Consider the following 144,179-nt stretch of genomic DNA (forward strand, 5'->3'; position numbering starts at 1 on the left):
TACTAGCAAAATGGAGGACATCATACACTGGTAATGAGCAGTGTAGCTGTAAATCCAGCACGGAGGCGAGATATAACACTTACTAGAAGTTGCAGTAGTGTCTGTGTCTCCCTTCAGGCGCTGCCTTTTCTCTTCACATAATTCTATAAGCAGCATGTAACCTAATCTCTCAGTGAGGTCTAGATTTTAGCAGTGAGTTGAGTGCAATTGACCGAAGCAGGAGGGGGTTGGAAAAGTGGCGTTTTTGTTTAGGAAGATAGGTTTCAAAGTTTCTTACGTTCACTTGTCCTATTGATGTATGTAAAGTTTGTTGAACGGACAGCAACCGCTTAAAAAGAACCTTTCACCTGCCCATACATGTGCAGCTGAGTTCAGCATGTAATAGGCAGGGCTGTACAAACCCTGTCTCACTATAAAAAAAGATCCTATCTTTCTCCGTTATTTAGAGATTGGTGCTGTTATATTTGGCGCCCGATATATAAATAACACCCTGAACTGTCAATGGAGCATGTGATTGGCAAGGACGAGTGTAACATCTCTGTGACACCGTCCAATCAGCTATGGACAGTGTCACAGCAAGAGCTGGAGAGAGAAGAGCGAGTGTGCACGCGCAGCTCCACCGCCACCACGGAACAGAAGAGAACAACAATGTGAATTCTTCTTCTGTTCCATAGTGGCGGGAGTATCTCCGGCAGCGGCAGCGGTGCTGTGCACGCATGTGTGAATGCGTGCGCGGGCATATGCGCTCACTCACTCTTCAGCTCTTGCTGTGACACTGTTCGTAGCTGATTGGACAGTGTCACAGCGATGTTACACGCCCCCCTTGCCAACTATACGCCCCATTGACAGTTCAGAGGGTTATATAAATATTGGGCGCCAAATAGAACAGCACCAATATCTAAATAACGGAGGACAGGGAAATTTTTTTTAAAGTGCCCCAGAGTTTGTGCAGCCCTGCCCATTACATGCTGCACATGTATGGGCAGGTGAAATGTTCTCTTTAAAGGATCTGCTGTAGACATCCTGGTGCCAGATGCCATGGGACACCCTTAGAGGTCCAGTGGAGTCTATGCCTCTACAGATCAGAGCGGTTTTGATGGCACAAGTATATAAGAAGCTTTGTAGTATACTTCTTAGAGAAAAATGCTTTTTTCTCCACTTATCAGACCACACACACACGCACGCACTCTCTCTCTCTCTCTCTTAATGTACTGATAAAATCTAGGCCTCACTGAGGTTCAGGTTACATGCTGCCCATAGAAGTCTGTGGAGATGGGACTGAGACAGAGACACGCACACAACTGCTGCTGCAGCTTCGCAGCTCAGTACTGCTGTATAATGTCCTCCATGCTGGTTCCAAGGGTGTGTTACACAGATAGGTGTGCAGTGTATGGGAGACGACATTGCACCATAATTATATATACATATACCATTCATGCATAATATTAGAACCACCTGCCTATTATTAGATCCCCTTTGTTCCGCCAAAACAGCTTTGACCCATCGAGACGTAGGCTCAACATGACCTCTGAAGGTGCCCTATGGTATCTGGCGCAAAGACATTAGGAGCAAATCCTTAATGGTTCAGACTTGTTCTCCAGCACATCTCACAGATGTTCAATCTAATTGAGATCTGGGAAATTTAGAGGTGAAGTCAACACCTTGAACTTTTTGTCATGTTTCTTAAAGCATTTCTGAACAATTTTTGCAGTGTGGCAAGGCGCATTATTCTGCCAAAAGAGGCCACTGTCATTAGGAATACCGTACTTGGTTTGCTAAGATATTTAAAAGGTAGGTGGTACAAGTCAAAGTAATATCCATATGAATGCCAGGACCCAAGGTTTCCCAGCAGAACTTTGCCCAGAGCATCACACTGGCTCCGCCGGCTTGCCTTCTTCCCATATGGTACCAGGATGCACTCTCTTCCCCAGGTAACCGATGCACACGAAGTCCGACCGCATGATGTAAAACAAAACGTGATTTATCAGACCAGGCCACCTTCTTCCATTACTCTATGGTGCAGTTCTGATGCTTAAAGAGGCTCGGTCACCAGATTATCAAATCCCTATCCCCTATTGAATGTGATCGGCGCTGCAATGTAGATAACAGCAAAGTTTTGTTTTGTTTTTTAAAAAAAAAAGTTTTTGCCCAAGTTATGAGCAATTTTACATTTATGCAAATGAGCTTTTCAATGGACAACTGGGCGTGTTTTCTCGTTTTACCAACTGGGCGGGTATTGTGGTTTTACCAACTGGGCGGGTATTGTGGTTTTACCAAATGGGCGGGTATTGTGGTTTTATCAACTGGGCGTGTATTGTGGTTTTATCAACTGGGCGTGTATTGTGGTTTTGGGCGTTGTGAATAGAAGTGTATGATGCTGACAAATCAGCGTCATGCACTTCTCATCGTTCCCACCCAGCTTCTTTCACTGCAGACACACAGCGTGACGTCACCCACAGGTCATTCAACCTTGGTGTCGGAAGAGAGAAGACACATCAGCTCCAGGCGTCAGAGGGTACAGTTGAATCTGCAGCAGCATCCCCATGTGCAGGTAAGCATAGTATACTCCCTAGAGATGAGCATATTAACCTTTTGGACGCCTGGAGCCGATGTATCTTCTTTGTCCGACGCCAAGGTTGAAGGACCTGTGGGTGACGTCACGCTGTGCGTCTGTAGTGAAAGAAGCTGGGTGGGAACGATGAGAAGGGTACAATGCTGATTTGTCAGCGTCATACACTTCTATTCACAACGCCCAGTTGGTAAAAACACAATACACGGCCAGTTGGTAAAACGAGAAAACACGCCCAGTTGTCCATTGAAAAGCTCATTTGCATAAATATAAAATTGCTCATAACTTGGGCAAAAATGATCGTTTTAAAAAAAACAAAAAAAACAACTTTGCTGTTATCTACATTGCAGCGCCGATCACATTCAATAGGGATTTGATAATCTGGTAACAGAGCCTCTTTAAGTGCTCATTGTAGTCACTTTAGCAGTGGACAGGGGCACTCTGACCAGTCTGCGCCTTTCTATCATAGCCAGCATTAACTTTTTCAGCAATTTGTGCTGCAGTATCTCTTCTGTGGGATCGGAACAGACGGGCTAGCATTCGATAACCACATGTATCAATGAGCCTTGGGCGCTCATTCCTGTCTCCACTGGTTGTCCTATCTCTGACCACTTTTGGTAGTTACTAACCACTGCACACTGGAAAGACCCCTCAACACCTGTGTTTTGGAGATGCTCTGACTTGCTGCCTAATATACCACCTCTTGAGGCTGCGGCTAGACCACTTTATTTTCGTGAGTAATAAATTGCTGTCCATAGGAATGCATCGACTAGCTTGCAATTTTTGAACAGATATTCTTCAGACTAGTGAGTAGCTCTGAAATCCCAGCATGTAGCAATTTAAAAAAAATGTAAAAAAAATACGCTAGCAAATTGCTTGACTGGATTTTAAAGAAGCTTTCAATTTAGGCCTCATGCACACGACCGTATTTTTTCCCACCCGTAAATACGGGTCCGGTGTCACACGTATTCGACCCGTTTTGCACCAGTATTTACGGACCCGTGCCCGTAAATATGGGTCCGGTGTCACCCATATTCCACCCGTATTTACGGGCACGTTTTTGGCGGCAAAATAGCACTGCACTAATCGGCAGCCCCTTCTCTCTATCAGTGCAGGATAGAGAGAAGGGACAGCCCTTTCTGTACTAAAAGTTAAAGAAATTCATACTTACCGGCCGTGGTCTTGGTGACGCGTCCCTCTCTTCACATCCAGCCCGACATCCCTGGATGACGCGGCAGTCCATGTGACCGCTGCAGCCTGTGATTGACCTGTGATTGGCTGCAGCAGTCACATGGGCTTAAACGTCATCCAGGGACGGCCAGGACATCGGGCCGGATGTCGAGAGGGACGCGTCACCAAGGCAACGGCCGGGAGACTGGACTGGAGGAAGCAGGAAGTTCTCGGTAAGTATGAACGTCTTTTATTTTTATTTTTTACAGGTTTATTCTGATCGGTAGTCACTGTCCAGGGTGCTGAAAGAGTTACTGCCGATCAGTTAACTCTTTCAGCTCCCTGGACAGTGACTATTTACGGACGTCGCTTAGCAACGCTGCCGTAATGACGGGTGCACACATGTAGCCACCCGTCATTACGGGAGCTCCATAGACTTCTATGGACTGTCCGTGCCGTTATTACGGCCTGAAATAGGACATGTTCTATCTTTTTTAACGGCACGGGCACCTTCCCGTGAGAAAACGGGAAGGTACCCGTGGCCAATAGAAGTCTATGAGCCCGTTATTACGGGTCGTAATTACGACCCGTAATAACGGGTGTTTTTACGGTCGTGTGCATGAGGCCTGACTCAATGCATTTCTTGGGACAGCCAGCGATTTATCTTGTAGTGAGATAGGAAAGGCTAGTGTGTAGCCCTAGCTAGGGTTGTCACCATACTTTGCCAGCAATAACAATCAGAAAATAGAGGGACTTTTTTTTTTTTATGTGAGGCACGAGGTGCGATGAATTTTGAACCTCCATGTGCCTCACATTAATAGTAATTAACACCATCATGTTACTCAGTCATAATGGACAACATTGGGTTAATGTGTGAGGTACATGATTGGGTTCATTACTATTAATGGAGGTTCAAAATTCATAATTCCTCGTGCCTCACATTAAGTGAAAGAAAGCCGTATTTATTTTAATTTATAACAGCGTAAACATCATAAAGGACGCTATAAACTTGTTATGGTCACGACGATACCGAATATGTGTATATCTTATGTATTGAGACTTATTTTAAGGTTTATTGTAAAATAAATTGTTGTTTTTTTTATTTCACATTAACTATTTCTTTTTTTACTATTTTATTTTTAAACTTTAAATTTACTGGCATATATCTATATGCCAATACATTAGCCTGTGTACTGATAGATAGGTATGCCCTAACAACAGGAAATACGGTCAGACAGCCCTGGGGTCCTTCAATGGACCCTGAGCTGTCTGCCTATATATGGTATGTCCCTCGATCCAGGGAATACCTGGGACGCGATCCAAAAGAGTATCCCCCCCTTCTCATTTACCTCTTGAATGCTGCGGTCAGCTTTGATCGCAGCATTCAAGGGAATAGCGGCAGAGATGAGAGGTTTCTCTGATCTCCGCCGTTAGAGCGGGGCTCCGGCTGTGTAATACAGTCATTGCCCCGCTTCTGACAATAAGCGTGTGGTTAGAATGAGGTGATGCGCCCGGCGCTGCACTAATGAGCTGCGGCATCGGTACTGAAGACAGAACATGTGGGTGTTTTGTAGTGCGTCCGCCATGATCTGTCTTCAGTGCCATCAATCATTAGTGCAGCGCTGGTCGCATCACATCATGCTGACCACACGCACACTTGTCAGGATTTGCGGGGCAATGGCTGTATCACACACCCGCAGCCCCGCTCTAACAACATTCATGTGTTACTATACTTACCTGTGCGGCCTCACAGCTTCGTATCGAAATACATGAATAAACGGTATTGAACAGTTTGAGGGTGCACGGTATGGAAACTATTCACGGTATGGAAGATAAGTATCGAAGTTTCAATGCATCGTGCAACCCTAGGTGTATTGCTCACTATAAAAAAAAAAAAGTCTACGTCTATCCCGTGCCTGACAGGTCCCATTGTAAAACAAAGGAAATCAACACACACACACACACACACACACACACACACACACACACACATACTATACTATACACTACCGTTCAAAAGTTTGGGGTCACCCAGACAATTTTGTGTTTTCCATGAAAACTCACACTTATATTTATCAAATGAGTTGCAAAATGACTAGAAAATATAGTCAAGACATTGACAAGGTTAGAAATAATGATTTTTATTTGAAATAATAATTTTCTCCTTCAAACTTTGCTTTTGTCAAAGAATGCTCCATTTGCAGCAATTACAGCATTGCAGACCTTTGGCATTCTAGCTGTTAATTTGCTGAGGTAATCGGGAGAAATTTCACCCCATGCTTCCAGAAGCCCCTCCCACAAGTTGGATTGGCTTGATGGGCACTTCTTGCGTACCATACGGTCAAGCTGCTCCCACAACAGCTCTATGGGGTTGAGATCTTGTGACTGCGCTGGCCACTCCATTACAGATAGAATACCAGCTGCCTGCTTCTTCCCTAAATAGTTCTTGCATAATTTAGAGGTGTGCTTTGGGTCATTGTCCTGTTGTAGGATGAAATTGGCTCCAATCAAGCGCTGTCCACAGGGTATGGCATGGCGTTGCAAAATGGAGTGATAGCCTTCCTTATTCAAAATCCCTTTTACCTTGTACAAATCTCCCACTTTACAAGCACCAAAGCAACCCCAGACCATCACATTACCTCCACCATGCTGACAGATGGCGTCAGGCTCTCTTCCAGCATCTTTTCAGTTGTTCTGCGTCTCACAAATGTTCTTCTGTGTGATCCAAACACCTCAAACTTCGATTCGTCTGTCCATAACACTTTTTTCCAATCTTCCTCTTTCCAATGTCTGTGCTTTTGCCCATATTAATCTTTTCCTTTTATTAGCCAGTCTCAGATATGGCTTTTTCTTTTCCACTCTGCCCTGAAGGCCAGCATCCCGGAGTCGCCTCTTCACTGTAGACGTTGATACTGGCGTTTTGCGGGTACTATTTAATGAAGCTGCCAGTTGAGGACCTGTGAGGCGTCTATTTCTCAAACTAGAGACTCTAATGTACTTGTCTTGTTGCTCAGTTGTGCAGCGGGGCCTCCCACTTCTCTTTCTAGTCTGGTTAGAGCCGGTTTGTGCTGTCCTCTGAAGGGAGTAGTACACACAATTGTAGGAAATCTTCCGTTTCTTGGCAATTTCTCGCATGGAATAGCTTTCATTTCTAAGAACAAGAATAGACTGTCGAGTTTCACATGAAAGCTCTCTTTTTCTAGCCATTTTGAGAGTTTAATGGAATCCACAAATGTAATGCTCCAGATTCTCAACTAGCTCAAAGGAAGGTCAGTTTTATAGCTCCTCTAAACAGCAAAACTGTTTACAGCGGTGCTAACATAATTGCACAAGGGTTTTCAAGTGTTTTCTAATCATCCATTAGCCTTCTAACACAGTTAGCAAACACAATGTACCATTAGAACACTGGAGTGATGGTTGCTGGAAATGGGCCTCTATACACCTATGTAGATATTGCATTCAAAACCAGAAGTTTGCAGCTAGAATAGTCATTTAGCACATTAACAATGTATAGAGTGTATTTGATTAATTTAATGTTATCTTCATTGAAAAAAAAACTGTGCTTTTCTTGCAAAAATAAGGAAATTTCTAAGTGACCCTAAACTTTTGAACGGTAGTGTGTGTATATATATATACATACATATATACATACATACATACATACACACACACACACACACACACACACACACACACACCTCCTGTAAATATTTGCAGTCACAGGTGTTCCTGCACCTGCATACACATTTTATATAATTTTGTTGGAATGTGCTGCTCAAATTTTTGTTGTGTTTATGTGATCCATATATGTGGGGTTAGTGACTGCCTCCATTTTTGTTCTTGCACTCCTCCCATTCTGCCCTGGGTGATTTTAATTAGTTCAATGCTGAATCCTACCATCCCCAGGTTTATATGTAGGGTTAGTCCCAGTTCTGGGTGTATGTGCAGCGTAGGTTCCCACCTTACAGAGGTCGCCTTGTCGTGGCAGGTGGGCAAACACTTTTTGATGAAAATGTGCACTAAGAACCTCCCTATTATAAGTAGATTTAGCTTTAGTGCATATTTATTTATATTTAGTGGTTTAGGTGGCATTAGTGTCGCAGGGTGCTGTCGCAATTCTTTTTCTGCTATATATATATATATATATACACACACACACACACTATATATATATATATATATACACACACACACACACACACACACACACACACCTCCTGTAAATGTTTGCAAACATAAAACAAAAATAAACGACATTTGCATGTAAAACATCAGGGACACATTGGCCTAAGGAGAGAATGTCCTCGACACATGGTGTTGCAAACAGTCAGGGTGTGTGTGCTTTACCTCTCTAATTGCACTATACATGCCTATCAAGTTTTTGCTTCAAGGGAAACTAAATCACCACAAAAATAAACACAGTGAAAGAGGCACGCGTTTATACACAAGTCGTCAGAAATGATGCCAGATTTACCACTGCAGCCTCCGTCACTTCTGGCTGCCTCATACTGTTCATGTACTGGAGGGTTTCCCTACTATAGACATTCATGGCGTATCGATTAAATATGCCATGAATGTCGAGGATCCAACCACTGGTGCCACCAACAACGAGCCGTGTGGCCTCTACAGACTTAGGGTATGTTCACACAAGGTCATTACGTCCGTAATTGACGGACGTATTTCGGCCGCAAGTACCGGACCGAACACAGTGCAGGGAGCCGGGCTCCTAGCATCATAGTTATGTACGACGCTAGGAGTCCCTGCCTCGCTGCCGGACAACGGTCCCGTACTGTAATCATGTTTTCAGACGTTTCGTGTCGGCCACATCGGCACCAGAGGCTACAGTTGATTCTTCAGCAGCATCAGCGTTTGCAGGTAAGATCGACTTACCTGCAAACGCTGATGCTGCTGCAGAATCAACTGTAGCCTCTGGTGCCGATGTGGCCGTCACGATGCAGGACCTGTGAGTGACGTCACAGATCTGCACTGTCAGAAGCTGGGCGTTCTGAAGAGAAGAGGATGTTACTTCTCTTCAGAACGCCCAGCTAGTGAAAGTATTAAAAACGCCCCGATGTACGCACCTAATACACGCCCACTTGGACTTGTACTTTTAAACACACCCACTTGGACTTTTGCAAGCCTCATTTGCATAACTACAAAAATGGTCATAACTTGGCCAAAAATGCTCGTTTTTTAAAAATAAAAACGTTACTGTAATCTACATTGCAGCGCCGATCTGCTGCAATAGCAGATAGGGGTTGCAAAATCTGGTGACAGAGCCTCTTTAAGGTCAGGTACATCGCAGCAGACTAAAACTATGTTGATAAAGGGGGGAATTTAAACTACCTCAGACTCCCTGTCATTTTTCGATGTGGTTGCAGTAGAAACACAAACAGCTTTAAAAAAAAATGCAATAAATCGGGATAAAAACGCACGCGGTTTTCGGATACATTTTTAGATGCGATTCTAACCGCACCATCTGCATACACCCTTAGGCTACGTTTACACAGGGTGGAGACGCTGGGCGCCACAGGGAATTCCCGATGAAAAAAGGCACCAAATTGTGTTGCAGTTTCTCGGCCGGAATGTCCGCTGCAGAACACTGCACACGTTTTTTTTTTTTTATAATTGCATAGCCATGGCGGCGCATCCCTCTGCCGTCTTGCAGGCCGCCCTCCAGGGATGATGTTTCATCAAATGTGACCGCTGCAGCCTATCTCGGTTTGTCTGTCCTATTAGAAAAATGGATCCTGACTGAAGACAATCAAAACTTTTTGGTAATAGGGAAGCCCCATTAAAAAAACAACAAACAATGGATCAGTTAATGAATCCACTTTGTAGAAAACAAACAGACGTTTCAACAGGATAGCCAAACGTGATGTGAACAGGCCCTTTTAAACACACAAATAATGTCCTTGTTTTCATCCGGATATCTCAGGAAACCAGCTGGGTTTTATCCCTCCTAAATGAAAAGCACGATCAGAGCAGAGGTCTCTCCCATTTGCCCATTGGGAACATGCAGGGAGGTCTGGCTGGGACACTGAAGTCCTCGCCGCAGCTTCCACTAATGGATAATGCATTATCTATAAATATTGCAGCAAGTCAATGGAAAAAGTGTCTCCGGTGAGGTGAACGGTACAAGATGCGAGTGGTGAAACCGCACACCCACCATGTGCACCAACCACTATACACCATTCAGTGGCCTAGACGTTCATTCACAAGTGTTTTATGGTGTGGACCACGGCTTCTCAATATGTTTCTACATGGGCTTCTCCAGCCAGAACATCGTGATGCCTGACCCTCGCCACAGGACCATCGCAAAGTCCATGGCATAGTTAAAACGCTCAGTTTTTTTTATTCTTTCATTTGTCTACGGAATCCAAAATAACATTAATATAAGCACAAAAGTAGTTAATTCAGTTGCTAAACTGGGGATTCATGAAGTCATAGAAAGGCCTGTGCAGCATACGATCACTTCTGTCAATACTCAGAACAGCGGGACGCGTCGCCATGTCAACGGCCGGCGGTAAGTGTGAACCGGTTTATTATTTTTCCTGCAGTATTTCCGCAGCGGACATTCCACGCAAAAAAATAAAACGCACCTCAATTTGGTGTGGTTTTTCAGGTGGAAATCCTTGCTGTTTCCAGGATGTGTACACGGTGTACTTTTATGAAGCGTATCCGCCATGCGTGTCCTTACCCTTAGGCTAGATTCAAACGACCGAGTGCAAACTCGGGGAGGAAAAACAGCCGTTTTTCACGGATCATTTGAGTCTATGACATGTCCTATTTTTCCACGGACCCTTCACAAAGTCAGTTAAAACAACGGCCATGTGAACGGCCCCATTGGAATACACGCGTCCGTGTGACAGCCATTGTTTAAACGGCTGTCACATGGATGTATATAACGTTCGTGTAGATAATCCCTTAGGGTGTATTCAAGTGTTACATTTGAGGTGCGGACGTTTGATTGCACACTTAGGCCTCATTCAGACGAGCGTATCAGATTTACGCTCGTGGAAAACACGCATGAATCTGGTCCGTGTGTGTTGTATTATGCATCAGTGTGCTTTGCGAGTGGCATGCGTTATTCACGCACTCGCAAAGCATCTTTTTTTTATTTTTAATTATTATTTTCAATTGAATTGATGCGCAAATCACGCACCGCACACGGATGTGCATCTGTGTGCGTGGCTATCACGCATCCATTGACTTGGGCGCGTAGGTATGTGAAAACACACCAAAATAGGACATGCAGTGAGTTTCACGCAGTGGACTCTCGCTGCATGAAAACTCACGCATGTGTGAACGGGTCCATGTGCTGTGCGTGATTTCCATGCGCAGCACACGGACGTTATTCACGTTCATGTGAATGGGCCCTAAGGGTGTATTCACATGTTGTGGTTGAGTTGCAGTTAAGACCACATTGAAAAAAACGCATCTGAAAACCGGATGCATTTCTACTGCGTTTCGATTCAGTTTTCAGATGCAGTTTTAACTACACCTCGATCACAATGTCTGAATAAAACCGTAGTGTGCAAATAAACTGTGGGCCCCTGGCAAGGGGAAGGATTAGAATACTCAGCAGGTGAATGGCTTGCTCACTTGCATTCAAACCTTCAAGGCAGAGAACAAAAGTGTGTGGTGAGAAAATGCAGGGGCGTGTGAATGAGCCTCTCGCGCGCTCTGGGTAATGGGCTCTGTCAATCACATCTACGCTTGATTTTCACATGAGCCCTGGAATAAGCGAGCACAATGATGCGCATATGCATAAAACGTATTTGCTGTATTTTATTGCACTGAAATATCAGCTACAATTTTACATGCACAGGCTAAATTCACATCTGTAAAAAGAAACAAATACAACTATACCGAGGGGTGCTGGGAGCCACGGACTACAACAACTGGACACTTAGGCTTGGCAGAGAACCCTGGTATATGATACTTATGATCAAACAATGATACGTGTGACTGTACGAATACGCCGCAAACATCTAACAGATACGTTATTATAGTCTATAGGAGACGGATCCTTTAAATGGATGCCTAAGGCCTAGTTCACTCTGAGTTTTTTGTCGGCAGATTTTGACCTGCCTGCGCTTCTTTGGCGCGTTTTTCACCCACGGAAAACGCTCGGAAACTAGCGCCGTGGATTTTTTTTCCTTCGCGGGAAAAAACAAAAACACCTCTGCTTCCCATTGACATCAACGCGAGGCAATGTTGTCCATTACTTGGCGTCGATTCCAACGCAATTTTCGCGTCAAAATCAGCGCAAAAAAACTGTGTTTACAGGGTCTAATAGTGGCATCTGTCACCATACACTTTAATGGCAATTGTTCAACAGATACATCACGACATCTCATGACCCCAGTTCACGACGTACCCGTTTAACAGATACCATTAAAGTCTATGATGACGGATGCCACTGTCACCTGTCACAGCCGACATTTATCTATACATTGGGAGATTTTGCCCCACATTTACATTAAACGTAGGCAAAAAATGTGATGTGAATAAAGCCTCAGATGAACTACAGTGGTACTGTGCAGATGCCACTATTTACATTTATAGAAAGCGAAGGCTAAGTTCACACTACCGTTGGTATATGTTTACCTCTCTTCCGTCAGAGGAAGAGAGGATCGAAACATTAAACGGAAAGCAATAGTTCCGTTAGAATTACCAGCAAAATCAATGGTAATTATTTTGTTTGTTGCTTTCTGTTTGTCTCCGTTCGCTAGGTATCCGTTTTTTTGCAAGGAAACAAAGTGTGGTCTTCAGAGCTTTTGTTTCCGTGAAAAAAAGCAGAAACCTAGCGAACGGAGACAAACGGAAAGCAACTGAATGTTTAATGTTTCGATCCGCTCTTCCTCTGACAGAAGAGCGGTAAACGTATACTAACGCTTGTGTGAAAGAAGCCTAAGGGTATATTTACAGGAGATGTTTCTCATTTTTACGGCTTTGTCATGTGCTGCTATTTTCATAATAGTCAGAAAAAAAATTGTGATTGGCTGCAGCGGTGGTCACATGGGATGAAGCGCCATCCCAGGAGGCCGGCCCTCTGACGTCATCCAGGTCGTCCTCCTGGGATGATGTTTCATCCAATGTGACAGCCGTTACAGCGTGTGATTGGCTGCAGCGGTCACATGGGATGAAACATCATCCCAGGAAGCCGCGCTGGATGGAGGAACACAGACTTCTGGGTAAGTATCAGTTTCTATTTTTTTTCTGAGTTACGTTTTTTGCAGCGGGATCGTTGCGAACCCATCGCAAAAAAACGCAACAACCGCTATTTGTTGCAGGATTTACCTCCCCATTGAATTCAATGGGGAAAACCCGCAAAAAATAAGCAGCGTTTACACAAAGACAATTGACGTGCTGCGGAATAAAATTCCACACCACAGGTCAATTTCTGGGCATTTTTTTCTGCTCAGTATTCACGCAGCGTGTGGATGAGATTTGTTTTATCTCATCCACTTTGCTGCTACTGTACTTGCTGCGGATTTTCCGCAACGAGTTCCGTTGTGGAAAAACCGCAGTATTTACACAATGTGTGAACTGACCCTAAGGGTGCGTGGCATAATTGCATTATATTTCCGCAGAGTAAATATACAATGCACGTACGGCACGGGTAAGTGCACCCTAACCCATCTTGTGTCTACCTTCTTTATTGGGTCTCTTAATTATTGTCAGATGCCGTCAGTTTCAGCCACAAGAGAAACAAATATGACGCGGTTATTGAAAACACACATAAAAGGTGCCACACTTCCTGTGAAGAATGAGCAGTATACCAAAAACCCCTTCAAACTTAGTAAAAGGCCAAAATACGTGAGGGAAAGAAAAAAATAATCAAGCTACAGCATATAATATGTTTTGGAACATAGATATAAATAGCGTACACCCACACTAATCCGGTCATAGAAGATACTATACAGTACATGTCAATCATTCACTGAGAAGAGTACTAAGCAGATGAATATCAATAACAAATACAATAAACATTTTGCTGTGTATGGAAATTCCTACTAAAATACTTCTCTTCGCAACATTAATTAGAACTAGAGAAACATTTAAAACCTCCAAAACATCTTTAGGCTATGTTCACACGGGGTCTTTTGCCGAGTTTTTTGACGCGGAAACCGCGTCGCAAAACTCGGCAGAAACGACCCGAGAACGCCTCCCATTGATTTCAATGGGAGGCGTCGGCGTCGTTTTCCCGCGAGCAGTAAAACTGCCTCGCGGGAAAAAGAAGCGACGTGCCCTATCTTCGGGCGCTTCCGCCTCCGACCTCCCATTGACTTCAATGGGAGGCAGGAGAAAGCGTGTTTTATGCCCGCGGCGCTCAATGGCCGCGGGCGAAAAACGGCGCGATAATTGCTATTCACACGGAGTATTTTGGGGGAGAAATATCTGCCTCAAAATTCCGTTTGGAACTTTGAGGCAGATATTCCTCCCCCAAAATACTCTGTGTGAACATAGCCTTAGGCCTCATGCACACGACCGTAGTGGTGTGCACAGCTGGGATTTTTGGCTCAGATAGCAGTGGAGTGTCACCTGCAAATCTCATTTTACTACTGTTGCGCGAATCACGTGCTTCCGTGTGCCGAGCGCGTTTTGCACGCACCCATTGACTTCAATGGGTGCGTGCAGTGCGAAACGCGGCCAAATATAGGACATGTCATGAGTTTCACGTAGCGCACATACGCTGCGTGAAATTCACTGACAGTCTGAACGGCCCCATTCATTAACATAGGTCCGTGCGACGCGCTGTGTTCAGACAGGGAACATTTGCTGCAGATTTTACCACCTGGATTTGTAGACAGAAAATCTGCAGCATATTACAGTAGTAGCAAAGGGGAACAAATCTCCTCCAAACACTGTGGAAAAAAACCCACTGTGAAAATGTACCTGCGGTGTGGATTTTTAATCCGCAGAATGTTCAATTTATGTTACAAATCATTGTTGCATTTGTTGCGGTTTTTACCAGACCATTAAATTCAATGGGGAAAACCTGCAACAAAAAATCTGCAAAAACGTAAATACCATTGATATGCTGCGGATTAAAAAACTGCACTGCGGGTCCGTTTTTCACCAAGAATGTCCGTTGCGAAAAACTGCAGCACTTAGCCAGCCTGCTATCAGGCCGGCCTCCGGGGATGATGTTTCATCCCAGGAGACCGCTGCAGCCAATCACAGGCGGTCACATGGGATGAAGCGTCCTCTGACATCATCCAGGCCGGCCTCCTGGGATTATGTTTCATCCCATGTGACCACCGCTGCAGCCTGTGATTGGTTGCAGCGGTCACATGGGCTGAACCGTCATCCCAGGAGGCCGGCCTGGAAAAAGAAACAGACTCGTGGGTAAGTATAAGATTTATTTATTTTCTGAGTTGTGTTTTTTTGCGGCGGAATCGCTGTGAAACCGCTACAAAAAAAAACGCAAAGGGCTTTTTGTTGCGGTTTTACCTCTCATTGAATTCAATTGGGAAAACGCAACAAATAAGCAGCGTTTACGCAAATACAATTGAAATGCTGCGGAATAAAATTCCTCAGCGTTTTTTCCGCTCCGTATTTACGCAGCGTGTGGATGAGATTTGTTTGGTCTCATCCATTTTGCTGCTACTGTATTTGCTGCGGAAAATCTGCAGTATTTACGCAACGTGTGAACTGACCCTATGTGTCCATGGGATTGTATGGGCGCCGTATTACACATCCACACCTCATGGATCCACAATATTGTCGTATGAATGAGGCCTAAAGTCTTATTCACACAGTGCAGTTTTGAATGTTTTTTCACCTAAAATTATAACTTGTACGTCATGCATCCAAACTTAAAAAAGCTTAACACAGAAGAGCAGTGCTGCTGTATATTCATAAGGCTCCAGCCACACAGCATTTAAGCAATCCTTTCGGAGGTATACATTGGGAGACTTTCCTGAATTATGCCCCTTTAGAGGCAGTGTATACGTTACCTATAGGGTCCCATTGTAAACAGAAAAAATAAATAAAAAATGATGCTGCAAGGTTTACTTTTTTTCACCCTGGATCTCTCTGTATTGAAGTGGACTGCGCTATTCCACACATTAAAAAAAAGGGCATGGCAACACGTACCTTCACAACATATGCCAAATGGACACTCCTTTGGCATATGTCGGGTCAGTGGAGCCCAATGGATATGTACGCAGCCTACAGATGCCTATGCTTCTGACATTTGACCAAATGACTGATATGACGGGCATACCCGCAGGGCATAACTGATTCACAAAATCACCTGCTATAAAATGCTGTACAAGATTTTAACGCAAGTGTGAACAGAGTCTTATCTCAAACATGATGACGTAACCTGAAGCACAAGTCTTCTGAGAGTCCTGGAAGGGGCTGGGACAATGAAGAATACACAGCAGCAGATGTTTGTATAATAGAGAAATGAGACCGGTGTGAATAGTAAGGCACATGGGAATACAGAACAAATAAATAATACCCTACATTGTCTGCAGCACAAGCTAATGTGAGCAAAATCATGACGAATAGAAAACATTTATGTATAACGCCTCATGCACAAGACTGTGTGTGCCGTCGGGCCATTTTTCACAGACCCGATTCACCTGCTAAAGTGAATGGGTCCGTGAAGACTATCGGGTGCCACTCGGATGCCGTCAAAAACGGCCCGAGCGGCACAACGGTCGTGTGTATGAGGCATTAGGCTTCATTCACATTTTGCGTCAGGGCTTCGTTCCAACGTTCCGTCAGATTTTCGGCAGAAAGGGACCATGATAAAACAAACGGAAATCATAGGTTTCCGTTTGCATCATTATTGATTTCAACGGTGACGGATCCGGTGCCAATAGTTTCCGTTTGTCTCAGTTGTGCAAGGGTTCTGTAGTTTTGATGGAATAAATACCGCAGTAGTCTACGCTATTGATTCAGTCAAAACGACGGAACCCTTGCACAACGGAGACAAACGGAAACCATTGGCACCGGATCCGTCACCATTGAAATCAATGGTGATGGAAACGGAAACCTATGGTTTCCGTTTGTGTCAGTCAGGGCTCCGTTCTGACGAAAAGCTTCGATGGAACGCCGGAACGGAGCCCTGACGAAGATGTGAACATAGCTTAACTACTAATATTTTTTTTTAAGTATTGAGACACAAGATCACCATATTATTATCTGCTCCAGAAAAATGTCACTTAGGCCATGTTCACATTTACGTTGGAGGCACTGTTAGATCCGGTCGGCAATTGTTTCCAGTGAAACCACGGACACCCGACGGGAAATTAAAATCAATAAATTCCATCAATGGGTTCCGTCGGCCACTTAACCATAAATATACGGGAAGGTGTCCGTGGCCATTGGAAATGAATAGATCAGTATTTTTATCCGCAATTACGGATCCGTAATTACAGAAAAAAACTACAGTCGTGTGCACTTGGCCTTACCTTGTGTTTTAAGCATATAACTGATGCACGGTTACGCAGTAACGCAGATGGTGCAACTTTAATCATAACTATTTATGGGATGACTACATATGAAACCCACGGCTCTCTGGCGGAGTCACAGCATCCACCGCTTATGTCCACTATTATACCGGTTTCTGGGAAATCTGCGTTGCAAGCAATATGGCTGCCATCAGAGGTCCTACAGGAGTTATTATTAAAGGAACAGTGTCATCACAAATATTTTATTTATATGTTAAAGATGTTAGTGCCTTAATATAAACGTTTATTTTCATTTGTGTGTTTGTGTTTTACTGTTTCTTTTTTTCACACTTTTTCTTCCCTATGGGGGCTGCCATTTTTTGTTCCATTTCTGTGTGTGTCGATTAACGACACACACAGACATGGAATACGGCAGCCACAGTCCCATAGGGACTGCGAACGGCTCCCGTCCCATTGACTGCCGTGTACGGCGTCTGTGTGGGAACTGCGCATGCGCCGCTCCCACACAGTCCTATTCGAAATTGGCGCCGTCCGGCGCCATTTTCCTGTGGACCGGAAGTCGCGGCCGGACAGTGATATTACTACTTCCGGTCGCGGCTTCCGGACAAGTGCACATGGGACAGCGGCAGCAAAGGGAGCGGACGGGCCGCGGCGGCAGGAGCAGGTAAGCGATTTCAATGTATGTTAGTGTTTGTGTGTGTTTACTACTGCATGTAAACCTACTACACTGTGAGTTACCTCAAAAAATGGCGACACACAGTGTAGCAGGTTAAACCTTTCAAACCCCTCGTTTATCCCGGCACTAGCCAGGATAAAGGAGGGGGGGATGCTGAGCGCTCACTAGAGCGATAGCTTTTAACCCAATGTTGCAATGCTGCAATTTTGGGAACTAGCTCCAAACAGCTCCATCTAGTGACCAAAAATGGGTAGTATTATAAATTTTGAAAAATTTGAAAAAATTTATAATATTTCCTGACTCGCGAAAAAAATAAAAAAAATTTGAACAATGTTTAATCACCCACACACTAAATGTTTAAATTTTAAAAAAAAAACATGTTTTTGGGGCGACACCATGCCTTTAAGCTTTTCTTTAAGAGGACATGTAAGCTCTCCCGACATGTCTGGTTTAGTAAATACTTGTATTACCCATGAATAAAATAATTCTGGAGCGTCTTTTCTTATAACTCTGCATTGTGCCCTTCCTGTTATTTCTCCTGGAAATATATGGAAAAAAAAAAAAAGTTACACGGGGCGTTACTATTACCCTTGTCAATATGGTGTATCCCTACATTCTGACACGGTCAACGAAGACTGGACATTGTCAGACTGTGGCAGGGACACGGCACGTTTACAAGGGGAATGGTAACATCCAGTTGTCAACTGATTCATTTATTTCCAGGAGGACTAATAGAAGAATGGCACAATGCAGAGTTCGAAGAAAACTTGCTCCAGAATTATTTCATGAGAACACAATTATTTACTAAAACAGACATCAGGGGAAGTGACAGGTCCTCTTTATGTCCTGAAAATGCTGCCATCACTGCATGGGAAAGCCGGGTGACAACCCCCGTGGCACCCGTATCTTTATTATACTGCTGCATGCAATTTTAACTATGTCGATCTCTAAGATTCTGTAACTAATTTCACACATAGTAAAAGATGTGATTCGTATTTTTTTTCCAACAGGATTTTATTTTTGTTGCGAAATTAAAATTTGTTTATGTACAGAACAGAAATAGCCGCAATATTCTGCTAATAAGCGAATATAGGCTGTGAAGGGGAGAAAAAGCCACTGGGTGGCTACATTAAAGTAAAGCTTTTCATGAATTATTTATTCAGTGAGGCGATAAGGCATTCAGCCATCTAACGGTATCGCTCCCCCATACACTCGGAGGAGCAGCTTCTGTATTTGGATAGAGGAATGACATCACATTGTACAGTTCTCTGGAATAGCATAAAATCCCATGCAGATCTGCCTGCTGTAAACATTAGGCCCAGCTACAGTATCAAGCTGTTATATACCATGATTGTGCGTGTAACCCGATCTCCCGGCACGCTCAGCCAGGCCTTCTCATTTTAGGTGCCGAGGCAAAAATTACACTACAAACTCATTTACTCAGATGGGTGGAGGTTTAGGAGAGAAGTCGCGGAACTAGCCGTATAATTGTACTGCACCTGGTACCACCTCACTTGTACAAAACAGCTGCTGTCAATTACATGTCAACACCCTTCAAAACAACAGACACTGCTAAGGGTTAATGCCCCTGCAGGGCCCGGAATCAACTGCATTCTAGGCTCTGTTCACATTTTAGACAGGAAGGAAAAGTGCCGCACGCAGCGCTAATCTGCACGTCAAAACGACAGGCACCACGACCGAACCCAAGTCAATGCAGTCCGTCAGTTGCCGTTGTGATGTCCGTCGTGTGACGCATCTGTCCTTCCATAAATTTAGTTTTCTGCTGGATCGTATTTTGTCCATTTTTCATCCCTATTTGTTCCATATTTTGTTAAAGGATTAACTTTTTTTTTTTTGCTGTATTTGGAATGTTGCTGAAATAGGGATGTAAAAAAATTGGGACAAATACACAAATGTGAACTGTGCAAAAACTGATCTATACCAATATAAAAACATGATCTGACCTGATAAAACATGCTGCATGTTGGGGAAAACAGCATGTGTATAAAAAAGTGTTTAAAGAAAGGAAAACTAAATAAAACCATTTATATGTATGGTCACCACGGTTTTTCAATGATCAACGCAATAAACACGGAAGCATGACAGAGACCTTATGGCAATAATTTGTGAATAATTTCATGAGCCTTTTTCTTTTCTAAACTGTTGCAAATGTGTTTTAGTTTTGCTGCGATCATGGGGAAAAATTATACCGGAAATATACCCCATTAAAGTCTATGCCACTTTCTCTAACCTAAAAACGATCGAATACTTTGTACCCTTTGTATCCTACGTTCTGATGCTTCTTTCCCCTCAGCGGTCAATATTTCCTGTGTTGGTAACCGTGTTTGGACATTTAATTGACACAATGTCCCTTAAGCGCAAAAATTAATCTAAGAAAAAGTGCCAATGTTGCCCATAAGGGTACGCTCACATGTCCTATTTTCAGATGCCGTAAATGCCCCAAAAAAACAGATGAAAATACGGGGGCTGAACGCCTCCAAACATCTGCCCATTGATTTCAATGGGAAAAAAGGCGTTTCGTTCCCACGGGGTAAAAAAAAAAAAAAAACTCTACGTAAAAAAGAATTGCATATTATTTCTTGAGCCGTTTTTGGCGCCGTTTTTCATTGTCTCAATAGAAACACTGCTCCAAAAGCGGCTGTAAAAAACGCATCAAAAATGCTTGATGTATAAAAAAATGGCTGAAAGTCAGAGGCTGTTTTCCCTTGAAAACCGCTCGGTATTTTACAGCCGTTTTTTGTGAAGCGTGTGAACATAGCCTTACAGTTTACCAGTGGAGGGTGATCCAATTGGCTGTTAGGGTATGTTCACACGTTTAACCGAAAACGGCTGAAAATACGGAGCGGATTTCAAGGAAAACACCCTCTGATTTCCATCCGTTTTTTAAGAAACTGGCGTTTTTTGCTGCGTTTTTGGAGCTGTTTTTCTATTGAGTGAATGAAAAATTGCTCAAGAAGTGACATGCACTTTTTACGAGGCAGTTTTTTACGCGGCCGTTTTTAAAAACGGCCTCAAGTACGCAGCAGAATACAGTAGCAGCAAAGTGGGTGAGATTTAACAAATCTCATCTACATGCTGCATAAAAATTCCAGCCAGAAATTTACCTGCGTTGCGTTTTTTTCGGACTGCAGCATGTCAATTCCTGCTACGGAAAGTGGACTGAATTGCTGCGTTTTTCAGAGGAGATGTCACCATCTCCCAGCATTGAGAAAAACACAGCAAAATACGCACCATTTTCTGCAGTCAAAAACGCAGGAAATGGTGCGGTTTGTCCACAGCGGAAATCCTTCTAGTTTCTGCGGAATTGCTGCAGAAATTATCTGCAGCAATTCCATTACGTGTGGACAAGCCAAAAGTGTTTGCTCTTTAAAAAGTAATGAGGGAAAAATTGTGGAGGGTGATGAGCAGAAAGCCAACTTATTGTACATTTGTTTCTCCATTGTATTTACAAAGGAAAATTTGAATGGTGGGTGAAATGCAGAGGGATAAAGTAAATTGTCCATTAAATGTCACCTGTCTAAGGCCCCATGCACACAACCGCAGTTTTCATCCGTAATTACTGATGAGATTGTGGACCTATTCATTTCTATAGGCCACGGTCACCGTTCCGGATTTTTACGGATGTGTGTCCGGGCCGTAGAAATGACCTGCAATTGCAATTGCGGCACGGACTCACCCATAGACGTCTAAGGGCGTTTCCGCAAGTGCAGCATCACCTTAAAAAGATTAGAATACACAAATCACCGAGTCCGGATTGCATACACCCCGAGCTCTAAGGGAAGTACAGTGATCGACAGACCATTATTTCTAATATTTCAGGATTCTATAATAACTGGGTCTGTTCCACAGGACTGGCGAATAGCAAATGTGGTGCCAATATTCATAAAAAGTGTCAAATAGTGAACGTGGAATCTATAGGCCTGTAAGTTTAACCTCTATTGAGAATAAAATGTTTGAAAGTATACTAAGTGCCTGTTCATATCAGCGTTGGGTTCCGTCAGACCGTTCCGTCAGGGGAACCCATCAAGTGAAAGGCAACCGGAAACCATTGCTTCCGTTTGCAGTCGACTGCGCTATTGATTCTGCCAAAACAACAGAAACCTTGCGGAACGGAGAGAAACGGAAACCATTGGCAATGGAAGAATTGCTGTTGAAATCAATGGTAATACAAACGGAAGTTATGGTTTCAGTTTGCCTTTCCGTTGATGGGTTCCTCCGACAGAAAGGTCTGACGAAAGCCATCAACGGAACCAACGCTGATGTGAATAGGCACTAAGAGATGCTATCATGGAGTATCTCGTCGGTTATTAATGGTACGTACTCAGATTGGGCCACTGTTACTAGAGGGGTACCACAGGGGTTAGTATTGAAGTTTATTCTCTTTAATATATTTTTTAGTGACCTTGTAGAGGGATTGCACAGTAAAATATACATTTTTGGTAGATGATAGTAAACTATGTAACGTATTCCAGATTAAGGCCTCATGCACACAAACATATTTTTTTCCTCCCGTAAATACTGGCGTAAATACGGGTCCTTTGTCACACGTATTCGACCCGTATTCCACTAGTATTTACGGACCCGTGCCCGTAAATACGGGTCTGTTGTCATCAGTATTCCACCCGTATTTACGGACCGGTTTTCTATGCAAAATTGCATTGCATTAATCGGCAGCCCCTTCTCTCTATCAGTGGTGTATTGAGAGCAGGGGCAGCCATTTCGGGCAGAGTTTTCGCAGCGGAACGCAGCGATTGTAAGTAAAAGAAGTTCATACGTACCCCGGCCGTTGTCTTGGTGACACGTCCCTCTTTTGACATCCAGTCTGACCTCCCTGGATGACACGGCAGTCCATGTGACCGCTGCAGCCTGTGATTGGCTGCAGTGGTCACATGGGATGAAACGTCATCCCGGGAGGCCGGACTGGAGGAAGAAGCAGAGAGTTCTGGGTAAGTTAACTTTTAATACTATTAACTCCAGTGGTAGTCACTGTCCCGGGTGCTGAAAGAGTTACTGCCGATCAGTTAACTCTTTCAGCACCCTGGACAGTGACTATCCCCTGACGTCGCCTAGCAACGCTCCCGTAATTACGGGTGCACACACGTAGCCACCTGTAATTACGGGAGCCCCTTAGACTTCTATGGGCCTGCCCGTGCCGTAATTACGGGAACCCCATAGACTTCTATGTTCATGCCCGTGCCGTAATTACGGCCTGAAATAGGATATGTTCTATATTTTTCAACGGCACGGGCACCTTCCCGTAAGAAAACAGGAAGGTACCCGTGGCCAATAGAAGTCTATGGGCCCGTAATCACAGCCGTTTTTACGTTCCTGTGCATGAGGCCTTAATCAGTATTCGGCATCTTTCAGACTAGTGTATTTTACATCTGTATTCCATCAGTTTTTTGCAGAATGTAAGGGTATGTTCACACGCAAACTCAAAAACGTCTGATTTTCACACGTTTTTTAAGCCACTCATGTTTTTCGCTGCATTTTTTACGGCCATTTTTGGAGCGGTTTTCAATAGAGTCTATGAAAAACAGCTCCAAAAACATCCCAAGAAGTGGCCTGCACTACTTTTTCGCGGCCAATTTTTTTACGCAGCCTTTTTTCAAAATGGCCGCGTAAAAAACCGGCCCTTCGGAACAGAGTGCTGTTTTTTCCATTGAAATCAATGGGCAGATGTTTGGAGGCATTCTGCTACGCTGTTTTTGTAACTCCCATAGTAATGAATGGCAGTCACGGAAGCTGCGTAGCATGCGAGCTACGCTGTCTCCATAACGACCATTCAGTTCTATGGGACTTACGGAAACAGCCTAGCTCTGAGAAATACGCTATTTCGGTAATACATGGTGGGAAATCACACGTGTCAGCCACCACACGGAGCAGTAGAACGGGGTTTAGGGGGCCCCGTTCTAGAGATAAATGCAACGATGACACATCCCGTGGATATGTCATAAATGTCTCTGATGGGAATCCCTCTCCATAGATCTCAATGAGCGTTTTCCTTCCACAATACGGATGTACATAAACAGACAACAACTGATGCCACACGGAACAGACACGGAAGCCACACGGAACTGCAACGCATGACAAACATGTCCGTTTTTTGCAGACGCAAAACGGGCAGGTTTGTCGGAATAAAGCCTTACAAATGATCCCACAGATCGATCGGCCGCACTATTTTAGGCGTATGGCCAGCTTCAGGGAGACCGGGATACTGAAATAACAGGTTTTGCGTAGAATTACACGAACGTTAAAACTTAAAAGTCCTTTTGGTCAGAAGGGAATAGGAGCAAACTTTTTACTTTCTTCGTTTTTGGGTTAATTGAGCAGTTGAGCTCAAATCCCTTTCAGATAAGATAGTTTAGCGAGTAACACAAGAGCATAATTGGAAAAGAGTTGCCGCGTTTTCTAACTACTTTACCACACATAATGACATTTCTTTTGCTGTTTCGCACAGAATAACACTGCCTGGATTTCTGGCCCATCGTGACACACGCCAAAGCTAATTTATGGGGCATCACTTTGAGCTTGACGAGAGTTTTCTCAGCCTTTTAGGACATATTCAAGGATACGACCATAAAAACCTTTGCTTTCAAAAATATTTTCTAGTCAGTGTTCAACCACAACTACCGGGGGACATTTTCCCAAGAACTGGTCACTGAATGACAAGAAAATGCCGCAAATACACAAAAACAATGAATCTGCTGGGCTAAATGTCAGACCACTGTAATATCTATGAACGCAAAAATCTATACCAGGGATCATAAACCTTCATCACTCCGGTTATAAAACTACAACTCTCAGCGTATTCTAACAACCAAAGACTTTACTATTCCAGTCAAAGTCTGTCAGGGCATGATGAGAACTGTAGCTCCACAACAGCTGGAGTGCTGAAGGCTGCGGACCCCTCATCTATACATTGCTGGCTTAGGCCCGGTGCACACGACCGTAGTTTTTATCCATAATTATGGATCCTTAATTACGGATAATCTGCAGACCCATTCATTTCTATAGGCCATGGACACCTTTCCGTATATTTACACAGGTGTCCGGGCCGTAACAACGATCGGTAAAATATAGAACATGTCCTATTCCTATCCGCAGTACGGACCTGCCCGTAGAAGTCTACGAGCGCATGAAAAATCCCGGACGGCTACAGATTTGCATCTGTAATTGCCAAAGCATTGCTATGCGACGGCTGGGGACTCCACAAGAAAATGGCGCCTGATCAATCATGTGACCTTTTCAAGGGGTCAGGTCATGTTGGTGACATTATTTGTAGCCTCCCTCTTTTCTTGCAATGAACAACGAACTGTATTTGCGGATGACTACGAATCCGTTTTTGCGGTCATTAAAAAAAACCCACTATGGTCGTGTGCATGGGGCTTATTAAACAGTCACAGTATACTAGCATGGTGTCTACACGTTCTCCCACACTGCACACAAGGTTAAATGATGAGCTTCCTAAAATGATATTGGGGGTGCAGACCCTGTACAGCGCTGCAGCACGTGATGGCGCTATACTTCACAGTTAGCAAACAAATACTATGCCAGTCTTATATACAAGGAACGGTCCGGCTTAGACTGTGTACTGTCACTATGTATGCTGACAGCACGGCAGGCCTGGTTTATTTAACACACACATACAACGTGCTATGTACTCGAGCCGGGGAGGTCACTCTCAAGACACACAGTAACGGACCTGCATCTCTTATAAAATCCTGGTCCTAGAGGAAAAACATCCCCCCTCCATCCAAAGCGCATTCCAAGATTTTTTGCCATTGGGCAAGGGGCACACAAGAAAATATATTTGCCCCCTTGACGTCGATTTACTGCTAGATGTTTTATAGAAAACATTTTTTTTTTTTTTTTTAAAAGATTTAAAAAAACTGCTAAATGGGTTAAAAAGTGCAGCGTGACAGCAGTACCAACAAATAACAGACCAAAGGACTTTTTCGTCACAATGTGAAGTCATATATACAGAGAAGTCATAGATTAGTGCTGCAAAAAAAATAGGTGCAAGTATTGGTGGTGTTTCAGCTGCACTGGCACATTGTGACGCATTGTTACAGCCACGATCATAGTGGCCATGTAGCCCACCAGGCTGAGGGTATGAGCACACAATGCTTGCTGCCAGAAATGTCCTGCAATGTCACACAAAGGGGTACACAACCTGCATATGATGTTGGGGGCACCAGAACTGGTGACTGCAACTTATGTACCATCTGACACCATCTGCCCACAGTCACACAACGTAGAAGTCAATGGGAATCAAACACACAACATTTCCATTGACATCTATGGAGAGAAAAAGAAAGTTGCAGAGAGGAATCGCACTCCAGTCGCATGGTACATGCAGCAGCCGCAGTCAGTCATGCAGCCCGCCTGCAGCTATAATAATAGCGAGTATTACACACCAGTGCACTGCACTGCCACAACAACACTGCCAGTGACAACACACAACTCCGCGCAGCCGCCGCCCCTACATGTGCCCCTGTCGCCGGGCAGGAGCTGCAGCTGTTCTGTGACCCTCACCCTCCGGCCGGTTGCAGCACACAGCTGGCCCCACAGCTTCCCCCACACAATCTATGCTTACCGCTTACTACTCAATGGGCAATGCTGGCCGGGTAACCAGGGGGGTGCGCAGATCCACAGCCGCCATATTCCCTCATCCAGCAGGATAGTCAGGCTTGTTTATCCCGGGATCCTCCTCCTACCAACCAAACCACCCTCCGAGCGCTGGATCCCCTCCTCCACCTCATGGGAGGGCGCCACCTCCTCCTCCCACCACTGCCATATCCTCTGCCGCTTCTAGCAGCATCCTGCCCGTCCTCCACACTGTCGTGTATGTCACAGTGTCTCCCAGTCTATGGCTGCTGTACAGTCCTGTCACTATTTATAATATTATAACATGATTATTAGCGGAAGCCTCCTGCAGCCGGTGATATAATACATATAGGTCTAGTTCACACCGGAGCTTTTTTGCAGGCAGAAAAAATCATGAAAGAATTTTGAGAGATTTTTTTTAATGCCAGCATTGCCCTTTTTTCCCACGTTTTTTGACCGCAGCCATCGAATCTAAAATGCAAAAAAACGCTCATAACAAACGCCGCAAGTTTTTTCTGCCTGCCATTAATTTCATTGGCAGGTCAGAGGTGGAAATGGCAGCACCGCTTTTTTTCTGCCACTCACGGCCAAAAGTTGCCCGGGAAAAAGCCTCTGCCTCCCATTGAAACCAATGGAGGTCAATTTGGGCCATTTTTTAGCGCTCACTCAAAAAAAGTGTGAATTGACCGTTATATTTGTAACTTTCCCTCAGACTATAAGGCCCCCTGCACACGGCCGTAGCTGTAATCCCGGTGTGTAATTACGTCTGGCTGCGGACAGCCACACGTATTTGCGGACTGTGCTCCCATTATAAAGTATGGTAGCACTGTCCGTAAAATCCAAAAATAGGACATGTCCTATCTTTTGTGGAGCCTTTCTACGGCCCAGACACCTTCACGTAAATATACAGGAAGGTGTCTGTGGGCAATAGAAACTAATGGGTCCGTATTGTGATCCGCAATTATGATCTGAAATTGCGGATCAAAATTACGGCCACGCGCATGGGGCCCAATCAGGCTGCCTCATGTTAATTCCATGCCCATGATAGATTACACCTCATACACAGCAGCGTGTGGCCGTAATACAGAGCGCAACTGGGAACCCTATAGTGGCCGCTCACTTCTGAGTGTGGTTTAGGCCTCTTTCAGACGAGCGTACTTGTAAACATGGTATTACAGATGATATTGCATCAGTATGTCGTCAGTATTGCATCAGTATTACAGATCCGTATTACTGGGCTGTTTTGTAGGGAGAAAATGGAATAACAATAAGGACAAAATACAGATGCATCCGTTTTTTAATAACTCTCCATAGACCTCAATGGGAGTGTTTCATCCACAATAAGGATGAAAGTTTATAAAATATGCGCGTATTTCATACACCCATGTGAATAGTTTCATTGAATAACATTAGCTCCGTATTACGTTCCGCAGAAAACAGATGGTATACGGCTGTAAAATACACTCATCTGAAAAAAGGCCTAAGGCCCGATGCACACGAACGTGCTTTAGCGGCCGCACTGCCCCCGAAAATCCACGAAGAATTGCGGCCCTATTCATTCAAATGGGCCCATGCACACAACCGAGTCTGTGCATGGCCCAGGAGCCTGGACCGCAGAAAGAACAGACATGTCTTATTACGGCCGTGTTTTGCGGTCCAGGCTCATAGGAAATAATGGACGCGGCCATGTGCACAGCCCGCGATTTGCGGGCGGCTCGCGTGTCACTCCGTGGCCGGCCAACCCGAAAATCACGGCCGTGCACATAGCTACGGTCGTGTGCATGAGGCCTAAGTTTACTTTACAAAACGGATTTTGGAGCTGGGAAATCTACGCTTATACTGCGTCTTTTATGGTGTTTCTCAGGGTATGTGCACACTGGGCGGATAAGCTGCGGATTTTTGGCAGCAGATTTCAGTGCGGAAAATCCGCAACATATTACAGTAAAAATTTAAGATTTTTGTGGTTAAAAAGCCGATTCCTTCACAAATACTGCAAATCTGAAAATTAAGAAAAAAGTCTATACTTACCCTCCTGGCGTTGTCATAGCTATGGCTCCTTGTTCCCCTGGGTGTTCTCCGTGCCGCTAGTTTTCTGGGATGACATTTCATCCCATGTGACTGCTGCAGCCAATTACATGCTGTAGCGGCCACATGGGCTGCAACGTCATCAAAGGAGGCCGGGTTGCTCGGAGATCAGACGTGGGGAGCAGGGACGTGTTACTATGGCAACGCCAGGGATGGCAAATATTGACTTTTTTCTGCTCTGTTTCCCGCAGTGGTGATTCCGGCTAAAAATCTGCACCACATTTGGTGCTGTCTTTTGACCGGAATTCCCTGCGGGTTCTAGGTCGGGTACGCAGCGTACTTTTTCGCAGAGAATCCAACGTGTGTGCCAGAGTGTCCTTGTGTTTTCATGGCCAGCTTCACAACATCTAAAAACATACTAAGGCCTTCTCACACAGAATTTTTCTGGCCTTTTAAACTGCATCAAAAACGCTTCTAAAAATGCCAGCGGTTTTCAAATGAAACATGCGTTTTTTGTGTGGGTTTTTTCATTTAATGTCATTTTGTACATGATTTTTTTCTGGCTCTTTTGAAGCCCTAAAGAGAAGCCAATGGAAAAAATGGCTGAAAAAAAAACCCGCCATATCCAGAGCATGCAGTGTTTGGAAAAAAACGCCACTGGCCACAATATTGCCTCAAAAACACCACAAACCAAAACGCAGTTGTATGCAGTGAATTCTATATTTTACTTTAGACTTTGATGTAACATCTGGCCACACTTAAAACTGCATGAAAAAACGCAGCCAGCCTTATAAGGCCTCATGCACACGACCGTAAAAACACCCGTTATTGCGGGTCGTAATTATGACCCGCAATAACGGGCCCATAGACTTCTGTTAGCCACGGGTACCTTCCCGTTTTCTCACGGGAAGGTGCCCGTGCCGTTAAAAAAATAGAACATGTTCTATTTTTTCATTTTACGGGCCGTGCTGCTATACTTTATAATGGGAGCACGGCTCGCAAAAGCGGCCGGCTGCCCGTGGCCGGCCGTGCTCGTAATTACGAGTCGTAATTAAGAGCACGGTCGTGTGCATGAGGCCTTAGGGTGAGTTCACACTGAGTTTTTTGCAGGATACCCACTGATTTCAAACGCTTGGCATGCCATGTACTACTCGCTGCTAAGCTACTGATTGCCAAAGCTTGGAAATCCTCCACGTCTCCTTTATGCAATGAAGATGATAAAGACGGTATCGACCCACTGTATATAGAAACGCCTATTCTACATTAGACAAAATAAATATGCTTCCTGGTGCCATCAAGTACAGTAAATGTATTGAAAAATGTACTGGGATACTGAAAAAAATTATTTGTGGGGTGAAACGGGCAAAAAAAAAAAACAGTGTTGTGCCGTCTTTTGGTGTGTTTTTCGTTTTTACGGTGTGCATTGTGGAGTAAAAACGACATGTTCACTTTATTCTATGGGTTGATACGATTATGGCGATACCAAATTCGTTTTTTTTGCCTTACCACTTTTAGAAATAAAAAACTATTTGTTAAAAAGAAAAATAGTTTTCTGTCGCCATATTCTGAGAGCCATCACTTTTTAATTTTTCAGTCGAGTAATGTAAGGGCTTATTTTTTGTGGGGCGAGCTGTAGTTTTTATTGGTAACATTTTGGGGCATATGCAACTTTTTGGGTGAATTTGAACAAATAACAGCAATTTGGGCGTTTTAAATTTGTTTTGTTTTTTACGACATTCACCGTGAAGGTTAAATAATGTTATATTATAATAGTTCTGACTTTTACAGATACGGAGATAGCAGTTATGTTAACTTTTTTTTTTCTTTTTTAACATTTCTTAAGGGAAAAAATGGGCTTAACAGAGGCAGGTTGAATGCAGTGAGGCCCCTGGGCTGCCATGACAACCATCAGCACTCCGCAATTGAATCACCACCGCTCCATTTATCGCCTTAGATGCTGTGGTCACAATTGACCACATCATTAGAGGGGTTAAATGGCCAAGAACCGCACGATCGCTGTTCCTGGCAGTTAGTCCCGTGTGTCAGCTGCAATACACAGCTGACCCCCGCAGTGTATGGCGCTCCATACTTCTCCCCCTGCACCTGGACGTACTGGCACGTCCTGGTGCGTGAAGGGGTTAATGGGGAGAAGAAATTCTAACCCAGATTTGTTTTATTGTGGTTTGTACAGAAATGACAGCAGAAACGCAGTAAAAAAACAAACTGCTGGAAATCTTGCCAACACAAAATCCGCAGGTAATATCGCGGCAAGAAAATAAACAGCGTTTCTACAGCAGTACGCGTGGCATAAACACACTATTTGCTGTGTGTTTCTGACTGAATTATTTGCATTTTTTTTAGGCTTTTTTTTTTTTTTTTAATTCAGCAGAGTAGAAATACGCCTCATGTGAATAGCACAGTGCATTTGAAATCAATGGAAAACCTTTTGCAGGCTTATTTTAAGCGTATTTGGGAGCGTTATAGGAGCATTTTCCGCTATAAAATAAGCCTGAAAATAACCTGTGTGAACACGGCCTTACATCACTAAGCACAATGACAAATGGGCGATGGAGTGGTATAAAGCACATCACTGCTGAGCATGGAGTTGGCCTAGGCCCCTTAGTACCAGTGAAAGAAAATCTTAAGAGTCCATTTACATGTTGCGGTGCAATTAGAACCTCACTGAAAATCTGCATCATAAAAAATGCATCCGTTTTTACATTGATTTGGAGAGTTTAACCCCTTCCCGACATCCGTGTTAGGCGCACGTCAGGTGGGAGAGTATTGAGTGGGCTCACGGGCTGAGTCAGCTCCATAGAACGAGCGAGATCCCTCACGTTTAACTCGTTAAATGCCGCGGTCAATAGCAACCACGGCATCTAAATGGCTAGAAATGGGGACGGCCCCCTGTAACATTGCAACAATCGTGAGGCGTCGTTGGTTGGCCTGGCAGCCTGATGAAGGCCCCCCAGGTCTGCCATTCCCTTAGGTAGGGCTTTATAGGAGTGTCAGTCTCACAATATACTGCAATACATCAGTATTGCAGTATATCATTCAAGTGATCCAACGATCGCTAGTTCAAGTCCCCTAGGACAAGTAAAATAAATTATATTTAGTATATAGTATTTTGGCCACTCCTCGTGGGGACACTGCTCCAGCTGTCTCAGGTGTGAAGGGGTCTTCTCCAGACTGCATGTTTCAGCTCCTTCCACAGATGTTCGATAGGATTTCGATCAAGGCTCATAGGCCACTTCAGAATAGTCCAATGTTTTGCTCTTTCTTGGATGTTTTTAGCTGCGTTTTGGATCATTATCCAGTTGGAGGACCCATGACCTGCAACTGAGACTAAGCTTTCTGACACTAGGCAGACTGGACAGGGTTAAAAATTGTGGTAAAAAAAAAAACATGTGATTTTTGGATGAGTTTATTTTATATGCGGTTTTAACAGCATGAGTTCCCCCGGGTCAGATATTATGCATAAAAAAAAAAAAACACGCAGCGTATCCGACCTGGAACGCGCAGCACCTTCCGTTTGAAAAACCACACTACAATCTGGTGCCATTTTTCAGACAGAATTTCTGCTGCGTAAAAAAGCGCTCACTTACCCCTTCCTTCCTTTGGCCTCCTACGATGACGCTACAGCGGTCACATGGGATGAAACATCCCAGGAGGCGAGACTGCAGGAAGAACAAGGGCTAGTTCTGGATATGATTTTTTTTTTCCGGAGTTGGGATTTTTGCTGCGTAATCGCTGCCATTACGCCGCAAAACTTCCAACACTTGGCTTTCTGTTGCGGGTTTTGCTTCCCCATTGAATTCACTGGGGAAAACCCGCAACAGGCTAGCAACGAAAATGAAGCATAAATGGACATGCTGCAGATTTAAATTCCACACTGCAGGTCAATTTATTATCGTTTTCGCTGTGTTTTTTCCTGCTGGGTGGGCATGAAATTTTCAAAGTCTCATGCACTTTGCTGCTACGGTAAATGCTGCAGAATTTCCGTACAGAATTCCGTTGCGGAAATTCCGCAGCGTTTACGCTACGAGGGACCCCGGCCTAAAGACCCAAAAGTAAGGGTATGTTCACACAGACTATTTTCGGCCGTTTTTCGGGCCGTAAATGGGTGAAAAATTGGAAGCAGAACACCTACAAACATCTGCCCGACGGGGCATTTTTTTACGCGGCCGTTTTGAAAAATTGCCACGTAAAAAAAATGCCAACTAAAAAGAAGTGCATGTCACTTATGATCTGTTTTTGGAGCTGTTTTTCATGGACTCTATAGAAAAACAGCTCCAAAAACGGCCGTGAAAAACACGAGTTGCTGAAAAAACTCTGGCGCTGTTTTCCCTTCAAACCAGCTCCGTATTTTCAGACGTTTTTGAGTTTGTGTGTGCACATACCCTAACTACAAAATTCATTAATCTCTCCTTGTAGTGTGTTATTCATGTAATTTCTATAAAATGTTTATTTTTGGGAAGATGTGATGTCACATAATTCATTATCCTTACCTTCAAAGTGCTGCATAAATAGTATTAACATTTGCTTATATAGTGGCAACATTTGCGGTAGCACTGTGCTTACTTCAGCCCCTCTGGGGCAGAATATATGAATATGAATATATATATATATATATATATATATATATATATATATATATATATATATATATATAGCCATACATTATAGACTTCAGACTACTGTATTCTGATAGACTTGTTATTCACAGTTAGGCCCCATGCACACGACCATAATTTTGATCCGCAACTACGGATGCGTAATTGCAGATCAAAGTACGGATCCGTTCATTTCTATTTACCACGTACACCTCCCCGTATATTTACGGGAAGGTGTCCGAACTGTAGAAAGCCTCCGCAAAAAAAAAACAACACATGTCCTATTTTTTTATTTTACGGACTTTGCTATACTAATGGTAGCACGGCCCGCAAATGTGGTTGACCGTCTACAGCCGTCCGTGCCCGTAATCACGGACCTCTTACACGGCCCGTCGTGCAGCTCGTGGATCGGTGCTCCTTTGCTCCTTCCACAAGGAGCTATGGATGCGGAGAAGCTGTCACCATGGTCGCTCGTCACCATACATGTCTATCATGTCGGCAGCACGTCTCTGTTTACATAGGGAGATGTGCTGCAGACAACGATAATATTTTTCGGACGATGCGATCAGCAGATGAACAAGCGTTTGCTCGTTCATCTTCTGATCGCTGCCCTGTTTACACAGGGCAATTATCGTCAACGAGCGTTCTATGAACGAGCGTTTGCCCAATAATTGGCCCGTGTAAATGGGTCTTTAGTCTGCATAGGGTCTGCCTATTTTCAATATAGATTTAGCAGCAAATCCGCAACAGAATCTGTAACAAAATCTGCATGTTACATTTCTTTTTCTTCTTACCAAATTCACTTGCATTGTACATTGTTGCGGAATTCCTCACTGAAAAATTGAAAAAAATATGTCACTTGTGAAACCAGCCTAAGGCCACGTCCACACACAGATTCACAAATTCGCAAGTGGAAATTCACAAGATTTGCAAATCTTCAGCAATTTCAACTACAATACAATTGTGTAAGCTTTTGAAAACCCCATTCACATGTAGTGAAAGAAAAAAAAAATCAGCATCAAAATCACAGCATGCTGTGGATTTGTGCAGAAAAGTTAAGGATTTTCACAGCAGATTTCACCTCTTGCAATGCATAGGGTGAAATCTGCGGTGAAGCCACAGCAAGGTTTGGATGTAGCACATGTGGATTAATGGTGAAGTCCGCTGCAATTTCTTCCAATATGTCTGGACGTAGCCCAAGGCTGGTTTTACATGAGCGTATTAGGGTTTTGATTCCCAAAATCCCATTTATGTGCCGAAAATAAAAAAAAATCTGTCCATAATATATTATTTTTACAAAGTTTTCACCCATTGACTTCACAAATAATAAAATCCGTACGCAATACTTTTGTTGCAGTTTTTGTAGTAGACACATTGCATTTCCCCAATGCAGTTTTAAAACAGGAAGGGAATCCATTTAGAATTAAAATCTGCAGCGCAAACAATGTAATCTGCATAAGCGTTTGGTTAAAATCTGCAGATATTCAACGAAGCCTTATTAACGCAGGCGTCCACAATGCATAAGCCCTATAGGTGTTGTCCCACCTAAGACACAATCGCATATCTCTAGGACAAGTCATCAACGTTCTGATCGCAGCAACCGCTATCAATTGCTGGAACAAAGTGGAAGCAGCACTAAAACCGCGCACGTGGTGGACCCTGCTGCCCCTGAAAACAAATTAGATAACCCCCCTCTAGGGTAAAAGATATTAAGTTGACAGAGCAAATTTTTTTGCAATTTATATGGAGAAACAAGAGGCAAAGAATATCAAAAAGCAGTTTATATAGGGAAAAGGTTAAAAAGGGAGATATCCCTTCCAGAAATAAGAATGTATAACCGGGCATGTATCCTCAGATACATCGAAGAATGGAGGTCAGGGGAATCGTATCTTTTGGCTCACGCTGTCCCTTTGTAGTATAGTGTATGCCAGAAATAAAGACTTGAAAATAGAACAGAAGAAATCAATATTATTTGGAGACACTTATGTTGTGGAAAAAGATAAGGAGGTTATATAATATAGCAATTCATTATGATAAGGAAGAGGAACTATATCATGTCCCAAGTACTGGACCGCAAATAGGGAACAATGTATGGAAAGTTTTTCAGGAGAGGGGGATTTATAAAGTTAAGAATATAATGAATGATCAAGGGAAAATTAAAACTCTGTCAGATACAAGCAGAGCAGAGTTCAGAAAACAAATACTTTATGGAGTATCTTAAAATCGGAGGGAAATTATGGATCAGTAACTTTGCATGGAAAAAGTAACAAAAACATTTAATGAGCTCATGGCCATAAACAGGAAAAAAATTAAAATCTCCTACTTGTATAAGGCCATCTCCCAGAATAAAAATAATGAGGATATACAAAAAAAATATAGGATCGAAGTGGAAAAAAAAATTGCAAGAGGAAGAAGAAATATATGAGAGAATTGTAAAAATTCTTTAATAGGGAAAGTAGCGTCCTCTGAAAAATGGAGAGCGTTACATTGGAGGGTGATACACCAGGCCATGTATGCATTTAGGATACCGCTGCAAAATTATATACAGGGATTTAAACCTAAGTGCCCTAAATGTGGGAAAGAGAATTCAACTTCGGGCAGAACCATATACCATTATATATGAAGTGTTTTTGGAAATAAATATTCAATTTGTTAAATGGGATCATGGAGACGAAAGCAGTGGAGGACATGTGTCTTGGTGTTTTGCACTCGGACTGCTCGCTTGGCCACAAAGACAGAGAATGGTATAAGGAAGGAAGTATACAGAAAATACTGCTAGTGGCCAAGAAAACAATAGATATAGAGAATATATCAGGGGATATACTCTTTGCCACCCTCATATGCTCAGTTCAGAGCCAATAGTATGGAGGTTAATAACGTTAGAACATAGAAACAGTTTACATGCAGTGAAACAAAGAAAAATTGAAGCGATTGACTCAAACGGCAAAAATCGTATTTTCCTCCGAAGAATGTGAAACATTATTTAAAGAGTATAAACACAATCAAAAGCAGGCAAGGTCTCAAGTGGAGGGAGTGTGAAAGAAGGTGGGGGGGGGGGGGGGTAGAATGAGAATTAAATTTTTTCTTTTTCTGCCATTCATATTTCTTATTTGTGGTCTATAACAAAATGTGCTATTATAATGACTATGTGTTCTTCCTGATATGAAATATGTAGAAATGATGTAAAGCCCCATGCAAAACAAAAATACACGTGGTGAATACGCTGCTGAATTTCCATCCGGATTTGCGTGCAGAAAGTCTGCAGCGTATTACAGTAGCAGCAAAGTGGATAAGCACCGCGGGTCAATTTACGTCACGAAAAATACCGCAGCGTGGACATGATTCCCTGGAATCTCATGGTCTATGCTGGTGCTGCAGCAGTCACATGGCCTGCAACATCATTCCAGGAGGCCAAACGAAATAACTTTTTTCTTGTGATTTTTGCGGCAGATTCGCTGCAATTCCACCGCAAACGTCGCAGCACACAATAGTTTGTTGCAGGTTTAATCATCCCATTGAATAAAATTGGGAAAATCCACAACAGAAGAGCAGCGATTCCACAGTATTAATTGACATGCTGCGGCTGAAGAAACCGCACCGCAGGTCAATATATGTGCGTTTTTTTCGGCGTTTTTTTCCGCTGTGTGGGGACGAGGTTTGTTGAAATCTCACACACACTGCTGTACTGTAATACACTGCGGATCTTCCGCAGTAAATCAGTTACAGAAAATCTGCAGTGTTGACGTCGTGTACGTTCCTACCTAGGTGCTATATTTTAGCACTTAGGCTTTGTTCACACCGAGTAGTTGTGGTGCGGTGGTGAATCCCAAACGTGCATAGAGTACAAAGGAAAGATTTATGCCCTTTGCAATAGAAGTTGTAAACATTCCTGTTATAATACATTACTTGGCACACCTACTTGGACCAGTAGCAGGTACATATTATGCTTGGCCACCCTCTGCTGGTTGACAACTTATTACAAATGTATTTTTCAGTAGTTTCAACGTCAATACTCACCAATTCCATACCGCTTAAACCGCTCTTCTCGAATATTGTGGTAACTGAATTGCAGATTCTGAATTAAATTTTTGTGGTCCTTTAACAAACTACAGTATGCTGTAAATGGCAACCTGTGTCCTGTTTAATGTGCTAGGAAATGGTAAAAACATGAAAATCTCAACAACACTAAAGCCGTTTAAACACCAACAGACTAACAATAGGTGGTTTAAAATTTGTGGCTAAGGATCTGATTGACATCACCTTCAGTACAATCCTCGCAGACCGCGCTGAGGAAGCTCCGCCACGCTGGGCAAGGAGCGTCATTGTTGTTTACTCTGTTCACATCCACATTGGAGGTTCCAGTTAGGGGCCTCTGTCGCAGATACGGCAGAGAATACCGAAAACAATAGCGCAACATGCTGTACTATTGTTACCTGTAAAACGACTGACACCCCGACGGGACCCATTAAAGTCAGCGAGTTCCGTCGGCCGCTGGTTGTGTACATGGTGCAACAGAACCGGCGCTAACGGTATTCCCTACACCCGACGCAGATGAGTACCCAGCGTTAGTGGCATGTACTAAGCAGTAATTCTGCGTGTAAATTTAAATTCTGCTACAAATGACATCTACCAATCGTGCCTCCAATATTTTTTTTTTTAACATGGTGCCACAAACATAGATCAACAAAATGGTTTTATCTTTTCCTTCATTCAAACGAGCCAATTGTCATTATGATCACTCAAACTTATTGTGACGATAATCACAGTGTAAACAGGCCTTTAAAGAGAACCTTTCACCTGCCCATACATGTGCAGCTGAGTGCAGAATATAATAGGCAGGGCTATACAAACTGTATCACTAGAAAAAAAAATCCTATCTTTCTCCGTTATTTAGATATCGGTGCCATTATATTTGGCGACCGATATTTAAGTAACCCCCTGAACTGCCAATGGGGTGTGTACTGGCAAGGGGGCGTGCAAAATCTGTGACATTGTCTAATCCGCTACGGACAGTGTCACAGCAAGAGCTGGAAAGAGGAGAGCGAGAGCGCGTCGTTCTTCTGTTCCACGGCGGCGGGCGTAACTTCAGGCAGCGGCATCGGAGGTGTGCGCTCTCACTCACACTTCAGCTCTTGGCAGGCAAGGACAAGACGGTGTGATCTCTCGCGAGAGATCAGTCTTGTTCAGCTTGGAGGGCGTGCGCGCACATGCTTGCACAGTTCCGAGCTGCACGTGTGCACACACGGTCTCTTCTCTCCAGCTCTTGCTGTGACTGTCCGTAGTTGATTGGACAGTGTCACAGCGATGTTACATGCCCCCTTGCCAATTATACACTCCATTGACAGTTCAGGGGTTACTTTAATATCGGGCGCCAAATATAACGGCACCAATATCTAAATAACGGAGGATAGGAATTTTTTTTTTAAAGTGCTCCAGGGTTTGTGCAGTCCTGCTTATTACATGCTGCACATATATGGGCAGGTGAAAGGTTCTCTTTAAAGGGATTTTCCACGATCGGACAACTGATGACCTATCCACAGGATAGGTCATCAGTTTACGATCAGTGCGGGCCCGACAGCCAGACGCCCCACCGATCTACTGCTCCGAACGGTATGCAGTAGTTGGAGCCGGAAGCAATTGACCCCAACCAGAGCAGCTCGGCTGCTATTCCGTGACCGGAGCCATCTGCTTCCGGCTGCAACTACTGCATACCGTTCAAAACATCTGGTGCCTGGAGGCACTAGGAGTAGCTGAACGGTGCGGGGTCCGGGTGTCAGATCCGCACCGATCATATACTGATGACCTATCCGCTCGTGGACAACCCCTTTAAGGTTGTTGGAATCGCTGCAGGAAATTATTCTGATAAGATTGAGCAAGAGATAAACAATTAGGGTCTGTTCACACAGGGCAGATACGCTGTGTAAAAGTACACAGCGTATCCGCCCTAGGACCACAGGGAATCCTGGCAGAAAAACGCACCAAATTATGGTGCAGTTTTTCAGCCGGAATGTCTGCTGCGCAAAAATGTACAAACAAACACATACTTACCCTCTGATGTCCTATCCCATGTGCCCGCCTCATCCGGTGATTGGCTGCAGCAGTCACATGGTATGAAACGTCATCCCAGGAGGCCAGCCTGGATCAAGGAGCACAGAATTCTGAGTAATTGTAAGTTTTTTTTTCTGAGTTGCGTTACGGATTTAAAAAAAAAAAAACCTGCACCGTAAGTTTTTTCCTCTCATCATTTATGCAGCGTGTGGATGTGATTTGTTCTGGCTCATCCACTTTGCTGCTACTGTATAATGGTGCGGATCTTCCGCAGTATTTACGCCACGCGTGAACTTACCCTTAGGATATGTTCACAGGCTCGTCTTTTTTTTTTGCATTTTTCTTGTCTGAATCAGTGTGAATTTTGCTTGTAAAAAAAACCTCCCATTGTTTTCAACTGCCGCATTGTTCATACGGGGCAGAATTTTCAGCAAGCGGAAATAGAAACCATGTAGCTTGATAAAAAAAAAAAAAAAGTAGTGACAGGATAGCGCTTGACGCAGTTTCCGTGACACAGTCCACCGTGAAAACAGTCGGTAGCTACAAGCAGATTAGATCCATTAAATGGGGCTAATCTGCGTGCAGAAACGTGTACATTTTTCCAGCACAACCGCCACGGAAATCCGAGGGTCAGCTTTCCTCTGGATCAACGGGTTTGTAAGGTTGAAACTTGCTAGACAGGTCTTCATACAACCTACAGCCAATGTAACCTGCCACATATCTCAAGAAGACATTGTTGTAACTTGTAGAGTTTGTATGTTTGAAATTGTTAGAAATATAGCAGAAAACTAATCTCATAATCCAATGTGCTTCAAATTTCCCATGGGCTCGAACAATTACAACAGTGTAAATATAAGAACCTATGGGTAGAAGTGCAAAGAATGGAGAACTAGGCAGAAGTGCTGTACCCAGTGGTAACCACATCATGTTCTTGGTGAAGGAGGGCTTCATAACCAGAGAACTGTGCACTATTATAGAACATGAGAGAAGACAAACTTATCATAGTTTAGCTACAAATGTAAAACTGCTATAACAACAACAAAATTAACTTTTAGGTTGTGTAAATGTGCAAGCAAATGTGAACAATTACACTGCAGACAAGGGTAAAGAATCTGCCAAGTACACGACAGATATTTAACATGAAAATGACAGTCATCAGTGTCTGGAGGACGGCAATATTATCATTTACTCAATCTCTGTAATATATACCTCAGGATGACGATAGCCATACTCAAGCATAATCAGCAGCTTTCTTTCCTAGGCAAGCATCATTTCTTGGGTGTAAACCGGAGCACTTCATGTTACACATATAATCATCTCAAGTGACACTAATTGCCAATGCAAAGCACTGCATAAAATATGATTTTCCTTAATCTGCTTACCACATGAAAGATAGTACAATTATTATACACAGAAATCGTACAAAATCTTTTACACACATTAAAGAGGTTACAAAAAAAACATCGCCCCCTTCTCAGAAACAGTCATGTCCGGTATTGCAGCTCAGCCCCATCCGTGTGAACAGCATTCTAAAACCGTGCAGACATGAAATAAAACGGCATATCAGTGCGGCTTTCAGCCAGACCACAGCTGCCACGTGTCTCTTCAACCTAAAGTTACTTACCTGCTCACAAATCTGAAATGCTATTTTACAATCATGAATACTTTTCTCTTTTATTGGAAGTGTTCCACGACAAAAACTGATCACCGTGTAGCCCTGCTGGGACCCCATTGATCAGCTGTAATCTGTGGGGAAACCGGTCAGTAAGGGCCCATTCACACGAACATGAATAACGTCCGTGTGCTGCACATGGAGATCACGCGCAGCACATGGACCCATTGATTTTAATGGGGCTGTTCACGCAGCGAGAGTCCGATTGAAAGTAAAATAAAAGATGCGCTTTGCACACTGATGCATAACGATCACACACGGACCAGATTCACGCGCGTGAATCTGATACGCCCGTGTGAATGTAGCCTGAGTGTTTCATTTTCCTGCAGCGCCACCACAGGAGAAAATAAGAATTACACAATCTTATCAATGGTTTATATGTGTAAGGCAGGACAGAACAGGTAATTCAGAGCGAGAGACGCTATTTGTAACCGCTATCCACTTTGGGCGAGAGATGAGGATACTGTAATTGTGTAATATAGAGATATAGTCCTATTCTCCTGTGGTTCTTAACATTATAAAGAAACATTTCTAGAAATACCAGGATTTTGTTTTAGAGTTATTTTATTAGAGATGTGGATTGTAACCATGCATAAAAATATTTAGCAGGGATGATGACATTTTCTTAAATACTGTATCAAGTCTTCAGTTTCAGTCAGAACTGAAAATGTGTCTCAAAGAAAATCATACAAATATCTGACAATATCAAAATTCACAGTCCTGCAAAGAAAAACAAAACAAAAAGTTATATTTGAATAAATGGTTTAACAGAAAAGCGTACAACATATATGTAGAAATGCACACAGCAATAACAAAAAGTAGCAGTGGAGATTAAAAGCGGCACATCATACAAGTGCCAGGGCCTCCGCCAGTGAAACAGATTCATCAACAGGGTGCACGCTGGACGTTGGTCAGACTTGGTGTTTTCCAACACATTTCTAAGTAGGAAAGCGTCAAATCCTTTATGAAGACGTTTCACTTGGCACGATTTAAGAATTACATTTATTTAGTCTTGGGAAGAGACGATTAAGGGGGGACATTAATAACTTGCCTGTACAGAAAATATGGTGAAAACCTGTTCCATGTAAAATTCCCTCAAAAACAAGAGGGCAGTCCCTCAGTCTAGCGGAGGAAAAAAAAAAGTTCTATCTCCAGAGACAGGGTTTCTTTACCATAAGGCCCCATGCACACGAACGTGTTTTTGCGGCCGCAATTCCCCGGAAAATCCACGGGAGAATTGCGGCCCCATTCTTTTCTATGGGGCCATGCACACGACAGTAGTTTTTACGGTCCGTGCATGGCCCGGGAACCCGCACCGCAGAAAGAACGGGCATGTCCTATTACGGACATCTTCTGCGGTCCGGGCTCATTGAAAACAATGACGGCGGCCATGTGCATGTCGTACGATTTGCGGGCGGCCCGCGGCTGACAGTCCGCAGCCGCCCGACCCGAAAATCACGGCCGTGCACACGGCTACGGTCGTGTGCATGAGGCCTAAGAACCGAGGAGCTGGTCACAACAGTCACAGTTGATGGCTTCAAGAAATGCTTAGCTGATTTATTAGGCTACATTCAAACAGTGAAAAAAAAAACGGCAATTAAAAACTGATCAACTGTCAGTTTTTTTTATGCCCGTTTTGCAGCTCTAAATTTTCATCCATATCCAGTCCGTTTAAAAAAATAAAATAAAAAAATAAAAAAATAGGGTGGATTTCATTTGTCAGGTTTTTTTTTTGTCCCAACCCCCTGAAATCACCACAGTGCCCATGTAGATAGTGCTGCAATATCCCTGTAGATAGTGCCAGTGCCCGCTGTAGTTAATGCCCACATAGGGCCAGTGCCCACATAGTGCCACAGTGCCCACATATAAAGGGCCAGTGCCCACATAGTACCACAGTGCACACTAGTGCCAGTGTACCACAGTGCCCACTGTAGATAGTGCCACAGAGCCCACATAGTGCCACAGTGCTCATGTAGATAGCACCAGTGTCCCCTGTAGATAGTGCCACACTCCCCATACAGGCACCCCCCGTAGATAGCACCCTCCCTGTAGATAGAGCCACTGTAGCTCACTGTAGGAGCGGAATCCCTCTGGCCGGGGATTCATCATAGACTGAGCCCCTGATGTCTGTCCATATATGGGCAGAGACGTCAGGAGAGCGGAATCCCCTGCAAAAGCGGACCTGGAATTCCGCTCTAGGAGTAACATCTTGACGTCACTGTCCATATATGGATAGTGACGACGGGGGCTTCTCCAGGACCAGAATCTCCTGCCAAAGTGGGGTCTGACCGCCAGGGAATCCGCTCCTACAGGGAGCTACAGTGGCGTGCCATCTACGGGGGATGGGTGGGGGGCTTGCTATCTTCAGGCAGGGGGGTGCTATCTACATGGAGGGGTGCTAGCTACAAGACAGAAGTCCCCAGCCAGAGATCTTGCAATGCTCTGGCCGGGGATTCAATTGTTGAAAGGCAGACATCCTTCTATGGACAGTAATGTCAAGGGCTTCCCCAGGCTCAGTGCTCAAAGTAGCGCTGTGTGCGGGGAGTCCTCGGCCAGAATCAGTTTTTACCGGCCGTTACAAGGATTGTTTCCTAAAATACGTCCGGTAAAAACTGATCTATTGACTTCTAAGGGAGCCGTCTGGCCGTGAAAACGGCCAAAAATAGGACATGTCCTATTTTTTTTGACGGCCAATATTCACGGGCCGTTAAAAAAACGACCATGTGAATATACCCATAGAACTACATTGTTCTGAAAACGTCCGTCACACTGCCGTTTTTCACGGTCGTGTAAATGTAGATCGAATTAACATCACCACTTTTGTAAATTTATAGAATCCTTGTTTGAAAGTAGATCGCCACTTGGGGTCAGGAAGGAAACATTCCCTTTTTTAGGCCTGGATTGTCAATGCCTTATGAGTGATCTTTTTTAACCACCCTCTGGATCAATAGGGGGAAATCACCTTTTTTTTTTACCCATATTACTTCCCTTAATCCACATCTCTTCCCTTTGGATGAACTTTGTGGACATATTTCTTTTTTCAACCCTACTAAATAAGACTCAGAAGAGTCTATTTTTCCTGACACAATAGCATTGGCCTTTTTGGTTATGGACAACTTCTCCACTTTTCCTTTGCACTACATTTCCCCATGATGTTGCCATGCTGGAGTAAGTTTACAAAAGCTGAATATAATAAAACACGCACAACTATCTCAGAGAACTGTAGATTTGCATACACAGACTATCATATATGCTCACATAGGTGTTAAAGCCAAAAATAAAAATACCTTGCTACAGCTCTGATAAAATCCAATGAAACAGTACATTTGTACTTGGGTCCATCAAGCTGATCGTCATGGCCCACCAGAGTTAAAAGCTGGAGAGTCACAAGGGATGAGATCTAATAAAGAAATAATAATGGTTCATGACAACACAAAGGGTCAGAATGCTAAATATTCTGCAGACAAAGGATGTTAACGCTTATCTCTAATGCTTGGAATTTTTCTGAAAAGCTGGGACTCCACAGGTTGCCTGACTCTGGGCTACACATCTGGTGGAACAATTGTCCAAACAAGCATGCTTAGCTGGGATTTTCAGGATACTGCGTTCTATTTACCTGGCAAAAAATATTTGCAGTAGGTGCCACTCTGCTGTCCACAATACTGTATAGTATAGCCAACAGTCTATCCAAAGCAAACGGCTTAGGACCCAGAAGATGGTTGAGAGTCTGCAAATAAAACAAAATTAAAAAGCAGGGATAATTACAGAAAAAAAAAAAAAAAAAAAAAAAAAAAGGTGCTGTGGTCCATGGCAATCACTCATACAACATAATCCTCAATCTACAAATCATAAGTGGGTTAATGATTTCTCTAGTAGCAAAAAAGGAGTGTATGACGCTGACTGGTCACTGATTGGTCAGCGTCATACACGTAAACACGCCCAGTTAAAAACACAATACACGCCCAGTTGGACATTTCAAAGCTCATTTGCATATATATAAAATAGCTTATAACTTGGCCAAAAATGAACGTTTTTAAAAAAACAAAAAAAACACGTTACCGTTATCTACATTGCAGCGCCGATCACATGCAATAGGAGATAGGGATTTGAGAATCTGGTGACAGAGCCACTTTAAAGATGAAATGTAATATTTTCCCAAAAAGAAAAAACGTACATAGGTACGAGACTTGTACGGGCTGTGCAAACGGATTTTGGACATAAGTCAATGAAGACCCATATACACAGAGCATCTATGATGGTAATTGCGCCACCTGCACAGATAAGAAACATGTTAACATGGCCCTTAACCCCTTGGACACAGCCAATGTTTGTTTTTTCATTTTCTTTTCTATTGTTGCATTTCAAGAGCCATAGCCTTTTGTTTTCTCCACCAACATAGTCATATATAGGTTTTTCTGTGGGAAGAGTTTCATTTTATAATGGCACCATATAATGTACCACATAATGTACTGGGGAGCTAGAAGAGAAAAAAAAACAACAAAAACCCCCTTCTTTGCAGCGTGGAATGGGGGAACAAATATAAAATTCTCCATGGATTTTTATTTTTTTTTGTGTTTCTTTTATACAGCGTTCACTGCTCAGTAAAGACTACATGTAAGGCTGGGTTCACACCAGTGTTTGGCTTTCCATAGTTCTGTTCCGTCAGAGGATGAGAACATCGGAAACACCATAAAGCGCCCGTTCCGTTGCACGACTGACACCACCGGCGCTGATGAAGCCTATTGACTTTAATGGGCTCCGTCGAGGCGGTGCTATTGTTTGCGGTATTTTCAGTCGGATCTGTGACTGAGGCCACCAACGAAGCCTCCCATGCAGATGTGAACGAGGCCTTACCTTTATTCAGTGGGTCAAAACAATTAGTGATCTGAAATTTGGATGATTTACTACTTTTAGAAAAGGAAAAAGGATTGGTTAAAAAAATACACTTCGTTTTGTGTCATCATATTGTGAGTTGATTTACACAACGTGCCAACCACTTTGAAGGCGCAAAACTATTTTTTACTGTGACACAAACAATAATTAGGACGACAAAAAGAGAAATTGAATGTGCAAGTACTCGTTCCCTGAAAGTCAGTACTTTGTGGAGCACCTTTTGCTGCATTTACAGAAGGAAGTCTTTAGGGGTATGTCTCGATTAGCTTAGCACACAGACATTCCAGGCAAAACTGCTCCAACTCCTTCGATGGGTTGCGTTGGTGTACAGCAGTTTTCAAGTCATGCCACGGATTCTCAATTGGATGGAGGCCTGGGATTTGACTCAGCCATTCCAAGACATTTAAGTGTTTCCCCTTAACCAATACGCCTTTTCACGGTGGCCACAAACAGGCTTTATTCTGATGCATACGCCTTTTCACGGCGCTGCATTACAATAAATCTGCGGCGCCAAGAGCAGTTAAAACTCCCTGTTCTCAGCAACCAGAGGTAGCGGATATCTTCGGGCAACGCTGCCGAAGCGGGCGGATTTCGATTTAGATGCAGCGTTCAATAGCTAGCGCCGCATCTAAGTGGTTTTGGAGATAGAGGGAGGGAGCTCCCTCTCACCCCACCGGCAACCTGCATGCAATCGCAGGGTGCCAGTGTCTTCTATGGCAGGTCTGCCTGTAGTGGATGCCTGCTAGGCCTGGTCTATGGCATGACCTAGCAGATGCCTGTCCATTGTAAACGGACAGGAGGCAATACACTGCAATACAATTGGAGTGTATTATAAAAGCAATCGGACGATCGCATAGTGAAGTCCCCTAGTGGGACTATTTTAAAAGTAAAAAAAAAAAAAGTTTCATGAAGTTAATAAATGAATAAGTAAAAAATAAATAAACACGTTTTCCCATTACAAAATGCTTTATTATGAAAAAAAATAAAATACACTACCAGTCAAAAATTTAGGGTCACTTAGAAATGTCTTTATTTTTGCAAGAAAAGCACAGTTTTTTTCAATGAGGATAACATTAAATCAATCAGAAATACACTCTATACATTGTTAATGTGCTAAATGACTATTCTAGCTGCAAACGTCTGGTTTTTAATGCAATATCTACATAGGTGTATAGAGGCCCATTTCCAGCAACCATCACTCCAGTGTTCTAATGGTACATTGTGTTTGCTAACTGTGTTAGAAGGCTAATGGATGATTAGAAAACACTTGAAAACCCTTGTGCAATTATGTTAGCACCGCTGTAAACAGTTTTGCTGTTTAGAGGAGCTATAAAACTGACCTTCCTTTGAGCTAGTTGAGAATCTGGAGCATTACATTTGTGGGTTCGATTAAACTCTCAAAATGGCTAGAAAAAGAGAGCTTTCATGTGAAACTCGACAGTCTATTCTTGTTCGCAGAAATGAAGGCTATTCCATGCGAGAAATTACCAAGAAACTGAAAATTTCCTACAACGGTGTGTACTACTCCCTTCAGAGGACAGCACAAACCGGCTCTAACCAGAGTAGAAAGAGAAGTGGGAGGCCCCGCTGCACAACTGAGCAACAAGACAAGTACATTAGAGTCTCTAGTTTGAGAAATAGATGCCTCACAGGTCCTCAACTGGCAGCTTCATTAAATACTACCCGCAAAACGCCAGTGTCAACGTCTACAGTGAAGAGGCGACTCAGGGATGCTGGCCTTCAGGGCAGAGTGGCAAAGAAAAAGCCATATCAGAGACTGGCTAATAAAAGGAAAAGATTAATATGGGCAAAAGCACACAGACATTGGACAGAGGAAGATTGGAAAAAAGTGTTATGGACAGACGATTTGAAGTTTGAGGTGTTTGGATCACACAGAAGAACATTTGTGAGACGCAGAACAACTGAAAAGATGCTGGAAGAGTGCCTGACGCCATCTGTCAAGCATGGTGGAGGTAATGTGATGGTCTGGGGTTGCTTTGGTGCTGGTAAAGTGGGAGATTTGTACAAGGTAAAATGGATTTTGAATAAGGAAGGCTATCACTCCATTTTGCAACGCCATGCCATACCCTGTGGACAGCGCTTGATTGGAGCCAATTTCATCCTACAACAGGACAATGACCCAAAGCACACCTCCAAATAATGCAAGAACTATTTAGGGAAGAAGCAGGCAGCTGGTATTCTATATGTAATGGAGTGGCCAGCGCAGTCACCAGATCTCAACCCCATAGAGCTGTTGTGGGAGCAGCTTGACCGTATGGTACGCAAGAAGTGCCCATCAAGCCAATCCAACTTGTGGGAGGGTCTTCTGGAAGCATGGGGTGAAATTTCTCCCGATTACCTCAGCAAATTAACAGCTAGAATGCCAAAGGTCTGCAATGCTGTAATTGCGGCAAATGGAGCATTCTTTGACGAAAGCAAAGTTTGAAGGAGAAAATTATTATTTCAAATATATATCATTATTTGTAACCTTGTCAATGTCTTGACTATATTTTCTAGTCATTTTGCAACTCATTTGATAAATATAAGTGTGAGTTTTCATGGAAAACACAAAATTGTCTGGGTGACCCCAAACTTTTGAACGGTAGTGTAAGTTACACATATTTGGTATCGCCACGTCCATAACGACCCCAACTATAAAGCTATAAAGTTATTTAACCCGCTTGGCGAACGGTGTAAAAAATAAAATAAAAAATAAAGCCAGAATTGCTGTTTTCTGTACATCCTGCTTTCAAAAAAATTTGATAAAAAGTGATCAAAAAGTCGCATGTACTCCAAAATTATACTGGTAGAAACTACAAGTTGTCCCGTAAAAAAAACAACCCTCATACAGTTGCATCGACGGAAAAATAAGTGTTATGGCTCTTCACATATGAAAAAAAAACATGTTTAGGTCTCATGCACATTACCGTAAAAACTCCCGTTATTACGGGTCGTAATTAAAACCCGTAATAACGGGCTCATAGACTTCTATTGGCCACGGGTACCTTCCCGTTTTCTTACGGGAAGGTGCCTGTGCCGTTGAAAAAGATAGAACATGTCCTATTTCAGGCCGGAATAACGGCACGGACAGCCCATAGAAGTCTCTGGAGCTCCCGTAATGACGGGTGGCTACATGTGTGCACCCGTCATTACGGCAGCGTTGCTAGGCGACGTCAGTAAATAGTGACTGTCCAGGGTGCTGAAAGAGTTAACTGATCGGCAGTAACTCTTTCAGCACCCTGGACAGTGAATTCCGTTCAGAATATAGAGCAACCTGTAAAAAAAAACAACAAAAGACGTTCATACTTACCGAGAACTTTCTGCTTCCTCCAGTCCGGTCTCCCGGCCGTTGCCTTGGTGACGCGTCCCTCTCGACATCCGGCCAGACATCCCTTGATGACGTTACAGCCCATGTGACCGCTGCAGCCAATCACAGGTCAATCACAGGCTGCAGCGGTCACATGGACTGCGCGTCATCCAGGGAGGTCGGGCTGGATGTGAAGAGAGGGACGCGTCACCAAGACAACGGCCGGGTAAGTATGAATTTCTTTAACTTTTATTACAGAAAGGGCTGTCCCTTCTCTCTATCCTGCACTGATAGAGAGAAGGGCTGCTGATTAGTGCAGTGCTATTTTGCAGCCCAAAACGTGCCCGTAAATACGGGTGGAATACGGGTGACACCGGACCCGTATTTACGCCAGTATTTACGGGTGGGAAAAAATACGGTCGTGTGCATGAGGCCTAAGGCCTCATGCACAGGACCGTGCTCGTAATAACGAGTACGGCCGGGCACGGCCAGCCACGGGCAGCCGGCCGTTTTTCCGAGCCGTGCTCCCATTATAAAGTATAGTAGCACGGCCCGTAAAATAAAAAAATAGAACATGTTCTATCTTAACGGCACGGGCACCTTCCCGTGAGAAAACGGGAAGGTACCCGTGGCCAACAGAAGTCTATGGGCCCGTTATTTCGGGTCGTAATTACGACCCGTAATAACGGCTGTTTTTACGGTCGTGTGCATGAGGCCCTAATGTGTAAAAGTAATAAAACATAAGAAAACCATATCAATTTGGTATAGTCGCAATCGTAACGACCCAATGAATAAAGTTATTATGTTATTTATACCACACGGTAAACGGCGTGAATTAAAGACGCAAAAAAAGTGGCTAAATTGCTGGTTTTTTTTATTTTACGCCCCCAAAAAAAGTTAATAGTTAATCAATAAATTATATGTACCCCAAAACTGTGCTATTAAAAAATACAACTTGTCCCGCAAAAAAAAAAAGTCCTTGTACAGCTATGTTAACACAAAAATAAAAGAGTTATAGCTCTTGGAATGCGACAATGGAAAAACGTAAAAAATAGCTTGGTCATCAAGGTTTAAAATAGGCCGGTCACTAAGGGGTTAAACCTCTCCGGTGTGCTGCCACCACCATGCTTTATTGTGGGAATGGTGCTTATGGAGAGAGGTGAAGTGTTCGCTAGCGCCAGACAAAGCCTTTTTATAGGAGACAAAAAAAAATTCAGTTTAAGGCCCCATGCACACGACCGTGCTCGTAATCACCGTCAACTGCGGACAGTCGTCCGCATTTGCGGGCCGTCCTCCCATTACAAAGTATAAGAGAATGGTCCGTAAAATAAAAAAAATAGGACATGTCCTATTATTTATGGATGGTTTTTACGGCACGGACACATTCCCATAAATATACAGCAAGGTGTCAGTCAGCCATAGAAATGAACGGGTCCATAATTACAGACGAATGCTACGGTCGTGTGCATAGGGCCTTAGTCTTATCTGACCAGAGAACCTTCTGCCATGTGTTTGGGGAGTTTTCCACACGCTAATTGGTGAACTCAAAATGTGTTTTCTTTTTTCTGGCGACTCTTCCATAACGCCCCACTCTGTGTAGTGTACAGCCTATAGTGGTCCTATGGACAGACACTTCTATCTCCACTGTGGATCTTTGGGGCTCTTCTAGTGTTATCGTTGAAGTATGTTGAAACTCAGATTAATGCCCACCTTTACCGGTCTGTGAGTTTTGGTGGACGGCATTCTTGTCAGGTTTGTAGTGGTTATTCAAGAAAACAGCAGCACAACCATAAAAAAAATTTTGGGTGGGAAAGGACAACTCCCCAAACATGGGTGGTGCACGTAGTAAAGAATCCCAGGTCCAAGGGAGACAAATCAATATGCAATCGAAGAAAGGAACTGCAGCGCTCAAGATAATCCAATGAAGTGTATTTGATTTATTCACCAAGTATAAAAACACTTGCAACGTTTCAACCCAATGCTTGATAAAGACCCATTCATGGGTTGAAACGTTGCAAGTGTTTTTATGCTTGGTGAATAAATCAAATACACTTCATTGGATTATCTTGAGTGCGGCAGGTCCTTTCTTCGATTGCAGGTTTGTAGTTGTGCCAAATTCTTTCCACTTTGTTATAATGGATTTAATGGTGCTGTGTGGAATAGCCAAAGTTTGGGATTATTATTATATTTATTTTTTATAACCCAACCCTGATCCATACCCCTCCACATCTTTGTCTATGACCTGTTTGGAGAACTCCTTGGTCTTCATGTTGCTTGCTTTGTGATGCTGCAGGCTGAGGGGCCTTTCAGAACAGGTGTATTTATATTGACATCATGTGACCGATCATGTGACACATTGAAGTTAATTGGTTTGACCGGAACCTTAATGAGGGGTTTCATAGCAAAGGTGTATACAAATGCACTCACAACTTTTCAGTTTTTAATCATTATAAATTTTAAAGGTATTTTTTTTTTTTTTTCAATACACCAACAATTTGGTTAATTGTGGCAGGTCCATGACATAACATCCATTTTAATTCCAGGTTGTAATGCAACAAAATAGGAAAAATGGGGGTAAAGGTGAACACTTTCACAAGGCACTGTACAGAGGGTCTTTTGCTTTGAAGGACCTTGGAATTCAACGTGCCCGATGTTTTGATCATGCAGGAGATAAGCCACTGCCAGATGTTTAAAGAGGCTCTGTCACCAGATTTTGCAACCCCTATCTGCTATTGCAGCAGATAGGCGCTGCAATGTAGATTACAGTAACGATTTTATTTTTAAAAAACGAGCATTTTTGGCCAAGTTATGACCATTTTCGTATTTATGCAAATGAGGCTTGCAAAAGTACAACTGGGCGTGTTGAAAAGTAAAAGTACAACTGGGCGTGTATTATGTGCGTACATCGGGGCGTGTTTACTACTTTTACTAGCTGGGCGTTGTGTATAGAAGTGTCATCCACTTCTCTTCACAACGCCCAGCTTCTGGCAGTGCAGACACAGCCGTGTTCTCCAGAGATCACGCTGTGACGTCACTCACAGGTCCTGCATCGTGTCGGCACCAGAGGCTACAGATGATTCTGCAGCAGCATCGGCGTTTGCAGGTAAGTCGATGTAGCTACTTACCTGCAAATGCTGATGCTGCTGCAGAATCAACTGTAGCCTCTGGTGCCGACACGATGCAGGACCTGTGAGTGACGTCACAGATATGCACTGCCAGAAGCTGGGCGTTGTGAAGAGAAGTGGATGATACTTCTCATCAGAAAGCCCAGCTAGTAAAAGTAGTAAACACGCCCCGATGTACGCACATAATACACGCCCAGTTGTACTTTTACTTTTCAACACGCCCAGTTGTACTTTTGCAAGCCTCATTTGCATAAATACGAAAATGGTCATAACTTGGCCAAAAATGCTCGTTTTTTTAAAATAAAAACGTTACTGTAATCTACATTGCAGCGCCTATCTGCTGCAATAGCAGATAGGGGCTGCAAAATCTGGTGACAGAGCCTCTTTAAGCAAAGATTCCCAAACTTTTTACCATGGGGACTTTATACAGAGTTCTAACAGATCCATTCACAAGACCTGTGTCACCAACAACGCACAGAACAGTCAGTCCAAACCCACATCTACTAGCATTGTAGAACATTGGGAAAAATTTGCAACCATTTACCTAGCATGCCTCCTCTCTAACCATAGCCCAATAATACAGGATTTGGGGAATGGCATATGTCTTCTGCAGACAGATTACAGACAAACTTTTGTATGCAAACGGTTTAATGAACAAATATAGTTTCTATGACCTGTGTATAATTAGTACATCTCGAACTTGTGTGTCACATAATGTCATAAAACTCCTTATAAGATGTTGCCTGTATACATTCACATGATTTTACACAGATTTGTACAAATATTTTAAAATATCTTCTTTACCTTTTCATGCTTCTTGAGGAAATCAGTTTTCTTAATTTTTCCATGATGCTAAAATTAAAAAGACATATTTAACATGTAAATAAATTTAAAATATTCTTCTACTGAGAATTTAAAAATGATTAAATAATGAAAAAAAACCTCTACAGTAAATGTAAGACCCAAAAACAAAAATGGACATATATAGGTAATTGAGAAGTTAATGCCTTAGCCAAAGTTTGTGAGTTATGGGTTTCTTTTCCTTCGAGATGGTAACATTTTCCTTATTCATTACAACAGCCATCTTTGAAAGTGGCGTCAGAATGTGCGGTCATATTGGCCCACTAGTCTGTCTGATGAAGGGGTTGATACCTGAAACCTGTTACACTTAGACTATTATAAAATATTTATTAGATCCTCCATGAGAATCTGAAGTCTTAATTTCTTCTTCCCATTGATGGGGATTGTGGGCCGCAGAGACCCCCCCCCCCCCTTGTAAATTACTGCCATATTGGTTATCACTTTTGAATTAGCTTCTCAGAAATTGTCACTTTTTCAACAAGTACTGTTAACAACGAATGGATGGTCACCGAGAAGCAAATTAACAAAGTGACGCTGATGGTCTCATTTCTTGTAGTGTTTTTACGTATATGGAATGTAGGTCTATGGCCCTGATTATATATATATATATATATATATATATATATATTATATATATATATATACACACACACACACACTTTAAGTGGAAGTCTTCATTAAAATGCCTCACTAATAAAAAAAGAGGTTTCTCAATAATATTATTAGGGGATAAAGCACCATTGTCATACCCTTACCAAAGACACTGGCTAATTCAGGTTTTAGCCTATTGACCGTAGGAGGCAGATGTGATCTGGTTTTAAAGGTTTGCTGCTATTTTTAGTTTATTTATTTGTATTCTCTCCTTCGCTGCCGGTGGGTTGTCAGCCTGTTCACAGCCTAGTCAGCCCTCTGCGGGTGCCAAGATACTAGGCAGTTCTATGCACTGAATTTTCCTATCCGCCAGAGACAGAGACACACGGACGCACACACTTTTGGGGGGGGGGGGGCGGGGGTGAGTGGGCTATTTTCTATTCCCTCTCGCCAGATACACTATTTAGGGTCCTAGAATTTGAAGACCCTATATCTAGAGGGGCTAAAAAACAAAAACAAAGAAACTTAGTGAGGAAGACTTTCTCTGGACATTCCTAGAGTTTGGCACCTTTTTTCCCTTACTTGATTGTACTCCTGGGCACATTTTCATGCTCCTTGGCGTTGGGACAGGCACTGCTTTTGCAAAGCTACGCAAGTGCTTTAGTTTGGCTGTCAGTCCAGCCCTAGTGGCCTAATGGATATGACACTGGCCTCCTAAGCCAGGGATTGTGGGTTTGGAGTCCCATCCGAGGCGTTTGCCATCCTGCTCTTCCAAAAGTAAGTTAATGGCACGTTTAAGCAGGTTATACACGCTCCAAAACAGAACGGATCTCTTCCTCCAATCCTAAACTTGAGAAAATTTAAAATGCTTCATTTGTGTTCGAAAAATATGCATGGAACACTTAAGGTCGGTGGTCACATCGCTAAAACAGGGAGAATTTGATATTCACAATGCATACCTCCAAATCCTCATCTTAACCACCCACCAACCAGTGCTTGCTTCTTTTCCCGGTTGGTTCTATACATTTCCAATTGATCACCCTCCCTTTTGGGCTAGCAGAGGTCCTGGCAATCCGGATATCGAATCTCCGTGCCATGAGAGTTGCGGTCATCCTTTACTGTGACGGCCCGCTTTAGAGAAGACAATCTTTCCAGTCTCAGCATCACTCTAGATACATTTAAACGGTTCAGGTGGATCATCAAGTAAGAGAAATTCTCATTGGTCCCAACTCAGAGCATGACGTTTTTGGGAATGATCCTCAATACCAGGACAGCAAAAGTCCTTCTGGTGGACAAGGTAGGCCCTCCTTCGCCGGAACACTTACTCTCATCTATTTTTGCATTCAGGTGCTGGGCAGGATGGTGTCTACCTTTACAGCAGTTCCGTATGCACAATTCCACTCCAGGGAGCGATCCTCCTGCCCTCTCGAGTTCATCAGGAGTTGCGATGCTGGCAGATCTCATCTGCCATCACAATGGGTCTGTCCTCTCCACCAGTGGCTGGTTGTCTCAACGGATACCAGTCTTTCCGGTTGGGTGAGTTTCTATTCTCCGCACAGTTTGGGGCACTTTGTTTTAGGAGGAGACTTCCCTTTGGATCAACCTCCTGGAATTGTGGGCAATCCTCCTAGCTATTTCCCATTGGACTCTTCTTTAGGATCGGTCGGTCAGGATCCAGACCAACAACTCCGGTTGCTTATCTGAATCACCAGATCAGCACCAGCAGTCAGGTGACAAGTACTCTTGGATTCTACTTTGGGCAGAGCAGCATATTTCAGCGCTGACAGTGGTACACATACTAGGAGTGGACAATTGGGTCGCAGATTTTCTCCAACAAGAATGACTAGATCCAGAGGAGTGGTCTCTTCACCCAGAAGTATTCCATCAACTGTGCCAGAAGTGGGGCTACCTGGATGTGGATCTCTTTGCGTCCTCTCTCAACCACAATGTCCTGACCTACATGGCAAGTGCACGAGATCCCAGGGCGATCACAGTAAACACGCTGATCCCTCCATGGAATGAGTTCTCCCTCCTGTATCTTTTTTCTTCCACTCTTGCTCAGAGTACTCAAGAGCGAATGCATTCCAGCGATTCTGGTGGCACTGAACTGTCCCTGCTGGGACTGGTACGCAAACCTTCTCATGGATGCGCCTTGGTTGTCTTTCGCTTCCATCCGACCTCCATTCCCAAGGTCCACTATTCCACCCCACTTTACCTCAGATGCGTTTAAGGGCGGGAAGCCGAGGTCTTGAGGGCCAGGGTCCCTCTAAGCCAGTCATCCAGAGGATGCTGAAGGCCAGAAAACCTTAAGGTGTACCAAGTTACGATGAAGGCTTATTTCCTTAGGGATTGTCAACAAAGTAATTTTCATTACTTACAGACCTAGAGTTCTGTCCTTCCTGCAATGAGGCCTTGAACAGGAACTTAGCTTATCTTCCCGGAGGGGTCAGGTCTCTGTTCTGTCCATTCTTTTTCAGAGAACGTTGGCTTTTCAAATCGCAGTTGAAGACTGGTCCCTCTTTTCAGACATCCCATTGGTTCTCAGGGCTCTTCAGGTAGATCCTTTCGAACCTTTGAGAGACATTTTGATGCATCTCCTTTCTTGGAAGGTAGCTTTCCTGGTGGCTGTCGTCTGCATCAGGCGGGTTCTGGAACTTGCTGCCTTGTCCTCCAAGTCCCCTTTTATAGTCATCCATACGGATAAGGTGGTGTTCAGACTTCCCTATCTAAGTGAGTCTCTGCCTTTCACATCAATTAGGAAATTATTCTTCCATCTTTTTGCCTCTCCCTATCTCATCCAAGGGAGCGGTTTTTTGCATGGTCTTGATTTGTTAAAAAGAAGTCCGAGTCTATCTGGCTGCTGGAGAGCCGTTTTGGCGCTCCAACTTTTTTTCCTCTTATTCCTGAAGGGCAAGGCAAGGATTAGGCAGCATCATGGCCACCATTGCGTGTTGGATCTGGACTCTGACTGATATGTTTTTGTAAATCAAAGGGTAAAGTTCCTCCTGTTTTGGGTTACTGAACATCCTATATGGACTTTGAGGAAAATCTGTGTATTACCACCCAGGAGGCATTTGTTTAGGTCTAAGGCTTCTGTGCGTACCTTCACTAAGTTTTACTAAATAAATTTTTTTGGCCTCTGCAGCCCGGACTGGTATTAGCAGAGTGTTGGAGGCAGCTGTGTGTTAGGCGGGTCGCATGGCTGTACTTTTACTTTTTTCTTCCCACCCTCTGGGACTGTTTTAGGACGTCCCATGATGTGGTCTACCCCAATGTTATTACAGAGAAAGCTAGGAGATTTTTGTACTCACTGCAAAATCTATTTCTCATTGTATTCATTGAGAGACATCCTGCATTCTTTAGTTTGTTCCAGGACCGGGACCTGTTCTGACGATTGGCTTTAGTTTTCTCTTAGGAACGTGGACATGATTGTATTTTTCTCGTACTGCTTCTGTACATACTAAATTAGCCAGTGTCTGTAGGAAGGCTATAGCCTGCCTGGCCGGAGCCAAGACTCTTTCCTACCTAGTATTGCCTCCTAGTGGCAGGGGCCTATAATTATGGTGCTGCGTCTCCTAATTTTACAGGGAGTACAAAAATCTTGTTTTAACCGTTTATGCATAGCTTATCTGGAAAACGTTTATTTCCCAGAAACCGAAGATTTCATTAAAACATATACAAGGGGGGGGGGGGGGGGATCAATTTGGGTTGTCTCTGCAAAGACATTTATTTAATTTCACTAGGACATGCCATTAATGTCTGATCGGTGGGTTCTAACCTTAGTGAGAGCTGTGCCACTGTCTCCTGACAGCAGTTATTGTCTTTTTTGGGAAGTTGTTCGACTGGCCACTGAGCTGACAGGAGATTAGGTGAAACAGGGTTTTCGAACTACTTTCACTATGAAGCAGGCAACTGGGGGGCTCAGAGAGGTCAGCCCCCCACCAGATATTGATGACATTCTAGTGATATGCCGAAAAAGTGTAGACAAAGGCATATCATTAAATACATTTAAGTATTTTTAAGGATCCTGCAGGGAAATTTACAAAGGACATCTCCACAATTGCTTAAATGGTGTTACCAGTTCATTGTGAGTTGTTAAGTTGTAGTTCTCCATTTACTTTTTCACGTGTTTAGAACTGTACCAAATGTACAAACGCATTAGACTAATAGTGAACATTGGAAAGTGACTGCGGGGATTTAGATCTATTTAACAAAATTAAATAATCCAGCGATCATCAACAAATGGGTTACAAAATCAACGGAGTACCTTTACAAAAAATCTTTTATCTGTCCTTGCAGGGTTGTATGAAGCTAAATATCCAGCAATGAGTAGAAACTTGGAGTAATACGGCAATTCTACATGAGCATGTGCTGACAGTCCTGGGAAGACACGTGATGTAATAGGAGGTATAATTCACTATATTCATGATCAAATTTTAGAAAATCAATTTCTCAATTCACAACACACTGCCTACAAGTCACCTTTCAGTTGTGATGCTTCTCTGTCGTCTTGCTGAATTCTTTCCCATTGTGAGCTGAGTAAAATATATGAAATTACAATGTTTACAATATATACTTCTGAAATATTACATTAAACTTGTTTTTTCTCACATATAGATGGGAATGTAGGAATTTTGGAAAGAATAAGCCATGCTGAGGCAGTGAGTCATTCTAAAATAAAATAAAAAAATAATAAAGACTTGCCCACAGAACTAACAAATCTGTAAGCATAATGGACCACAGAAAACAACGAGATCATTTTGTTTCAGGATATCAAGAAAATTAAATCTACGGCATCTCTTCAATGCAAGTGCAGTCTCCTCTGCATTTTAAAAATATTCCCATTTTAGACATTTATGGATATCTGGAACCCTCACCTATTGGGAGAACAGGGGTCCCTACATGTGAAGGTCCCAGAAGTGGGCCTGCATGTATCAAGCATTTGCCATATCCTGTGAATATGTCATAAACATCTAATATGGGTATACCCCTTTATTTAATGGGACTTACCAAAGCCTACAATTCAGAGCAAATCAGGAGCCAATTGTTCTCATTGTTAAGGGTCCAAGTTGCCAGACTCCCACCAACGTGTCACTTATGACATGTCAAAAGTCTTAAAGGAAAAAAATAAAAATAACGTACTTCAAGGTATTAAGGGGCCAAAATTTTTTTTTAAAAAAGACCCCAGTGAGACTTCATAACAATGAGGGGCCAACAAAGGCCTGGGTTGCTTTACAGCAGAATTGTTTGATGACCCTCAGAATTCCTTAACTTTTTTTTCTGTTAATAGTTCTACATTGAGTTAAATGAATACTACTGGACTGAATGACCATTGCTTTATCATCAGAGAGAGAGAACTACATACAACCTTGTTGCAGCACTTTATGTAGTTAAATATTTTTAGCTAGCAGATTAAAAATAGAGGTATCCTACCTTGATATCTCCCGGAGATAAACAGTCTGCATGGCCCTCTTCAAATGCGGCTCAATATTCCGCCACAATTTATGAGTTTCAGATTCTTTCGCTGTAAATCATAAGACAAAATAATTTTTGGGCAGATAGGCCTCATGAGCCATTATACCTGAAGTTGGCAACATAAGGGCCTGTGCACATCAGCATTCGGTTTCCGTTGATGGGTACTGTCAGACCTTTCCATCGGAGGAGCCCAAGCAAATGGAAGCCATAGCTTCCATTTGCATTACCATTGATTCTAATGGTAATGCTTCCATTGCTAATGGTTTCCGTTTGTCTCTGTTCCGTAAGGTTTCCGGTTTTTTTGACGGAATCAATAGCGTAGTCGACTGCACTATTGTTTCCGCCAGAAGTTCTACAACTTCTTGTGCTTTAATTCCTCTCCAAGCTTTATTTGCATGAAGCCAGGAAACCCTTTTAAGCTCAAGTTCGTCTCCTCCATAATGAAACAGTTAAGAAGATACGCCCTGTGTGTTGCGGAATATACTATTGCACACAGATGATAGAGGGGTTGTCACCACATAAAAAAAAAAAAACATTACATAACTATAAAAGTCGATTGCTATCTTTCCACAGCTTCTCACATTATTTCTGTGGAAACTAGAAGATAAGCAGCAACCAGAAACCTAAGTTGCCGCTTAACTAGAAGGAAAAGGATTGAGAACCTAATACTTCGGTTTCTTGATAAGGTTATGGTAGTACTTGGTACAAAGCAGTGTTACGACTTACAAATCTTAAAGGTCTGTTGCAACCACTATAAAGCCAATCTGTATGCAGATACATTAGTCAAATTCTAATCGCCAGAAATCAGTCTTACCTTCTCCTTTAACCACTGGTTTGCAAAACTTTGAAAAGTTTAGCGCAGCCTGTATGAAACACAAGCAAAACAAAACATACATCATCTATACACACACAGGATTTAATAAAAATAAAAGCCACAAGACATTGACTGGAAAATACACTAAATATGAAGGTTACATTGGGATCAGATTATGTAGCAGAAGGCCTCAGGCATACAGCCATCAAACAGCTTCATTAAAGTAAAGAGCCGTAATAGGGCATCCATAGAGGGGCATACAACCCCATGAAAATAATCACTGGTTATCAACCACAAATTGGTTCTATAGACCCCGTGGCAAAAACTAATCACTGGAATAGCGTATCCACTAATATCAATAAGTAAATTTTATTGAGCATACTTTAAAATCAACAAAAATGGTGACTCAAAAAAACGTCACAAAAATAAATGAATGAGGTCCCTAGTCCATGGGATATGCTCGTATTCACGATTACCCCAATGGTGGCTGCTTAAAGAAAATGATTATGAAGCGCCATTCAAGTCGTTTAGTGATTGCTCATTTTACACTAATAGTCTATGTCAGGTATTTATTTTGGTAGTTTATTACAATACCGATACTAGTGACGGGAGACTGTTGTGTTAGAGCATTACCAGTTAGTCCCACACCCACGTTAACACTGAATTCAGGGGAACACAGCATGGAAGATATATATGTGGCATGGGGGGCTGTTGTATTAGAGTACAAACAGTTAGTCATTTAGCATAACTTCTATTCCTCAGCCCAACAGCCACATTCACCCTGTTTTCAGGGATTCACAGAATGAAAAATATGTACTTGGCAACGAAGACTGATGTATTGGAGCATTATTAGTCATTTGACACATCTCCTGTTTGCATCAGTCCTACAGTCACATTCAGGGAATCACAGCATGGAGGACATGCAGGTGGCATGGAAAGCTGCTGTATTGGAGTACTACAAGTTAGTCATTCAGTTTACAGATTTCCAGCAGTCTCACAGCCCCATTAACCCTGCATTCAGGGAGTCACAACATGGAGGATATACATGTGGCTTGAAAGGCTGCTGTATTGGAGAACTACAAAAGGACCGTTCTGATATTTCTAAGCTTAACTCCTCTTTTACTAGTTTCATTTGGGCAGGAAAGAGGCCACGCATTGCGCTTCAAAATTGATGCTACGGAAACCACAAAAGAGATTTAAGGATAGAGGATATCCGGATAAAACACTTAGAAGAGCTTTTGAGCGTTGTCCAGACTCTATACGCTCTTGATCTCACCCTCCAATTTGCCTCCACCTCCTTACCTGCTTAGCTGGGAGAAGGACTTGGGCGAAACATTCACCCCTGAACAACAGGAAGGCCTGTTCACCATGACACATAAGTCCTCCATGGCCAGTAGATTTCAGGAGGCAGGGTTCAAGATCCTGTCCCGTTGGTATAGGGTGCCTTCCAGATTGCATGCAATGATCCCGGCGGCCTCGCCATTATGCTGGAGATGTGGGGACCATGTGGGTACAATCATGCATATTTTCTGGGACTGCCCACTCCTGACTAGGTTCTGGTCCGAGGTGTGGCACATTTCCTCAAAATTTACGGAATTTCCCCTCCAGCGATCCCCGGGCCTCTTCCTGCTTCATTTGTGTGAGGTCCCCCTGTCTACGTATAGACGCTCGGTAGTTCACCATTTGGTGAACGCGGCTAGGGCGTGTGTTCCTGCACTGTGGAGACAGTCCTGTCCTCCGACTGTGGGCATGTGGTTCGGCAAGATTCAGGAGATCATGAGAATGGCATCAATGAAGGGGACCCATGCCTCCTTCCTAAAAACATGGCGTGAATGGATCCGATTCCAAACAACCGAGGAATATAAGACCATCATGGCCTCATGAATTCGCACCTAGATCCGGTGTGTCAAGTCTGACCCCCCCCCCCTTTTTTCCTCACTGTTTTTCTTCTCCCTCTTACTGTCTCTGCTTTTCTCTCCTCCTTTTAACCCCTTCCCGCTCCTTGACGTACTATTACGGCATGGCAGCTGTATCGTTCGCGCTCCATGCCGTAATAGTACGTCTCGGGAGTAACGGCCGTTTCGGCCGTCCTCCCGACACATACAGGAGATGTGACAGCTGCTGTCTTGTTCAGCAGCTGTCACAGCTCCTACAGCGGGGACCGATCGCTGTGTCCCCGCTGATTAACCCCTTAAAAGCCGCGTTCTATAGAGATCGCGGCTTTTTAGGGGTTAAGCTGCCATCGCCGGCCTGCTACACGATAGCGGCCGGCGATGGTGACTATGGCAACCGGACACCAAACAATGGCGTCCGGCTATGCCATAGACGGAAGCCTAGTGGGTCCTGACAACGTCAGGACCCACTATGCTTGCTGTCAGTGAGTAGCTGACAGTTCTAATACACTGCACTACGCATGTAGTGCAGTGTATTAGAATAGCGATCAGGGCCTCCTGCCCTCATGTCCCCTAGTGGGACAAAGTAATAAAGTAAAAAAAAAGTTAAAAAAAGATGTGTAAAAATAAGAAAATAAAAGATTTAAAAGTATTAAAAGTAAAAATCCCCCTTTTTCTCTTATCAGTCCTTTATTATTAATAAAAATATATAAACAAACAAATAAACTATACATAATTGGTATCGCCGCGTCCGTAACGGCCTGAACTACAAAATTATTTCATTATTTATCCCTTACGGTGAACGCCGTAAAATAAAATAATAATAAACCGTACCAGAATCACAATTCTTTGGTCACTTCACCTCCCAAAAAATGGAATAAAAAGAGATCAAAAAGTCGCATGTACCTAAAAATGGTACTGATGGAAAATACAGTTCGTTACGCAAAAAATAAGTCCTTGCACGGCGTTATTGATTGAAAAATAAAACAGTTCTGGCTCTTAGAATAAGGCAACACAAAAAGTGAATGATTGTTTACAAAACGTATTTTATTGTGCAAACGCCATAAGACATAAAAAAAAAACTAAAAACATCTGGTATCGCCGTAATCGTATCGCCCCGCAGAATAAAGTGAATATGTCATTTATAGCGCACGGTGAACGCTGTAGAAAAAAAAGAATAAAAAAACAATAGTAGAATGGCTGTTTTTTAGTCACCACGCCACCTAAAAATAGAATAAAAACTGATCAAAAAGTCGCATGCACCCCAAGAAAACTACAATGGATTCCTCAAGGGGTCTAGTTTCCAAATTGGGGTCACTTTTGGGGGGTTCCCAATGTTTTGGCACCACCAGACCTCTTCAAACCGGACATGGTGCCTAATAAAAAAAGAGGCCTCAAAATCCACTAAGTACTCCTTTGCTTCGGAGGCCGGTGCTTCAGTCCATTACCGCCCGAGGGCCACATGTGGGATATTTCTCAAAACGGCAGAATCTGGGCAATACATATTAAGTTGCGTTTCTCTGATAAATCCTTTTGTGTTATAAAAAAAATGGTATAAAGAGGATTTTCTGACAAAAAAAAAAAATGTAAACTTCTACTTCTACCTCTACTTTGCTCTAAATTTCTGTGAAACACCTAAAGGGTTCATAAACTTTCTAAATGCTGTTATGAATACTTTGAGGGGTCTAGTTTCTAAAATGGGGTGTTTGATAGGGGTTTCTAATATATGGGCCCCTCAAAGCAACTTCAGAACTGAACTGGAACCTAAAAAAAAAAAAAAAATGAGGCAATACTTCGCTTCTTACATTATACTGATAATGAGCCGTGCCCACCCTGAGATGACCCCAGTTTTGACCGTTTGTATAAACGGAGACCCCTATTAGACCGTTCCAGTGCCCGGTTTTCCCAAGCATACACCCCCGAGAAGTGTATTTCTATTGATGAGTCCCTGGTACATTTTAAAGGGAGGGTTCAATTCCGCGAGTACCTGACGGGTAAGAGGGCAAGGTATGGCGTGAAGATGTATAAGCTGCGAGAGTGCATCCGGGTATACCTACAGGTTTAGGATATATGAAGGAAAGGCCACCCCCAAAACAAACTGCATCCTGGACTACAATAGGTACATGGGAGGGATGGACTTGTCAGATCAAATCCTGAAGCCCTACAACTCCATGCGGTGTGGTATAAGAAGCTGGCCGGGCACATCATACAGATGGCTTTGTACAATGCGTACGTGCTGCATCGATGTGAAGGCCAGACGGGAACTTTCCTGGAATTTCAAGAGGTGATTATCAAGAACCTAATCTTTAGGGACCAAGAAGGGGGGGCACCCAGTACTTCTGGAGCCCACACGCATCGTACCAGGGCAACACTTTCCAGGAGAAGTTCCCCAAACTGGCAAGAAGGGAAATAGTCAATAGAGGTGCAAAGTCTGCTATAAGAGGGCGATAAGGGATGACACAATATATCAATGTGACACGTGTCCCGAATAACCAGAGCTCTGTATGAAAGAGTGTTTTAAAATTTATCATACATCCCTTGGTTTATAATTTACCCCAATTTTACTTACCCTGATGCACTCCGCACAGCTTATCCCCCCTCGTCTTTCCCCTCTGAGCCCTGCTGTGTGCCCAGGCAGCTGATAACAGCCACATGTAGGGTATTGCCATACCCGGGAGAACCCACATTACAGTTTATGGGGTGTAGGTCTCCGGTCAAAATGCTCACTACACCTCTAGATGAATGCCTTAAGGGTGTAGTTATTAAAACGGGGTCACTTCTTGCGAGTTTCAACTGTACTGGTACCTCAGGTGCTTCTGCATACATGACTTCGCACTAGAAAATCCCCAGTAGGCCAAATGGTGGTCCTTTCCTTCTGAGCCCTCCCATGGGCCCAAACGGCAGTTTATCACCACAAATGGGGTATTGCCGCACTCAGGACAAATTGGGCAACAAAATGGAGTATTTTATTTCTTGTGAAAATAAGAATTTTTGAGCTAAAATGACATATTATTGGAAAAAATATATTTTTTTTTAATTCCCAGCCCAATTCAAATAAGTTCTGTGAAGAAACTATGTGGTCTAAATGGTCACATTACCCATAAATGATTTCCTTGAGGGGTGTAGTTTCCAAAATGGGGTCACTTCTGGTGGGTTTCCATTGCTTTGATACCTCTGGGGCTCTGCAAATGCGACATGGCACCCGAAAACCAAACCAGCAAAATATGTACTCCAAAGAACACACAGCGCTCCTTCCCTTCTGAGGCCTCCCATGGGCCCAAACGGCAGTTTATTGCCACAAATGGGGTATTGCTGCACTCAGGAGAAATTGGGCAACAAAATTGAGCATTTTGTTCCCTGTGAAAATAAGAAATTTTGATGAAATTTTTTCCAATAAGATGTAATTTTTTAATGTCACAGCCCAATTGAAATAGGTGCTGTGAAAAAACTGTGTGCTCAAAATGCTAACAACAACCATAAATGAATTCCTTGAGGGGTGTAGTTTCCAAAATGGGGTCACTTTTGGTGGGTTTCCATTGCTTTGATACCCCTGAGGCTCTGCAAATGCGACATGGCACCCGAAAACCAATCCAGCAAAATCTGGACTCCAACAAACATATAGCGCTCCTTTCCTTCTGAGCCCTCCCATGGGCCCAAACGGCAGTTTATCACCACAAATGGGGTATTGCCACACTAAGGACAAATTGGGCAACCAAATGGGGTATTTTGTTCCCTGTGAAAATAAGAAATTTTGATCACAAATGACATTTTATTGGAAAAAATGAAATTTTTTTCATTTCACAGCCCAATTCAAATATGAGCTGTGAAAAAACTGTGCGGTCAAAATGGTAACAACAACCATAAATGAATTCCTCGAGGGGTGTAGTTTCCAAAATGGGGTCACTATTGGGGGATTCCTACTGTTTTGGCACCTCAACACCTCTCCAAACCCGGCATGCTGCCTAAAATATATTGTAATAAAAAAGTGGACTCAAAATGCACTAGGTGCTTCTTTGCTTCTAGGGCTTGTGTTTTAGTCCACGAGCGCACTAGAGCCACATGTGGGACATTTCTAAAAACTGCAGAATCTGGACAATACATATTTAGTAGTGTTTCTCTGGTAAAACCTTCTGTGTTACAGAAAAAAAAATGAATAATATTGAAATTCAGCAAGAAAAATGAAATTTGCAAATTTCACCTCCACTTTGCTTTAATTCCTGTGAAATGCCTGAAGGGTTAAAAAACTTTCTAAATGCTGTTTTGAATACTTTGAGGGGTCTAGTTTTTAAAATGGGGTGTTTTATCAGGGTTTCTAATACATAGGCCCCACAAAGCCACTTCAGAACTCAAGAGGTACGTTAAAAAAAAGGCATTTGAAATTTTCTTAAAAATATGAGAAATTGCTGTTTATGTTCTAAGCCTTGTAACGTCCAAGAAAAATAAAAGAATGTTCAAAAAACGATGCCAATCCAAAGTAGACATATGGGAAATGTGAAGTAGTAACTATTTGGCTGGTATAACCATCTGTTTTACAAGCAGATGCATTTAAATTCAGAAAAATGCAATTTTTTCAAAATTTTCTCTAAATTTTGCAATTTTTCACCAATAAACACTGAATATATCGACCAAATTTTACCACGAACATGAAGCCCAATGTGTCACGAGAAAACAATCTCAGAATCGCTTGGGTAGGTTTCAGCATTCCGACGTTATTACCACATAAAGTGAAATATGTCAGATTTGAAAATGGGCTCTGAGCCTTAAGGCCAAAACTAGGCTGCGTCCTTAAGGGGTTAATGTTCTCATGCTCGCTTCTGGAACACCATGCACGGCTGCGGGTTCAGGGTGCATATCGGAGATTCCTTAAACATTTGTTTCCAGCGACATGGTACTCACAGGTGACCCCATGCACTTATGTGATGCTGATAACTGACCTGTGACCTGTTTAATGTTTTGCACTGCCATTTTCGAACTACGTTTTGTGATACAAAATAACAAAATGAAAATAAAAGAATTTTAAAAAAAAGAAGAAGAGAAGAAGAGCTTTTGAGGATAATATTGTTAGAAATAGAAGGGATCAATAAATCCCCGCACAAAAAAAGAATTACAAGAAAACTCATTTAGGATTATTGGTACCTTTGATGAGGCACATAATGAAGTATGTGATTATTTCAAAATACTGGAACATCCTCTGTGAGGTTCCTGATCTATAACAAGTGTTTAAGTCGACCCCACAAATTACTTATCGTAGAGAGTGATCCCTAAGGTACTGCTTGGTAAGAAGTAAATTTACATCCGATAGACAAACCACACAAACATGGTTTCCTACTCGCACGATAGATGTGGAGGTTGCATAGCATGTAAACACATCCATGTAGGAAAGTCATTTGTCCTGCAGTATGTCCTATGTAGGAAAAACCACACGGGAACCGAGGCGGAGAATAGGTGATCATTAAGCACAAGACACACACACACCAGTGGAACGTCACGTTAATTTGCACCACAAAGGGGTCCCGAGTAATATATCCTTTATGGGGACTGAGAAAATACATGAGCGCGCGAGGAAAGGTGACACCAATAAACGTATTCTACAGAGGGAACGCATGTGGCTTCATAGTTGAAGACACTCTCCTATGGGCTTTAATGAACAAATCCCCTTATTTTATATCTCTTTGCTCCTGGTTTCCATCCACAACTACTCAGAACACACATTGTTATTTGAAGGTGCACCGATCTGTTCTTTTTCTAATATAATATATTGAGTGTAGATTTATTCCTTTTAATACAATATTTACAAATACCTTTTTGGATTATAGAACACAAGGTATGGGGAGGTTGGATGTGTCATGTGAGGCCATCCACATCATGTATCCACCCCTATGAGATGATCCCATGATGACGTCTAAGCCGGTGATATGGAATGACATCTACATGTCTTCCTAGAACACAAGGCGTTGAGGGTGAATCAATTTTTTCAAATCTAGAATAGGAGGTGTTGAACTCGCTGATCATCCATATAAATATCAAAACTATGAGGTTACAATATCCTGCTTAGGTATTAGTTTGGCTGGGGAAGCGCAGCCAGGTCCCCATGTTTAATAGACGCTGCATATAGGGATGAGAAGCCTGGAACTATGCAACCTACGAGCGGTTAATGAGGCTCAATGTCATCATGGACGAGCCCTTCCGCCGATTGGCTGACACACCCCTGATCCGTCCCCCATGTGGGAGGTCCTCAGTAGTCTTAAAGGGAACCGGTCAGCAGCATTTCACCTATTGAACTTTACTTATCCCTCACTGGCCGCTGCTATCAAAAGTTTATTGCCGTTATTCCCCTCTCCTATACTCTTTCTCCGACTGTAAATAACGGTCTGCAAACATTTTGCGCCTTTTATCGTAATAATCCGGTGTCCCGTTGTACGCACACACCAGAAGAGAACATGAATGCACAAGCGCGGGATTTTGTGTGCTGGGGGAAGGCGAGGATTTGTCAATCAAAAGTAAGGAGGCGGGGCGAACTCTGAAAGACTTGACGAATGAAGATATAACTCTTATGCTTATTAGCATACGGTGTGGGAACACTAAAAACTGAATAGTAAAGCTACAGAGCCGACTAAGAAGACAATTATAGGTTATATAGAAATGATTTTTCACCCACTACCACCAGGTATTGCAGGTTTAATAGGTGAAATGCTGGTGACAGGTTCCCTTTAAGCTCGGCATTCCCGAGCGCACGCAGCCATTGAACTGCACCTGTATACATGACTATGCATAGCCGGACTCTTCCTGAAGATCCCTGAATGCAGGGTGAAACATGTTGGAGAGGCTAAAGATAACTTGACTATAGTGACAGGATAAACTTAGAAGCAGATAGCTTACAAAGTATGCTCTTTTCAGAGCGCTTCAAAGATAGTTCAGACTAGACTGTTTGAAAGGGATAGAAGGAATTTGTATATCTTTCATGCTGTGACGCCCTGAACGCAGTGTTAATGAGGCTGTGAGACTGCTGGAAATAAGAGATACACTGAATGACTAACTTGTAGTACTCCAATACAGCAGCTTTCCATGCCACCTGTATGTTCTCCATGCTGTGATTCCCTGAATGCAGGGTTAATGTGGCTGTAGGACTGATGCAAACAGGAGCTGTGTCAAATAACTAATAATGCTCCAATACATCAGTCTTCGTTGCCAAGTACATATTTTTCATGCTGTGAATCCATGAAAAGAGGGTGACTGTGGCTGTTGGACTGAGGAATAGAAGTTATGCTAAATGACTGTTTGTACTCTAATACAACAGCCTCCCATGCCACATAAATATCTTCCATGCTGTGATTCCCTGAATTCAGGGTTAACGTGGGTGTGGGACTGATGAATATAGGAGCTGAACCAAATGACTAACTGGTAATGCTCTAACACAACAGTCTCCCGTAACTAGCATCGGTATTGTAATAAACTACCAAAATAAATATCTGATATAGACTATTAGTGTAAAATGATCAAGCACTGAACGACTTGAATGGTGCTCAATAACCACTCTTTAAGCTCTCTACGTCTAAACCTACCCACCACTGGGGTAATCGTGAATACGAGCATATCCCATGGACTAGGGACCTCATTCATTTATATTTATATGAACTTTACCCCTTACCGCACCAGGACGCACCTGTACGTCCTGTATTGCAGTGCTTTAAGGCAACTCAAAGGACATGGTGACAGAACTGTGCCATCAACTGTTTAGGACAGTTGATCGCCACAGTAAGACGGCAGGGGACCAATCACAGTGGTGCCTGTCCGGTGATCGCTGCGATTGGTCAGTCACTGACCAATCACAGCTCCTTGTGAATGTGTATGTGATGGCGCTGGCTCAGCAGCTGTCTGACACCCCGCAGTAATGGCCAGGACCGGCCGATTAACTCCTTAGCGATCACTGCATCCAAGTGGCTTCTAGCCTGTCGGCAACCATGATGGTTGCCACGGGCGCGCGTGTCAGCTGTCACAGCTGACATCCTGATCTAACGGCCAGGACCGGAGCTAGGCTCCGATACGGCCGATTAACCCCTTAGACGCAGCGATCACCGCATCTAGGTGGTTAGATCGCACCATATGGTTGGCAACCATCGGCACCCGCAGGGGTTACGATGGTTGCTATGGCAACCATAGCCCGACAATGGCTTCCTAGTATGGAAGCCTGTTAGGCCCCGGTGGGAGGCGAAGCCTAACAGGCTTGCGGTCAGTGAATAGCTGACAGCTCTAATAGACTGCAATATGTAGGTAGTGCAGTGTATTAGAGTAGAGATCAGGGCTTCATGCCTTCATATCCTAGTGGGACAAAAAGAAAAAAAAAAGTTGACAAAAATGTTGTAAAAAAAAACCCCGTTTCACGTTAAAAAAAAAAACAATAACCGCCTTTTTTCCCATAATAAGTATTTTATTATAAGAGGAAACGGAAAACATAAAAAAAAAAAAAAAAGTACACATATGTGGTATCACCTCGTCTAGAACGACCCGAACTATAGAAATATCATGCTATTTTACCCGCACGGTGACAAACATGGTGAACTCCGTAAAAAACAGTCAGAATTGCTCACCTTGCTTGCCAAAAAATGAAATAAAAAATGATCCAAAAAAAACAAAAAACGCATTTCCCCCAAAATGGTACCAGTGAAATCTACAGATGGTCCCGCAACAAATAAGCCCTCACACAGCTCCGTTGAAGAAAAAAATAAAGAAGTTCTGGCTCTCAGAATATGGCGATGCAAAACGTGCAGAGCATTCCAAAAGTGGGTAAGATTGGGCACCATTTATCAGTGCGACACCGGCCACATATCTATGAATTATTTATTTACCGATTATACCCTTTTATCATACCCGGATGTACCCTGCACAGATTACATATGCCCCCACATCATAAACTAAAATACCAGCAAAACCCCAAACAGAACTACCACTAAGCAAAATCTGCGCTCCAAAAGCCAAATGGCGCTCTCTCCCTTCTGAGCCCTACAGCGTGCCCAAACAGCAGTTTACGTCCACAGATATGGCATCGCTATACCTGGGAGAATCCGCTTAACAGTTTGAGGTTGTTTAAAAAAAAAAATAAACCTGTGTGGTCAAAATGCTGACCACGAACTTCCGGTTCCGGCGCTGACATGTGAGGAGGGTGCAGAGAACGCTCCGTGCTAGATTGACCAAAATAAATCGACTAACACAGCATCCACGACCGAAATCCGGTATTAAATCTTACCTCAGCCCCAGCATCAGTCTGAGGGGAAGAGCGGAGCAGCCAGGTGATAAATAAGTCCGGTATTCGGAGGAAACAGACGGAAGCGCAGCATCAGCCCGGCGCTCCCGCGTGATCACTCCCGACATCGCCAGACGGAACAAGACAGAGTCGGAGGCATCTCCCTCGCCATATGTAGAGGTACGGCATCAGGGAGCGAACACAGGGGAAAATTCACGCCACGCAAGCCAGTACATAACGGCTCTGAGGAAAGAGGAGGAGACGAGGCATCCACTGGAAAAAGTCGGGCGCCATTTTGCAGCATGGCCGGGGGCATGACGCAGCGGTATTAGAGAATAAGGCAGACGGCTGAATAATCGATCAGTGTCGGGGGAGTCAGAAGGAATACCGGTGATAGCCCCAGTGAAAACACTCTCAACACGGTCAGACAGAGGCAAGTGAAAAGCAGATTATAACAGGAGCTAAAAGAAGGGAAAGCAGTGACCAGCAAAAGAAAATAATCATACTGTGTATAGACAGTTACACATAAGCGCTGCTGAAAGGTGCATAGAGATCGACTGTGGGGAGACAGAAGCCATTTTAGGATACAATCCCGCCTCCCAAGAAGCCTCTTTTGGTTATTGTGACCAGGTCAAGAGCTAAAGGGCGCGCAAGTACCTCGGGGAACAAGATGCCGCCAGTAACCCGCAAAGATAAACAGCCCACAGGACATTCATCCTCAGAACACGAGGATCAATTATCGGATGATGATGGGATGGGAACAGCTTCTGGCGCGGCAATGACACCAGTGATCGATTACAAAAAATTGGCCAGGGAAGTGGCTAAGCGTATAACGCCGGATATACAGGACACGCTAGCAAATACGATAGCGGCCTCATTGCAGCAATTTCAAAGCGAGCTCACTCAGCATGGGGCACGGTTGGATGAAGTGGAACAACGTATCTCAATGCTTGAAGACGAAGCCGCAGACACGCACGGGACACTTCAGGAGCTGATGGAAGAGAAGCAGAGGATGGCCCTCAAAATAGACGACTTGGAGAACAGGTCACGGAGAAACAATTTACGCATAGTAGGTCTTCCAGAAAACATACCGGTTGCACAGCTGAAACGAATATGCGAGTATGACTTGCCAAAAATGCTGAACATGAACGGGCCGTGCAAGGTTGAAAGAGCACATCGAGTGGGGCCAGAAAGACAACAGCAGCAGTCACAAGCAGGAGCTGGAAAGAGAGCCAGACAAGTCATAGTAAGATATCTGGACTATTCTGACAAAGAAGCCCTACTAAGAGCCTATAAAATGCGGCAGGGACCGGCGAAGCTAAATGGAGTACCAATCATGATATTTGGGGATTATTCAGCTGAGGTGTCCAAAAAGCGCAAACAATTCAGCAAGATATGTACCGCTTTTTATAACAAGGGATTGAAATTCCAACTCCAATATCCGGCGATATTGAAAGTTACAACGCCAAGCGGAACCTTGCAGATCTACACCGATCATCGAGAAGCTGAAGAAGTTTTCAAGGACTTGTTGCAGGAGGATCTATCACGGAAGGGGACAAGGTCAACGTCAGAGAAGGAGATGCCAGCACAAGTCCAAACCCCGTCAATGAAAAGTCAACCACCAAGGGAAAAAAGAATGACGCAGACTCCACGAGTAGTGAAATAAAACACCAGGACTATAATTTGATGAGACTTTGGAGACTGGCCTGTTTAAGTGAAACGGGTAGAAGATGGGTGAGCATGACAGATGGCTCATCTGAATATTCACAAATATGAAGGGCGTCGGGGGTGGGATTGACTCCTGGGGGATGTGATATGTAATGTTGTTATGTGGTCGGAGGATAGAATCTATTTGGTTAGGAAAGCGGGAGAAAGCACTGTGTTAGAAAAAAGTGAAGTTTTGAAAATAATGGGTGCGGGAAGGCAAGGGACCCTTGGGGATAGAAGGGAAAGTTATGGGATTGTTAGAAGTTTTGGTTTTACATCAAAGGACAGAAGATTAATAATATACAAAGCAACCACAAGGGAGCTAATTAGTAGTAAAATTATCAACACAATTTGCAGGTTTTGGTTGATAATAGGAGGGGGATTAAGAGATATGCATGGTCAACATAGCTCAATGTTGTTAGTTGTTTTATGAGAATAATAACATGGAACGTTAAAGGATTGCTGTCCCCCCATAAGAGAGCCATGGTATTGAGACATTTGCATTCACTAAAAGTTGATATAGCTCTGCTTCAAGAGACGCATCTGGAAGATAAGGACTTTTTCCGTATGAGAAAGTGGTGGGTAGGAGAAGTCTATGGGTCAGCGGCAGTTAAAAAAAAAAATGGAGTGATGATCCTAATACATAAAAGTTTATCATCCACAACACGCTCACAGTATGCAGACAAGGAGGGACGCATAATACAGCTCTTACTGGACACACCGGCGGGGGAAATAAGCATATATGACATATACGCCCCCAATACAAGCAACCGTGCGTTCTTCCAAGAACTGCAGGATAAAATTCTGGCGGACACAAATGTACTGAAAATAGTGGGGGGGGATTTTAACTCGGTAATGGATCCGGCTGAAGACAGGCAACGAAATCCCCTCGCACAATCTCTTGCAACAGACGACATCCTGCCGAACTTTACACAAGCCACAATGCTGGGGGATAGCTGGAGGCATATGAATCCAGATGGTAGAGAGTACACTTACTTTTCGTCACAACATAAATCATGGTCAAGATTGGACTATATTTTTTTGAGCCCACACTTGATACAGAGATTGGAGCAGGTGGACATAAAAAATATGGTCATCTCAGATCATGCTCCAATGAGCATAATGCTGACTGACACATACCCTAAAGGGGGGGATTTCATTTGGAGATTTCCGACAGTGCTAGCAAATGAGGAAGGATTCCAAGAGCTATTGAGAGGTTGGTGGTTAGAATATGACGGGGACAACGCGACACACAGAACAGAATATGCATTATACTGGGAAACAGCGAAGGCGGTACTGAGAGGGAGGATCATGGCTTATGCTGCATTCAAAAAGAAGCAAACGTTTCAGAAATATAAGGAATACAGTGATGGTCTAAGGGGGGCATATTCCAGCTTTCAGAAAGACCCGAAGCCAGACAAACAGAGACAGTGGGTAGAAGCCAAGAGATTGTTCGAGGAGTGGCTAGACAAAAAGGAGAAATATGGCAGATCAATTTACGAGGCGGAGCTTTTTAGGTTTGGAAATAAGGCAGGGAGGCTGCTAGCAGGATTATCAAGAGGCTTTCGGCCGCGCTCACATATCACAAAGTTAAAAGATCATACTGAGCAGATGCACACGGATCCTAGGAAAATAAACGACATTTTGAAATCCTATTATCAGACATTATATAAAGAAGGACAGACGACAAACACTACACAAGGAGACCAGTTGCTTGATGGGTTAGATATGCCAACTTTGAGCACAGATCAATTAGACAATCTTAATACGCCAATTACTATGGAAGAGCTACAAATGGCAATTAAGGGATTACCAAGAGGTAAAGCTCCGGGACCAGATGGATACCCGGCAGAGTTCTACAAAATAATGATAGAACAAATAACACCAACATTATTATCCTATTTTAACTCGTTGATGCAGGGAACCCACATACCAGCAGTGGCAAATATGGCGTACATAAAGGTATTACCCAAAACAGGAAAAGATCTTTCGCAACCGGGTTCGTACAGACCCATATCACTAATAAACCAGGACCTTAAATTAATATCAAAGATAATGGCAAATAGATTGGCGGTCTTGATGCCTCAGTTGGTGGGAACATCACAAGTGGGCTTTATCAAGGGTAGAGCTGCAGTCACTAACATCAGAAAGGTCCTGGGAGTGATGGATGAGATTAAAACTAGGCCATTGTCATGTGACCAGTCAGCTCTGGTGGTCATAGATGCAGAAAAAGCCTTCGACAATGTTGAATGGCGATGGCTAAACATGGTCCTGGACAAGTTTAATGTAAAAGGGAACTTCAGACAGTATCTGAGAGCACTGTATACGGAACCTACTGCAGCAGTTTGCACGCCGGGATTCAGGTCATCGACATTCGCATTACAGAAGGGTACGCGACAGGGATGCCCCTTATCGCCGTTGCTATTTGATCTGGCGTTGGAACCCCTTATCAAGATCTTAGAAGGTGATGAGTTATATTCGGGGATACACATAGGGGATAAGGAAGTGAAGTCAGCAGTATTTGCAGATGATATTCTTCTGTTTATGTCAAAGCCCAATCTACACTTACAGAAGGTCTTTGACCTGATTAGGTATTATGGTTCTTTTGCGGGGCTTAGGATTAATCCGGCAAAGTGTGAGTTGCTGAGATTATCACAACATAATCATAGGGAAAACATAGAAATTCAAAAAACAGGTATCAAGGTAGCGACATCACACATAACATACCTAGGGATTAAGATAGGGCAAACGGCAGAAACTCTGTATAAACTCAATTACAAACCGCTTTTCCAGAAAATAACTAATGAACTTATCAGATGGGCAAATTTGCCCCTTTCGCTATTTGGTAGATGTCATCTGGTTAAGATGATATCTTTTGCAAGACTGTTGTATCCACTCCAGACATTGCCCATTTTATTGAAACATAAGGATGTGAAGGACTTTAATACTAAAATATCGAAGTTTATTTGGGCAAATAAGAGACCCAGAATCGCAATGGCGAAATTACAAGGCTATCACTGGCAAGGCGGGATAAATATACCACACTTAAGGGGATACAATATAGCCAGCTTATTTAGACATGTGGCGGACTGGCTGCAGCATTCTAGTCACTATTCAAATTACGAGTTGGATAAGGCACTGGCGGGACCTCATGATCTCGTCTCTTTACTACATACTAGACTAACAGCGCTTCCTAGACATGTAAAGGGATCAGTGCTACTGAGAGATACTATAATGTGCTGGAAGGAGGTGAGGAAAAAGATGGGGCTGTCATATCAGTTATCCAAATATCTACCACTATGGTCACACATAGAATTTCCAGCGGGGCAATCGAGCTCTCTATTCACAGCATGGAAACAAAGGGGAATTGAGACAGTAGGCAATGTACTTCATGCTACGGAGGCCAGATTATATACATTACCGGAATTAGTAGAGAAATTTGAAATTTCCCCGAACCATTTCCTTCAGTATTTACAAGTTAAATCGTTCTGCACAAAACTGGTAAGGAATTTGGAATCAGAAATTACAAATAATGCATTTGATGAGGTGATTGGAGATGAGACACATAGGACGTCACTGTCGATGCTTTACAAAACAATAAGAGAATTGTACATCCGAGTAGCTCCGAGAGACCAGTTTGCATACTGGAGACGCACCTTGAACATGCAAGACGTTAAAAGTCCTCTTTTGGAGGGCTGGAAGGTAGTGAGGAAATGTGTGGTGAATGAGGTGTGGAGAGAATCACACTTTAAATTAATGCATGCGGCAATTTATGCTTTCAATATTCCAGCAACGATAGCTAATACCAGCAGAATACATGCTTGTCCAAAATGTAGTCAATTAAATACTGATTTATACCATGGCATATGGTCATGCCCAGAGATACAAAAATTTTGGAGGAAAGTTTTAGATTATGTTCAGCTACTATGGAACAGAGAGATACCAACAGACCCTATGCTGTTGCTCTTTCATTATAAGGCGATAGCTAGTGCAGAAGTAACAGAGATTCAGATGCATATTCCCCCACTGATGCATATAATATTTCTTGTAGCCAAAAGATGCCTGCTAAAAGGATGGATTGAAAGCAATATCCCCTCAATACACCATGTAACTCAGCAAATGAGAGTCTGTATGTATTCAGATAAAGTAGAAACGACAAAACATAAGAAACAAAGAACCTCAGGTTTTTTCAAACGATGGAGGCCATTTATAGAACAGTTGCCTGCAAGAGAGATAGGGGAACTGATGGAGAACTTCAGATATACTTCTTGGTATCTTACAGAAGATATTAAAGGTACTCTGGGAAGCTTGAAAGTGCATTGATGGAAGGGAATGAATAGAGGAAAGGAGAGGATGAAAGACCAGGGGAAGATAGTGGACAAGGAAGGGGCTTAAGTGAGGGCCAAGACAGTAGGGCATTGAGTTCAAAGAGACAGGGATATAATAAAGGATAAGCTTACTAAGGTACAAGGTCTTTAATGTGCTCAAGAAAGGGAGACAGAATATAATAAAATGATGTTAACCCAAGGAACGACAAGACCTCAAATATTGCACTGTGTACGCTCCTGCGTGAGTTAAAGAAGACATCTGTCTGAATGTAAATATATTGTTGTGTTTGAAGTGTATTATGATTGTATGAAAACCAATAAAAATGTTTTTCAAAAAAAAAAAATGCTGACCACACCCATTAAAAAATGCCTTGAGAGGTGCAGTTTCCAAAATGGGGGTCTTGCCGATGTGGGCCAATGCTGCGAAAATCACCAAAATGCGCATTTGCTCTTTCACTCCTAAGCCCTGTCATATATCCAGGCAAATGTCATGTGCCAAAACAGCAGTATAGGGCCACACATGGGATATTGCCGTACTAGGGAGAAATTGGGTAACGAATTGTGTGATGTTTCTTTCTCCTATTACACCTTGTGAAAAAAAAAAATAATTGGGCGCAAAACTACGTATTTTTGGGGATTTTTTTTTCCCATTTTCACTACCTCATTCTAATACAATCTATGAAACACCTGTGAGTTCAAAATGCTCACTACACCCCTAGATGATTACCCTGAGGGGTATAGTTTCCAAAATCGAGTCACTTCTCAGGGGTTTCTACTGTACTGGTACCTCAGGGATACTGCAAATGCGACATGGCGCCCAAAAAACAATCAACCAAAATCAACATGCCAAGTAGCGCTCTTGCCATTCTGAGCCCTGCAGTGTGTCCAAACAGCAGTTTATGACCACATATGGGGTATTGCCGTACTCGGGAGAAATTGCTTTACAATTGTTGGGGCGCTTATTCTTCTTTATTCCTTGTGAAAATGAAAAAAATCCAACAACATTTTAGTGGAAAGAATGTAGATTTTCATTTTCACTGCCGAATTCCAATAAATTCAGCAAAAAAAACAAAACAGTGGGGTCAAAATGCACACTATACCGCTAGATAAATTCCATGAGGGGTGTAGTTTCTCAAATGGGGTCACTTTTGCAGTGTTTGCACTATTTTTGCCCCTCAGTGGCTTTGCAAATGTGACATGGCTCCGCAAACCATTCCAGCAAAACTTGAGCTCCAAAAGTCAAATGGCGCTCTGTCCTTTCTAAGCCCTACCATGTGTCCAAACAGCAGTTTATTACCACATATGGAGTATTGCTGTGCTCAGAAGAGTTTGCTTTACAAATGTTGGGGTGCTTTTTGTCCTTTATTGTAAAAATGAAAAAATATGCGCTAAATTGACATTTTATTAGAAAATGTCACGGCATAGTTCCCAAAAAACATGTGGGGTCAAAATGCTAACTATACCCCTAGAAATATTCCTTGAGGGGTATTAGTTTGCAAAATGGGTCACTTCTGGGGGTTTCCGCTGTTTTGGTCCCTCCAGGGAATTGCAAACACGACATGGCACTGAAAACTATTTCAGCAAAATCTGCTCTCCAAAATCCAAATGGTGCTCCTTCTCTTCTGAGCCCTGATGTGGGTCCTAACAGCAGTTTATTACCACATATGGGGCATTGCCGTAATTGGGAGAAGATGCTTTACAAATGTTGTGGTGCTTTTTCTCATTTATTCCTTGTAAAAAAATTTAAGTTGTTTCAGAAAAAAGTAGATTTTAATTTTTACAGACTAATTCCAATAAGTTTAGTAAAGAAACTGTGGGGGTCAAAATGCTAACTATACCCCTAGATAAATTTCTTGAGCGGTGTAGTTTCCAAAATAGGGTAACTTTTGGGGGATTTCCACTATTTTGGAACCACAAGACCTCTACAAACCGGACATGGTGCCTAAAAGATATTCTAAAAAAAAGGCGGCCCCAAAATACTCTAGGTGCTCCTTTGCTTCTTAGGCTGGTGCTTCAGTCCATTATCACACTAGGGCCACATGTGGGATATTTCTAAAAACTGCACAATCTGGGCAATATATATTGAGTTGCATTTCTCTGGTAAAACTTTGTGTTAAAGAAAAAAAAATTATTGCCAATGAATCTTGGCAAAAAAAAAAAAGAATTGTAAATTTCATTTACTTTGCTTTAATTCCTGTGAAACACCTAAAGGGTTAGGAGGTTAAGAAACTTTCTGAATGCTGTTTTGAATGCTTTGGGGGAGGGGGGGGGGGTTTATAGCTCTTTTTAAATGGGGTGATTTATGGGGACTTTCTAATACATAAGGCCGTCAAAGCCACTTCAGAACTGAACTGGTCTCTGAAAAAAAATAGCCTTTTGAAATTTTGTTGAAAATGTGAGAAATTGCTGCTAAAGTTCTAAGCCTTGTAACGTCCTAGAAAACTAAAAGGACTTTTAAAAAAAACGATGCAATCAAAGTAGACATAGGGGAAACGTTAACTAGTAACTATTTTGTGTGGTATTACTATCCGTCTGAAAATACATTTAAATTTAGAAAAATGCTAATTTTTGCACATTTTCTCAGAATTTTGGGGTTTCTCACAACACTGAATAGAGCGACCAAATTTTAGCAATAACATAAAGTACATTGTGTCACAAGAAAACAATCTCAGAATCGCTTGGATACATAAAAGCATTCCAGAGTTATTACCACATAGAGCGACATGTCAGATTTGAAAAAATTGGCTGCGTCCTTAAAGAGGCTCTGTCACCACATTATAAGTGCCCTGTCTCCTACATAAGGAGATCGGCGCTATAATGTAGGTGACAGTAATGCTTTTTATTTAAAAAAAAACGATCTATTTTTACCACTTTATTAGCGATTTTTGGTTTATGCTAATGAGTTGCTTAATGCCCAAGCCACTTTAAGTCACCATTTTTGTTGATTTTAAAAGCATACCCAATAAAAGTTACTTATTAATATTAGCAGATACTCTATTCCAGTGATTAATGCATACAACCTTTCTATACATCCGTAAGCCCCAGATATCTTATAAAGGCAAACAGGTTTTTCTGTCGGATTTGAAAGAAAAAAATAATAATGGCATGCTCCATCAGATGCCATACTCCTCTAGAAGCAAAAGGGAGCATTATCTGCCAATACGACACCCAAAGGAGCATGGTACAGCGGCAGAGTGTCTCTGAGGCTTCAATGTACAAAGCCAGAGAGTACTCCGTGTGCTGCCGTAGAGTATCATGGACACTCTTCTGCCATGTGCATGAGACCTAAAAGTTATACATGGATTCATCAGTTAACTGCAATTATACTTTAAGATTTTCCAATAAATATTTATATTGGAACAGGATAAAGAGAATTGGAGAGGTTAACAGCTTTGTGACGATGTCCGTATTAGGCCTCATGCACACTAAGAAGCCATAAGCACTCCGTGTGCATTGATATGACGCTGTATAACCAAGTACCTCTGTAATACGAGTTATGATAGGACATGGCTCAAATTTTTTCCTGTTGGATTAATACAGAATACAACAGAAATAAAAGCTGTATGCCTCTACATGAAGAAAATCATTCAACCTCCTGATAACGGAATATCTTAAATACATTTACATTACATTACATCAGAACTCTCACCAGGTGCCTAAGCTCTTTTATATCCCTGCAGACAGTGTAGAACACGCCCAGCAGAATATTGATGTATAATGCATAGAATTCAGGGGAGTATTCTTCAGGATGATCACTGGACAGAATCTTCTGTAGGTCAGCTTTATATAAAAAAAAAAAAAAAGGGAAAAACAAACGCATTTTTAACATATTTAAATTTATCTACATCTAAAAGAGATAAAAGTTCTGTTAGTAAAAATTACAGTAGAGCACCCCTGAATGCACAGCATGAACCTTGAAGCATGATCTAAAGCAGCAGGAGATTGACCCGTTTCCAGTCTTGTCAGCTAAGGGCAGGCAACATGGACTCCAGGCTTACCTAAACTGGACAACAGAATTTTGGAAAAACCTTTTTTGATCTGATGAATTTTGATTTGAGCTGCATCATGCCGATTATTGGGTCGCAGAAAACCACCTGACTCCACGTATCCACCCTGCCTTGTGACAATGGTTCAGACAGATCGTTATACCGCACAAAATTGTTGCCAATTAACATCCCCCATATGTCTGTCTACTTTAGGTCGGCATCGTTTTTTGAACATACTTTTATTTTTCTAGGACGTTACAAGGCTTTTAACTTTAGCAGCAAACTCTCATATTTTCAAGAAAATTTCAAAAGGCTATTTTTACAGGGGGCAGTTCAGTTGTGAAGTAGCTTTGAGGGCCTAATATATTAGAAACCCCCCAATAAGTCACCCCATTTTAAAAACTTCAAACCTCAAAGTATTCAAAACAGCATTTAGAAAGTTTCTTAACCAATTTTTTCAATGAAAATGTAGGTTTGGCTAATTTTTTCTTATTTCCACAAGGACTAAAAGGAGAAAAAGCACCACAAAATTTGTAAAGCAATTTCTCCCGAGTAAAACAATACCCCACATGTGGTAATAACCGGCTGTTTGGACACACAGCAGGGCTTAGAAGGGAAAGAGCGCTATTTGGCTTTTGGAGATCACATTTAGCAGGAATGGTTTGCGGCGGCCATGTCACATTTACAAATCACCTGAGGGGACAAAACAATGAAAACGCCCAAAAAGTGACTCCATTTAGGAAACTACACCCCTTAAGGAATTCATCTAGGGGTATAGTGAGCATTTTAACCCCACAGGTGTTTCATATAATTTATTAGTACTGGGCAGTGAAAATGAAGACAATCCCCTTTCTTCAATAAGACGTAGCTTTAGATCAAAGTTTTTCATTTTAGACAAATAAATGAAAAAAAGAAGAACCCCAACATTTGTAAAGCAATTTCTCCCGAGTACAGCAATACCCCATATGTGGCAATAAACGGCTTTTTGGGTACAAAGTAGGGCTCAGAAGGGAAGGAGTGCCATTTGGCTTTTGGAGTGCAGATTTTACTGGATTGGTTTCTGGGCGCTATGTCGCATTTGCAAAGCCCCTGTGGGACCAAAGTAGTGGAAACCCCCCAGAAGTGAGCCCATTTTGGAAACTACAACCCCCAAGGTATTCACCTAGGGGTGTAGTGGGCATGTTAACTCCGCAGGTGTTTTGCAGAAATTAGTGTGCACTCGATGTTGCAGAGCGAAAATTGGATTTTTTGCATAGATATGCCAATATGTGGTGCCCGGCTTATGCGACCATAACAAGACAGCTCTCTAATTATTATGCGGTGTTTCCCGGTTTTAGAATCACCCTACAAGTGGCTATAATCTTTTGCCTGGACATATGACAGGGCTCAGGAGTGAAAGAGTACCATGCGTAATTGAGGCCTAATTTGGCGATTTACAAAGTATTGGTTCACAATTGCAGAGCTCGAATGTGAAATAATAAAAGAAACCCCTGAGAAGTGACCCCATTTTGGAAACTACACCTCTCAAGGCATTTATTAAAGAGGTGTAGTGAGCATCTTCACCCCACAGGTCTTTTCCATAAATGATTGCGCTGCGGATGGTGCAAAGTAAAAATTAAAATATTATAGATATGCTATTTCAGTGGCAAATATGTTGTGCCCAGCTTATGCCACTGGAGAAACACCCCAAAAATTGTTAAAAGGGTTCTCCCAGTTATGGTGATGCCATATATGTGGAAGTAAACTGCTGTTTTGGCACACTGTAGGGTTCAAAGGGGAGGGAGTACCATTTGGCTTTTGGAGAATGGATTTGCTTGGTAGTGATTTTGTTTGAATATTGCTGGAACTTGGGGGTACATGTAAGTTGGGCAGAGTACATCAGGGGCATAGTCAGGTGGTATAATAATTGGGTTAAAAAAAACAAGACAGAAAAATAATCCATAGATGTGTGTTACGCTGTGAAGCAATCCTTTTTGCACAGGCCAGTGTCGCACTGATAAATGGTGTCCTCTCTTATCCCCCTTTTGGTCCACACTCCACACCTTTGCAGTTTGGGGAATTTTGCTGGGAAGTGTTGTCCTGGTGTAATAGGGGCACCCTCGCTTCTAGCAGATATGTTTGGGTACTCCCCTTCCTGGTTCCCTAATTTTAGGGCCTTGATAATTTGCCTCTTGAAACATTTTTTGATTTCCTAACTTACGTAAGCCTTAGGCCTCATGCACACGACCGTAGTGTTTTTCTGGTCCGCAAATTCCAGGACCGTGTTCCGTGAAATGTCATCCGCAGTTCATCCGTATGTAATCCGCAGTTCATCCGTATGTAATCCGCAAAATGCAGATGAAAAAAAAAAAGCCTAGGTAAAACAGGATGATGACAGGACTCATTCCCGGTCGTCGCCTAGCAACACTTCCGCAAATCCGCAAAACTGCGGATGACACACGGAGGTGTATCCGCAATTTCCACGGGCCTATTGACTTCTATTGGCATGTCCGCATCGAATTTGCGGCCCATAATAAGACATGTCCTGAGTTTCTGCGGCACGGATTTGCGGACATGCGGAGACCCGTGAAAACACGGATAGTGTGTATGGGCCCATAGAAATGAATGGGTCCGCAATTCTCCCGTGGATTTGCGGGGGAATTGCGGACGCAAAAACACGGTCGTGTGCATGAGGCCTTAACCAATTTCATTTTTTCATAAACGTAGTGGTATGAGGGCTGTTTTTTTGCGGGACGAGCTGTAGTTATTATTGGTACCATTTTGGGGTACATGCAAATTTTGATCACTTTTTATCCTATTTTTTGGGAGGCAAGGGACCAAAAAACTGCAATTCTGGCAAAGTTTTTTTATACAGCATTCACCACGCGTTATAAATTACATGTTAACTTTATTCTGCGGGTCAGACAGATTCCGGCGACACCTAATTTTTAGCACTTTATGTTTTACAACTTTTTGCACAATAAAATTACATTTGTAAAAAGAATGCATTTTTTCTGTCGCTAAGTTGTGAGAACCAGAACGTTTTATTTTTTTTGTCAACGGAGTTGTATGAGGGCTTGTTTTTTGCGAGACGAGCTATAGTTTTTATAGGTACCATTTTTGGATACGTGCGACTTTTTGATCACTTTTTATTCCAATATTTGTAGGGCAAAGTGACCAAAAAACAGAAATTATGGTAGTTTTTTTACGCTATTCACCGCGTGGAACAAATAACATAATATTTTTATAGATCAGGCGGTTACGGACACGGCGATACCAAATATGTATGGTTTATTCTATTTTTTTCAATTATAAAGACTTGATAAGGGAACAGGGTGATTGTGTTTTATTAATTGAAACTTTTATTATATGTTCTAAAACTTTTTTTTTTTACACTTTTTTTTCAAGTCCCCTAGTGTTTTTTTCTACTACATTGCGCTACCTATGTAGTGCAATGTATTAGATCTGTCAGTCACTCACTGACAGCAAGCCGATTAGGCTTCGCCTCCAGGCGGGGCCTAATCGGCTTCTGTAATGGCAGAGCAGGAGGTCATTGTTAGGTCTCTTGTTGCCATAGCAGCAGTTGCCAGCCCTGGCAGGCCTGCCGATCTGCTAGCAATCTCGAAGGTGCAGCGATCGCTGCATCGAAGGGGTTAATGGCAGGGGTCGCAGATAGCTCCGGTTCATGCCGTTACAGGTGGACGTCAGCTGATATCCACCGATGATGACACCGGCTCAGCTCCTTTTATTGCTGGGGTTGCAATGAACTGCAAGCAGCTTAAATGCAGCGATCGCGTTTGAGCGCTGCATTTAAGGGGTTAATGGCGGGGATCAAAGCTAATTTCGGTCCCCGCCATTACAGCCGGATGTCAGCTGTAAGATTCCGCTGACATCCGGCGATGGTGGCACCAACTCAACTGAGCCAGTGTCTACTATTTATCGTATGGATACGGCAAAATGCGGGAAGCACTAGCTTTCCATGACATATCCATACGGCAAATGTGGGGAAGGGGTTAAAGGGGTTGTCGAGTTTTTGTTTCATTTATAGGACAGGAAAATATACAGCTTTCTAAAATATATGTATTTAAGACTATGCTTGCATACCTTTCTTATATCATTGCATTAGGCTTTGTCCATTAAAAAAAAAAAGACCATTATGTCAGTCACGTCACACGTCACACACACACACACACACACACACACACACACACACACACACACACACACACACACACACACACACACACACACACACACACACACACACACACACACACACACACACACACACACACACACACACACACACAGGCATTCAGGTAACACTGTCCAGGTATTCAACAGGTAAATAATAAATTTATTGAAAAATAACTTATAAAAGTATTACTAACTACAGCAACATCATGTCAGTCTATATACAGCAGCATCGCATCATAATGTCGGTCAGGAGAACATAAGGCGGCTTCAGTGTACTGAACCATATTATTAAGTGCAAAAAACAACACCTAATCCCTCAATACCCAATTTTGCCTTTCTATATATGTTAACCATATATAACATCTAAGCAAAACGGCCTACAGACTTCTAACCAATCCACCAAGATTGTAATTGTAAAGTAAATGACCATATATTTCACAAGAATAAGGAATACTTAAATTTATTACACGTGTAAAATCGGTGAAACATACCTTTACTGTAGTCTGTAAAATAGATGGTCAATGGCTCAAGGCAGCCTGTATTTGGTCGGAATGTTTCCCAGGCTATTTCAGTCAGGAATATCACTGTAACATTATTACTGGTCTGCAATATGAAAAGGAAATTTGTTATGTACATTGTAAAAATCAGGCGCATTTCTAAACTGCTACTAAACCTTAACCCTCTTCACATAAAGGAGCACAGTGGTTATAAACATTTTTTGTGTTATAAGTGCAGCTCCGCTATAAAGCTATTATTTGGGGAATTTAATCTCTACTTCCTAATATACTTTAACCCCTTCCCGTCAGCCATACGGCTATATACGTTCCAACTGCCGATGCTCCGTGCAATTGTCACGTATGCGTTCAGCACTGCTTTCCAGTCTGCTGGCTCTCTCCCCAATGGAGTCCCCAGCCAGAGCATCACGAATCGCTCAGGCTGGGGAGTCCTGTCTAGGGAAAGCCCTTGACGTTCTTGTCCATATATGGACAGTGACATTAGTGGCTTTGCGATAGCGCCACCCCCCCCCCGTAGATAGTGCCACACCCCCCCCTGTAGATGGCGCCACACACCCCCCTGTAGATGGCGCCACCCCCCCCTGTAAATGGCGCCACCCCCAACGGAATTCCTGACCAGAGCTTTGCCGATGCTTTGGCCAGGTATTCCGCTCTCAAAGGGAGCCCCTGAGGTCACTCTCCATATAAGCAACACTCTGGCAAGGGATTCCACTCCTAGAGCGAGCTTCAGTGGCGCCATTTACAGGAGGGGTTATTTGGTGCCATCTACAGGGGGTGTGTGGCACTATGGTGTTTTCAGGGGATTGGGACAAAAAACAAAACCTGAAAAATGGATGGCAAATAGTGGTTAAAAGCGTTCAGACAGCCAGGAAATTTTAAAGACACTGATGAAAAACGGACCGTTTTTTTTCACTGTCGTGAGAATATAGCCTTAAAGCCTTCTTCACTCTCCCCTCACAGCGATCCAGGCTGACGGAAATGACTAAATATTACAAAGCTGCAACAGTGTATATACACTGTATATCCATATACGAATAAAGCTAAATCTATATATTAAAAAAAAATACACATTTTCACATTTTTTGTTATTTGTCTGCTGATAAAAATAAAAAAAACATGGAATCTAATCTAGAAATTTAAAGTCTCATAAATCTTGTAATAAAGTCAAAATAGTTATGATATCCAAAGCGGTTGCAAAGATTATAGTTTAAAAAAAATGCATATCAGTAATGGAAAATTTGACCTGGACAATGGTGCTTCAATGACCCTTGGTCATGAGAGGGTTAATTACTGATGGACAGAAACTTAAACTGCACACTAAGATTTCAGAACTCCCATTGTAACATATCACTGCCAACTATATAAGGTCCCCCCTGCTTACAGGGAGAACTGTGAGGACATAGGAAATTAATGATGCCGCAGAGTGGGAGTTGGATGCTCCATACAAACTCCTCCTCAACCAGGGTGCCCAGTGATCTGGGGGCTTATTCAGACGAACGGAATATACGTCCGTGCAACGCGCAATTTTCACACGCGTCGCACGGACCTATATTAGTCTATGGGGCAGTGCAGACAGTTGCGTGTTTTTTCCGCAGCGTGAATCCACTGCGAAAAAGTCACGACATGTCCATTTTTTGGGCGTATTTCGCGCATCACGCACCCATTGAAGTCAACGGGTGCGTGAAAATCACGCGCACCCCACGGAAGCACTTCCGTGAGATGAGCGTGATTCGCGCAACAGCTGTGAAAAGGAGGAATGAAAACAGAAAAGCACTACGTGCAGCCGAGCATCATACGGGGCTGCCACACGGAGCTGTTAAGTGCCTTAGGTGCACGCAAAACGCAGCGTTTTTTGCGTGCCCAAAACGCACACGCTCGTGTAAATCCGGCCTAACAGTTATCATCTGTCCAGCGGGTAATAAAGGTTATCCGCTGGTTAACACATTTAGAGGGAACTGTCCCCGAGAACAAGACCATGGGAGTGTAGATGTCCTCACAAGTCCTGCAATATCCCTCTATACGTTATGTATTCATCATATATATCTGTATATTTGTGTGTACAGAGGAGGTACACGCACAAAGCAGCAATTTAGAAAAAATATAAAAAAGTTACTAACCTACAAGTAATGTCTCATGTATGGGTTTCTAAAACATGTAAAAGAAAAAAGGGAAATAGTTATGTGCACTTACGAGTTCCTGAAGCCTCAGGAATCCTGGCAAAAGGTTTGCATCCATTTCCCGTAGTACATCTGCCTTATCAAGGACCTAATGAAAGAAAGTTCATCCTTTTTACACATTAAATGTGTGATCATAACTTAAGGAAAACCAAAACATGAAGTAAAACCAGCATGAAATTCATTAACACGCCAGAATAAAGCGCTTGTATATAAACTTTATAGAGTGTTTGAATGTTGCCTGTCAAGGAGAGGCACTGTTCACACCTTCATCGGAGGCTTAGTTAGGAGCCTCCATTACAGATGCGGTCACTTTTGCTGGATGAAATAGCGCAGCACGCCGAGCTGTTTCGTACAGCAAAATGACGGCAACCCGACAGACCTCACTAAAGTCAATTGGTCCATCGGGCGCCACTAGTTTATATCATGCGGCAGATCCGGCACTTCCATTTCTTTTCATTACTCGGATGTAAGGGTATGTGCACACGATAGCAGGCTTTTACGTCTGAAATGACAGACTGTTTTCAGGAGAAAACAGCTGCCTCGTTTCAGACGTAAAAGCTCCTCCTCGCATTATGCGAGGCGTCTGTGACGCTCGTAAATCTTGAGCTGCTCTTCATTGACTTCAATGAAGAACGGCTCAAATTACGTAGCAAAGAAGTGCCCTGCACTTCTTTGCCGAGGCAGTCAATTTACGCGTTGTCGTTTGACAGCTGTCAAACGACGACGCGTAAATTACAGGTCGTCTGCACAGTACGTAGGCAAACCCATTTAAATGAATGGGCAGATGTTTGCCGACGTATTGGAGCCCTATTTTCAGACGTAAAACGAGGCATAATACGCCTCGTTTACGTCTGAAAATAGGTTGTGTGAACCCAGCCTAACAGAGTAACTGAAATCGTAGCACACATGAGAACAGAGCCTTACAGACAAACTATAGATGCTACGAATGAGAAGTTCTACGGTAAAATTCCAATAATCCTGCAGGATTATCAGGACCACAGAGGTGCTGGACTATTGGAAATCTCAGACTATTGGAAGATGGAGAGAGATAATTAGCAATAGATAGATCCAGGACAGAGACAGATAGAAATAACGAATATATATACTCCACTATACCGAACTATGCAGCCTCTTTTCTGCTGGAGTGACAACTCATCACAGATCTCAGACACTACACAGATACGGTCACCCCAAAATCTGAGCCAGTCTGGACAATTATGCAAATTCCTACTAAAGCTTCTGTTCACATCACGCCATTGTTTGGATTTGGCATATACAAAGGTAGAATCTCCTGTAGTGTACGCTAAATGTAAATATATGCAACTGTATACCACAGACTCCTACGCTAAATATACGTATACAGCGCAGTCTAACTTTCTTTGTGGGATGCCTCTGTATTGAAGTGTAGTCTTACTACACTTTTCAGTACAGGTGAATTAAGGAGTATGTCGGTACTTACCAACCAGAGGTCTGGTTTGGACATGTCGGGTCAATGGGAACCTATGGCTGGGTTCAGCGTATGTGCCAGTAGCATTTCCTGGCATATATGCCGAATGTAACTTCACGTGCCCTGTGAATATAGTCTAAAACATCATAAGACTATTCTTTGATGATTAGCAGAATAACAAGACCACTGGATAGTAAGGTTTATGAAATGTTTCTGCACTGCTATTCAATCAAATAAGCAGAGAAATGCAAGGACTCATAAATCAATCTGCCAACACAACGAGTGCAGATGCATCAGAAGATAGGATATAAAATGTAAAAGATGTAATTATGCGATTTTTTATTTTATGGTGAATAACACAAACCATTCCGACAGTTATTTGTGGTGTCTTAAATAGATATGGAATTCTTGTAGGACAGGCTAAATCCGTCTCAGTTCTAGTTCAAGTTGTAAGAAACGTATGAAGTGTTGGACAGCTTATAAAAAAAGATGTAGATGATGTAGTCAGCCACTACTTACAATGTAAACAGTCTCGTTTTCTAATTCTTGACTTGAAATTGCCCTCTTATAGAAGCGAACAAATTCATTAAATGTGTCGCATCTCTCAAAGGAAGAAAATTCATTTTCAGGACCAGGGCAGTGATTGTGAAGCTGGTTAAGTATTTGTTCAAAGAGAAGTCTGGCTGTAAAGCACTCCACACAATTCACAAAGACATGATGAAGCTGCAAAACAGAAACAACAACAACTAGATACATAAAACATGCTCCTATGCCCTGCAGACCCATCAGCAGATTCCTGCCGGTTATTATCATGATTTCCATGATTTTAGAGGGTAAAATTGTGGGAATTAGGGTAATGCCATTGACCTAGTTCCCAGGCATATTCTTTAAATTTGATGGGTAACCATTAGGCACCGCAAGTGCAGTCAACATCAGCGGAGAGAGCTTCATAGCTGAAGGGGTACAACACTTATAATGGTCTACAATATAGAAACTTACATGTGTAAATCCTTAGGTGATAAGTATAGAATACAGTGAATGGACCATTTCCATATACGTAAATAACACCTGTATAATTTGCACATTCGTGTCAAATATGTACATTAAATCTGTGTATTGAAGTTGCCCTGCTAATGCAGAACCTTTAAAGCTTTGCTTCAACAAGAGGTTCAGCTGGCGTCTGTATTTTAAGACATCACATACTCTCCCCTTCCTATAAATTGAAAATATTACGTTTTCCCAGCCAGCAGGCACATTCTTTATGGCCACAGACCACGGTGCTGGAGATTTATTAATACTGTCCTAAAGTTACATAGGATAAAACCAGACTAGACAGGCAGGAACTGCAACAAATTTATCACAGTGGTGCATGCGGTGTGAGAAATTTGGCACATCTTGAGCGACAGGTTAGTCACACTTCTCCTCCATACGGATTAATACTTTACATTAAAGGGGTAATCCAGGGATCAAAAATTGCATTGCAATAATATATTTGTGTGAAACCAAGTAACTTACTTATATATTTTAATTAAAAAGTCTGTGCTAAATGATGCAGTTCAAACCTCATGAATTATTCAGGTAGTGGGAGCTTTTCTAAAAGTGATGACACTCCCGACACGGCCCCACGTGACAGAGATCTTGCGTCATGTGCTGTTCGTGAGCATGACCGCAAGGGGCCGTCACATTGCCTATTGCTTGAGTCCGAAGCAGAGTATCAGCTAGCGCTTTGGACGGGACTCCAGCACTGCTCCGGACGTCCATATTTGATCAATTCAGGGGTTTCCTATCGCTGGAGTCCCAGAGCATCTGCCTGGGGACACCACATCTGCCCACATCATTGTCATGGTCCATATATGGAAAATGACGGCGGCAGCAGTACTGGAGTCCCCGGGCAGAGCATTAGCTGATGCTCGACTCCTGTAGTGTTGCCGATGTCATTGTCCATATATGGACAGTGACAATAACGTGGGCAAATGTTGTGGAGTCCCTAGGCAGAGAATCAGCTGACGCTCTGCTCGGGGACTCCAGCGATAGGAAACCCCTGAATTGACCAAACATCCTCGTTGGGAGCAGTGCTGGAGTCCCAATCAAAGCGCTAGCTGATGCTCTGCTCGGGACTCAAGCAATAGGCAATGTGACAGCCCCTTGCAGTCATGTTCACGAACAGCATATGAAGCAGGAGCTCAGTCACGTGGGGCTGTGCGCTCACACAAACTCTGCAGCTCTTGTCAGACAGTGATGACAAGACTGATCACGCCCCCCTGCCCTTTCCATTAAAAGAAACGCCCCATTGACAGTACGGGGGGTAATTTACATATCGGGCACCAATAATAACAGCACCGATATCTCAAAAACGTAGATGGCTAGTTTAAAGTGCCCTAGGATCTGTGCCTATAACATGCACATGTATGGGCTAGTGAAAGGTTCTCTTTAATATTTTGGCTTAAAGAGAACCTTTCACCTCCCCAAACATGTGCAGCAGAGTGAAGCATGTTATAGGAAAGGCTTCACAAACACGGTCCCACGTAAAATTATTTTTCTAACTCCCTTCGTTATTTACATATCGGTGCCGTTATATTTTGGCGCCCGATATGTAAATAAGCCCCTGAACTGTCAATGGGGCGTTTCTAACTAAAAGGCAAGGGGGAGTGATGTCTTCGCTCTGACACTGTCCAATCAGCTGCGGACAGTGTTATGGCGGATTGCGCTGTGTTCCCTCCCGCGAGAATACACAGACTTGGTGATTGTGCTGCAAATAACGCGTGCACGGCTGTTCGCTCGCACTTCGACGTTACCACTCCCGCCGATGTGCGCGCGAGCGGCCGTGCGCGCCCACGCTATCTGCATCACAACCACCAAGTCTGTGTGTGTTCTCGTGGGAGAGAACACAGCGCAAGCCGCCCTTTACACTGCCACAGATGATTGGACAGTTAGAGAGAATTCACTGTATTAAACGATACATATAATTGTGCTCCCACAATATAGGAAAATTAGTAGTTCACTGAAGTGATATATGAGTAAAATATAACTTTATTTTATAACTCTCTAAAAACAGGGGTACACTCACCACTGTGAAAAAAATGCCGCTGACATCTATGCGAGCATGCTTCCGTGGTGTACAGCAGAATATCTGCTGTTGAACTAATATCGCTGCCATCCTGGCCAGAGTGACCAAGCTACAGACCCCTGATGATAAGTATAGAAACGCATAGGGTCGGGTGTAATGAGGAATTTTAGCATAGGGAACATTGGCATTGTTGTATACCTTAGCATTAGGAGTTTCTGGTGCGGTTATCGCGGACTCTAGTGTGTTTTAGGGTCAAAACTACTGTTATGCCCATGTTTAAATGCTGATTCCGGATTGATATCTTTTAGAATATACTGAGTCATAGAGGGTTCACAACTGAATCAGGACTTGGTAGTTATTGTTTAATACGTTTTTAATACACCCAACAGTTAGAGAGAAAACATCAAGCCCAGGGGCGTAGCTAAAGGCTCATGGGCCCAGATGCAAAAGTTCTTATTGGACCATATCACCCCCCCCCCCCCCCCCACACATAAACTTCTCATGGCCGATGGTCCGCAGCTTTCAGCTGCATCGCTGGGTCTTCTAAGTGACCTAACAATGCAGCACTAGCAGCCAGGTGCGTCACTAAAGATTTAAAATGTCAGGGGAAATAGCCCCAATACATGTGTGTATATAGGAGACAGCATAGCATATCTATAGCACTACGACCCTATAAACTATGGATAGGATTAGATACAGTGGTTCAGCAGACAGTATCACACATGATAGGATTAGATGTAGGGCTCAGCTCGCTGACATTGTGGCTCCAGCGCTGGACCCAGGAAAGGTAAGAATAATAATTTTGCTTCTTTATGCGTTACTAATTATTTTTGTGTGTTTGTGTTTTTTTACAAGTTCGGTTGTTGGACTACTTCGGATTCAAGGACGACTTCAATGACAGCGTTTTTTTATTCTCAAAAAAATGGTTAATGGGGGTTGTTTTTTTTATTTCAATAAAATATTTTTTCTATGTTCTTGTATTTTTTTAAACTTTATTACCGCCATAGTAGTGGCCGCTGGCTGATTGACAACCTCCATTACTAAGGCGGGGCTTAAAGTTAGCAGGTGTAGAGGCTAACACTAACCCCCATTATTACCCCGGTAACCACCGCCACCAGGGGTACTGGGAAGAGCCGGGTACGAACCAGTACCCGACCATCTGTAGTGACCGTCAAGCACCGGGGCAGCCACAGGCTGGTAGTATTAGGCTGGGGAAGGCCAAAAACAGTGGCCCTTTCTACCCTGGTAATACTGCCTGCTGCTGCTGCTGTGTTGTATCTGGCTGGTTATGAAAATTGGGGGGGGGACCCCACATCGTTCTCTCCAATTATTTTTTTAATTGGACGTGAGGTCCCCCCCATTTTTCATAACCAGCCAGATACAACACCGCAGCAGCAGGCAGCATTACCAGGATGGGAATGGCCAGTGTTTCTGGCCTTTCCCAGCCTGATTATACTAGCCTGCGGCCTCCCCATTGCCCGACCATCACTACAGATGGTCAAGTACTGGATCGTACCCGGCTCTTCCCAGCACCCCTGGTGGCGGTGGGTACTGGGCTAGTAAAGTGGGTTAGTGTTAGCCTCTGCACCAGCTAACACTAAGCCCCACTTTAGTAATGGATGCTGTCAATCAGCCGGCGGCCATTACTAAGGCGGTAGTAACATAGTTTAAAAAAAAAAAAACAAAAAACACAAAGACATAGAAACAATATTTTATTGAAATAAAAAAAACCCACACAACCCTCAACCATTTTATTAATAACAAAAAAAGCAGTCATTGAAGTAGTCCTGGAATTCGACGTAGTCCAACGACCGAACCTGTAAGAAAACACACAAAAAACTATCAGTAACACGTGTTAGGCTTAGATACAGGGCCCATGTATGATACTGTATCTAAGCCTACCACAAGGTAGGCTTAGATACAGGGTCCAGACGACAGTAATCTTATACAGTATAAGATTACTGTGTGCTGGGGCCCTGTATCTAAACCTACCGTGTGGTAGGCTTAAATACAGGGCCCATCAGACAGGATCACACATGGGCCATGTATTTAAGCCTACTATGTGATTGGCTTAGATACAGGGCCCAGCAGACAGCATCACACAATCTGTGATCCTGTCATGGGCCCTCTAAGACTGCTACATCATAGGCTTAAAGGGGTTGCCCAGTCCCTAAACATTGGTGGCCTATCCCCAGGATAGGCTCTCAATAGCTGATGTGTCAGGGTCCTTCTCCCGGGAGCCGGCCAATCAGCTGTTTTGAAGGGGCTGCAGCACTCGTACGAGAGCTGCTTCCCCTTCATTTCCCTTACTCGCTCACACTGTGAATCGCCGAGACGGATTCACAGTGTGAGCAAGTGACCGGAATGAAGGGGAAGCAGCTCTCGTAAGAGTGCTGCGGCCCCTTCAAAACAGCTTATTGGCGGGGTCCGACTCCCGGGAGCCAGCCAATCAGCTTCAGCAGACAGGGATATTAATCTTACCCTCCTCTTCAGCCGCGGCAAAAGTTCTGTCCTGACTCTATCCAGGCTCACGATGTTGTGCGTGGCGCAGAGTTGTGACGTCATGCTCTGCGCACAGTGTGGTGACGTCAGGAACTCCGCTGCGCTCCGGAACCAGGAAGGTAAGTACTGTTAGTTACTATAGTAACAGGGGTCTGCGGCCCGAGTTACTGTAGTAACTTTTTATTGATGTGGTGCGGGAGGGGCCGCGGGCCCCCTGGCTTCAGGGACCGGTCGCAATTGCTACCGCTGTGACCCCTACAGCTACGCCACTGATCATGCCCCCTTGCCTGTTAGTTAGAAACGCCCCATTGACAGTTCGGGGGCTTATTTACATATCGGGCGCCAAATATAACGGCACCGATATGTAAATAACGGAGGGAGTTAGAAAAATTATTTTACGTGAGACAGGGTTTGTGAAGCCTTTCCTATAACATGCTGCACATGTTTGGGGAGGTGAAAGTTTCGCTTTAAAAAAAAAAATGACACACACTAAGGGTATGTTCACACGAGGGCGTCCGTAACGGCTGAAATTACGGGGATGTTTCAGCCTGAAAACATCCCCGTAATTTCAGCCGTAACGGCATGTGCAGGCGCTTGAACGCCGCATCCATTACGGACGTAATTGGCGCTGCTATTCATTGGAGTCAATGAATAACGGCTCCAATTACGGCCAAAGAAGTGACAAGGTCACTTCTTTGACGCGGGCGTCTATTTACGCGCCGTCATTTGACAGCGGCGCGTAAATTACGCCTCGTGTGAACAGACAATTGCTTTCAATGGGCAGATGTTTGTCAGCGCTATTGAGGCGCTATTTTCGGACGTAATTCGGGGCAAAAACGCCCGAATTACGTCCGTAATTAGTGCGTGTGAACATGCCCTTAATGTTACAGCTCCTCTTAAAGAGATTGACATTATAAGTGCCCTATCTCCTACATAAGGAGATCGGCGCTATAATGACAGCAGTGTTTTTTATTTAGAAAAACAATTTATTTTTACCACGTTAGGAGCGATTTTAGCTTTATGCGAATGACTTTCTTAATGCCCAACTGGGCGTGTTTTTACTTTAGACCAAGTGGGTGTTGTACAGAGAGGAGTGTATGACACTGACCAATCAGCGTTATACACTTCTCGCCATTCATTTAGTCAGCGCATAGAGATCCTGCTTGATCAGTATGTGGTCTTATACTGACACATTAACGTTACTGAAGTGTTTAGACAGTGAATAGACATTCCTTCCAGCCAGGACGGGATGTCTATTCACAATCCCGACACTTCGGTAATGTTTCTGTGGGACTTACAGCAGAGCAAAGCGTAATCTCGCTGTAACCTGTCATTTATGCGCATTTCCTCTGCTGAGATGAAGGACACTTATTCTGCATTGAATATGCGCGGGGCCTCTCGACATACAGCACGGTGCTGGACACTGGCGCATGCGTATAGCGTTCATTTGGGTGCTAATATCCAGACCGACTTGACTAACGGGGCAGGGAGGGAGAGGTAAGTGATTGCTACTTAGCACACACACCTATGTTTAATTAGTACTCTAAGGCCTCATGCACACGACCGTGTTTTTGCGGCCGCAATTCCCCCGAAAATCCACGGGAGAATTGCGGCCCCATTCTTTTCTATAGGGCCGTGCACACGACCGTAGTTTTTGCGGTCCGTGCACGGCCCGGGAGCCCGGACCGCAGAAAGAACGGGCATGTCTTATTACGGCCCGGTTCTGCGGTCCGGGCTCATTGAAAACAATGGCCGCGGCCATGTGCATGTGCGGGCGGCCTGCGGCTGACAGTCCGCAGCCGGCCGACCCGAAAATCACGGCCGTGCACATGGCTACGGTCGTGTGCATGAGGCCTAATAGTTTCTATATAAGACTCTGCTCTTCACTATAACTGTACCCCTGAGGAAGCCACGTTGTGGCAATGCGCGTGGGGCGCTTTTTACCTCTATTACCTCTCTGTGGACATACGATTATGCTTTTAGGACATGTTCACTTTCATGGTTTGATACAACATTCTTCTTACCAGTGTTCTTTTTTCCAATATTGTCATTGTTTGAGAGGTATCTAGGTAGGTCTTTTTCTGAGGCTGATTGTATTGGGCTGCTTATTAGGGCGGCATCCCTCAACTAGACCAGTTATAGCAGCCTTCTGCTCTTGATTTTATCATGTGTTTGTGGAGTGATTGTATTTAATACATTTATATGTTTTACTACATTTTTCAGTGTCTATAGACTTTTGCCATATACATACCCGCATGTGTGTTCTTTGTCCCTATTTACTTCAGCTTTTAGGGTATGCGGCAATATATATACGGTGCCCGCTGGTGTTTCTTGTTTGGTCTAAAGTAAAAACACGCCCAGTTGGGCATTAAGAAAGTCACTAGCATAAAGCTAAAATCGCTTCTAACGTGGTAAAAATAGATCGTTTTTCTAAATAAAAAGCACTGCTGTCACCTACATTATAGCGCCCATCTCCTTATGTATGAGATAGGCCACTTATAATGTGGTGACAGTCTCGAACTAGGCCCATTTTTAAAACTGTCTAAGAAGGTGCATAAAGCAACTTAAAAACACATAATAAATTTGGCACATTAAGTTCACCACTTTTTTTAAGCAATTTATGCCTGCAGAATCAGACTATACAGGATTTGTTTCTTCTAGGAGATGCGTAGATCTGTATGTGCGCTGTAGAAACAGGAGTATAGGAAATTTTTCATCAAGAGTGTAATGTTGCTTTATTTTTGATATTAGATGCATTAGAGCAATCATTTAAAATAAAAATGGGCTGTGGCGGTGGACATAAATAGCCCTTAACTCATGACAAATGCACTTCGATGAAAAATAAAAAATGGGCTTCAGATTTAGCCTTACCTCAAGTGTACTCAGCACGGTCTGCAGGATGTACGTCTTTCCAGTGCCAGTGTGCCCATAAATGAAAGTGGATGGAAAGCTTAAATGTGAACGCTGAAAGAAAGAACATCACAATTCAAGATCATAAGGGGCTCAAAAGTACATGAGGATGACCTCGTGGATTCTCTCAAGAGGAGTTTGTGTATTATTTGAATCTATGTGATGTATTTAATTTTAGGTTTCAATATTTAGAAGTACTAAATGGTAAGGCCTCATTCACACGGCAGGGTTTCCCGGCCGGGCGCCGGTCGTTCATAAATCGGCCAGCACCCGGCTGCATTAGGAATAATAGACCCCTAATGGGGCTATTCACACAACCGATTTTTTGACGGCCGGGAAAGCCGCCCGTCAAAAAATAGGACATGCTCTATTTTCGCCCGGGTACCCGGCCGCCCGGCTCCCATAGAAGTCTATGGGGCCTGGTAATACACGGCCATCATCGGGATGTGTCCCGAGTGACGGCCGGGTTTTCCGCTCTATCTCCTCCTCCTCACAGCGCAGAGTGCATGTGAGGAGGAGGAGTTGATGCCATTCTGACGAATGCCATCGCTGTACACTGTGTGGCAGGGCCGGGGTGTACAGCAGGTGGAGGGAGCGCTGCGCTGGCTCCCTTCTCCTGCTTGTTTTAAAAGCACCCTGGCTCGGCGACACCTTTGATGGCGCCGCTAGCAGCTGCAGCAGCAGCTGCTGCGGCTGCTACTACTGTAGCGACGCCACTATAGCAGAGCCGCACTTTAGCTCCTTGAAGGAGCGGAATCCCCGTGTGTCCGGGGATTCCGCTCCTGGACAGAGCGCTTGATGTCTCTGTCCATATCTGGGCAGTGACATCAGGGGAAACTCCTGAAGCGGAATCCCCGAACACATGGGGATTCCCCTTCAGGAGTTGCCGCTGATGTCACTGTCCAGATTTGCCCGGCCCGGCACGGATGCATAACTTTATGCAAACCGGCCGGGCAGAATGGCCGATTTTACCGGCCGGCACTCGGGCTCGGACGCGAGCCGGTCGTGTGAATCCCGCCTTAAACTATTAAAATTTTTATTTATAAACTTTCCTGGAGGCTGCCATATTGGAGATTCACTCTTCCTTCCTTTATTGTCCCTATATACACCGATCAGCAATAACATTGAAACCACCTGCCTAATATTGTGTAGTTCCCCCTTGTGCCACCAAAACAGCTCCGACACAGAGGCATGGACACCACAAGACTTCTGAAAGTGTCCTTTATCCTGTACCAAGACATTAGCAACAGATCCTTTACATTCTGCAAGTTGCGAGGTGGAGCCTCCATGGACCAGACGTGTTTTTCTATCACATCCCACAAATTCTCGATTGGCTTGATACTTGGGGAATTTAGAGGTCAAGTCAACACCTTGAACTCTTTTGTCATGTTCCTCAAAACATTCCTGAACTATTTTTTCAGCATGGCAGGGCACATTATCATGCTAAAAGAGGCCACTAACATTAGAGAAAACTGTTGCCATGAAGGGGTGTACTTGATGTGCACCAATGTTTAGGTAGGTGGTACATGTCAAAGTAACATCCACATGAATACCAGGACCCAAGGCTTCCCAGAGCATCAGACTGTCTCCTCCGGCTTGCCTTCTTCCCATATGGCACCACGATGCACTCTCTTCCCCAGGTAAGTGACGCACACGCACCCCACCGTCCACATGATGTAAAAGAAAACGTAATTCATCAGACCAGGCCACCTTCTTCCATAGTTCAGTGTCTAATGCTCACGTGCCGTTTGTAGGCGCCTTTGGCGATGGACAGGGTTCAGAATGGGCACTGCGACCAGTCTGCGGTTACACAGCCCCACATGCAGCAAGCTGTCATGCACTGTGTGTTTTGACACCTTTCTATCACAGCCAGCAGTAACACTTTCAGCAATTTGTGCTGCAGTAGCTCTTCTGTGGGATGGCACCAGAGGACTAACCTTTGCTTCCCACATACAGCAATGAGCCTTGAGCGCCAATGAGCCTGTTGCCGATTCACTGGTTGTCCTTTCTTTGTCCACTTTTGGTAGGTACTAACCACTGCATACCTAGAACAACCCACAAGACCTGTTATTTTGGAAATGCCCTGATCCAGTCATCTAATTTGGCCCTTGTCGAAGTCACTCAGATCCTTACACTTCCTTTTTCCTGGTTCAAACACATCAACTTCAAGAACGGACTGTTCTACATTCCTGCTTAATAAATCTCACCCCTTTACAGGTGCCATTGTACCAAGATAAACAATGTTACTTACTTCACCTGTCAGGGGTTTTAATGTAATGGCTGAACGGTGTACAATGCAGCAGGGGGTGTGTGCGGAAATGAATGGGAGTCAATCGACAGAAAATTGTCATATTATTAGTCTCGAAGAAGTAATGTAGTATAACTCCCACAGAGACCAGGGAAGCTGCATAGAGAGTCTTATCGGAGTATATAATTTATAGTATTGCTACCTTATCTTGGCCACCAGGTATACAATAAGTTAGTTTGTCCACCTTCTAATGATAATGAAATGATTCTCTTTATCCTGTACATACAGAAAAACTGACATGAGCTACAGAGAACAGGAAACATCAGCTTATTGTGACTGCTCTAGTGGCCAGTGTGAAAACTGAAATATTTCAAGATTTTATTTGGCTAGTCACACAAAAAATATTTTTTAATGAAATGTATTTATAATAGAAACCGGATTTAAATAACGTAATTTTCTGATAACACATTCCTTTTAAGGCCTAGTTCTCACAGAGTTTTATGCAAGCAAAAAAAAAAAATCTGCCTCAGAGTACCTTCAGATTTTGAACTGCCTGCGCTTTTTGCCCGAGACCATTGAACCTAATGCATGAACCGGAGGCAAAAAAACACCACGAAAAAATGCTCAAAAACTAGCGTTGCAGGTCTTTTTTTCTGACTACCATTGATTTCAATGGGAAGTCAGAGGTGAAATCCACAAAAAGAAAGAATATGCAACTTGTTTATATGCCCACAGCAAACAATGGGTGTGATCCAGCGCAGGAGAAAAATCAATCAAAATTCCGGATGAATTAAAATGGAAACTAGTTCCGATTTTATTGAATATGGAATAAAAAACAGGGAGAGCTTACTCCCACAGAGGAAAGGTGGATATATGAAAAGAAGATAGGTGTGTGAAGCCTACGCGTTTCAGACGATCTCCTCGTCGTCCTTAGTCATGGCTGAAAAATAAATGATCTGACTGTTGGGGTGAGGGCTTATATCCGGTTTAGTACAGGTGTGTTGGATTGCGGTTCAGGAGACTAGCGATGGAACGCAAACATATGACTGGTCCCGCGTCGTATCTCATCATCCGTCTGACCCGGACATTTGAGAATCACTGCGCGCGGACCCGCGATGTATTCGTGGTAAGTATGTATATAACCATCTGGTATATTTGTTAATGCCGATTTAGCTGCGTCCTTAATAATCTTTACATGTCAGAATGAATTCAACACTTATTTCATGAGAACAAAAATTGTTGATAAGTTTAATTAAAACCGGATATAAGCTCTAGATGAAAAACGCCCCACTGATCAGAAAACAGTTTGGTGTAGAAAAAGTAGTGTGAATGCACTCTAAGTGCAGAATGTCTAAAAAAGATAAAATGTGACTGACATTGACTTATATGTCTACATGCAGTGAGCTAATGTTTGTACATCAAAATAGTATAATGTACGGAGACGACTTGACAATTTAAGGATGTTAGTGTGCTACATACTGTACGATGGAATTATGGAGTCAAAACCACAAATGGCTGTGACAGCCTTATATCAGCAAACACTGGCTAAATAATATGGTAGGACGAATTTCATGACATTTCTTATCCTTTATCCCTATAAAACTTTTATTGAAATGTTGGATAGTTTGAAAAACCTTTTCTTAAATATTAGTGAGTATTTGAGGGAAAAATCTATCACCTATGAAAATGTGTTTATAATTATGTACTTGTCAATTTAGAGGTTTGATATTCAAGGGTAAATTCTACTCCGCTATTAATTTAGTATTTCTCTAAAACAAAGAGATATCCATATTGACAATATTATATAAAGCTGACGTGGAATAAGATGTCCCTTCCAGTCCTTAATTTAATCCGTATATAGAAGAGGAAAAATAACAGAACAAATTTTAATGTGTTACCCAAGATGTTGCAAAATTTTTTGGATGAGGTTTCAACAGTTTGATAGTTGTGGACTTCTAAATTCGAATATTCTACTAAAACTTTACATGTATTGAGATTGGACCGACAACACCGGAAGGACTGGAAGGGACATCTTATTCCACGTCAGCTTTATATAATATTGTCAATATGGATATCTCTTTGTTTTAGAGAAATACTAAATTAATAGCGGAGTAGAATTTACCCTTGAATATCAAACCTCTAAATTGACAAGTACATAATTATAAACACATTTTCATAGGTGATAGATTTTTCCCTCAAATACTCACTAATATTTAAGAAAAGGTTTTTCAAACTATCCAACATTTCAATAAAAGTTTTATAGGGATAAAGGATAAGAAATGTCATGAAATTCGTCCTACCATATTATTTAGCCAGTGTTTGCTGATATAAGGCTGTCACAGCCATTTGTGGTTTTGACTCCATAATTCCATCGTACAGTATGTAGCACACTAACATCCTTAAATTGTCAAGTCGTCTCCGTACATTATACTATTTTGATGTACAAACATTAGCTCACTGCATGTAGACATATAAGTCAATGTCAGTCACATTTTATCTTTTTTAGACATTCTGCACTTAGAGTGCATTCACACTACTTTTTCTACACCAAACTGTTTTCTGATCAGTGGGGCGTTTTTCATCTAGAGCTTATATCCGGTTTTAATTAAACTTATCAACAATTTTTGTTCTCATGAAATAAGTGTTGAATTCATTCTGACATGTAAAGATTATTAAGGACGCAGCTAAATCGGCATTAACAAATATACCAGATGGTTATATACATACTTACCACGAATACATCGCGGGTCCGCGCGCAGTGATTCTCAAATGTCCGGGTCAGACGGATGATGAGATACGACGCGGGACCAGTCATATGTTTGCGTTCCATCGCTAGTCTCCTGAACCGCAATCCAACACACCTGTACTAAACCGGATATAAGCCCTCACCCCAACAGTCAGATCATTTATTTTTCAGCCATGACTAAGGACGAGGAGATCGTCTGAAACGCGTAGGCTTCACACACCTATCTTCTTTTCATATATCCACCTTTCCTCTGTGGGAGTAAGCTCTCCCTGTTTTTTATTCCATATTCACTAAAATCGGAACTAGTTTCCATTTTAATTCATCCGGAATTTTGATTGATTTTTCTCCTGCGCTGGATCACACCCATTGTTTGCTGTGTCTCTACCGACGTGTGCCGACACGAGGATCCTGGCGCAACAGGCATTAAACATTTTCTGCCCTAAGGTGAGCTGGAGGTTCCCTCCTACATTTTTTCCTCTTGTTTATATGCCGCCAAAAGCCACCCGGGAAAAATGCCTCTGCCTCCCATTGAACTAAATGGGAAACGATTTTGGGCTGTTTTTTGGCGTAGATTCCGGCGCGGTTACCGCGTCAAAATCAGCGCTCAAAAACTCCATGTGAACTGACCCTAAAGGTTATGTACACAGTTGCACTGAATTTTTTCAGTGTGGAGCGGGGGATAGCATCCATGTTTTCAGAGAGAGCAGATCATAGTGAAGCTAGGGAGGAGAGCACACACAGCAGTGAGCATAGGGAGGAATAAGAGGTCACAGCCTGCATTACCCATGGCAGACATTGCAGAGGGGGGGGGGATCTCACTCCTCAGCATCAGTGTCTGTCAGCACTAGGGTTGTCACGATACCAGAATTTGGACTTCGATACCGATACTTCGTTTAGTATTGCGACTTCGATACCAATTCGATACTTTGCCAACAGTAATAATAAAATAAAAAAAGTTCTTCCATTTTCTGATGTGGCGCGTGGTGTGATGCTGAATTTAACCTCCATGTGCCTCACATTAATAGTAATTAACCCCATCATGTTTCTCAGTCATAATGGGTTTATGTGAGGTACATGATGGGGTTAATTACTATTAATGTGAGGCACATGGAGGTTAAATTCATCACCCCTCGTGCCTCACATTAATAAGTGAAAGAAAGCAGTTTTTATTTTATTTTTTTACAGCGCACAAATCATAAATGATGCAAAAAATTGTGGTGCAGGTTATTACGGCCGCGTTAATACTGAATATGTGTATGTTTTATGTATTGAGACTTATTTTAATGTTTATTGTAAAAAAGGTGTATGTGTACTTTTTTTAATTTAACATTACTTTGTTTTTACTTTATTTTTTTAAACTCTAATGTACTGGTATATATCTATATGCCAGTACATTATCCTGTGTACGTATAGTACACAGGCAGCTGTTAGGACATACCTAAGTATGCCCTAACAACATGAAATATGGTAGGACAGTCCTGGGGTCTTTCAATAGACCCTGGGCCGTCTGCCCATATATGGTATGTCCCTCAATCGCGTCACAGGAATTCCCTGTGACGTGATCCAAGGGGCATCCCCCCTTCTCATTTTCCCCTGAATGATGCAGTCCGCTGTGATCGCAGCATTAACGGCGGAGTTGAGAGTTTTCTCTGATCTCCGCCAGCGGGGCTGCGGCTCTGTAATACAGCCATTGCCCCACTCCTGACAGTAAGTGCGTGCGCGGTCAGCATGAGGAGATGCGGTAATGAGCGGCGGTTCAGGCACTGAAGACAGAACATGGGGATGTTTTGTAGTGCGTCCGCCATGTTCTGTCTTCAGTGCCGCCACTCATTAGTGCAGCGCCGGCCGCATCGCATCATCCTGACCTCGCGCACTTATCGGGACTCAGGAGCGCAGCAATGACTATTACACGGCCGCAGCCCCGCTCTCATATATTCACGTGTTACTATACTGAGCTGCGTGGCCAAACTGCAAGTATCGAAATACATGAAATAACGGTATCGAACCGTTTGGGGATGCAGAGTATCGAAACAGTATCGAAGTTTCGATGCATCGTGCATCCCTAGTCAGCACAAGGGAGAAGAGATCCCTCATGGGCTGAAAGAAGTGGAAAGCAGTACAGGGATGAAGCTGTGCCTAAAGACAGCAGCATTCTGAACTCACATCCAGCATATATTACTGGGAGGGACACGCTTACATGAGAAACGTTCAAAACTAGGAGTAGGTTGCAAACTGAATAGCAGGGGTCTGAAAATCAAGGGGGGGTAATGAAGATTGCAGCCTGAAACTTAGTGCAACTCGAAGTAACCATTAACATATGTAAAAATATTTTTTTCCCATGTAAAATGTGTCCATAGCTTTTATAGCAATTCAACTTCATAGTAAGACGATCAAAAGTAAATGTATTGAAGACCTTGTGGAATCTCTCGCAAAAGGATATCATATGTTTAATTTTAATCTGATCATCAAGGGTAGCAGCATATTCTACTCCCAGCTCACTAGAAAGTCTGCATCAGTGAGATTTCCATGCAGAACTGACTAAGGCCTCGTTCACATCTACGTTGGGGTCCCGCTCTGACGTTCCGTCTGAGATTTCTGTCAGAACGGGACCCTGAACAGACAAACTGACAGACTGAAATCAGAGGTTTCCGTTTCCATCACCATTGATTTCAATGGTGACGGATCCGGTGCCCATGGTTTCCGTTTGTCTCTGTTGTGTACCGGACCCGTCGTTTTGCCGGAAGCAATAGCGTAGCCGGATCCGTCACCATTTAAATCAATGGTGACGGATACGTCTGGTTTCCGTCTGTGTCAGTTTGTGTCTGCTCAGGGTCCCGCTCTGACGGAAAGCTCTGACAGAATGTTAGAACGGGACCCCAACACAGATGTGAACAAGGCCTTCGGGATCAAAGATTATATTAAAGATTAAAACAGAAATAATTAACTAGTAATACCTCTCCAAATATTGCAAGCAACGTTGATAACTGCGATTCTCTGCAGAGGGCGAGCTTCTCCAGGCTCTGAAGTTTCTCCTCCGGATACGGAGAATGCTCTAATGCGCTCATGATTCACTTCAACATAACAACTGCAAACAAACACAATTCCGTTCTGAGATTGAGTTTCTATTACAAAAGAATATGAACCGATTCTGAATAATCAATAAGATTATCGATAGCAGATCCTTATTGATATCGCTCATGTGCACAAACTAAAATACGCCAACATTACCCTTCCACCCCTAGCTGCAGCCGGGAACAGTAACCACTTGGATCGTGCCTAAACACCCACGGCAAAAATGGCCCACAACTCCTCAGATGCAGTGCCCCAAAAAATGGTTTCTTACTAGTATATGCCATCAATGTCTGATCTGCGGGAGTCTAACTAACATGACCCCCGGTGATCAGTAGCCCTTTTGGCTCTGCTTTGCATTTTTCAAAGTCTGCATGACATATGTGATCAATATTTAACGCATTTCAAAATTGCACGTGTATGTCGCAGCGGCAAAGGGGTTAACGAGTCTGGGCTATTAACAGAAAACAATGGCTGTTTTTTTTTTCTACACCTCAAAACAAAAGGTTATACAATACATAATATGTATCTCCAAGTCCCCATGCACATGACCGCGTTCGGTCTGTGATACACGGTCCGCATGTCCCGGACCGAACACAGTGCAGGGAGCCGGGTTCCTAGCATCATAGTTATCTATTACGCGTATTGTCACTGCCTCTCCGCGGAACTACAGTCCCGTACTGAAAACATGATTACAGTACGGGATAGTTGTCCCGCAGCGAGGCAGTGACAATTAGCATCATAGATAAGTATGATGCTAGGAGCCCGGCTCCCTGCACTGTGTTCGGTCCGGGACATGCGGCCAACATGCGGACTGTATATCACGGAGCAAACATGGTCGTGTGAATGGGGCCTTAGGCCCCATGCACACGACTGTAGTGTTTTTCTGGTCCGCAAATTCTCATGGTACATCCGTGTGTCATCCGTAAAATGCATATCATATAAAAAATGCAAGGAAAACAATGATGCAGACTTCCTGTCGTCGCTTAGCAACACTTCCGCAAATTACGTATGTCACACAGAGGTGTATCTGCAGTTTCCACACGCCCATTGACTTCTATGGGCAAGTCCGTAGAGAATTTGCGGGCCGTAAAAAGACATGCCCTGAGTTTCTGCGGCTCATATTTGCGGTCCTGGAAGGAACTGTGAAAACCACGGTAGTGTGCATGGTTCCATAGCAATGAATGGGTCCGCAATTCATCCACAGATTTGCAGGTGAATTGCGAACGCAAAAACACGTTCGTGTGTAGGAGGCCAAAAGGCCGCCATTATGGCTTCGTTCATATCTGCGTCGGGGTTCCATCAGACCTTTCCATCAAGGGAACCCACGAACGGAAACCATAGCTTTCCGTTAGCATTACCGTTTGTCTCCATTCCGTAAGGCTTTAGTTTTGACGGAATCAATTACTGCATTTGACTATGCTATTGATTACAGAACGTAGACAAACAGAAACCATTAGCAACGGAAGCGTTACCATTGAAATCAATGGTAATGCTAACGGAAAGCTAAGGCTTCCCCTGACTGAAAAGTCTGACGGAACGACTATGCAGATGTGAACGAAGACTAAAAAAAAAAAAATAAAAATAAATACATCTCGGCCACAGCAAAGTGGATAAAAAAAAAAGATAAAGAATACTCACATGTGCAATCCTCTGCCACTCCAGTGCCGCCGATCTGGTGGTCCCCGCTGGTTCCTGTGGACTACCCTGCGCAAAGAAGTGCTGTTCTTGCAGGTGACCACTGCAGCCAATTACTGGCCTTAGCAGTAACGTGCCGTTCTCGCTAGCATCACAGCTTAGGCCAGCGATTGGCTGTAGCAGTCACATGCAACAACGGTCGTCACTTCAGGGCAGTCAACAGGAACCGACGAGGACGACCAGAGCGGCGAAGGATTGAACGAGTAATGTTTTGTTTTTTATTCAGTTTCCTGCTCTTTGCTAGTTTTTTTTTTTAAGTCTCAGAAAACCCATTTAACGCCTCTCCGACACTTGACGTACAGTTACGTCATAGCCGGCAAGGGGAATTATGGAGCGGGCTCACGGGCTGAGCACGTTACATACTTAGCGGGTGTTGGCTGTAGGTTACAGCCAACACCGCACTTAAATAGCCGAGATAACTCTGATTCCGTCAATTTAACCACTTAAATGCTGTAGTCCATAGCGACCGCAGCACCTAAGCCTTTACACAAGGCGGCCCCCTACGTCAGTCCATCGGCCCCCAACAAGAATGCACGGTGCCGATGGATGTCACGGCAGGTATGCCATTTTTATGCTCCCATTAAGCCCTGGCAGAGGCAAAAAAACACATGTATATTAAGTATTAGGGTATGTTCACACGCCCTATTTACGGACGTAATTCAGGCGTTTTATGTCTCGAATTACGGCCGAAAAAACGGCTCCAAACCATCTGTAAGCATCTGCCCATTGAATTCAATGGGTCTTACAGTGTTCTGTGCAGACAGGCTTTTTTTTTTTACGCGCCGCTGTCAAAAGGCGGCGATTAAAAAGACGCCCGCCTCAAAGAAGTGTATGTCACTTCTTGGGACGTAATTGGAGCAGTTTTTCATTGACTCCATTGAAAAATAGCTCCAATTACGTCCGTAATGGACGCCGCGAAAAACGCGTGCACTTGTAAAAACGTCTGAAATTCAGGAGCAGTTTTCGCCTGAAAACAGCTCAGTAATTTCAGACGTAATTGGCGTTGCTGTGTGGACATACCCTTACACTAATAAGCTATCATTGGATAATTTGCGCAATGTAATGTCCTCTAAGGAAACTAATATAAAAAAGTATCACATTTTTTACACAAAACAAAAACTTCATTCCCTTAAAATATATTAAAAAAAACTAAATTGGTATAGCTGCATCCATAAAAGTCCACAATACAATATGACACTCAATCTGCCCGTTGAAAGCTGTAAAAGAAAAAAAGAAAACCGCCAGAATTGCTGTTTTTTTATTCACTTCACCTACCACAAAAAATGGAATAAAAAGTGATCAAAAAGTCGCACATGCCCCAAATCTACAGCTCATCCTGCAAAACATAAGCCCTCAGATCACTATGTAGACGGAAAAGAATCTCAGAATATGGCAACAAAACATTTTAAAAGAGACTCTGTCACCACATTATAAGTGGCCTATCTTCTACATAAGGAGATGGGCGCTATAATGTAGGTGACAGCAGTGCTATTTTAAAAAAAAACTATTTTCACCACTTTATTAGCTTTATTAGATTTATGCTAATGAGTTGCTTAATGCCCAAGTGGGCGTTGTACAGAGGAGTGTATGAGGCTGACCAATCAGCATCATGCACTCTTCTCCATTCATTTACACAATGCATAGGGATCATTAGCATAAATCTAAAAACACTAATAAAGTGGTAAAAATAGATCGTTTTTTTTAAATAGAAAGCATTACTGTCACCTACATTATTGCGCCGAACTCCTTATGTAGGGGATACGGCACTTATAATGAAAAGTTACCCATTCCACTCCACAAAAAATAGTTGTTTTTTTTTCTTACATTCCAAGTTAGTTATACGGTACAATAAATGGTACTGTAAAAAACTACAACTTGTTGTCCCACAAATCATACGGCTATATGGACAGAAGAAAAAATAGCTGCAGAGTAAGGGTATGTTCACACGGCAGCGTCCGTAACGGCTGAAATTACGGGGATGTTTTCAGGAGGAAACATCCCCGTAATTTCAGCCGTAACGGCATGTGCAGGCGCTTGAAATCCGCGTCCATTACGGACGTAATTGGCGCTGATTTTCAGTGGAGTCAATGAATAACGGCTCCAATTACGCCCCAAGAAGTGACAAGTCACTTCTTTGACGCGGGCGTCTATTTACGCGCCGTCATTTGACAGCGGCGCGTAAATATACGACTCGTGTGAACAGACAAACATCAGCCAATTGCTTTCAATGGGCAGATGTTTGTCAACGCTATCGAGGCGCATTTTTCGGACGTAATTCGGGGCAAAAACGCCCGAATTACGTCCGTAATTAGTGCGTGTGCACATACCCTAAGGCTGGGTTCACACGAGCACATTAACGTCCGTAATGGACGGACGTATTTCGGCCGGAAGTCCCGGACCGAACTCAGTACAGGGAGTCGGGCTCCTAGCATCATAGTTATGTACGATGCTAGGAGTCCCTGTCTCTCCGTGGAACTACTGTCCCGTACTGAAAACTTGATTACAGTACGGGACAGTTGTCCTGCAGCGAGGCAGGGACTCCTAGCATCGTACATAACTATGATGCTAGGAGCCCGGCTCCCTGCAGTGTGTTCGGTCCGGGACTTCCGGCCGAAATACGTTCCGTCCATTACAGACGTTAATGTGCTCATGTGAACCCAGCCTTAAAGAAAATACAAGATGTATATACTGACCCAAATACAAAAGACCACCCATATCCACGGTGTCTATTGGCCTCATCTTTGAGAGGATCACCCCCCAAAAGAACAGGTTTTCATACTGAAATTTTTGGTGGTAGCCTTAGAAAAGTTCTACTGTGTATCAGGACTATAGTGGTCCCTAGCTGTGGCCCCTGGGATTTTTAGGGGATGACTATTTCCTGGACATAAGAAACAGTTACCTCCAATGATAGTGATGGGACAAGACAATGTCAAACTGCTACATTTATAAAACGCGACATTTTCTATGACAAAAAGGCAGGTTAGACCTGGCATATGCGCTCTTATTTTATGCGACATCTTTGTACATAGGGCTATTAGATGAATGGTCCAATAATGTAGCAAATATTGGCACCCTCCTGAGATTGGTGGGTTATCTTTACGTCTTGTGCCAGCTATAGTCCCGTATATGACGCTTGCCAGGACCATGCGCGCGCTGTATATCCCATGAGAACACGCAGGCAGTATATGTACGTCTATAACCCCGGTACTCACAGACAGAGGGTTCTCCGCAGCCGCCTGCGACGTTACACGGCGCACTCCATGTCCCGCCAGCTCAACATGGCCCCGCCCCCTGGCGGCCACTTCCTCCCGGCAGCACCACACGAGGTAGTCACAGCCCTCAGTTACCCAGTGGCGCCTCCCTCCGGCTTCTCGTCACCTTTGAGCAGTCACTGACGTTCTCTACTCTCTACCGTAATGCTGCTAAAAAGATATTCTGAATATGCAGATCGTGTAATTGTCCCGTGTATTACGTTGTGAACCCCCAAACAAGAGTGCGCCTTCGTTACATTCCCAGGATGCGTATTACTTGCAGATTTGCTACGCATTATTTGTTGCGACAAATCCTCAGCATAAAGGACCAGCAACGTAAACGAGATACCAAGTAATCTTATCTACACGTTGCAGAATTTTTCTGCACGTAAATTGACCTGCGTATTTTAAAATTCGCAGCATGTAAATTTATCTTGCGTTATTGGCTCAGAATTGTATCTGACCAGCTTATAAAAAAAATACCCATGCGTTTTCCGGGGTGGTTTTCGGCCGCGCAGCAAAACTGCACCGTGTGAGTACACGTTTAGACACACGTATGCGCCCTGGTCGCCACAGAGAATTCCAGAGGAAAAACCACCAATTGTGGTGCAATTTTTTTGCCGGAATCTCCTCTGCGGAAATCGCTGCGACATGTCCCTCTGTCGTCCTGCAGCCTGGCCTCCTGGGATGACGTTTCATCCCACGTGACTGCTGCAGCCTGTGATTGGCTGCAGCGGTCACCTGGAATGAAAGTCATCCAAGGAGGCCAGCCTGGATGAAGCAGCACAGAATTCTGGGTAAGTATAAGATTTGATTTTTTTTTGAGTTGCGATCTTGCGATCTGGGTACAACCAGCAACAAAAAAGCAGTGATTACGCAAATACAATTGACATGCTGCGGATTAAAAAAACGCACTGCAGGTCAATTTCTGAGTTTTCCCGCTTATCATTTACGCAGCGTGTGGATTAGATTTGTTCAAATCTCATGTACTCTGCTGCTACTGTATTATGCTGCGGATTTTCCGCAACTAAATCCGTTGCCGAAAATTCACAGTATTTACGCTGTGTGAACCCGGCCTTACTCTGTAGAGATGTGCACCAAGGGAAATCAGAATATAAATGGATATTCCGAAAAAAGACATTCATAGCATAGCATAGTATATATAACAAGTGATGGACTGCCACTGATCACAAAAATGGGGGGCTTGTGTCCCTCGTTGCTCATAACAGCTCAGCAGAAACGTTCTTTGCAGCGCTCTCTATTAGGCTATGTTCACACGTAGGAGAAATGCTGTGTAGTTTCCGACCGGATTTGCAGGCGAAAAATCTATAGCATATTCCAGTAGCAGCAGTGGATGAGATTTGATATTTTCCACGCAGATTAACCTGCGGTGCGGATTTTTAACTCTGCAGCAAGTCCATTTCTGTCATGGATTGGTTGCGGATATTCCCCATTTGAGTTCAAGACACAAGTCAAAATACACAACAAGACCCAATTGCTGCTAATTAACAGCAGATCCGCAGATGGGGACAATTGTAAAACAAAAATAAAACAGATCAAGAAAAAGATATTATACTCACATTTGTAATCTTCTGCTGCTCCCCTGGTAACGCTAGTCTGGTCCCCGCCGGTCTCTATATCCGGGCCTCCATCAATGATCTGTCGACACGTGATCGCTGCAACCATGGCTGGAGGCCAGGATATAGAGACCAACATGGACCAGGCTAGCGTTACCATGAGAACAGCAGAAGATCGGCAAGGTGAGTATACATATATTTTTTATTATTTTAGCCGATCCGCAGTGGCAAATTTTCCGCTGTGGATTTCCCTGCATCAAACCCGCTAGGTGTGGGCAAACCCTGGGGTAAAAGCCATGCCATCTTATCACCTTTTTTTTTTTTTCTCGCTCTCTCTCTCCCCCCTGGCACAGCCACAGTTATGTAATAAAATTATATAAGCTTTATAACAGCCATGTAAGTACATCTGCTCACCCGAGCGGCATCTGCAGGATTAAAGCTTAGAGGAGTTTTCCAACATATTTTTTGTCATTTTATATAGCTTAATATCGGTTACCTATGTTCAGACTATGTTCCCCACGTGTTTTTACGGCTTCTTTCCTTCATTATATGCTCGCTGCGTGTATTATCCAGTTTGTTTACCTCGCTCTTTTGTTGTGAACGTGTTTCCTGTTCTGAATAAACACTACAAATCCCACGATTCCAATCGATTCTCCCAAAACCTTTCGTAACTGTACATTCTGATAGCCGGAAACCGGAAGTTACAGCATGTACGTGGCTGAGCAGGAAGTTCGGATTTTGGGTTAGCGAGGCGTCACGTGACCAAAGAAGAAATATAACGCTACGAACATCTGATGAAACGCAAGTACATTGAAAAAATATTTGGTTGTACATGTTTAGTTTGGCAGAAGAGGATTTATTGGTTCCGGAAAACCCCTTTGACGAGATGTCCCTATGGAAGGCATTTATGGCATATCCATATGATTTTCAATACATTTCTGGTGGGGGTCTGACCTCTGGTCTATTGACCCCCTATTGCTGTTCAGAACCAGGTGACAGGGAATGAAATGTTTGGCGACTGCAATGCAAGTCGGAGCACACATGGATGTTCCCATGGACTACGTAACTCCCCATTGCAAAAAATATGGTGCATGTGAATATAGCCTAAGCGTATGTTCCCACACACAGGCTATGCTGCAGATTTTCTGCTGCAGAATCTCAAAAAAACAAAAACGCTGGTAAATCTGTCACAGAAATAGTGCATTTTCCTGCTGATATTGCTGTGGAAACAGAAGCGGTTTTACCTGCGGATTTAGTGTTAAACATTGGTTATAGCAAAGTATATGTGCACCTGCGGATTTCCATCGGTTTTAACGGTGTCCGCTGCGTAAACGCTGTAAAAACCGCAACAAAATAAATCTGCTGCAGAATTTCTGTTCCCCATTGAAGTCTATGGGCCAAACCCACAGCATCTCCGCACAAGACATGCAGCATAAATGGACATGCTGCAGAATTGAAAAATGCACCGCAGTACACTTCCCGCACGACTTTTGTGCATTTCATTTTCCGCAGCATGGGCATGAAATTTACAGTAGTAACAAAGTGAATGAGATTAAGAAAATCGCACAAGGGGGGGGGGGGGATGCGTGCACGTGTGCATTACACCCTGCACATGCCTGACTACCAGTACCCTCACCCATGAACATAGAGGACAATTCATGAATACCTGCAAGCTTAAAAGGCTTATTCCCACCATACATATTTATGATATATCTATAGGACCATCAGCTCTGAGACCCACACACATGACCAGAACAGGGGCCACCTAAACCCCCATCCCACCTGGTGAGTTAGTCGCCATCCACCACATCCAGGCAGAGAATGAATAGAGAGGTGCCCATGCACATGTACAACTTTCTCCATTCTATTATATGGGAGTTACAGAAAAAAACGAGGTTGTTAGTGAGGCAAGCCCCCGTGTTGCCATGAATTACACGGATGGCTGGCGTGTAATGCTACATTTCCTGTGTGCCACAGCTTCTACAGATAATAGCGAATTGCCACATTATTTTGTGTTGTTTTTTTTTTTTGTTATATTTTTTTTTTTATCCCTACACACGGCTTTTGTTAGGGTGTATTCAAACTGTGCGGTCAAATCACTGTTTATTATCGCAAAATAAAACCATGATTTTGACCGCATCATCTGAATATACCCTAAATCTATTACCTTTCCTTACACGCAGTCTCTTTCTGGTCTGAGGTTTACCCCTACTTTACTTTAGTTTCCTGCTGCCCACACATTCCATAAGGATAAGGTCACACAGAGCAGCCCTGACCCGGCCAACAACCACGTTTGGTGTGGCTGTGAAATAGCCAGTTAATGGCTGTGCGTTACTGAGGCTAAAATGGCCCTTTACTTGCAAAATTGTGCAGCCATAACAGGTGTATTAATTAATGGCCACACGATTTTGAACGTAAAGGGCCGTTTTACCTGCAGTAACGTGCGGCCATTAACAGGCTATTTGACAAGTGCGCCTAACATGGTGTCGGCTCGGTTGTTGGCCGCATCGTGGCCGGGTCAGGGCCGCTTTGTGCGGTCTTTTCCTGAAGCTGTGATGAGCAGTGTTCTCCTCAGTTTCTGCTCTCCTTTCACGGAGACAAAGATGCAGCAATTGCAACCTCTCCTCCCGGTTTAGTATCTACTGTATTACATGCAATGGTTTGCTATTGGTTTTTCTGAACATTTACAAAGATCCTGCAAGGAAAGGGAAACTACAGGCTGCTGGAGGGCGGTTCCCTAATAGTTGTTTTTTTTTACTCAAATGTGCATTGGGGGGACACAGATGATGACCTTGGGTATAGCTGCTGCCACTAGAAGGCAGACACAAAGTGTTAGCTGCTCGTACCATGCAGTACACCTCCTGCAGACACTGAGCTAATCAGTTTGTTCATAAGCAGTAGGAGAGGCAGACAAAACAAACTGTTACAATAAATATGAGATTAACAACCAAAAGAGATCCGGAGGAAAATCCTTGGCCTTGAACAGGAGTCATGGAGGAAACAGAGGAAATGGAGGTCCAGATCCAAATCCTGCTGGAGAAAAGAAAGGCGTTGCTCCTTTCACTAGCAAAATAAAGACTTCTAGGTCCTGTGGGAAGTACAACATGCTAAGATCTTCTGGCCTTTAGCGTAGTTGTGATGATCCGTTCAGAGAACCACGAAATCTCTGGACCGGTTTGAAGAGTTCTGGCATCAAGTGTAGTGAGTAGGTCATCCCTGAGAGGCAGACGCCAGGGGACATTGGCTAAAAAAAACAAACATAAAAACAAACACAAAAAACAGACAACGTGGACGTACCACTCTCAACGAGACAAGTCTGGAGCCACCAGTATTTGCTCTGCCTTCATCCGCCTGAAAAAAATCTGAGGAGGCAGGAGAGGAAAGATGTACAGTCTAAAGAAATTATCCCAAGAAACAACAAAGCAGCCACTGCAGAAGTCAGAGGATGAAGAAACCACTCTCCTGGGTGCAGATGTTTTCTACTGAAGTCGTCCGCTATCTATTAGACTGCTACCAGGTAGGGGGCCACAAATGGTGCCCGAACGTGGCTCTAAGTCAACAATAGGATCCTGGCTGTCTAATCATCCTGTAGAGTTGCGGGTCACCATAATTGTTCAATTAACCGTTATTTTTAAACAGATTCCAGAGACAAGACAAGAAAAAAAAAAACAAAACACACAGGGAAGGAGTGGTGCTGGGGAATGGCTGGAGAGGGGACCCCCTTGGGGTGTATGACATACCACCACAAGTAAAAGAATAGCATGATCCAGCAAGGCTGGAGATAGACCTGTGTGCCAGAGAGTGAATGTGACACAGAGCATAGGGAATGGCCTCTATATAGATAAAAATACCCCAGGAAGAGACTATAGTGAGCAGGGGCGTAGCTAGAGGCTCATGGGCCCCGATGCAAAAATTCTTACTGGGCCCCCCCCCCCCCCCGCAAACTTCTCATGGCCGACGGTCCGCTTTCAGCTGCATCGCTGGGTCTCCTAAGTGACCCAACAATGCAGCACTAGCAGCCGGGGGCGTCACTAAGGCTGGGTTCACACACTATTTACGGACGTAATTAGGGCGTTTTAGCATTGAATTACGTCCGAAAATGCGGCTCAAAAGCGTCGGCAAACATCTGCCCATTCATTTGAATGGGTCTTACGATGTTCTGTGCTGACGGTCATTTTTTTTTACGCGTCGCTGTCAAAAGGCGGCGCGTAAAAAAGTGCCTGTCACTTCTTCAGACGTAAATGGAGCCGTTTTCCATGGACTCCATGGAAAACCAGCTTCAGTTACTTCCGTAATGGACGCAGCAAAAGACGCCTCCACATGCCATTACGGCTGAAATTACGGTGCTGTTTTCTCCTGAAAACAGCACAGTAATTTCAGCCGTAACGGACGCTGCCGTGTGAACATACCCTCAGGGCTTAAAATGTCCGGGAAATAGCCCCAATACATATGTGTCCGCCCCAAAAAAAAGTGTGTATATGAGACAGCATAGCATATCTATAGCACTACGACCCTATAAACTATGGATAGGATTAGATACAGTGGCTGAGCAGACAGTATCACACATGATAGGATTAGATACAGTGGCTCAGAAGGCAGTATCACACATGATAGGATTAGATACACAGCTCAGCAGACAGTATCACACATGATAGGATTAGATACAGTGGCCCAGCACAGTATCACACATGATAGGATTAGATACAGTGGCTCAGCAGACAGTACCACACATGATAGGATTAGATACAGTGGCTCAGCAGACAGTACCACACATGATAGGATTAGATACAGTGGCTCAGCAGACAGTATCACACATGATAGGATTAGATACAGTGGCTCAGCAGACAGTACCACACATGATAGGATTAGATACAGTGGCTCAGCAGACAGTATCACACATGATAGGATTAGATACAGTGGCTCAGCAGACAGTATCACACATGATCGGATTAGATATAGGGCCCAGCAGACAGTATCATACATGATTGGATTAGATACACAGCTCAGCAGACTGTATCACACATGATAGGATTAGATACAGGGCCCAGCTCGCTGACATTGCGGCTCCAGCGCTGGACCCAGGATAGGTAAGAATAATAATTTTGCTTCTTTATGTGTTACTGATTATTTTTGTGTTTGTGTTTTTTTTACAGGTTCGGTTGTTGGACTTCGGATTTGAGGACTTCAATGACGGCGTTTTTTTTATTCTCAATAAAATGGTTAATGAGGGTTGTGTTTTTTTATTTCAATAAAATATTTTTTCTATGTGCTTGTATCTTTTTAAACTTTATTACTACCGCCTTAGTAATGGCCGCTGGCTGATTGACAACCTCCATTACTAAGGCGAGGCTTAATGTTAGCCGGTGCAGAGGCTACACTAACCCCCATTATTACCCCGGTACCCACCGCCACCAGGGGTACTGGGAAGAGCCGGGTACAAACCAGTACCCGACCATCTGTAGTGACGGGCAGGCACCGGGGTGGCCGCAGGCTGGTAGTATTAGGCTGGGGAAGGCCAAAAACAGTGGCCCTCCCACCCTTGTAATGCTGCCTGCTGCTGCTGTGTTGTATCTGGCTGGTTATGAAAATTGGGGGGGACCCGACATCGTTCTTTCCAATTATTTTTTATTTTAAATGACGTGGGGTCCCTCCCATTTTCATAACCAGCCAGATACAATAAAGCAGCAGCAGGCAGCATTACCAGGATGGGAAGGGCCACTGTTTTTGACCTTTCCCCTCCTGATAATACCAGCCTGCGGCCACCCCAGTGGCCAACCATCACTACAGATGGTCAAGTACTGGATGGTACCCGGCTCTTCCCAGCACCCCTGGTGGTGGTGGGTAACGGGGTAATAATGGGGGTTAGTGTTAGCCTCTGTACCTGCTAACACTAAGCCCCGCCTTAGCAATGGATGCTGTCAATCAGCCGGCGGCCATTACTAAGGCGGTAGTAATATAGTTTAAAAAAAAACCACAAAGACATAGAAAAAATATTTTATTGAAATAAAAAAAAAACCCACACAACCCTCATTAACCATTTTATTAATAAAAAAAAAAGCTGTCATCGAAGTAGTCCTGGAATCCGCCGTAGTCCAACGACCGAACCTGTAAGAAAACACACAAAAAATGATTAGTAACACATGTGTTAGGGTATGTGCACACACACTAATTACGTCCGTAATTGACGGACGTATTTCGGCCGCAAGTACTGGACCAAACACAGTGCAAGGAGCCGGGCTCCTAGCATCATACTTATGTACGACGCTAGGAGTCCCTGCCTCGCTGCCGGACAACTGTCCCGTACTGAAAACATGTTTACAGTATGGGACAGTTGTCCTACAGCGAGCCAGGGACTCCTAGCATCGTACATAACTATAATGCTAGGAGCCCGGCTCCCTGCACTGTGTTCGGTCCGGTACTTGCGGCCGAAATACGTCCGTCAATTACGAACATAATTAGTGTCTGTGCACATACCCTAAGGCTTAGATACAGGGCCCATGTGTGATACTGTCTGTGGGACCCTGTATCTAAGCCTACCACAAGGTAGGCTTAGATACAGGGTCCAGCAGACAGTAATCTTATACAGTATAAGATTAGTGTGTGCTGGGGCCCTGTATCTAAACCTACAGTGTGGTAGGCTTAGATACAGGGCCCAGCAGACAGGATCACGCATGGGCCATGTATCTAAGCCTACCATGTGATTGGCTTAGATACAGGGCCCAGCAGACAGGATCACACAATCTGTGATCCTGTCTCATGGGCCCCCTAAACCTGATACATCGTAGGCTTAGGGGTTGTGCAGTCCCTAAACATTGATGGCCTATCCACAGGATAGGCCATCAATAGCTGATGTGTCGCCCGGGACCCGCAAATCAGCTGTTTTGAAGGGGCCGCAGCACTCGTACGAGAGCTGCGGCCCCTTCAAAACAGCTGATTGGCGGGTCCCGGGAGTCAGACCCCGCCAGTCAGGGCTAACCTTACCTTCCTCTTCGGCCGCGGCGGGAGTTCTGTAGTCTCGATGCTGTGCGCGGCGGCATAGCGCTGTGACGTCATGCGCTGCGCACAGCGCTTGACGTCAGGACCTCCGCTGCGATCCGGAACCAGGAAGGTAAGTAAAGTATGTTACTATAGTAACAGGGGCCCGCGGCCCGAGTTACTATAGTAACTTTTTATTGATGTGGTGCGGGGGGCCGTGGGCCCCCCTGGCTTCGGGGCCCGGTCGCAATTGCGACCGCTGCGACCCCTATAGCTACGCCAGTGCCCAGCACAGCCCTATTAGTGACAATCGTCACTATGAGAGGGCTGATTTCCCCTGTAACTGGGGCTGCTGTGCAGCTCCAGTTACAGTGGAAAAACATGGTGTAAAAGAAAGAAAAAAAATATATAAAGTTCCCCAAAGGTCTTTTTTGACCTTTGGGGGACAGACCATAGTAATAAAAAAATAATAAAGTGCAAAAAAAATGTAAATAATAAATACACATAAAATAGCCACCCTAAAAAAAAACGTTCCCCCCCCCCTCCAATCATTGTTGTAACGCTAGCGCTGACCCAATTACCCTAATATAGACATGTAATATATAAAAATTTACGGTAGACAATGACGATCACAAATAAAAGGTCTATTTTAGGGTAAAACTATGTTATTACCAAAAACAAATAGCTCAAACGTAAAAAAGCTTATTTTTTTACTATTATTTTCAAACTTTATGAATAAAAATTCTAAAATAGCAAAAAAGGTGTGTATAAAAACGATAAAAAATGAAACCTGCATTGTCTACGGAAAAAACATGTCGTTAGCCCAACAAATAAAAACGTTATAGCCATTTAACTAACGTGCTAAAAATGGCTAAACGGTGTCTGGTCCTGAAGGCGCAAAAGACATGTATCCCCCCCCCCTCTCCACAGGACATGTATCCCCTCTACACAGGACATCCACAGGACATGTATCCCCCCCCCCTCTCCACAGGACATGTATCCCCTCTACACAGGATCTCCACAGGACATGTATCCCCTCTCCACAGGATCTCCACAGGACAGGGGATACATGCGTTATCGTTGGAAGCGATAGGGAGAACTGGGGACTGAAAGTCCCCTGAAGTTCTCCATCACAAACCTCTGACTTCCGGGGTCTGTGTCGGCAGCTCCGTAGAAATGAATGGAGCGCCGGTCGTGCTAGTGCGCATGCGTGACCAGCGCTCCTTTCATTTTTATTGAGCTGCGCAGACGCCGGAAGTCAGAGGTTAGTCATGGAGAAGTTCAGGGGACTTTCAGTCCCCCGTTCTCCCTATCGCTGCCAGCGATCACTCATGTATCCCCTGTCCTGTGGAGATCATGTGGAGAGGGGATACATGTATTTTGTAGGACACAATGTAGGTCACATTTTTGTTGGGAGGGGGGACGCTGTATGGCGTTCCCTACAGGGGGGGGGGCGCTGTATGGCGTTCCCTACAGGGGGGGGTGGCTGTATGGCGTTCCCTACAGGGGGGTGGCTGTATGGCGTTCCCTACAGGGGGGGGGGGGTGGCTGTATGGCGTTCCCTACAGGGGGGGGTGGCTGTATGGCGTTCCCTACAGGGGGGGGCTGTATGGTGTTCCCTACAGGGGGGCTGTATGGCGTTATCTACAGGGGGATGTATGGCGCTATCTACAGAGGGGGGGCTGTATGGCGTTATCTACAGCGGGGGGGCTGTAAAAAAGGCACTATCTACAAGGGGGGGGGGTTGTGTGACACCCAGGGGAGGGGGGTCCCCAGTCAAAAGTTTGCTATGGGGCCCAGTCTTTCCTAGTTACGCCCCTGCTTAGAGAGCAAGGGGCCCACTGTTCTTGCACAGGGGCCCTCTGCTATTTGTGTCTGCCTCTGAAACCGAATATTCAGCTGTTATAAATCTCCCGCAGCTCCAGCGCCGATGTTCCTGTGGCCCACCGCTGGTCTCTTTTGACATTGCACTAGTGAAGTCTGCATGGCTGCAACGGTCATGTCCGCCACGTCAGTGCCTTATGACAAAGGATTTAACAAATATTGTCTGCTTTGCTTTTTAACACAAAGGTTGTTGCCATGTTTTTTTTAACAGCTGAACAACTCCTTTACCATAACAAAATATATTTATGTATTTATTAAAAAATGTGCGTGTTAACCCCTTCCCGCTGTGGCGACTTTTTACCTTCCTGACAGAGCTTTATTTTTCAAATCTGACGTGTCACATTATGTGCTAATAACTTTGGAATGCTTTTACCTATTCAAGTGATTCTGAGATTGTTTTCATGACATATTGGACTTTATGTTCGTGAAAAAATGTTGTCGATAAATTCAATATTTATTTGTGAAAATTTGCAAAAATTAGCAGTTTTCTAAATTTAAATGTATCTGCTTGTAAAACAGATAGTAATACCACATAAAATAGTTACTAGTTAACACTTCCCACAGGTCTACTTTATGTTTGTATAGTTTTTTTTGAACGTTCTTTTATTTTTCTAGGACGTTACAAGACTTAGAACTTTAGCAGGAATTTCAAAACAGCATTTTGAAAGTTGCTTAACTCTGAAGGCGTTTCACAAGAATTAAAGCAAAGTAGAGGTGAAATTTACAAATTTTATTTTTTTTGCAGAAATTGATTTCTAATTAATTTTTTCCTGTAACACAGAAGGTTTTACGAGAGAAATGCAACTCAATATTTATTGCCCAGATTCTGCAGTCTTTAGAAATATCCCACACGTTGACCTAGGGTGCAACTGGACTGAAACACAGGCCCCAGAAGCAAAGGAGCACCTAGTGGATTTTGGAGCCTACTTTTTATTAGATTATATTTTAGGCACCATGTCCGGTTTGAAGAGGTCTTGTGATGCCAAAACAAATGAAAGACCCCATTTTGGAAACTACACCCCACAAGGAATTCATCTAGGGGTGTAGTGAGTATTTTTTATTATTTTTTTAAAACATTTTATTGAACATACAACATACACAAGCAAAACATGGCATTGCCCATATTTTGAAAAAGTGCACAATTATACAGAATATGTCATTTAAATTTTGTCAAGTTGGTCCATTGTATCTATACATTGTTTCTCAGAAGTATTCATCTCGGTCTAATCGTGAAAATGTAAACAATGTTAACATAAACATAATAAGAACTGAAAAAACAGTTAACATTTAACTGTGGCAGACATTCTACAGTTCGTTCGATAATCTTATACCTTCTCCCATATCGCATCTTTCAGCTACCTATCTCCAACTAAATTCCCGGCATTACGACCGTCAGCTTACCTTAAGTTTAGTGAGCATTTTGACTCCACAGGTGTTTCATAGATTAGAATTTGGACGTGAAAATATATATTTTTTTAATTTTTCCAATAAGATGTCATTTTAGCTAAATAACAATCTATTTCCACAAGGAATAAAGAAGAAAAAGACCCCCAACATTAGTAAAGCAACTTCTCCAGTGTACAGAAATACCTGATATGTTGTCATAAACTGCTGTTTTGGCACACCGTAGAGTTCAGAAGAGAAGAAGCGCCATTTGGCTTTTGGAGCACAGATTTTGCTGGATTGGTTTTTGGGGGCTATATCGCTTTTGCTAAGCCCCTGTGGGACCAAAACGGTGAAATCGCCCCAAAAGTGACTATTTGGGAAACTGCACCCCTTGAGGAATTCATCTAGGGGTGTAGTGAGCATTTTGACTCCACAGGTGTATCATAGATTTTATTAGAATTGGGCAGTGAAAATGAAAATACAATTAGACGTAGCTTTAGAAAAAGCCCCCCAATATTTGTAAAGCAATTTCTCCCGAGTACAGCCATACCCCGTATGTGGTCATAAACTGCTGTTTGGGCACACGGCAGGGCTCAGAAGGGGAGGAGTGCCATTTAGCTTTTGGAGTGGAGATTTTGCTGGCTTGGTTTCTCGGCGCTATGTCGCATTTGCAAAGATCCTGTGGGATCAAAACAGTGGAAACCCCCACCCCCAGAAGTGACCCCATTTTGGAAACTCCACCCCTCAAGGTATTCACCCAGGGCTGTAGTGAGAATGTTAACCCTGCATGTGTTTTACAGAAATTAGTGTACACTCGATGTTGCAGAGTGAAAATGGCAATTTTTCCATAGCTATGCCAATATGTGGTGCCTAGCTTGTGCCACTATGAAAAGACAGCTCTATAAATATTATGATGTGTTTCCCGGTTTTAGAATTACCCTACGTGTGGCCCTAATCTTTTGCCTGGATGATTGACCCGGCTCAGGCGTGAAAGAGTACCATGCGAAATTGAGGCCTAATTTGGCGACTTACAAAGTATTGGTTCATAATTGAAGAGGCTCTGATGTGAAATAATAAAAGAAACCCCTGAGAAGTGACCTCATTTTGGAAACTACACCCCTCAAGGCATTTATTAAGGGGTGTAGTGAGCATGTACACCCCACAGGTCTTTTCCATAAATGAATGCGCTGCGGATGTAAAGTAAAAATTGCAATTTTTCCCAAGATATGCCATTTCAGTGGCAAATATGTCATGCCCAGCTTATGCCACTGGAGATACACACCCCAAAAATTGTTAAAAGGGTTCTCCTTGGTTTGGCGATGCCGTATATGTGGGAGTAAACTGCTGTTTGGGCACAGTGTAGGGCTCAGAAGGGAGGGAGCGCCATTTGGCTATTTAGAGTTTCACTGGTATATTAGTTTATAATGTTGGGGCATATGTAACCTGGGTAGAGTATACCAGGGCATAGTCAGGCGGTATAATAATAGGGTAAAATAAAACAATAAAATAATCCATAGATATTTGTTACGCTGTGAAGCAATCCTTTATGCACAGTCCAGTATCACATTGACAAATTGTGTCCTTTTTTTATCCCTCTTTTGGTACACACTCTGCACCGTTGCAGTTTGTGGATTTTTTCTGGGAAACTGTTGTCCTGGTATAATACAGGCGCCCTTACTCCCAGCAGATATGTTTGAGTCCTTCCCTTCCAGGTTCCCTAATTTTAGGGCCTTGATAAATCGCCTCTTGAAATAGAAGAAATGTTCCCCTCGGGCCTGCACCACTGCATATTCTTTCTTTCCTGACTTACTGGATCACATGGCAGGGCTGCCGAATTGCTACAAACCACTAAGTTGCAGTGAACGCTTTCGATCGCTGCATCTAAGGGGTTAATGGCAGAGATCGGCGCTATTTCCGGTTCCTGCCGTTACAGCAGGGTGTCCGCTGTAACATACAGCGGACACCCACTGCTGATGACGCTGGCTCAGCTTCTAAGCCGGAAGCTGAACCGGCACCAATTTGCCGTTGGTACTGGAAGCCTTTTAGGCCCCGCCTCCGAGTGGGGCATAGAAAGCTTCCATAGCTGGCAGACCGGGAGGCTAGTATTAGGCCTCCGGTTGCCATTGCAGCCATCGGCAACCCAGTGATCACGTTTCTGGGATACCGGTGGCTAAAAACCACTCAGATGCTGCAATCTCTGAGCGCAGCATCTGAGGGGTTAATCGGCCAGATCGGAGGCTAGCTCTGGTCCTAGCTGTTACAGCAGGGTGTCAGCTGTTAGATACAGCCGGCATCCGTTGGTGATGGTGCCGTCTCAGCTCCTGAGCTTGCACTATCGCCGCAATGTAACTGTACGGTGGTTTGCAGAAACCCCTGCCCGACAGCGCCGTGTATGTATATATATATATATATATATATATATATATATATATATATATATATATATATGGTGGATGTCGGGAAGGAGTTAATTATCATAAAATAAGGAATATAAGAGAATCCATGAGAACTTGCAGCATACTCCTCAACATGCCATGTAATGACTTCAGAGCCCTGTGCAGGAGGCCATTGGAGGGATTTTGACGTAACTCGTAATGTTTGGGGGCCCAGGTGGATCCTTTTCACCAGGGCCCATGAGCCCTTAGCTACGCCCCTGGCAGCGTCATGATTCTGCACAGTTTTTTTCCAGAGCACGTGTATGGGGCATAAAATACCCCATTTATGAGCATTGCCGGCAAAATGTTACCAAATTATATCATGATTTAGGCCATGAATACGCATCTAAATCCTGCCACAATCCACAACATATGCACATGGCTTTAGGTTCACATTTGCTGGTTTGTCTATTTTTTTGTGTGAAAACCAAGACAAGAACCATGCAGGCTTGTGCCATAAATATGTGATGAGGCCAGCACCTGGAATAAACTCTTAGGTTAGATCTACACATGCAGTTTTTGGTGCCGTTTTTATTTAGCCAAACACAGAAGGGCGTCCAAGTAAGTACATTTATTATTTTTTCCTTTTGGATCCCCTCCTTTCTTTCTTTCGGTTAGGCCTTGTTTACACAGTAGAGTTTTGACTTGATCTTGACTAGGTTAAAAATTAAACAAAAATCTATACCGCAATATAATGTTCTGTATATTTATCTATATTTTTGGTATACAGTATGCAGCAGCTATTTCAGGGAGGAAATGCATGGAAGTTCATTACAGCAGGTCATGTAATATATCCTGTGTGCAGAGACCTCAGAAAATGCCCCCAAAATACCACAGAATGGAGATTGAAGTGGCCGAGCTCATAACTCTGGTAAGGATATAATATTATGCTGTTATATATTTATGATTTGTTTAGGTTCCATTTATAGATGTTAGTAGGAAGGCCCAGGCCACAAAAAGACCATGTGTCTTGTATACAAACTCCCAACATATAAAAGACAGGCCCTCATTGAGGCTCTGTAGGGGCCTATAGGGGCTTAATATAGTTTTATGTATGAATTTATAATTTTTTAACCTCAAAATTGTGCTGCATCTGTCCCAGTATAAACCATACGTACTTACTTACTTACTTACTTACTTACTCTCTTAGCTTATCTGGGAGACTCCCAAAATAGAGGAGATCTACGAGAAGAACAGGCAAGTCTCCTGGAAAGGCTGTTGAAAGCTTCCACTAAAGGGAGTTTGCTGTATATGTATTTTTATTGCTCTCATTGATTTCAATATGAACTGCATAAACGTGAATGCAGAAAGATTCCCATTGTGGTAACAGCTGGCAGCCATGTCTCTTTTATATATTGATCATTTAACTCTATAGCTGGGTGAAGCACTATGCTGGCAGTGTTGTTTATTGTGCCCTCTCTGCTGGCACTTTTTACAAGGAGGCAATCTGCAGGCAGTGTTTATGTGGGGTAACGGCATAGTTGTTTATGAAGGACAGTCTCCTGGCACTGTTCATTGGGGCACTCTGCAGGCAGTATTATTTATTAAATATTAGGGGCACTCTGCTGGCACTGTTTATGTGGGTCACTACCAGTATTTTTCATTGGGAGCACTCTGCTGGCACTATTGTTTATAGGGGACAGTCTTTTGGCACTGTTAATTAGATAATTGGAGGAACCCAGGGGCAAATTTTATGGGAGGCACCCAGCTTGCACTGTTTAAAAAGGATACTCTGCTGGCCGAATTGTACATTTATTTACTGACTTTATTACGTGATTATTCACCTATCTATTTTTTTATTTATTTATTATTATTATTTTTTTAATAATAAATAGAAAATGACAGAACGGATGGCGCAGGATTGGTTCCACAAGGACTGGGTTGATCCAGAGAGAAGCGTATCCTTTCCCTCTGACAGACCGAAGAACAAATTCTTCAATGAGATGACATGTTCCCAATGACAACTCTGTTAAACTTTCTGTAAGTATTCATTTAACCCCTTAGTGACCAGCCCATTTTAGGCCTTAATGACCAAGCTATTTTATTTGTTTTTCTATAGTCGCATTCAAAGAGCTATAACGTTTTTATTTTTTTGTCTACATAGCTGTATGAGGACTTGTTTTTTGCGGGATTAGTTGTACTTTTTACTAGCACCATTTCTGGGTACATATAATTTTTATATTAACTTTTATTAACCTTTTTGGGGGGATTATAAAAAAAACCTGAAATTCTGCCATTGTTCTATGCGTTTTTAAATTGACGCCGTTCACTATGCGACGTAAATAACACGTTACCTTTATTCTATGGGTCGGTATGATTACGGCGATACCACATATGTAGAGTTTTTTTTATGTTTTACGACTTTTGCACAATAAAAACACTTTTGAACTAAAATTATTTGTTTTTGCATCGTCGCTTTCCAAGAGCCGTAATTTTTTTATTTTTCCATCAATGTAGTGATTTTTTGGGCTTGTTTTCTGCGGGACAAGACGTAGTTTTGAATGGTACTGTTTTGGGGTACATGGGACTTATTGATTCATTTTTATTATGACTTTTTTGGGGGGCAAGTGAAAAAAATTGCAATTTCGCCATAGTTTTTTGCGTTTTTTTTTTACGGTGTTCACTTTGCGGTTTAAATTACATATTAACTTTATTAATGGAGTCATTACGGTCGTGGCGATACCACATATGTGTACTTTTTTTTTTTTTTACACTTTTACTAAATAAAACCACTTTTTATGGAAAAAAATGGTTTTATTTATTTTTTTACTGTACTTTTTATTAATAATCTTTATTTCACTTTGATGACTTATTTTATTAGTCCCACTAGGGGACTTTACTGTGCGATGTTCTGATCGCTGCTATAATGCTCTGGTATACTTCGTATACCAGAGCATTATTGCCTGTCAGTGTAAATCTGACAGGCAATCTGTTAGGACGTGCCTCCGGCGCGTCCTAACAGGCATATGTCCAGGGCAGACCTGGGGGCTTTTATCAGTCCCCCGGCTGCCATGACACCCCATCGGAGACCCGCGATTGCATTCGCGGGCCGCCGATGGGTGACAGAGGGAGCGCACTCCCTCTGTAAACAAAGTTAAATGCCGCGGTCGCTATTGACGGCGGCATTTAACGGGTTAAACGGGCGTGGGAGCAGGAGCTCAGCTGTCATCAGACAGCAGAGGCCCGGCTCCTGCCTGCACGGGAGACCCGTGCAGGACTTAGACTAGGCTGACGTGAAAAGGCGTCAGCCTAGCCTAAAGCCCATTAGTGAATCACGTAAAAAGGCGTATTAGTGGTCACTAAGGGGTTAAAGGGACTTTTCCACCACAAACATTGCTCACTAAGCTTTTTCTGTATGCACTAAAGAAAGTAGGATGGAGAGTTTCCCCACATACATGGCCAGGTCTCATCTGTAAATAGGGGACATGAGACCACATTCTTAGGATTGTTGGGAGTGCCAGCTGTTGGACCCTCACCAGTTATACATTTATGGCATATCCCTGCGGTTGGCCAATATAAACATTTTTATCATGAAGAAGGGTTTCTAAGGGTGAGGGACAAAATACAGCAATACCAAAAATTCATGATACTGAAATGTAAGACCTTCCAAATGTACAGTATTAATAATTTACCACCTCTTACATATAATATGCTCCATATGGAATGTCAGCAAAACTTTTTACTTAATCTCTTTTCTGAACTGAAGGAACTATACAGGATCAGCTGCAGGAACCTGCGTGTTATGAACATCAACCGAAGGAAAAGGACCTGACAGAGTAATGTCCTGAAGCCGATCCTGCAGAATCTGAGGGTGAAGAAGATAATAATCGTCCTTGCCCATGGGATGCCAGAGTGACATTTGTGGCCATGCCTCCTCATTTCAACGCCCATCTATCCAGAAGGGGACGGGATAAGAAGATCCACTCAAGGAATTCGTCTTTTTTGTTTTTTTCATCTGTAATGCTGCTTTTATGATTAAATTTAAGCATATTGCTGGATATATAATAAATGTCAAATGACACATTGATTTTCAGTACAATGCTATAGGGTTGCCACGATACCAGCATTTTGACTTCCATACCCATACTTTGTGTAGTATTGCGATACTCGATACCAAAACGATACTTTGCTAACAATAATAATAAAAACAAAGTTCTTCTATTTCCTGATGTGAGGCGCGTGGTGTGATGAATTTAGTACCTCCATTTGCCCCACATTAATAGTAATTAACCCCACCATGATCCTCAGTCATAATGGACAACATTGGGTTAATGTGTGAGGAACATGATGGGGTTAATTACTATTAATATGAGGCACATGGAGGTACAATATTCATAACACCTCGTGCCTCACATTAATAAGTGATTTTTTTTTTTTTATAACAGCGTAAACATGATTGATGCTATAAATCTGTTATTACTGTCACAATGATACGGAATATGTGTATATTTTATGTATCGAGACTTATTTTAATGTTTATTGTAACATTACCTATTTTTTTTTTACTTTACTTTTTTTAACTTTAATGTACTGGCATATATCTATATGCCAGTACATTAGCCTGTGTTCTGATAGTACACAGTTGTTAGGACATACCTCAGTATACCCTAACAGGAAATATGGTCAGACAGCCCTGGGGTCCTTCAATGGACCCTGGGCTGTCTGCCCATATATGGTATGTCCCTCGATCGCTTCACAGGAATTCTCCGTGACGCTATCCAAAGGGCATCCCCCTTTTCATTTACCTCTTGAATGCTGCGGTCAGCATTGATCACAGCATTCAGGAGAATAACGGCGGAGAGGGTAATACAGCCATTGCCCCGCTCCTAAAAATAAGTACGCGCGCGGTCAGCATGAGGGGATGCGGCCGGCGCTGCACTAATGAGCGGGGGCGCAGGCATGGAAGACAGAACATCGGGGTGTGTTTCAGTGTGCGGCCACCATGTTCAGTCTTCAGTGGCGGCGCACATTAGTGCAGCGCTGGTCGCATCACATCATGCTGACCGCGAGGACTTGTCAGGACTCAGGAGTGGGGCAATGACTGTACTGGTACATGATCTACCAGGACAATAGTACACTGATATATGGTTTCCCAGAACAATGGTAACACTGATACACTGGCGTAGCTTCAGGCTTATGAGCCCAGGTGCAAGAATTCAGCTTGGGCCCCCCTACCCGTCCCAAACACCACCAAAGCTGCCGATGCCCAGTAGCCTTGCCCGACAGACCCCATGAATGCCCCCACAGTATAATGCCACCATAGCTACTCCACAGTAAAATGCCACCACACAGTATAATACCCCCATAGCTGGCCCCCACACAGTGTAATGCTCCCCTACAGTATAATACCCCTCATAGCTGACCACCGCAGTACAATGCTCCCCATAGCTCCCCCCACACAATATAATGCCCCCCATAGCTGACCTCCACAGTATAATGCCCCCCATACAGTATAATGCCCCCCATAGCAGCCCCATACAGTATAATGTCCTCCACACAGAATAATGCCCCCCATACCTGTCCCATACAGTATAATGCCCCCTCCCATACCCAGTATAATACCCCCATATGTACTTAATAGAAAAATAATAATACAACCACTTTCCTATCCCTGTTCCCACGACGGGTGGAGGAGATCCTTTTCCTCCTTCGCACTGAGATGTGAGTGACTCGACGCAGACAGGCGTGATGATGTCACTACATCACGCCTGCCTGCGCCAAGCCGCTCGGGTCATAGTGAATGCTGGAGTAAGTCTCCAGCATTGAACCCAACTGCGGACGCAGATGCAGTTGGAAGCGGGACCAGCGCGGTCAGCGCTGTGTGGCAACGGTGGCCCTGCGGGCCCCCCAGGCTTAGGGGCCCGGTCACAGTTGCGACCGTTGTGACCCCTATAGCTATGCCACTGCACTGATACATGGTCTCCCAGGACAATGGTAACACCGATATATGGTCTCCCAGGACAATAGTAACACTGATATATGGGATCCTAGTACAATGATTCACTGATACATAGGGGCCCAGTACAATAATACACTGATACGTGAGCTCCTTGTACTATGGTAACACTGATACATGGGCTCCTAGTACAATGATACACTGATATATGGGCTCCCAGTACTAACTTACACTAATATATGGGCTCCTAGTATAATGGTACATGAGTTCCTATTCCAATAGTACTCTGGTTTAAAGAAGATCTGTCACTAGTTTATTAATGGCCTATCTCCTAGCTAATCTAATAGCCGCTGTCACACTGATAATACTGGTGAAAATTGTGTCCCAAATATGATTATTATTTTAAACATTATGAGCTTTTTTCTAAATATGCAAATGCAGCCACACCGTATAATGCCCCCAATAGCTGACACCACAGTATAATGCCCCCCATAGCTGCCCACACACCGTATAATGCCCCCGCAGTATACTGTGACCGTTGCGACCCCTATAGCTACGCCACTGTACAGATACATATATAGGCACTTAGACAAATACACACACAAAGACACACATACTGGAACTTATACAAACACAGAGACACACAGACAAATAGAGGCACAAACAACAGACAGACTGAGCACTCACATCTCCTTCCTCACAGGCATCTAGCAAGTCAGGGTGTGGGCGAAGCTAACTGTCCTTGCCAAATATATATATATATGTTGGGGTGTTTGGTCGTGGTCTGTCTTATTGAGGGACTAACATGCAAAATATGGATTGGTATTTGACATGATTTTTGATCTTTGATCGTGGTTTCACCTCTTTACCTATACTCCCTATTCAGTGTTTATGTATCTATATAATGGTAATTAAAGAGGTGTCTTTGTATAGTGTCTGTCTATATATTATACCGCCCTATCACATGTATATTTAATGTGATGCATTGTGACCCCTCATACCACTGTTTTTTTAATATTTTGTGTGATGGTCTACATGTGTTTTTATTATGTATTCTAATAAAGATATTTTTTGATATATTGGCTAGTGATATATTTGTACTATTGGTGATTTACATTCTAGATTTATGGTCTATATATGTCTTGATAGGTATTCTATTTCCAGTGATGATATATATGGACGTTATTGCTGAAACAGGTTTTCTGTCTGGCTTGGAGCTTATAGGTATTCAAATATATATATATATATATATATATACATATATATATATACATGATTGATAAATCTGCCCCAGTTTCCGAGATGACCAGTTGTGGCAGTTGGTGTATTTCCCATATGATTTCCTGGCTGTCATGCAGTGCTGTTGTTATGCTCTGCACAGGCTAAAACTTGGCCTAGTACAAGACAGTTGGGGATCTCTAGATTGTCATCGTCGTTGTTTGGGGGCAAGCAGAGCCTCATAAGTCCAGTTAAAAGTTATGTTTTTTTACTATAACAGGAAAATCCTGCATCAAACCTGATGGTTTTGTTTTTTTAACTTGGTTTGTATGAAGCTGCTCAAGGACCAGTCATCCATTTCTGTAGACGCGGCGGCTTCAGCTCTTCCAGGACCTTTCACACAGCGACCTCGTCACAATTTAACAATTCTTTAACTGGCAGTTAGAATGGAGAAGAGACACTGGTGGGGAGTGCGGTCCAGAGATGGGGAACAAGCAACCGAGCAGTCCCCGCATCACGATGTTAAGTAGGACAGACCCTTTCTGCTTTTGAAAAGGAGGCAGAAGTCTGTACAGAAAACGGCTGAGATTTACACAGAAAGACGTTATCCAGTTACTGCACATGAGGACTAAGGGGCTCTGGAAGTTTTCATTTTTGGCCTGAGGTATGTGTTAAGAAAGAGGAGAGCTGACGTAGAGATTCAGACCTGTCATCTATATAGGTTAAAATGGTGTATGTGTGTGTGTATATATATATATATATATGTGTGTATATATGTGTATATATGTGTGTGTGTGTGTGTGTATATATATATAATTTATATTCAGTGTATATATATTTGAAATCTAGTGGATACATTTTGTATATCTGTGTTGTATGTATCTATGCTTTGTGTGTATGATATGTATATATATAGTACTTACATGTTATATCTATGGGTATGTTCTCACAGCTTATTTTCAGCCGTTTTTCAGGCCAATAACCCCCCCCCCCCCCGAAAAATGGCTAAAAATACGGAGGCTGAACGCCTCCAAACATCTGCCCATTGATTTCAATGGGAAAACGGCGTTCCGTTCCCACTGGGCATTTTTTATGTGGCCGTTTTTAAGAATGGCGCATAAAAAACGCCCCATAAAAAAGACGTGCATTTCACGTCTTGAGCTGTATTTGGAGCAGTTTTTCATTGTTTCAATAGAAAAACAGCTCCAAAACCAGCCGTCAAAAACGCTTGATGCTTAAAAAAAGGCTCCGTATTTTACAGCCGTTTTTTGTTAAGCGTTTGGACATACCCTATGTGGTTTAGGATATGTTTGTTGCAGAAATTTCTGGAACTAAAAAAAAAAAATCAGTCTCTGAATGGGGTTTGTTATATTCGCATGCACCTGATGCAGAAACAACGCCATGAAGAATAGATTTTTCAGCTGCAGAAAGATTTGGCGCTGTATGGCAGTATTATTTTAGAAGCACAGTAGTATTATTTGCCATACAGTGTTACAGTGTTATCATTTGTGTAGTAAATGGCGGCATTATTTGGGCGATGATGGAACTGTTGTGTCCAGTGTATGGTATGATTATGGCATCTGTTATTTAGGAACTATATACAATTGTTATTTTGGCACTGTATGTCAGTTCTATTTTGGTATTCTTTAGTTTGTAGGATGGCATTTCTCAGCTTTTTATGCTGGTATTATTTAAAATGGTTTTTAGTCATATAAATATTAGGGTATGTTCACACGTAGTCAACAAAAACGTCTGAAAATCCAGAGCTGTTTTCAAGGGAAAACAGACCCTGCTTTTCAGACGTTTTTTTACCAACTCGCATTTTTCGCGGCGTTTTTCACGCCGTTTTCTACGTCCGTTTTTGGAGCTGTTTTCATTGGAGTCTATGAGAAAACAGCTCCAAAAACGTCCAAAGAAGTGTCCTGCACTTCTTTTGACGAGGCTGTATTTTTACGCGTCGTCGTTTGACAGCTGTCAAACGACGACGCGTAAATAACAGGTCGTCTGCACAGTACGTCGGCAAACCCATTCAAATGAATGGGCAGATGTTTGCCGACGTATTGGAGCCGTATGTTCAGACGTAAAACGAGGCATATTACGCCTCGTATACGTCTGAAATTTGGCCGTGTGAACATACCCTTATAGGGGGGGGATGTATCAGACAGAAAAGAAAGCTGCTGCAAAGAACGGATCTTTCTGGAAGAAGAGACATTTTCCCTGTACAGCTATTTATGATGTTTTTACAATCCCTTTATTTACTAGTTGACTACGCTATTCATTTAGTCAAAACGACGGAACCCTTGCACAACTGAGACAAATGGAAACCATTAGCGCCGTATCCGTCACCATTGAAATCAATGGTGATGGAAACGGAAGCCTATGGTTTCCATATGTTTCAGTCAGGGTCCATTCCGTGTCTGAATACCTGCCAAGTATGGGTAATCTTTAGACAATATACAGAACATACACCACCAATTTTCATTTCCATTGAAGGGAGCAGGATGAAATATTACATTTATTCATGATTTTTGTTAAATACTATGAAAATAGTCATAACTACGGACAAAAAAATCATAGCAGAGAAATGTTCCTGCCACAGAAATTATTATTTTTTGCACCACAGAAAATCTGAATTTAAATCTGGCTGTCATCCGTCTAGGTAATCCTGCATGTCTTGATGGACCAGGACTGGGGATACACGTCAGAGGCACATATTTTGGGTGCAGTAAGAAACACAAATGGGGGCACAATCTTTATTAGGCCTGGTTCCCACGGATAGTATACGCTGCATAAAAACCTGGAACCGCAGCACATTCCGTTTTTTTTCAGACGGAATTTCCGCTGTGGAAAGCAGCGTACAAAAAACCCAAAACATACATACTTACCCCGGCCGTTGTCCTGGTGATGCGTCCCTCCTTTGCCGTCTGGTCCGGCCTCCCTGGGTGACGCTGCAGTCCATGTGACAGCTACAGCCTGTGATTGGCTGCAGCGGTCACATTGGATGAAACGTTATCCCAGGAGGCCAGACTGGAGGAGGAAGCAGGGAGTTCTGGGTAAGTATGATTTTTTTTTTTTTCAAAATGGGGCAACTTCTGCGGCGGAATTACTGCGATTCCGACGCAAAAGTCGCAGCACTTTGATTTCTGTTGTGGGTTTTGCACCTCCATAGAATTCAATGAGAGAAACCTGCAACGGAAAAGCAACGAAAATGCAGCATAACTTGACATGCTGTGTATTTAAATTCCGCACCGCAGGTCGATGTATGAACGTTTTCGCTGCAATGTTTTTCCGCAGTGTGGGCATGAGATTTTCAACATATGGTCCACTTTGCTGCTACTGTAAAAGCTGCGGAATTTCTGCACAGAATTTCGTTGAGTAAATTCCGCAGCTTTTGCACTACATGGAAACCCGGCCTTACTTGCTAAGTATTTGACTTGTATGTAGAATAGTTGAACATCTCTTCCATATGCAGCAGTCAGTATTTATCTGTTCATGAAAGGGGTTTTCCAGTATTTAACAGAAATTGGAGGGGTCCGGCGAAAAAAGAGTAAGGCTATGTTCACACAGAGTTTTTTTTACATGGAAACCGTGTCGCAAAACTCGTCAAAAACGGCCTGAAAATGCCTCTCATTGATTTCAATGGGAGGCGGAGGCGTCTTTTTCCCGCGGGCGGTAAAACCATCTCGCGGGAGAAAGAAGTGACATGCCCTATCTTCGGGCGTTTACGCCTCTGACCTCCCATTGACATCAATGGGAGACAGAGAAAGCGTATTTCGCTGCGTTTTATGCACAATGGCCGTGGGCGAAAAACGCAGCGAAAATCGGCGTGCAGGCAGAGGAAAATCTGCCTCAAACTTTTAAATGAAATTTTGAGGCAGAAATTCCGACCGGAAAAAAACTCTGTGTGAACATAGCCTCAGGGTATGTTCACACGCTTAACAAAAAAATTCTGATAATACGGAGCTGTTTTCAAGGGAAAACAGCCCCTGATTTTCAGAAGTTTTTTGAGCAACTCACGTTTTTCGCGGCGCTTTCGCAGCGTTTTTTACGGCCGTTTTTGGAGCTGTTTTCATTGGAGTCTATGAGAAAACTGCTCCAAAAAGTCCCAAGAAGTGTCCTGCACTTCTTTTGACGAGGCTGTAATTTTACGTGCTGTCTTTTGACAGCGACGCGTAAAATGACAGCTCGTCTGCACAGTACATCGTAAGACCCATTGAAAGCAATGGGCAGATGCTTGCCGACATATTGGAGCCGTTTTTTCAGACGTAATTCGAGGCGTAAAACGCCTCCATTACGTCTGAAAATAGGTCGTGTGAGCCCAGCCTTAGGCTGTGTTCACACAGAGTTTTTTGAAGGAGGAAAATTCATCCTGCAAAAACTGCTCCAGACGGTTTTTGCACAGTGGTTTGACAAAAACTCGTCAAAACACTCGTCGAGGCGTTTTTTTCCTCTTTCTGACTGATTGAAATGGGGTTTTGGAGGCGGAAATCGCCTCAAGATGGGTCATGACGCTTCTTTTTACCGCGATGCGTTTTTTTTACTCGCGGTAAAAAAACTCGTCGTACTCCCATTGAAATCAATGGGAGGCATTTTCGGGCGATTTTTGAGGAGTTTTGCGGCGCGATTTTCGCATAAAAATACTCGTCAAAGAACTCTGTGTGTCATTCCAGCAAGCGCAGAAGCCCCTCACCACACTACTTTACACCATGTGGTTGTGTCTGGTATTGCAGCTCAAGTCAGAGGGGCTGTCCTGTACTATAACATAAATAAGCAGGTATTCCATTCAGGAGTGTGGGAAAGCTGGGTGACTAAAGTCATATTGGTTTTCTTCCAGCAGAAATATCTAAGAAATAAAAACAATAATTTCAATATATTTACTTTCTCTTATCTTAGTGCGTTCTTAGAGGGAGATTGTCTTCATATGATGTTATCAGCTAGATCCTGTGATGTAAAGGTAAATCACAAGCGGTGAGCACATTTTTATTTTTTTTATGAGAAGAATGTCATAACCATAGCAACATTTTTTACTTTTAGTCATTGTTCATAAAGATCTTATATGATAAATACGTCTTAATCTGGTGCACCCCATAATTTAGGGTAAGTACATGGGAACATTTGGTGCTTCTACAGAGGCCTATATTTAGGAATACATAGAGGCTATAACAGGTTTAAGTCCCCTAGAAAAGGACTTTTACATTTTTCTACTGGGGCTTCACCAATAAAAACATGTTGATATCTGGGTCTCACCATTGGTCGTAGTCCATGGCACATTCTTTTTAAAATTACCTCCATTTATAATAAAATATGTCTCCTGAAGTCAATACAATATTAACGTAAAAATGAGTCTGTTATGTTTTTAAACTAGATATTGGTGTCAACTACTGTCAACCTGACTCCCTGACTGGGTCTCAGCAACAAGTGGGGGCTACCTCACAATTTGAGAAGCACTGCCCCAGTGGGACTAAAAAAGAAGTTAAATAACGTTTATTAAAAAAAACAAAGTGTCCAAAGTAAAAGAAAAAATATATATTCCCCCCCCCCCATAAATCCACTTAGTGTGCAAAAGTAAATAGATATATATAAAAAACCAGTATATTTGGTATCGCCAAAATTATAAGGACCTGTAGAATAAATTTAGAGTGTTATTTAAACATAATATAGTGTCTAAAAAGATATCCCAAAAAACAATAGTGGATGTGCTGGTTTTTTTTCGATCCCCTGAAAAGAATTTGATAAAGGTTAATCCATAAATTATTTGTACCTGTAATTCAATATAACGCTATTGGAAAATGCAACTCATCCCGAAAATCGATCACTCAGCTATGACCTATTTTTTTAATTTGCGGACTGTGCTCCTATACTTTATTATGGAAGCGCGGCCTGCATATGCATGCGGGTGAGTTTGCGGCCGCCCGTGCTCGTAATCACGGACCGTGCACACAGCTACGGCTATGTGCATGAGGCCTTAGTCAGCTTCTCCTGAAACATGAAATAAATATGCAGGTGCTAATCTGCTGTGACTTTTATTCAACATGTTGAATGACAAAACAAGATGCAGATGCGCACTGCGGGCGCTAAGATATAGATAAATATATATATATATATATATATATATATATATATATATATATACACTTTTTGTATTAATTACACATTTTTATTATTTCAAATTCCATTACTGCTATATTTATTATACTTATAATTGTGAGGTTCTTAGCACTCAGTTTGATCAAATTGTGCGAGGGGTCCCAAGAGGGAAACCCCCCTTTATAATTCCTTTACTGATCATATGGATAGCGGTTGTCTTTAAAAGTGTACCTCCATTTTTGCTGCTTTGTTTTTAACATGCTTTGAAATACTATGTTTGGGTCATATGTCAGACATAAAAAGTATATATATATATGTATATATATATATATATATATATATATATATACAGTATATAATGTAATGGTACCATAGGTTTCCACAATATAAAAAAAATTTACATGTAGAAAATCTTTCTAACTCAATTCCCCATATGGTGATAAATATCTATTGATTTATGCATCTTTCCCCATAAGTGTTTTGCCTGCAAAAAACAAAGTGAGGGAAAGTCATTAGGTGTATGGCCAGCTTTATATGACTGCAGCAAATCTCAGACGAAGTCAGATTGTGGTTTTTTTCGGCTGGATTCACAAATTCAGTTTTGATGCAGATTTTGGTGCAGTTTGTTAAACCAAAGACATGTGTGGGTAAATGAGTCAGTCTTTACGCTATACTTTCCCTTTCTTTTCCATCCATTCCTGGCTTTGGCTGAAAAACCTGCACCAAAAACAGCATCAAAACTACATGTGTGAATTCAGCCTTGGGTTAAGGCTACAAGGGGACTTAAAGTGAACCTGTCAGTGACTTTATTATAATGGACTTATTATGAAAGATCACTATGTCCTGTGTAATAAAGAGCCAACATTAGTCAAAAAGAGAGAGTGCACAAGACCAATAATGCAGAAGAAACATTGCATCTTTATTCCATATTCAAAAATTCATAAAAATGTTTTTAATGTATATAGGGATACACATTCACGAAAATGGTTGCACCAGGCTAGTGTATAGTCTTAGTGATGTATAAAGTGAATACATGCAGGTAAGTAAGTCATATCTCTTGTATATAGATAGCAAGGTACAAACAAGTCATCGAAAATATAAAGTGATGAGCACAAAAAAAAAAACATAAAGTCGAGTATATGACACATCGAACCACTATTCCTATTACTGTTCATCGAGAGAAAGCTGTCAATATTTGGCGGCTGGGCGGGGGAACAGCAGATCATTATATTTGCTGGAATCTTGCCTCCCAGCGCGATACGAGTCCTGCAATATTCTATATGTAAGTTCACAAAAATCACTAAACTACCAAACATACGTGACAGATCGGTGAAATCAGCGTGTCTGGCACTATTTCATGTTTCCCTCAGAGAGGTTCCTTTAAGGCCCTGTTCAAACTGAGTTTTTTGACACGGTTTCTGCTGCAAAAAACGTCCGAAATCGCCTCCCATTGACTCGCAGGTAAAAGAAGCGACATGCCCTTTCTTCAGGCGTTTCTGGCTCTGACCTCACATTGACATCAATGGGAGGCAAAGAAAGTGTTTTTCGCTGCGTTTTTTTGCCCACGGCGCCCAATGGTCGCGGCCAAAATACACCACGAAAAACTGCCTCAAGACTCCAGACGGAATTTAGAGCCAGATTTTTCTGCCTGCAAAAAAACTCTGTGTGAACAGGGCCTTAGAAGAGTTTTGTGGAATATTTCCTTTTTATATATATCTTGCCTCCCAGCTCGATACGAGTCCTGCAACGTTCTAAATGTATGTTCACAAAAATCACTAAACTATTAAATATACGTGACAGATCGGTGAAATCAGCGTGTCTGGCTCTACTTTATGTTGCCTAAAAATCTGCACACTTCGGTGCTCAGTGTAACGACGCCGGCTAGTCACAAGACGGCAGGACTAAGCTTCACATATAGCAATCTCAGGAATACAGAAGGGCCGAATTGTGAACCATCGGACAGTCAAAGAGAAAGTATGATGGAGCACATATCACGTGCAACAGAAATACAAAAAACAGGGACTCAGTGTTTGAAGAGATGAAATAAAATGTCAGTCGGGTAATGGGAACAAATGAAGGATGGCTGATAACAGTCAGTAGTAATGGTAACCATGAACGATGAGTGATGAATGATAACCTTCAGATGTTGGAAACCAAATGGATGATGGTAGATGATAACAAGGTAGCCCTAACTAACACTATAACCATCACTGGATCCCTGCTTATGACCATGACACCCCTAACCCTCACTGTCCCAAAAACACAATGAAACAGAATGACACTAACCAAGTAACATGACTAAACACAAATAAACATGGACTGAGGAAATACTTAGACGGAGTTGGAAAAATACAACACTAGACTGTAACACATGATCTGATTAGCACAGGGTAAAAACACACATAACATGCCCTATATCTGAGGCCAGAGATTCTAAAGGAGACCAATCGGGAAGATTTCTCTAAACGAGCCACAGTGACTCACCTCAGTGTGGTCATCTAAACTACACTGAGGAATCAGCTGTGCGGCAGTTGCTCAGCTACTGCCCCTGTTACTGCTAAATAGCTGGAGGATGACAAGTGTGCAGCAATAGACCTGCTTTCATAAAACAGCCAATACAAGAAACCTTCCCCCTCCCTCCCAATATTTTCAAGCTGCTCAAACAAACAATCTGGTAGAAATTCAGCAAAGCAAAGGTTCTTGTCTTCCTTCCAATCTGAAGCCTGGATGGCCGTCTGCAAAACTGAAGCCTGGTGGGCCTTCTGCCACACTGAAGCCTAGAAGACTGTCTGTGAACCTAAATACTGGAGGGCTATCCACGACCCTGAAGACACGGCTGCTGCCTGCAACTTTGAAGCCTGAAGGGCCATCTGTGACCTTGAAGCCTGGAGGGCCACCTGAGGCCCTGAAGCCTGGAGGACCACCTGCGACCTTAGATCCTGGAGGGCCATCTGCCACACTGAAGCCTAGAAGACTGTCTGCAAACCTGAAGACTGGAGAGCTGTCTATAACCCTGAATCCTTAAAGGCCGCCTGCAACCCTGAATCCTGGAGGGCTATCCATGACCCTAAAGACTGGGGTGCCGTCTGCAACCCTGATTCCTGAAGGGCCGTCTGTGACTCTGAAGCCCGGAAGGCCATCTGCGACCCTGAAGCCTGGAGGGCACTCTGAGTTCCTGAAGACTGGGCAATCTGCAATTGTGAAGACTGAATCATGGTCTGTAATTGTAAAGAATGTAAGGTGGTTTGCAATCATAAAAACTGAAAGGTTGTCTGCCATTGTAAATAGTTCTAGTCTCCTCCTTCGAACCTGAAGCTTGGATGGCCATCTGCAACCCTAAAGCCTTAAGGGCCACCTGCGACACTGAAGACTGGAGGGCCACCTGCGACACTGAAGGGCCGTATGTGACCCTGAAGCCTGGAAGGCCATCTGCGGCCCTGAAGTCTGGTGGGCCGTCTGTGACCTAAAGCCTGGTGGGCCGTCTGTGACCTAAAGCCTGGAGGGCCCTCTGAGATCCTGAAGCCTGAAGGGTCGTCTGCAGCTCTAAAGTCTGAAGGTCTGTCTGCGGCTCTGAAGCCTGGAGGGCCATCTGTGGCCCTGAAGCCTGGAGGGCCATCTGCGGCCCTGAAGCCTGGAGGGCACTCTGAGACCCTGAAGCCTGGAGGTCTGTATGCGGCCCTAAAGCCCGGAGGTCCGTGTGCGGCCCTGAAGCCCGGAGGTCCGTGTGCGGCCCTGAAGCCTGGAGGGTAGTGTGCGGCCCTAAAGCCTGTAGGGCCGCGTGCGGCCCTGAAGCCTGTAGGGTCGTTTGAGGCCCTGAAGCCTGGAGGGCTGGAAGGTGGTATGCAATCGTAAAAACTGGAGGATGGTCTTCAATCGTAAATACTTCTAGTCTCCTCCTTCAAACCTGAAGACTGGCTGGCCGTCTGTGACCCTAAATCCTTGAGGGTCACCTGTGATCCTGAGGCCTGTAGGGCCACCTGCAACACTGAAGCCTGGAGGGCCATCTGTGACCTTGGATCCTGGAGGGCCATCTGCCACACTGAAGCCTAGAAGACTGTCTCCAAACCTGAAGACTGGAGAGCTGTCTGTAACCCTGAATCCTGAAAGGCCGCCTGCATCCCTGAAGGCTATCGACGACCCTAAAGACTGGCGTGCCGTCTGCAACCCTGAAGGGCCGTCTGTGACCCTGAAGCCTGGAAGGCCATCTGTGAACTAAAGCCTGATGGGCCATCTGTGACCTAAAGCCTGGAGGGCCCTCGGAGACCCTGAAGCCTGAAGGGTCGTCTGTAGCTCTAAAGTCTGAAGGTCCGTCTGCGACCCTGAAGCCTGAAGGTCCGTGTGCGGCCCTGAAGCCTGGAAGGCCGTGTGCAGCCCTGAAGCATGGAGGTCCGTGTGTGGCCCTGAAGCCTGGAGGTCCATGTGCGGCCATGAAAACTGGAGGGCGTGTGCGGCCCTGAAACCCGGAGGGCCGTGTGCGGCTCAGAAGCCCGGAGGGCCGTGTGCGGCTCGGAAGCCCGGAGGGCCGTGTGCGGCCCTGAAGCCTGGAGGGCCGTTTGAAGCCCTGAAGCTTGAAGGGCCGTCTGTGACCCTAAATCCTTGAGGGCCACCTGCGACACTGAAGCCTGGAGGGCCACCTGCGACACTGAAGCCTGGAGGGCCACCTGCGACACTGAAGCCTGGAAGGCCATCTGTGACCTTGGATCCTGGAGGGCCATCTGCCACACTGAAGCCTAGAAGACTGTCTGCAAACCTTGAGACTGGAGAGCTGTCTGTAAGCCTGAAACCTGAAAGGCCGCTTGCAAACCCTAATTACTGGAGGGCAATCCACGACCCTAAAGACTGGGGTGCCGTCTGCAAACCTGAAGAGCCGTCTGCGTCCCTGAAGCTTGAAGGGCCGTCTGTGACCCTAAATCCTTGAGGGCCACCTGTGATTCTGAAGCCTGTAGAGCCGTCTGCGACCCTGAAGCCTGGAGGGCCGTCTGCGGCCCTGAAGCCTGAAGGTCCGTGTGCGGCCCTGAAGCCTGGAAGGCCGTGTGCAGCCCTGAAGCATGGAGGTCCGTGTGCGACCCTGAAGCCTGGAGGTCCGTGTGTGGCCCTGAAGCCTGGAGGTCCGTGTGCGGCCATGAAAACCGGAGGGCGTGTGCGGCCCTGAAACCCGGAGGGCCGTGTGCGGCTCGGAAGCCCGGAGGGCCGTGTGCGGCTCGGAAGCCCAGAGGGCCGTGTGCGGCCCTGAAGCCTGGAGGGCCGTTTGAAGCCCTGAAGCTTGAAGGGCCGTCTGTGACCCTAAATCCTTGAGGGCCACCTGCGACACTGAAGCCTGGAGGGCCACCTGCGACACTGAAGCCTGGAAGGCCATCTGTGACCTTGGATCCTGGAGGGCCATCTGCCACACTGAAGCCTAGAAGACTGTCTGCAAACCTTGAGACTGGAGAGCTGTCTGTAAGCCTGAATCCTGAAAGGCCGCTTGCAAACCCTAAATACTGGAGGACAATCCACGACCCTAAAGACTGGGGTGCCGTCTGCAAACCTGAAGCCTGAAGAGCCGTCTGTGACCCTGAAGCCTGGAAGGCCATCTGCGTCCCTGAAGCTTGAAGGGCCGTCTGTGACCCTAAATCCTTGAGGGCCACCTGTGATTCTGAAGCCTGTAGAGCCGTCTGCGACCCTGAAGCCTGGAGGGCCGTCTGCGGCCCTGAAGCGTGAAGGGCAACCTGCGGCCCTGAAGACTGGTGGGCGATCTGGAATTGTGAAGACTGGAACATGGTCTGTAATTGTAAGGAATGTAAGGTGGTTTTCAATAGTAAAGATTGGAAGGTGGTATGCAATCATAAAAACTGGAGGGTGGTCTGCCATTGTAA

At 43.4% G+C, this 144,179-nt stretch overlaps 2 protein-coding genes across 5 annotated transcripts in view; both read right to left on the bottom strand.

The window, feature by feature from the left end:
- The window catches only part of NCOA2 (nuclear receptor coactivator 2), a 212,934-nt gene extending 186,300 nt beyond the window's left edge, over window positions 1-26,634 (bottom strand). Inside the window, exon 1 of one of the 2 annotated variants that reach the window (XM_075826133.1) lies at window positions 26,472-26,634. The gene's annotated coding sequence lies outside the window, so the exon portion shown is untranslated. The remainder of the gene's footprint in view (window positions 1-26,471) is intronic. The other variant, XM_075826140.1, reaches the window with a different exon arrangement.
- Window positions 26,635-41,386: 14,752 nt separating this feature from the next.
- ORC5 (origin recognition complex subunit 5) lies at window positions 41,387-110,914 on the bottom strand. 3 transcript variants are annotated; one of them, XM_075828287.1, is made up of 15 exons: window positions 110,828-110,914; window positions 105,803-105,933; window positions 97,816-97,908; window positions 89,895-90,098; window positions 87,942-88,016; window positions 85,728-85,839; window positions 80,724-80,854; window positions 59,907-59,955; window positions 59,051-59,141; window positions 58,100-58,152; window positions 57,885-57,997; window positions 52,970-53,017; window positions 44,457-44,567; window positions 44,128-44,240; window positions 41,387-41,560 (listed from the first exon to the last, which is right to left on the bottom strand). In XM_075828287.1, exons 2-15 carry the CDS (start codon window positions 105,911-105,913, stop codon window positions 41,515-41,517), a joined length of 1,350 nt encoding a protein of 449 aa, XP_075684402.1. In that variant the 5' UTR covers window positions 105,914-105,933; window positions 110,828-110,914; the 3' UTR covers window positions 41,387-41,514. The 3 variants fall into 3 exon arrangements, with proteins under 3 accessions (XP_075684402.1, XP_075684405.1, XP_075684404.1); XM_075828290.1 differs by lacking the exon at window positions 89,895-90,098; XM_075828289.1 differs by lacking the exon at window positions 87,942-88,016.
- Window positions 110,915-144,179: the final 33,265 nt, after the last annotated feature.

The sequence above is a fragment of the Rhinoderma darwinii genome, chromosome 5, assembly GCF_050947455.1.
Source record: "Rhinoderma darwinii isolate aRhiDar2 chromosome 5, aRhiDar2.hap1, whole genome shotgun sequence".
NCBI classification, from domain to species: Eukaryota; Metazoa; Chordata; class Amphibia; order Anura; family Rhinodermatidae; genus Rhinoderma; species Rhinoderma darwinii.

Excerpts from the sequence above, each read along its gene's own strand:
- ORC5 (XM_075828287.1), bottom strand. The coding sequence starts at position 105,913 with ATGAGCGCATTAGAGCATTCTCCGTATCCGGAGGAGAAACTTCAGAGC. Across the intron at positions 59,142-59,906 it reads ACCAGTGGTTAAAGGAGAAG|CGAAAGAATCTGAAACTCAT; the intron begins GTAAGACTGATT and ends TATGATTTACAG. Across the intron at positions 44,568-52,969 it reads TCCTCAAGAAGCATGAAAAG|ACTCTCAACCATCTTCTGGG; the intron begins GTAAAGAAGATA and ends TTTTATTTGCAG.